Below are 117264 nucleotides of genomic sequence, written 5' to 3'. Positions count from 1 at the left end.
TGAGATGGCGCCACTCTGCTACAGCCTGGTGACAGAGGGAGACTACCTCTCAAAAAACAAACAAACAAACAAAAAACAAAAACAAAAAACAAAAAGCTGGTCACCTTTTCACCATATACAAAAATTAACTCAGGTTGGATTAAAGATTTAAATTTAAGACCTCAAACTACAATAATCCTAGAAGAAAAACTTCAAAAGTACCATTCTGGATATGGGCTATGGGAAATAATTCATGACTAAGTCTTCAAAAGAAATTGCAACGAAAGCAAAAGTTGACAAATGGGACCTAATTAAACTAAAGAGCTGCCACACAGCAAAGGAAACCATCAGCAGAGTAAACAACCTACAGAATGGGGGAAATTATTCACAAACTATGCATCCAACAAAGGTCTGATATTTAGAATCTATAAGGAACATAATTCAACAAGCAAAACACAACCCCATTTAAAAAGGGGCAAAAGACACAGACACTTCTCAGAAGGAGACACACATGCAGCCAACAAACATGAAAAAAATGCTCATCATCACTAATCACGAGAGAAATGCAAATCAAAACCACAATGAGATATTATCTCTCACCAGTCAGAATGGCTATTTTTAAAAAGTCAAAAAAAAAAAAAATAGCAGATACTGGCAAGGATAAGGAGAAAAGGGAATGCTTATACACCTTTGGTGGGAATGTAAGTTAGTTCAGCCACTGTGGGAAGCAATTTGGAGATTTCTCAAAGAACATAAAACAGAACTAACATTCAACCCAGCAGTCTCATTACTGAATATGTATCCAAAAGAAAACAAATCATTCCACCAAAAAGACGTATGCGCTTATATGTTTATTGCAACACTATTCACATTAGCAAAGACATGGGATCAACCTAGGTGCCCATCAACAGTGGACTGGATAAAAATGTGGTACATATAGACCATGGAATACTATGCAGCCACAAAAAAGAATGAAATTATGTTCTTTGAGGGAAAATGTCTAGAGCTGGAATCCACGAAGTGAACTAATGCAGTAAAAGAAAACAAACGCTTCATGTTCCTGTAAGTAGGAGCTAAATTCTGAGTACCCATGGACATGAAGATGGTGACAACAGACACTAGGGACTGCTAGGAGGGGGAGGGAGGAAGGAAAAGGTTGAAAAACTGCTGAGTACCAGGTTCAGTACCTGGGTGTTGGGATCATTCACACCTCAAACCTCAGCACCACACAATATACCCAGGTAAAAAACCTGCACATGTACACCCTGAATCTAACATAAAAGTTGAAAAAGAAAAACCAGAATGGAATCTCTGTTTATTCTCAACGTATCAGTTGTGCCTCTCTTCAATTTGAAACTGTCACTATTGGCTATATTTGGGGGTGCCCTATTTCCCATCTCATAACTTATTTTAAGCAGCACAGCATAATAAAGTATCGGCTTGGGAAGCAGTTTTTGAAACAAAACACTGAGCCTTCAATGACCTTCATGTACATGTAAAAGCACGCCTGTCTGCATGGCAGCAGTTGGACCTCCCAAGGTGGATTGTGCCTTCACCCTGGAATGTTTATGCCCTATCGCCATGGTGATGGGATTAGGGATCTCCTGCCGTTGGTCCTAAGTGCCACTGTCTGTGCTGAGTTTTTACAAAGGTCAGAGCCTTTGTGGTTTCATTTTCCCTGATTTTGATTTTTCTTATGGGGAACCTGTGTAGCTGCATTCAAGGTATGTTCATACTGGCCTGTCAAATGCGATCTTTTCAAATTGGTAGTTAATGCTTTCAAAATACGTTTTTTAAAAAATTATCCTCTGTATTCTCCATATGCAGTTATAAACATGTTTCATGGTTATGTTTTATTCCTCAATTTATATATTTGATTATTGTACCAAGCAGAGTACCTTTGAAATTTTTCTTCCTTTAAAAAATATGTATCTTGGCTGAGGCCTGTAATCCCAGCACTTTGGGAGGCCAAGGCAAGAGGATCACAAGGTGAGGAGATCAAGACCATCCTGGCCAATACAGTGAAATCCTATTTCTAAAAAAATTCAAAAAATTAGCCAGGCATGGTGGCAGCTGGTGTAGACTCAGTGTGGTGTAGTCCCAGCTACCTGGGAGGCTGAGGCAGGACAATCGCTTAAACCCGTGAGGCAGAGATTGCAGTGAGCCAAGATGGCGCCATTGCACTCCAGCCTGTGCAACAGAACAAGACTCTGTCTAAAAAAAAATTATATATACATAATATATAATATATATTATATATTGTATAATATATTATATATCATATATAAAACATAATATATATAATATATATGATACACATTATATATTATATATCATATATAATATTTAATATGTATTATTTATAATATATATTACATATAGTGTATGTAATATATATTATATAATATATATTATATATACAAGACATATATAATATATATCATATATAATATATAATATGACATATAATATATATTACATATTTAATATATATAAAATATATTACATATAATATCATATGGGGAACCTGTGTAACATATAATCCATATAATATATAATATATATAATATAATATGGGGAACCTGTGTAGCTGCATTCAAGGTATGTTCATACCGGCCTGCCAAATGCGATATTTCCAAATTACTAGTTAATGTTTTAAAAATATGTTATTGAAAAAATTATCCTCTGTATTTTCCATATGCAGTTATAAATATGTTTCATGGTTATGTTTTATGCCTCAAATTATATATTTGATTATTGTACCAAGCAGAGTACCTTTGAAATTTTTCTTCCTTTAAAAAATATATATATATTATATATATTATATATTATTTAAATTATATAAATAATATATATAATATGACATATAATATACATTATATTATATGACATATATTATATGTTATATATAATATATAATATATAATGTATATATTGAATATATCACGTATATAATATATAATGTATACATTATTTATAATATATTATGTATATTATATAATATGTATCATATATTAAATATAATATATATAATATATTTCCTCTATTATATATAATATATGATATATATTATATATAATACATGATATATAATATATAATACATGATATATGTTATATATAAAACATGATATACATTATATATAATAGATGATAAATATTATATATAACATATGATATATATTATATATAATCTCTAATGTATGATATCTATTATATAATATATGAAATATTATTATATATGATATATTATATATAATATAATATATATTATATTACAAATGATTATATTATATTATATATAATTATATTATATTATATTATATATAATCATATCTTATATATTATATTTATTATTATATATTATATAATATTATATATTGTATTATGTATCTAATATAATATATAATATAATATATAATGTAATCATATATTATATATTATATATTATACTTAATGTAATAATATAATGGATATTATATAATATATATGATTTAATATATATTTAATATATTCAATATATTATACATAATATAGAACATCATATATTATGTATTATATATTATATGTAATATATTGTATTGTATATAATATATAATGTAAAATAAATATTACTATATTATATATCATATATAATATACAATATATTTTACTATATTATAGATGTAATTATATATATCATTATATAATTATACATATTATATTATATATGATCATATATAATTATATATAATTATATGTTATATTATATATGATAATTATATATTATTATATATTATTATAATATATATAATATATTATATATAATGGAAGGATGCAGGATGAAAAAGGAAGTTATATATATTACATGTATTATATATATTATATTATGTATAATCATATGTATTATATATTGTATTACATATAATTATGTATATATATATTTGGGGGTGCCCTATTTCCCATCTCATAACTTATTTTAAGAAGGACACCATAATAATGTGTGGGCTTGGGATTCAGTTTTTGAAACAAAACACTGAGCCTTCAATGACTGTCCTGTACATGTAAAAGCACACCTGTCTGCATATAATGTATGATATATAATATATGATATATGATATATTATATATAATGTATGATATATGATATATAATATAAGATATATTATATATAATGTATTATATATAACATATAATGTATCATATATTATATATAATATATGATACATTATATATAATATTTATGATATCTTATATATCATATATGACATCTTTTATAAAATATAAGATATATATTTTAATGTATTATATATTATATTACACATAATTATATTATATTACATTATATGTAATATATCATAATATTTAATATATCATACATTATTATTTTGTATTATATATTGTTATATATTATATTATATAATGTTATATATTTTATTATATGTATTATATTATATATAATATATATTAAATATATTATATAATATATATTAAATATATTATATAATATTGCATATTCTATATAAAATATAATATATATTATATATATTACATATATTATTATATATATTATATTCTGATATATTATATAGAATATATATTATATATCATATGTAATATTATATAATATATATTTAATATATTATATATCATATAATATATGATATATAATATATATTCTATATAATATATTGTTATAGTATATATAATTATATATTATATTATATATTAAAATTATTTACTATTATATTGCAAATAATATATAGATTATAAGGATGCAGGATGTAAAAGGAAATTGTATCTGTTATATATATTAAATTATATATAATCATGTATATATATATATATTTGGGGGTGCGCTATTTCCCATCTCATAACATATTTTAAGAAGCACAGCATAATAATGTGTGGGCTTGGGATTCAGTTTTTGAAACAAAACACTGAGCCTTCAATGACCTTCCTGTACATGTAAAAGCACAACTGACTGCTTGGCAGCAGTTGCACCTCCCACTGTGGATTGTGCCTTCACCCTGGAATGTTTATGTCCTATCGCCATGGTGATGGGATTAGGGATCGCCTGCCGTTGGTCCTAAGTGCCACTGTCTGTGCTGAGTTTTTGAAAGGTCAGAGCAGATTGAACCTTTGTGGTTTCATTTTCCCTGATTTTGGATTTTTCTTATGGGGAACCTGTCTTGCTGCATTCAAGGTATGTTCATACTGGCCTATCAAATGCGATCTTTTCAAATTACTAGGTAATGCTTTCAAAATATGTTATTTAAAAAATTATCCTCTGTATTTTCCATATGCAAGTATAAATATGTTCCATGGTTATGTTTTATTCCTCAATTTATATGTTTGATTATTGTACCAGGCAGAGTACCTTTGAAGTTTTTCTTCCTTTAAAAAATATGTATCTTGGCTCATATACAATATATTGTATATTGTATATGATATATTGTATACATATACTATATATATGCTATATATATACTGTATATATACACAATATATTGTATATATATACAATATATAATATATTATTGTATATAATATTATATGTAATATAATGATATAATATTATAATATTATATATTATATATTATATATTATATTATAATATTATATATAATAATATATAATATGTAGTATATATAATATAAAATATATATTTTATATTATATATTATTATATTATATATAATTATATATAATTATATATATCATTGTATATATTATATTATAGTTAATAATTATATATTTATGTATAATATAATATATATCATATAAGGATGCAGGATGTAAAAGGAAATTATATGTATTATATATATTATATTATATGTAATTATATATATATATTTGGGGGTGCCCTATTTCCCATCTCATAACTTATTTTAAAAAGCACAGCATAATAATATGTGTGCTTGGGATTTAGTTTTTGAAACAAAACACTGAGCCTTCAATGACATTCCTGTACATGTAAAAGCACACCTGTCTGCATGGCAGCAGTTGGACCTCCCAATGTGGATTGTGCCTTCACCCTGGAATGTTTATGCCCTATCGCCATGGTGATGGGATTAGGGATCTTCTGCCGTTGGTCCTAAGTACCACTGTCTGTGGTTTGTTTTTCAAAGGTCAGAGCAGATTGTACCTTCTTGGCTTTATTTTCCCTGATTTTGATTTTTCTTATGGGGAACCTGTGTTGCTGCATTCAAGGTATGTTCATACTGGCCTGTCAAATGCGATCTTTTCAAATTACTAGTTAATGCTTTCAAAATATTTTATTTAAAAAATTATCCTCTGTATTTTCCATATACAGTTATAAATATGTTTCATGGTTATGTTTTATTCCTCAATTTATATATTTGATTATTGTACCAAGCAGAGTACCTTTGAAATTTTTCTTCATTTGAAAAATATGTATCTTGGCACAGGGCTGTAATCCCACCACTTTGGGAAGCCAAGGCAAGAGCATCACAAGGTGAGGAGATCAAGACCATCCTGGCCAATACAGTGAAACCCTGTCTCTACTAAAAATACAAAAAATTAGCCAGGCATGGTGGCAGCTGGTGTAGTCCCAGTGTGGTGTAGTCCCAGGTACCTGGGAGGCTGAGGCAGGATAATCGCTTGAACCTGTGAGGCAGACGTTGCAGTGAGCCAAGATGGCGCCATTGCAGTCCAGCCTGTGGAACAGAACAAGACTCTGTCTAAAAAAAAATTGTATATATAATATGTATTATATATATTATTTAATATGTATTATATATATTATATAATATATATAATATATAATATGTAATATATAATAAATGAGATACTATATATTATATGTCATATATAATATATGTTATATTATATACATAATATATAATATTTAATATATACAACATATATAATATGTAATACATAATATACAGCATATATAATATATAATATATACATAATATATAGAATATCTTATATATTATATACTATATATTATATATAATATATAATATATACTATGTATAATATAGTATATACAATATATAATATATACTATATATAATATGTAATATATAATGTATACTATATATAATATATATAACATGACATATTATATATTATATTTTATGACATAACTAATATTTATTATATAGTATATATTTTATATATAATCTATATCATATATGTAATAGATAATACATTATATATTATATATAATATGTAATATATTATATAATATATACATTATACAATATATTATATAATATATGCATGATATAATATATACCATATATTACATATAATATATACCATATGTTACATATAATATACCATATAATATAGATAATATATACCATATATTATGTAAAATATATATCATTTATTGTATAATACATATTATATGTAATATATATCATATATTACATATATGATATATGATATATAATAATATATATCATATATCATATACATATTATGATATATATTATATATAATATGTATCAAAATGTGTATATGATATATGATATATGTTATTTATAATATATAATATAATGAATGATATATAGTATATTATAGGATATGTATTATATATAATATGTGATATATACTATATATAATATGTGATATATAATATATAATATGTGATATAATATTTAATATATGACATATATTGTATTACATTATATATAATTATGTTATATTATATCATATATAATATATCATAATGTATTATATCATATATGATATATCATAATATATTTTACACTATATTTTTATTATATATTATATAATATTGTATAATTTTATATATAGTATAACATACATTATTTATATATTATATTATAATATATATTATTTGTATATTATATCATAATATACAGTATTTATATATTATATTATAATATATGTTATATATAGTAATTATATAATATATTATAAAATATAGAATATATTTTACAATATAATCTGTAAATAATATATATAAATGTATATAAATAATATATGTAAATAATGTACATATAGAAATAATGTATATACAATATATAAATAATACATATTATAATATAATTGTATAATTAATATATATAATATTTTATATATTATATATATAATTATATATAATGTAATATATAATAATACATAATATTATATATTATGATATATAATTACATATTATTATATATTACATTATATATAATAATAATGCATTATTACATATTAAATATAATAATTATATATTATTCTACATAATATATAATTATATATTATTAATTGTATTGTATATAATAATTAAATACTATTATATATTATATTATTTATAATAATTATATATTATTATATATCATATTATATATAATAATTACATATTATTTTATATTATATTATATATAATAATTACATATTATTTTTTATATTATGTGTAATATATATACTATAAGGATGCAGGATGTAAAAGGAAATCATATATATTTTATATATATTTCTTATAATTATATATATATATATTTTTGGGGTGCCCTGTTTCCCATCTCATAACTTATTTTGAGAAGCACAGCATAATAATGTGTGGGCTTGGGATTCAGTTTTTGAAACAAAACACTGAGCCTTCAATGACCTTCCTGTACATGTAAAAGCACAACTGACTGCTTGGCAGCAGTTGGACCTCACAGTGTGGATTGTGCCTTCACCCTGGAATGTTTATGCCCTATCGCCATGGTGATGGGATTAGGGATCTCCTGCCGTTGGTCCTAAGTGCCACTCTCTGTGATGAGTTTTTCAAAGGTCAGAGCCGATTGAACCTTTGTGGTTTCATTTTCCCTGATTTTGATTTTTCTTATGGGGAACCTGTGTAGCTGCATTCAAGGTATGTTCATACTGGCCGGTCAAATGCGATCTTTTCAAATTCCTAGTTAATGTTTTGAAAATATGTTATTTAAAAAATTATCCTCTGTATTTTTCATATGCAGTAATAAATATGTTGCATGGTTCTGTTTTATTCCTCAATTTATATATTTGATTATTGTACCAAGCAGAGTGCCTTTGAAATTTTTCTTCATTTATAAAATATGTATCTTGGCTCAGGCCTGTTATCCAAGCACTTTGGGAGGCCAAGGCAAGAGGATCACAAGGTGAGGAGATCAAGACCATCCTGGTCAATATAGTGAAACCCTGTCTCTACTGAAAATACAAAAAATTAGCCAGGCATGGTGGCAGCTGTTGTAGTCCCAGTGTGGTGTAGTCCCAGCTACCTTGGAGGCTGAGGCAGGACAATCGCTTGAACCCGTGAGGCAGAGGTTGCAGTGAGCCAAGATGGCGCCATTGCACTCCAGCCTGTGCAACAGAAAAAGTCTCTGTCTAAAAAAAATTATATATATTTAATATGTTTAATATATATTATATGTAATATATATAGTATATATGTAATATATACTATGTATAATACATATTATATGTCATATTATATATATTATATATAACATATATATAACATGTAATATATATTATATTATATAATATACATTATATGTAACATATATTATATATAGTATATTATATATTATATATTATATTATATGTAATTATATATTATATCATATAGAATTATATTATGTTATATTATATAAATCATAAAATATAATGTATTATATTATATTTTATATAATATATCACAATATATAATATATTATATTATATTATATATATCATAATATATAATACATTATATTATATTATATATATCATAATATATAATACATTATATTATATTTTTTATAATGTATTATAATATATAATATAATATATTATATATTATAATATATATTATAATATATTATATTATAATATATATTATAATATATTATATTATAATATATAATATAATATAATATAATATAATATATTATATCATAATATATAATATATTATATTATGATATAATATAATATATCATGATATACAATATATTATATTATATTTTATTATATATATCATAATATACAATATATTATATTATATTATATATCATAATATATTATATATTATATTATATATCATAATATATTATATATTATATTATGTATCACAATATATTATATATTACATTATATTATATATCATAATATATTATATATTATATTGTATATCATAATATATTGTATATTATATTATATTATATATCATAATATATTATATGTTATATTATATTATATATCATAATATATTATATATTATATATTATTATATATTAGATAATATTATATATTATATTGTAATATATATTATCTATATTATATTATGATATATAATCTATATTATATTATTATATATTCTCTATATTATATGATAATATATATTATCTATATTATATGATAATAAATATTATCTATATCATGTGATAATATGTTATCTGTATTATATTATATGATAATATTATATTATGATATACTATAGGTAATATATAATATATCATATATAATAGTATATATAACATATCATATATAATATAATATACAATATATCATATATAATATTATATATAATATATCATATATACTATTATATATAATTTATATTATATTATGATATATGATATATTATATATTAAATAATATATTATATTTTTTACAATATAATAATATATAATATTATATATTATATAAGATATTATATTATATATAACATAATAATATATATTATATAATTATATTTTATATAATTATATATAATTATACATATAATTATATATTATATTATATATAATAATTATATAATATATATTATTATATTGTATGTAATAATATATAATAATTATATGTTATTATATGTTATATTATAATGTAATAATATATAATATAAGGATGCAGGATGTAAAAGGAAATTATATACATTATGTACATTATATTATATATAATTATATATGTATGTATATATTTGGGGTGCCCTTTTTCCCATCTCATAACTTATTTGAGGAAGCGTAGCATAATAATATGTGTGCTTGGGATTTAGTTTTTGAAACAAAACACTGAGCCTTCAATGACCTTCCTGTACATGTAAAAGCACACCTGTCTGCATGGCAGCAGTTGGACCTCACAGTGTGGATTGTGCCTTCACCCTGGAATGTTTATGCCCTATCGCCATGGTGATGGGATTAGGGATCTCCTGCCGTGGGTCCTAAGTGCCACTGTCTGTGCTGAGTTTTTCAAAGGTCAGAGCAGATTGTACCTTTGTGGTTTCATTTTCCCTGATTTTGATTTTTCTTATGGGGAACCTGTGTTGCTGCATTCAAGGTATGTTCATACTGGCCTGTCAAATGCGATCTTTTCAAATTCCTAGTTAATGTTTTCAAAATATGTTATTTAAAAAATTATCCTCTGTGTTTTCCATATGCAGTTATATATATGTTTCATGGTTCTGTTTTATTCCTCAATTTATATATTTGATTATTATACCAAGCAGAGTACCTTTGAAATTTTTCTTCATTTATAAAATATGTATCCTGGCTCAGGCGTGTAATCCCATCACTTTGGGAGGCCAAGGCAAGAGGATCACAAGTTGAGGAGATCAAGACCATTCTGACCAATACAGTGAAACCCTGTCTCTACTAAAAATACAAAAAATTAGCCAGGCATGGTGGCAGCTGGTGGAGACCCAGTGTGAATTGGGATTCAGTTTATTCACAAATTCCCAAATTTTATATATATATATATATATATAATTATATATTTAAATATATTTAAATAATTATATATTTAAATATATTTAATTATATATTCAATTATATATTATAATTATATAATATAATTATATTAATAAATTATATATTTAATTATAATTATATTATATATAATATATATTATATATATTATATATATAAAATGTATTATATATTATACATATTATATATGTAATATGTATTATATATATTATATATAATGTATATATATTATGTAATATAATATATATATAATTTCCTTTTACATCCTGCATCCTTCAACGTTCCATCCGTCACCCCACAGATTAAGTTATTCCCTAGGGGAGAGGATGGCAAAGTCTATTTTAATGCAGTTTTTTAACCTAATTAAGGAACTATGAAATCATTACTTTCCAAATATTTGAAACAAAGCCACAGTAGTATGCATGGGTTGGAGGCTTTTCACACAATAAAATGTACCTATCTTTGTTTTTAACATGTTTTTCCCTTCCTCTCTTCTTTTTTTGTGAAATGTGTATTTACTTTAATAAATTTGTAGTAAGTCGTTTCCATTCACATATTAATTTTTTAAAGTAATAATAATGTGTATTGTCTACGTGTGAAATAAAACACACTTTTTTTTATGCTTTGGGAGTTATCCAAAATCATGGAATTGTCCATCACAGTCAATCACCCAACCTACTCACCTTTCCAGTGTAATCTTAGTCAAATTTTTTTTTGTTATCCAATGAGATGCAGTATTTCAACTCACAAAGATAAATAGAATGAATTGGTAGAGACTATTAACTAAGAACATACAGTTTTATTTATACTCAGAAGCAAGTAGATTATGTACATATATATGAAGATAAAAATTAAAAGGATAATTGTGTAAATTTGCATGTAGAGAGCTTTGAAAACCTGTTTACTTGTTAATGCTGTTTTGATGTATTGTGTGACTTAGTTCTCCCGACCCATCATCCAGAGCTCTCTGCAGGAGCTAAGTGCTCATCAGTTCCATGACTTGGAAACTGTCTAAGTTTAGAGGCACTTGTATTTGTTAGTAAATAAGGCAAGATGATATTGTTTCACAGGCTTTAGTGCAGAAGACTGAATAGAGAAGCTGCTCCACCCAGTACACTGGTGTTCATTTCATGGTCATCTCATCTGTTAGCCATGGATATAAAACACTTATCTCCAATGATCTTCCTGTACATGTAAAAACACACCTGTCTACATGGCAGCAGTTGGACCTCACAATGTGGATTGTGCCTTCACCCTGGAATGTCTATGATGCCCTATCGACCATGGTGATGGGATTAGGGATCTCTTGCCCTTTGCTCTGCCACTGTCTGTGCCAGCCAGGCCACTGGGCCATTGTGGCGGATGGTGATGCCCTTTGTGTGGAGCGCACTGAGTGTGTGCTGAGGCAGACACAGTACTTTTGACAACTTTATCTGCTTGTTTCAAAACTGGGTCTGCATTATGATAAAGTTGTTGGTTTTAGGCCAAGCAGGTGTATGTCATAGAACAATGACTTGGGAGTTCAGAATCCTGGGCGTGAATAAGCCTCTGAGCCTTATTAAGCTGTGAAATCTAAAGCAAGACATTTCACTGATAATTAAGCCTCATGAGCACTTATACTGTACACTTTACCTACATCAAATCATTCGGCCATCACCACAGACAAATGGCATGATCGATTTACTATCACCTTTCGCTGGGCAGAAAAAGACAGAGATGAATGTGCCCAAGCTTATGAGCCCCTCAGCAAAAGAGCCAAGATGGGAACCCAAGCATACAGCCCCAGTGCGGAGGCTCTGAACTACTGAGCTGCCCTCAGCACTCAGCCTTGGGATCATGAGTCACTGTGCAAGGGAGTTCCAACATCTGCATGTATGTCTGGAATGATCTGAGCCTGTAGAGTTCCTACACACTGGCCACATTATAGGGTGGTGTCTGTGGTCACACAGCTCAGGGCAGGTATTAGTACATGAATAGCTTAGCTGTGTCATAGTCTTTATGTGAAAGGCACATAAAAGCCCAAATGCTTTTGAACTGGTTGCGGATTTTGAGTTGGAGGACAACACTTGGGACAACCGGTCACATTCCTTCAGTGCGCGGCCACTCCTCAGCACATATCCCAAAGCCGGTAAATAATGGGAAGACCCTGTACTGATGTTTGATGGTATTATGAACTTCAAATGACCCCTATAGAAATGTTAAAAAAAAAAAAAAAGTCTGTGAGCTACACAAGCTGGGGACAAGACAAGTAAGAACATAAAATACCACTAAATAATGAGCCTCATGTGTCACCCTGCTTGCAACTCCCTCGGCAGCTGGTTTGAAGAGCCTCAGTGCTCACCAGGGGCCATCTCCCCGCTCTGCCCTCTCTCGCTGTGGGTTGCCTGGGCTGAACATAGGCAGCCCCTCACATGATGACTGCAAACACAGGGCAAAGGAAGACTGAACGGAAAATGTATGGTTATAGTGGTTATTTTAAAATATAAGTATTTCAGTATTTTCTAATCTTTAATAATTGATTATTTTTAGGGGAGGTTTTTTTTTTTTTTTGAGACAGAGTCTTGCGCTGTTGCCCAGGCTGGAGTGCAGTGGCATGATCTCAGCTCACTGCAACCTCTACCTCCTGTGTTCAAGCGATTCTCCTGCCTCAGCCTCCCGAGTAGCTGGGAATACAGGCAAGTGCCACCATGCCTGGCAAAGTTTTTGTGTTTTTAGTAGAGACGGGGTTTCACTCTGTTAGCCAGGATGGTCTCAATCTTCTGACCTCATGATCCACCCGCCTCGGCCTCCCAAAGTGCTGGGATTACAGGCGTGAGCCACCACACCTGGCCTGAGTTTTTATTTTTATTTTTTTTGAGATGAAGTCTCTGTCACCCAGGCTGGAGTGCAGTGGTGCAATCTCAGCTCACTGCAATCTCTGCCTCCAGGTTCAAGGGATTCTCCTGCCTCAGCCTCCTGAGTAGCTGGGTTGTTTTTTTTTTTTTTAATTGAGATGGGGTTTTACCATGTTGGTCAGGCTGGTCTCGAACTCCTGACCTCAAATGATCCGCCCACCTCCACCTTCCAAACTGCTGGGATTACAGGTGTGAGCCACTATGCCTGACTGATTATTTTCATAACCAAGAAAAGAAATAAATATAATTAATGCTGGTGCATGGTATTAAATCTAGTTTTTAAAAAATTCACACATATACAAGGCAGAACCCTATACCCTCCATGATAAATGCAGTAGCAGTGTATGTGGGTCTGTGGAGGTTGAAAGGGACTTGGTAGATGTCAAGAAGGTAGTGGCAGTCCTGCTGGGCTTTTAAAGGGTCTGAAGAAGTGACAGGATGCTGTGGTTGAATCCTAGCATGTATTTTAGCATTTGTTCATTTGGAGTTTGATTATTTCACGTTGCTTTCATTTGCCATTACCTGGAAAGCCAAGGGCTCTACTCTCATTTCCTTGCTGCTCTTTCTTTGCCTTCCTTGGTCCATGAAGAAGATGGTCCAGGAGAAGCTCATTCCATGCTTGTTAACCAGGCACACCCCTAAGTTCCAGTCCCTGAGTCATTCATGAGTAGCACTGCCAATGAACTGACAGCCATGCTGTGTCCCTCCACATCCCCTAGGTGACTCGAAGAAGCCTTCCAAAAAGCGTGTGAAAAGGGAGCCCTACTCTACTACCAAGGTAAAGTAGCCTGTCTTTGCCTAAGATGTAAATGTTGTTTTCTTGGATCCTTTATTTTTCAGTTGATATCAGCTATGGGAAAATTATCCACTACATTATAGATGTTAGATAATATTTCCTTGGGGATGGAGGAGGTGTATTTTACCAACTGACACCTGATTCCAGAGGACGTGCAAAATTGGCAGTGTCAGATAGTACACTGCGTGTTAAGGGATGTTTTCTTCAGGAACAAGCTTTCCACTTTAGATAAGAATTCTGCAATTGCTACTCAAAAATTACCTAGACAGAAACATTCTTCAAGAAAAGCTCCTGTGCTTTCCTAAGGGAACTCTACTCTAGAGTTGGGGCTTTTGACTTGAACCTTATTTCCAATCTTGGTTACCCAGAGTTTCCAAGTGAACAAAAGACCTGTGTGAGCCATCCATAGCATAGCCTGATTCTCAGAGTGTTTTCCTTCTCTAATTACAGGTGACTTCAGGGAGCACATTCAATGGTACGTATTCTGGAATCACTCACTGGTTGTTAGAAAAGGATTCTATAGGAAATCTGGAGCTTAACTGCTGGCTTTTGTCTGGAGAGCCTCCATGATCCAAGACATCTGGTGGGAATGAGGATGTGGGATATAGTAAAGGAAACTGGTTTTCCAGGTGACATACTCTTTTTATCTATGTATAGTTTCTGGGAATGTGTTCACGTTAGGTTGTGTGTGGGTATGTGTGTATTAGGGCGGGGGTGGGATGAGGTGGTCTGTGTGCACATCTGCATGATTTGCTTGTGAATGTGTGTCTATGTGTGTTTCCCCCAGGAAAAAAATGTTGTGTTTACCCAGCACAACTCTCAGTGCCATTTTTCTTAATTTAACAAATCAGACCACATACTTTACTTACATTAGTTCACACCTCATCATCATCATGCCCATATGTTGTGAGCTTGTTTATTGAGTCCACATGCCAGATGGAGAAACTAAGCCACATAAATAAATGTGCCCTGGTTCACTTGCTGCATAGTGAAGAGTCAAAATGTTTACTCATACGGTGCTAATGTTGAAGGCCTGAACTACAACCTCTATTTATCAGCCAGTGAAGAGATCACTATTCACCATGCAAGGGAGTTCCAGCACCCTCTATGCCTGGAATTACCCACGCCTGCAGAGATCCCAAACGCCATCCCTCACATAAGAGAGCCTCATGATCTCATAATCCAGGTAGCTATGTAGACATCTTCCTGCAGGTGTCACATAGTCCTTAGTGGGAAACCAACATAGAAAGCCCATGTTTCTGATCAAATCACAGGTTCTGAAACACTAAGGGAAGCACTAAGTAGGACAATGTGGTGCCTGTGTGTCATAGCTGGGTCTCCTCAAGACATGGATCAAGTCCAATAAGAATTGGGGAGATGCTTTAGAGTCTTGATGGAGTTATCACCACAAGCCCTCTGAGCTACACACTTTAGGGATCATGACCATTAAGTACTCAAATTACCACTTGGTTGTTATCCGGGTATCCGTCGTCCTTGTGGCAACTCTCTTGTGAAGCTGGTGTGGACAGCCTCAGTGCTGGAGCTGTGCCTGCCTTCTGAATGGACCCTTTCTGTGTTAGCAGGTGGGTACAAGCATGGGGGTCAGCACACTCAGTGGATTTACACACACAGCATTGAAGAGTAAGGCTGGGCTTCATTATTTATACATTTTCAATAAATGATGATCTTCATAACATAAAATCAATGACGTAGTACACTAGAATACTGTCCCTAGTATTGAATCTTGTCTCTCAACAAAGGGTTGCTTAAAGTCACATGACAGATTCCATTCAACTGATGACACATGCTGTAGCAGCAGTTAAAGCAGTCATTTGAAAAGGCTTTTACTATAAACTTATGTGTGAGCCTGAAGTGGGGGATAAAAGAGGTGATTAGCTCCCCTGTGCCATGTTTCTATTATGTGCATGGTGGAGGAAAATTACACAGGAAGGTGATGGAGAGAACAGAGCAAAGGATTGGACAGGTCCATTGAACCCATAAGACTATGGTGAGGTTAGTGAATGAGATTGGTCATTTTAGGTCAAATTTTACCCAGAGCTGGTGCAGCCACTGCCCATTCTTAGCCAGACCTTATTGCAGGCAGCTCCGATCAATAGTCAAGGAGGCAGTGGGGGTTGCAGACTTAATTCATTAAATCACCAAAGCACCAGCCCACACGGCCACTTTTCCAGTTAATTCACAGTAGCTTGCATATTCAGGTTTGATCAGTGGAAGGGAAGTTACTCTTTGCAGACCCATCTTTTGACAATCATTTTGCAGTGTCAGAAGGTCTGAGCAGCCTCGGGAGGCAAGCAGTCCCTGGTCCCTCAGTGTAGTCACTGGAGGAGACAGTCACTGAGAGGCAGCTGGCAGGGTGAAGGGAAAGGGGAGGCAGGCCACAGAGATGACAGCCTTTAAGCTGTCATACTGGGAGGTCAAGGATCTGAAAGAGGAAGGAGAATTCTTTATCATTAAGGACCTGTCCTTATCTCAGGCATTTCCTCCAGAGCATCACCTTTGTCCACCCACACACCTTGGGCTAGGAGGACTGGAGAAAGACAGTGAGGGGTCTCTTGGGTCTCTGGCACAGGGCGTGATGAAGAGGTGGCAGTTTTTCAGGAATCTCTCTCTCTAGGGAACCAAATACATTTCCCATCTCAGCTCCTTCACTCAGCGGGGTTGAGGTTCTGCTCGTCACTTATCATCTCTGAATGTCAGCACCCTCAAGTGTAAAATCTCAGCCACAGCCCCTCCTCTGCACCCCCTGCAGGGCTGATGTTCTCCATAAACCATAAGGCATCATGCCCACGGAAAAGCCGAACAGGAAAGCATGCTCCACTGCCCCAGAGCCATCCAAGTTCCCCCTCCATATTCCGCCACTGCTAAGTGTCCAGCTTATTCCTCCTGGCATGTAGTAAACACTTAGAGAACATTACTGAAGTACCAGTCCTCTCTAAGGTTTTCCTGTATTTAGTGATTTTTTAGCCCTGTACTGTGATACTAAGAAGTAGGGCCTAAATAGGGCCTAAAAAGTATTGCTAAAATTACATTATGACAGTGCAGAGAACTGAGGGCAGAGGGAGGACATGAGCTTGCCAGGTCCACATGGCTTAGTGGAATTTGAATCCGGGCCCCCACTCTGCACCAGCCCTGCACTCACAGTCATCCTGCTGTATTCTCCTCTCCAGGAAGGCACTGCCCACGCAGTCTGTCTGATAGAGGTGTTGAGTGCTCACTGAACTCCGTGATCTTCCTGAAACCCAACTTTGATTCAGTGGGCTCTGCTTGGAAGCCTGTAAAGAAAAGGATCATAAGTTTAAACTTAGAACAGATTATCACTATTTTCCCTCTGGTCTTCTGTCAGCAAGATGTCAACAGCCCTATCTATTGTAAATGCATTAACCAGCATCTTCTCTGATAGAGAATACAAGAAGATATGCTGTGCACACCAACCAGTGTCGGAGACCTCATGGCTCCCCGGTAAAGAAGAAGAGGTACCCACAAGAAGGTACTGTGGAAGTTCATTAATTAAGTTGATTCAAGAATTGCAATTGCGGGGAGTATTCAGTGTCCCATATGTAAGAGGAAACTATGAAGAGACTAAGCCATATTTTTTAATGTGTCAGGATTCTAATTTGCCTGGTCAGTAAATATTGCTACCACCACAAAAGTAAATATCTACTTAAAAGTCAATTTTGGTTCATGTTTAATGATAGACAATGTTTCAAGCTAATGTCTAGAACTTACCTGGTTGTTAAACATAAGCATAGATCTCCCTGAAAGAGTGGTGCTATATTATTATTTTTCAATTAATATATTTCTTTAGAGAGTTTTAAATTGACATAAAAACTGAGCATATGGCTGGGCGTGGTGGCTCACACTTATAATCCCAGCACTTTAGGAGGCCAAGGCAGGCGGATCATCTGAGGTCAGGAGTTGGAGACCAGCCTGGCCAACATGGTGAAACCCCATCTCTACTAAAAATACAAAAAAATTAGCCGGGTGTGGTGGCAGGTGCCTGTAATCCCAGCTACTCAGGAGGCTGAGGCAGGAGAATCGCTTGAACCCAGGAGGCAGAGGTTGCAGTGAGCCAAGATCATGCCATTGCACTCCAGCCTGGGTGACAAGAGTGAAACTCCATCTCAAAATAAATAAATAAATAAATAAATAAAAATTGAGTATATAATACACAAAGTTCCCATATTATTCTGTCTCCTCACCCTCACTTCCTAATTTCACCTATTAGTAACATCTTACATTACTGTGGTACATTTGCTAGAATAATGAGAACATATTGACACATTATTATCTGAAGTCTACATTTGCATAATGTTCATTCTTTCTGTTATACATATATATGAATTTTGAAATATTTAAAACATTATGTTCACCCTTATGGTCTCATAAAGAAAATGTTCACTTCCCTAAAAATCCTGTCTTCTCATTAATCTCTGTCCTCTTTCTCCAGAAACCTTGGCAACTATTAATATTTTTACTATCGCTTCAGCTTTGCCTTTTCCAGAATGTCATATAGTTGGAATCATATATTATGTAGTTTTTTCAGATGAATTTATTGTACTAAATTGATGTACGCTTTAGCTGCTTTCATGTCTTTTTTATGCCTTAATGGCAAAAAATGGCACATTAAATCACCAAATAATATTGCATTAAATGAATTTTTGTCTTTTTATTCACCTGTTGAAGAATTCGGTAGATTTCATGAGAGAAACCATCTGGGCCTGGTGCTTTCTTTTTCAGAATGCTCTTAATGTGAATTGAACTTATTTAATAGACATAAGTTTATTCAAATTAGGATCCTAGCATGACCTTGGGAAGATTGCCTTTCAAGGAATTGATACATTTCACTGAGGTTATCAAACTGCGGTCATAGAAATGTTCATGATATTCCTTTTAATGCCTAACAGTTCAGTAGAGATGGCTCCTCTTTTATTTCTGAAATTGGTCATTTGTGTTATCTTCTTTTTCTTGGTTAGCCTGCATATCAATTCATTCATTGTAATGAGCATATCAAAGAACCAGCTTTTGGTTTTATTGATTTTCTGATGATTTCAGTGTTTTAATTTTATTGATTTCTGTGATGTTGTTTATTACTTTTACTTGCTTTCCATTGCATTCCTCTATTTTCTATAGTTCCCTAATTGAAACATGATATTACTGATTTTAGGTCTTGTGATTTTTAGTATATTGCATCCAATGCTATAGATTTCCCTCTAAGGACTGCTTTTGCTACATCCAGAAATCTTGCCAAGTCACATTTTCTTTTAATGTAGTTAAAAGTATTTTTAATTTTCTATTGAGACTTCTTCTTTAACCCATGAGTTATTTAAAAGTGCATTGCTAATTTGCAAATATTTGGGGATTTTGTGGCTCTTTTACAGTTGTTGATTTTTTGTTGTCAGGTATGTGTTGCAAAAGCAGTCGTCTACCTCATCTTGCCACCACCCAAGATGGCCCAGGATGTGGGCTCTCCCTGAGTGAATCTTTGGCAATCTGCCAACCTGATGCGTTCGGCCTCCTTTAGTCTGAGCTTGCCTTCTGCTTAGAAAGGGCCATTCTCAGTTCTGGCAGGGAGTTTCCCCAACATTGAGAAGGTGGCATTCTTACTCCCCACTGCAGCCTGCACCTCTGACCGGTGGTCAGCAGACAGGACAGAGGTCCTCATTAGACAGAGTTCAGCGGGGTCTCTGACCAAAGTGCATCTTCAGAGTCTGCACCTACCCACTGTGACCACGGGCAGGCTCTGAGTCCTAAAGCAGGAGGAACTGTGCGACCATCCTGATTGGAAATTTGTGAGGATCACCATGTTACTCAAGTAAGGTCTTTGGAAAGTGTCGTATTACTACTGTTTGTGAACTGCTTGTTGGTGGCCTGGCTGAGCCACACACTTTATGAAAACCAGGACCCCTCAGCTGGTGTGGGTGTCTATGCAGCCTGAGACCCTCATGTGAACAGCCTCGTGGCAGCTGTCTTTGCCCCTTGCCACCATCAGTGCCTCCTTGTTCCTGGGCACTGCTTTCTCTGATGGTGCTCCATTTTTTTCCTGCACCTCAGTGTCTACAGCTGGATGTCTCTTCCGCAATCTAGGCGAGGGGGCATCAATGGCAGTTCTGCTGTGGCACTGCCCTCCTTCTTAGCTTGTCTTGCTCTGTCTTAGGCTCCCTGAAAGATCCCACCCTTCAGGTTCTTCCACAAGTTTCTTATTGAAATCCGAGCAGAAAACTATGACCAATATGACCAATCCTATACCCACTGAAGACATGAATGAAGAATTAAAACAATTCTCCATGGACTCTACCATATAGATCCCTAGAAGTAATTTCTAAAAAAAAAAAAAAAAAATCAAGGAAGATGTAATAGTTTTCCATAAATTAGAATACCCTACATATACAATTAAATGAAATGGCTAGTATAGTCTTGAAACCAAAATCAGATAAGGTAAATTAAATTCTGTGATATTTTAAAATACTGTAAATTCTGACTAATGTGAGTTAATCTCAATATATGAAATAGTAGATTAACATTGAAAATGCAATAAATAAAATTAGCTACCTCAAGAGTTTAATGGAAAAAAATGTGATTATTGCAATAGATTCAGGAAATTCATGAATAACATTCACCCTATATTTGTAGGACAACTATCTGATTAACTTTAAGTGACCTGTGACAACCATTTGAATTAATGCTGCTTTCACAGCATATCTCTTGGCTTGTTAAAAACCCGACAAGAATTTCCGTAACATTAATTTATTTTTAACACCTATATTGGGTGTGAACCCACCATAAAGTTTGCCCACTGAAAAGGTCTACAATTTGATGCTTTATTAAATTGATACTGTGTGCACCCAACACCATGATCTAATTTAAATATGTTTCCCTCACCCAAGTTCTCTCTTGCGCACTGGCAGTTAATCCCCACTCCCATCTCCAGCCCTAAGCAATACTGCTGTGACATTCCATCTCCATAAATTTCCCGCTTGCTTAATAGAAATGGACATATATATATATATTTGGAATCTGACTTCCTTCATTTAGCATACTATGTTTGAAGTTAATTGACGTGTTAGCACGTGCTGGTCATGTGTTTTCCTTCATAGTCTGCTGTGTTTACTCATACAGATAGTGTTTATTCATTTATCAGTTAATGGACATTTAATTATTTTGTTATTTTCTTTGATGAGTAATGTAGCTTTGAGCATTCATATACAGTCACATAATGCATAATGACATTTTGGTAAAAAAAAATTTTTTTTTTCTGAGACCCAGGCTGGAGTGCAGTGGCACAATCTCGGCTCACTGGAACCTCCACCTCCCAGGTTTAAGCAATTCTCATGCCTCAACCTCCCGAGTAGCTGGGACAACTGGCACACACCACCACGCCTGGATAATTTTTGTATTTTCAGTAGAGACAGGATTTTGCTGTGTTGGTCAGGCTAGTCTCAAACTCCTAGCCTCAGGTGATCCACCCACCTCTGCCTCCCAAAGTGCTGGGATTATAGGCATGAGCCACCACACCCAGCCTAATTTTTTTAAGAAACAAGAGAACTATTTTCTAAATTTCTTTTGCCAATTTATATTCCTACCATGATGCATAGCACTAATTTCACCGTACAATGTATGGTAGGCCCCAATATGTAAGAAATGATGAAAGTAACACATAAAGATTAGTATAAAACAAATGAGATTATCATTGTTGCTATCATCTTTGTCAAATTCTGAAAACAATCTGAGTATATTTTTATATAAATATGCTTGGCAACATAGCTGAAAAAAGCATTATCAGTTACATTTATCAGTAACAAAGACATAAATTTGAAGGGGGAAAAACACTTGTACTAACAACGCAATGTCAGAATTAACATAAAAATTCTGCTGGTCACTTTGGAATATTTAATTGCCTGGGGCAGTGTTTAGTAGACAAATGAACATCTATGGAGCACCCAAAGTAGGGGAATCAACAGAACTTGGATTTGAAAAGTTATCTGGGTTTAGAGCGTGAAACTTTGTTAGAGGACACACACCTTGCATGAGCGAGGTGCCTTGGTGTGTGTGGACGTACCATTATGCTTGGAGGTACAGCATAATGGTGGCTTCCTCCAGAAAGGGACATTTGGGGTGGATTCATTCCATCTAGACAACACAGCCTGATGTGGCATGGACATGAATGGAGGTGAAATGGTCAGTAGTTGAGAGGATCAGTCCTGACAAGGGCCGAGGTGAAAAACCTGGGAACCCCTTCAGGAGCAAAGCCTTCAGTTGAAAAAGGAGGTGGTCACAGGAAATACTGAGATGGGTCAGCAATGCATGGGAGACAGAGTTCTTGGCCCTGCAGGGTGAGTAGTGTGGATTCTCAAGTTTTCTCCTCTCTCCATTAATTTCTTTCCCAATGCAGATGACTTCCATCATACAGTCTTCAGCAACCTTGAAAGATTGGACAAGCTTCAGCCCACTCTTGAAGGTAAAGGAAGGCAGCTAACAAGACTGGCATCTGGGCTTGGCTGTGCGTGTTTTCTATCATGGGGAAATATATATAACACATTATTTATCATTTGAACCTTTTAACCAAAGTGTGCACTCCGTGGCATTCAATATATTCACAGGGTTGCATAACCAACACCACTATCTACACCCACAATTTTGATGATTTCTTACAAAACCTTGTCCACAATAAGCAATATAGTGCCTTCCCCCTATTTCCAGCCCATGGTGATTCCTATCCCACTTTCTCTTGTATGAATTTGACTATTCTAGGCACTTCATGTAAGTACGATTATACAATATATTCCTTTTGTGTCTGGCTTATTTCACTAAGCATAATGTTCTCAATGTCCACCCATGTTGTATCATCTATCAAAATTATGTTCGTTTTTTACAGATGGATGATGTAGCATTGCATGCAGACCACCTTGCTTTTATTACATTCATTTGTTCACTGATGGTTGGATTATTTCCACCTTTTGGCTCCTGTGAAAAGTGATGCTACAAACATTAGTATACAAACATCTGTTTGATTTCTGTTCTCTATTCTTTGGGGTGCCTAAGAGTAGAGTTCCTGGGTCCAACAGGGGTTCTATATTTAACCTTCTGAGCCACTGCAGACTGTTTTTCACAGTGGCTGCAACTTTATCCATTTCTACCATCAATGTATCAGGGTTACAATTTCTTTACGTCCTTCTTCACACTTATTTTCCTTTAAATCATCCTAGTAGGTGTATATTGGTGGCTGCTTGTGTTTATTATTTGCATTTCCCTAATGACTAATGATCCTGAGCAGCTTTTCCTGTGCTACTATCTGTGGCTATATCTTCTTTAGGGAAATATATGTTGAAGTCTTTTGCCCATTTTTAAAGAGTTGTCTGATTTTTATTTAGTTAGTTGGTTGCTGTAGATTTTTGAATATATCTTAAATATATTTTAAAATATTCTAAATTTTAGTCTCTTACAAGATAAATGATTTGCAAATATTTCCCCCTTTGTGTAGAACTTTAGATTCACAAACTTCATTAATTTGTATGAAATCCTCAGCAGTTGACCCCAAACAGATAAGACTGAAGCAGTATTTTAGGAATAGTTGAAAGTATGATCACCACAAAACATAAGCCTAATCAAATCCTGCAAGCTACATGTAAGGCACAATAACAAATAAGGCAGCAAAGGGCCATCTGGTGATTAGTTCACCACACTTGTTGCAACTGTTTGCGCTGCAGAGTTAAAACATACCAGCATTCAACCCATGTCTCCTCTCTTGAAGTAAACTGTAGTATGTTGGCTGGCCTGAACAAGCGTAGGTATTCTCCATCCTCAATTAATATGCATGCATGACAAAGAAAAGGAGGCCTGGATGAAAAAATATTGTGTGATTAATAATTATGCTTTAATTAATTTTAAAGGATATAATTTCAGTACTTCTAATTCTCCCATCAGCAGTTATAACAAAGGATTAGTGAATAAATACCATAGACTGTTTTGCCTAGAATCGAATCCAATCTGTCTATTAAACTTTGCTTTTATTCAAGTGCAAAATGCTAAAACACATAATAACTGCAGTGACAGCCACTGTGGATCCTCAGAGGTAAAAGTAGTCTTGCGACATAAATCCTGCAAGCTAATATTGTTTTTACAGGGTTTAGAAAACCATTTAGCTGGGTTTCAAACCTCACAGTGTGAGCAGTGGGACTCTCATCAAACTATAGCATGTGCTTCAGTACCATTTGTAGACTGACTCATTCCCATTTTCTTAAGTTGCCATCAGCAAAATGCCAGGGACTCTATTTCTTGCTCCTTAGCTCCTCGTTCTTGCCTGTCTTTCCACGAGGGAAGATTTTCTAGCAGGAGCTCAAACTGTGCTTTTAATGAAACACATCCACACACACTGTCCTGTTGTCCACATTAAGCAGAGCTCCCTGAATAACTCATGAACAAAAGCATCTATGACTAACTGTTGCTCTGTGTCCTCCTAGCCTCTGAGGAGTCTCTAGTTCACAAGGACAGAGGAGATGGAGAGAGGCCAGTCAACGCGAGGGTAAGGTTGCCTTGCTTTCTCTGAAATAGAAATGTTCCTTTCTTGGTGTCTTTCTTTTTCAACTGACTTTACATGTGAAAAAATGACAATGTCCATGACAGGTATTAAATGCAGTTTTCTGAGGGGGAGGAAGAAGTGACTCTTAGCAACTGATATGTAATCCAAAATGGCATTTAGCTATGACGGCTTCAGGTTGTAGACTGTATCCTTGGGGTCCTTGTCCTTGGAAGCAATGTCTTCTCCTTGGATTCAGTATTTTGCACTTGCCAACCTACGTGGACCTGAGAGATACGCCATCCAGAAGCTGATGTCTTTTCCAGTGTGTATCCTACCCTTGTTTTGGAGGCCTTGAAGTTGACTACACTTTCTGATCAAGTTTTCAATATTCATTGAGAGAAACAGAGCCTTGTGCAAACAATCCACAACATGACATACCCCTCAAAAAGCTTTGTTTCTGTATTGCAGGTGGTGCAGGTGGCCCCTCTGAGGCGTGAATCTAGTAAGTATTCTGGAATCACTTGCCAAGAAAACAATCTGGATGCCAAGAAAGGTGTGGCATCCTTGCCTGGTTTCAATGTGAAGAGCCTCCCTGATCCTGGGATTGTGATAGGAATAAGTATAGGGGAAGTGTTTTTTTAAAACCTGAATTCCCCAGGGAAAAATTATGGCCAAATTTTGAGGAAGCAGCTGTGCTCCCTTTTGGGTGGTGCCGAGTTGGGTGCTTGAGGATTGGTGGTGTCTTGTGTGAGGCTGCATCGTGTGGTGTGAATGTGTGTGTTTCTGTACAGGTGAGGCTGTGTGTTTTCTCAGGAGAGATTTCCCACTTATACAACCCAATCACCAGTGTCCACTTCTAACAATAAAATCCACCCCCACTCTACTGTCTCTGTACAGTGACTCCTCCACCCTCACCAGAGCCATCCCCAGGTCTGCCTTATTATCCCCACTGCTCAGGTGGAGAACCTGAAGGGCCAAGGGAGTGGCCCCAGCTCCCGACTTCCTGAATGAAAAAGTGAAAACACGAACCCAGGAGTGTGGGCCAGTGCTGACGCTGACATGCACTTAGTCATGGGGTGTTCACCACCACACAGGGAGTCCAGCATTCATGTATAAGCCCTAAAGCACCGAGCCCAAAAGGCCCCAGACACTGCCCATCATCATAAAGTGGCCTCCGTGGTCACACAACCCAGGGCAGTTATAGGCTCATCTCCCCACGGACCGGCATAGTCATCAGTGTGTCAAAAGCACAAAGATCCCCAGGTGTTTGGCTCAGCTCACAGATCCCCCTTTTTTTTTTAACTTTTAAGTTCAGGGGTACATGTGCAGGATGTGCAGGTTTGCTACATATATGAATGTGTGTTATGAGAGTTTGTTGTACAGATTATTGCATCACCCATATATTGAGGCTAATATCAGTTATTTTTCCTGATCCACCCCCTCCTCCCACCTCCCACCCTCCTCCAGTAGGCCCCACGCTCACAAATTCTAAGAGGAGTGGGGGACCACAAAGGCCAGTGTGGCCCACTTCAGTTGTGAAGTTAATCTGCTCAGCAACTGGCCAAAGTCTATAAGGATGGGTGATGTATTTTAGTAGATTTAGTAATACTATCTTCCCAAGCCCTAAAATGCTCAAATCCTGCCAGCCAAAAATGGTGAGGAGGGACAGATAGGAACTCTGTGTGGCACTTGGTTATTAGCCTGGCTTCCATCCCTTAGTGGCAACTCTCTTGTATATGTGGGTTAAAGACCCTCAGCCTCAAGCCAAGCCTCCTCCATGAGGAGCCATCTCACTATTGACTGGCTAGTGCCGGGTATGGCCACCAGCCCAACTGAAACAAAATGTTGCTTTAAAACAAGTGTAAATCTCATACATACAACAGGCAAATGCAGAAGCAGTGTGGTCTCGCAAGTTGTAAAGAGGACAGTCGCAATTTTGCTGGACTTCAACCTGGGTAGAAGACATGAGGGAACTCTGTCACTGAATCACGGCAGAGTTCAAGGCCACTTGCAGACTATTTCATGTTACAGAAGGTGGCCTTTAGCTACTAAGCAAAGGCCTCTGTTTCTCATTTCTTTCCTGTTCATCTTCTTGGTCATCCTTCTTCCGCAAGGGAAACGAGCCCAAGCAAAAGGCAGTTTCAATATTAATTTGACCGAGGTTTTGTGCAGTTTATTATCATCCAGGTAATCAGGTGCAACTCGGTCTGCCTAGCAGCCCCCCTATCTCTGCTCTGTGTTTTCATTTAATAAACATTTTGGTCTACTTACTATGTGCTAGATTTTCTCGAGACCAAGTAAATGAGATAGAATCTTTATGTTGGCAGCTAAGTTAGATTTAACATAACTGACAAAAATTAAAATTTCTGATTTCTTGTAAAAATATTTTGTATGTGTGAATGCATACTGAATGTAAAGTGGATAAAAAACTCACACTTGCACTCATGGAAGGCTTTTCATGAATTTGTCAATTTTTATTTTTTATATTTCCCCACTTCACCGGATAATGCATACCTGAACCTGGAAACTGATTCCCACTGCAGAAAGTGTTCTGAGCCACATCCCTTAGCTTCACTAGTGCAGGTCCACCTGGGAGGATGTCCCAGCATCAGCTTGGCCCATGCTGTGATCAGCCACCTCCATGCACCACACCAAGCAAGCCCCTGGGTGATTCACAGTCTCCACTACCAGGGCACTGACCTTAACTCTGTGTTCTTCTAGCTCCCCATGAGGACACCGTACACAACATCACTAACGAGGACGCCTCACACGATATCACTAACGAGGACGCCATACACGACGTCGCTAACGAGGACGCTGTCCACGGCATCGCTAATGAGGCCACCGACAAGGGCATCGCCAACGAGGACACCGCCCAGGGCATCGCCAACGTGGTCGCCGTCCACGGCATCGCCAACGAGGATGCCGCCCAGGGCATCGCCAACGAGGATGCCGTCCACGGCATTGCTAACGAGGATGCCGTGCACGGCATCACTAATGAGGACTCCGTATACGACATCGCTAATGATGCCATATATGACATCGCTAATGACACCGTACAAGGCACGCTAACGAGGACGCTGTACACGACATCGCTAATGAGGACACCATACAAGGCATTGGTAATGAGGACGCTGTATATGACATCGCTAACAAGGACACCGTACAAGCCATCGCTAACAAGGACACTGTACACAACATCGCTAATGAGGGCACTGTACAAGACATCACCAATGAGGGTGCTTTATACGACATGGCTAATAATACCGACAAGGCACGCTAACGCGGATGCTGTACACGACATCGCTAATGAGGACTCCGTATACGACATCGCTAATGAAGATGCCGTATATGACATCGCTAATGACACCGTACAAGGCACGCTAACGAGGACGCTGTACACGACATCGCTAATGAGGACACCATACAAGGCATTGGTAATGAGGACGCTGTATATGACATCGCTAACAAGGACACCGTACAAGCCATCGCTAACAAGGACACTGTACACAACATCGCTAATGAGGGCACTGTACAAGACATCACCAATGAGGGTGCTTTATACGACATGGCTAATAATACCGACAAGGCACGCTAACGCGGATGCTGTACACGACATCGCTAATGAGGACTCCGTATACGACATCGCTAATGAAGATGCCGTATATGACATCGCTAATGACACCGTACAAGGCACGCTAACGAGGACGCTGTACACGACATCGCTAATGAGGACACCATACAAGGCATTGGTAATGAGGACGCTGTATATGACATCGCTAACAAGGACACCGTACAAGCCATCGCTAACAAGGACACTGTACACAACATCGCTAATGAGGGCACTGTACAAGACATCACCAATGAGGGTGCTTTATACGACATGGCTAATAATACCGACAAGGCACGCTAACGCGGATGCTGTACACGACATCGCTAATGAGGACTCCGTATACGACATCGCTAATGAAGATGCCGTATATGACATCGCTAATGACACCGTACAAGGCACGCTAACGAGGACGCTGTACACGACATCGCTAATGAGGACACCATACAAGGCATCGGTAATGAGGACGCTGTATACGACATCGCTAACGAAGACATCGTACAAGCCGTCGCTAACAAGGACACTGTACACAACATTGCTAATGAGGGCACTGTACAAGACATCACCAATGAGGGCGCTTTATACGACATTGCTAATGACACCAACAAGGCACGCTAACTCGGACTCTGTACACGACATCGCTAATGAGGACACCATATAAGACATCGCTAGTAACTATCACAAGAACAAAAAACCAAACACCGCATATTCTCACTCATAGGTGGGAATTGAACAATGAGATCACATGGACACAGGAAGGGGAATATCACACTCTGGGGACTGTTGTGGGGTGGGGGGAGGGGGGAGGGATAGCATCGGGAGATATACCTAATGCTAGATGACGAGTTAGTGGGTGCAGCGCACCAGCATGGCACATGTATACATATGTAACTAACCTGCACAATGTGCACATGTACCCTAAAACTTAAAGTATAAAAAAAAAAAAGATCGCTAGTGAGCACGCTGTATACGACATCGCTAATGAGGACGCTATATATGACATCGCTGATGAGGACGTTGTATACGACATCACTAATGAGGACACCATACAAGGCATCGCTAAAGATGACGCTGTACACAACATCGCTAATGAGGACACCATATAAGACATCGCTAATTATGACGCTGTATACGACATCGCTAATGACACCGTACAAGGCACGCTAACGAGGATGCTGTACACAACATTGCTAATGAGGACAGTGTACAAGCCATCGCTAATGAGGACACTGTATATGACATCGCTAATGAGGACACTGTACAAGGCATTGCTAACGAGGACGCTGTACACAACATCGCTAATGAGGACACCATATAAGACATCACCAATGAGGATGCTGTATATGACATCGCTAATGACACCGACAAGGCATGCTAACGAGGACGCTGTAGATGACATTGCTTATAAGGACACCGTACAAGACATCGCTAACCAGGACACTGTATACGACATCGCTAATGAGGACGTTGTATATGACATCGCTAATGAGGATGCTTTACAAGACATAGCTAATGAGGTTGCTGTATATGACATCGCTAATGAGGACATTGTATATGACATCGCTAATGAGGACGTTGTATATGACATCGCTAATGAGGATGCTTTACAAGACATAGCTAATGAGGTTGCTGTATATGACATCGCTAATGAGGACATTGTGTATGACATCGCTAATGAGGACGTTGTATATGACATCGCTAATGAGGATGCTTTACAAGACATAGCTAATGAGGTTGCTGTATATGACATCGCTAATGAGGACATTGTATATGACATCGCTAATGAGGACGCTCTATACGACATCACCAATGAGGACGCTGTATACAACCTCGCTAATGAGGACGCTGTATATGGCATCGCTAATGAGGATGCTGTATACGAATTCGCTAATAAGGACGCTGTATATGACATTGCTAATGAGGACACTGTACAAGACATCTGTAAAAAAGAAGATGCTGCCAATGTAAGACACTTTTCTTTGTCTTGAACAGAAATGTTACTTTCCTGGCTTCTTTCCAATCAGATGTAGACATGAACATCTGCCAGTGTGCATTATCGATGTCATCTGCAGTTTAATCAAATGTAGACATGAACGTCTGCCAATGTGGACTATTTATGACATCTGCAATTCCCTTGGTGTGGTGCTATTGATTGGCAGCCTCTCACCAACCCATGCCAGGCACACTGGGGTGTGGTAGATGGCAGCATCCACGATCCACTGCAATGCAGAGGTGTTTCCCTCCACAGCAGTTTTCCCCCATGGATTAAGAGTTGTGAAACTGCCAATCTAGATACACTTTAAAGATAAATTCTGTGGGAAAAGGTCTTGTCTTTTCCACAGGTGTCTTCTGTGCCAGTTTTGGGGGACTTCGACCTCTGACTCAATCACTATACCCCTTCTTATTTTCTCTCTCAAGTTGTCGAGAGACTATCAGATCTGTGTGACGTGTATGGCATCATTTCACCCTCCTAATGTTTTCTTTTCTATAATTGCAGGAGCCATTGACACTGGAGAATGATACGTACCCTGAAATAACTCACTTCCTGAGGAAAAAACGCCATCTCTAGGGTACAGAAACCTGATTCTGGGATCCTTTTGGGAAGGAGGATTTGGGGTCTGGTGAGAGCAAATGATTTTGCAAGTATAAAACAACGTCCAGAGAGGCTGTAGGGATATCTGTGAGCCCAGAGGAAACACCAGGGGATCCTGTGCGAAGCGCCATGGCTTCAGCTAGGGTGGGAGGAGTGGGTGGGCCTCTCTCTAATGACTTATCCTGGTGTTTGTGTTTCTAAAGATTTGATTGTGGAGAGCATATCTGATGATGGGGATTTGTAGGTAGGTAACTACTTTCCACGTAAGATCCAATTGGAGAGAGTTCCCAGGGGCCTTCGGGGTATCCATGCTGCTTGGGAGGTTAAGGGAGGGGGCATGAAATCAAAACGAAACAGGAAATATGTGTCATATTGGATTTGGTCTTTTCTGGGTTTATTGGCATAATAGTTAGAACTGTCTCTCTGGGCTATGAGGGTGCTGTGTTATTTAAAGGTGGTCTTTCCCAGAACACCTGGCCTTTTCTTTTCTGCCTCTGCCAAACATCACAGCCTTTGGGTTGGATTAGTCAGCACCCCTTGGGATTGTGCAGAAGAGGTTTGGGGTTGCATCGAGTGTCACATGTGGTGAACAAAATCTGAGGGACACAACTCTCTCACAGGCACTTCCTTCAACCTGGAGACAGAGTTCTCCTGGTGTGTGCCCAGGGGTGGAGGAGAAATTGACAGTCTGCCTCTGAACTTTCAGGACTTTAAAAAGCACTCATGTTTCCATCCTCACTGTTGCCTCCTGGCTTAAAGGGATCTCCCGGGGTGAGTGAGGAGGCGGGATCGGACCCTGGCAGTCTGACGGCAGCACCTGTGTTCCTCTGCACTGGGCCGTGGATGACATTACACACCTTGGTGAGAATCAGGAATTGAGGCTAACCACATCTGAAATTGAGATGGGCCTTGAGTCATATAAATAGTTTGGAAAAGATGCATTTTACTATGCTATTGAAAGAAACCATTTATTTCTCACTCCAGCAGGATAAATGGTTTTCAGTATCCACTTAACTGCTCATTGACTCTTACTGTAGATGAGGAGGTGGCCAGCAGCCCCTGCCCTCCCCCAGTTGTAGGCCCAAGGTAACCAGCAATGGACTGGATATAATGGAAGAGTGGTGCATTCGGAGGTATCTGTATTAATGGGACCCACATGATATGGATGAGCGCTATTAGGGTGAGAAAAAGCCTGGGAGCACAATGAAATATTTAAATATTAAACAAAACATTGTTGAAATCTCCATTGTACTTTAGTAGTTGAAGTCATTCTTGTGGTCATCACTGCCCTTCCCAAGCATAACAAGCTACTTAATATCACATAGACCCGTGCCATGAGGAAAGATGATCAGTTTGTAAAATGCCAATAAAACAATTGCCTATATAAGCCACAATGTTTCATCCATATATTTCAATTTCCATGTGTAAGTATAGTTCAAATTTCAGAAATTTATTATTATCTAATAGAATATGCATGGTATATCAATGAGCAATTATCATACTGTTTCTATTAATAATTATTTGTATGATGAAAAAAGCAGACTCCCATTCTTGGATTTTTCTCAGTTTGCACACATTAGCCTGACAGCCCCATTTCCACCTGACATATGCCAGCAAGAGGCCAGGAACAGAGGCTTTTCTTATTAACTAAGATTTCTAAATGTATTACGTATTCACATTTAGAAACTCTAAATATCATAAAAGGTTAGCAAGGAAGTTTCCCTTCCACTCTGAACTTCCAAACACCAAGTCAACATTTTTGTTTGCATATCATCCCTGCAATCTATGTGCAAATAGAAGCATGCACCTGGAATGCAGGCTGATGTGTGATCGTGTTTACACAAAGTCCTCTGCACCTCTGTATATATCACTGGGCAATGCACCTTAGTTATCATTCCACATTTCAAATGTAAATCCATTGTATTGTTTCAGAGCTATAAAGTACTGCACCCTATGACTATTCCCAAAATTACTTAAGCACCCGCTATCGGTATCCATTTGTTCTGTTTCCAGTCTTGCTCTTATAACAAATGCTGTAGTGAACAGCACTATGTTGAGTAGAAGTGGTGAACGTGGGCATCTTTGTCTTGTTCCTGTCCTCAGGGGGAATGCTTTCAACTTTCCCCCATTCAGGAAAATGTTGGCTGTGGGTTTGTCATAGATAGCTTTTATTACCTTAAGGTATGTCCATTCTATGCTGATTTTGATAAGCGGTTTTAATCATAAAGAAATGCTGGATTTTGTCAAAGGCTTTTTCTGCATCTATTCAGATTATCATGTGATTTTTGTTTTCAGTTTTATTTATGTGATGTATCACATTTATTGACTTGCGTATGTTAAACCATCCCTGCATCCCTAGTATGAAACCCACTTGAATCATGGTGGATTATCTTTTTGATATGCTGTTGGATTCAGTTAGCTTGGTTGTAGCATTTCTTATTATTCCATCTGTGGAATGTATTGGTTTAAATAATGAAAACATGTTCTATCCTCACTGCTTAGCACTTTGTGTTTCTTTAATAGCCTTCCCAACAGGGCAACATAAAAGCAGGAGCCCTGCTAGTCTCCCCTTAACCCGGAATCCCCCCTTCTCCACAGCTCGCTCATTGGACAGGATAGACTGGGCGCCCAGGCCTCAAGGTAAGGACGTGCTCTGTCACCTAGAGGTGCAGTGCTTGGGAAGGCCAACCTTGGAGGGTTGCCTGCCAGCTTTACAGTGACAGAGGTGTTGGGAGGGACTGACCACCAATGCATAAGGCTGTGCTTTGTTGGTGACATAAAGGATTGTTTCACAGGTTGTTGGGGAGGGACAATCCCAAGGCCTCCCCTGGCCCTGGTGCTGGCTCTGCACAAAGGCAATAAGAGAGGGATGCTGGTAAGGGCTGACCTGTTGCTGTGCTGGGGAGGAAGGTGCTGGGCTGAAATTCAGGAGGCTGAGGATGCAGCAGTCCCATAGGAGGTACGTGACCTTCAGGATACATTTTCTTCATTGATGATCAATGGAAATGAGAAATCACTGACTATTTTTTCTATCATTGGAATCTACTCTCCACTGCTCATGCTGTTCCTGTCTTTTGGGGAAGATGGAGGATCAATCAGTGTGCTCTGCACTGAGTGGAAGGAAGGAGAGCTGCGACAAAAATTAAGGGAGGATGAGAGACAGGGGGGCCCTTCATCCAGCTGCTTGCAGAGTCCTCCTGAGGAGGAAAGCCCCGTGGCTCCCTGGCGAAGGAGCAGTGAGGGCTGCGTGACTCCCACAGTGAAGTGTGTGGTATGTCTGAGGACACCCAGGCTGGTGGTCCATGAGGAGCCAGTGGCAGAGTGAGAAGCAGAAAGGCCAGGAGGGTGGCTGGAGGCCAGGCTCTGAGTCATTCTCCATGTGATGGAAACAGCCGGAGCCCAGTGGGCTTGGAGGTACAGGATGCGGTGGCTGATGACAGAACAATGTGGAGAGAGGCGTCATTTGTCAAATCCTTACTTTGTTCTGGGCATTGTGCTAAAAATTCTGATGGCTCATCCCATTTAGGGGCTGAAAGTTGCAGAGGTTTAGGAAGCTCACCCACGATACCGGAGCCCCCATCTCCTGCCCTAGTGCCGTCCACCTTCTCACCCAGCCACCACCTGTTTCAGGGGAACACACAGAAGTGGTAACCTATTATGGAGAGGCAAGTAAATTCTGCTGTTTTTGTTATTCACAGAAAAAACACTGGCTCGTGTGGGTTGGGAAGGTGAAATACCAGAAGTATTTCATCTAGTTATTTCTACCTATGCGACTCCTATAGTATTGAAATACATAGGTTAGCATTTTTGGCCAATTTACTCAGCATTCTGGGTTAAAGGCTTTTACTTATTTTTTTATTTATTTATTTTTGAGGTGGAGTTTCGCTCTTGTTGCCCAAGCTGGAGTGCAATGGTGCGATCCTGGTTCACTGCAACCTCCGCCTCCCAGGTTCAAACTATTCTCCTGTCTCAGCCTCCCAAGTAGCTGAGATTATAGGCACGTGCCACCACACTGGGCTAATTTTTTTATATTTTTGGTAGAAATGAGATTTCACCATGTTGGTCAGGCTGGTTTTGAACTCCTGACCTCAGGTGATCTGCCCTCCTCGGCCTCTTAAAGTGCTGGGATTACAGGTGTGAGCCACCACGCCCGCCCTAAAGTCTTTTAAAATTCACTTGTATAAGTTGACTTAGTTTTCTTTAACCTTGTAGAAAAATACAAAAATAGCAATCTCTTTTATCACACAAATAATGACTTTTTAATGGAGTGATTTTTTTCTAATTGAGGTATTCTGTACTTTTCATTTACTAATTATTGTTTACATTTGAAGTGTTTTATGAATTAATATTTAATTGCATAGATGAAGATTACTAGTTATAGGCATTTTACTAACCAATACTCATTAAACATAGCGTGGATTCATATGACATCAAGGAGCTATTTTATTTGGTAAAACGAAAAAGCACAAGAATGAACGAACGCAAGAACTGAAACAGTGGAGACACCTAGAATGACTTGTCTAAGATCTAAATCATTTTGTTGTCTTCCCAGCGTACTTATTATCCTGATCATTGTCATCAGCATTGTTTGGGTCCTTTTAGCACAGATTTCTCAAAATGGGTAACTCCATAACAGTTGGAAGCTTACGAATTCATATAATTTGTAAGAGGTCAATTTGGAAGTACCTATCTATTTTAAAATTCCAGTAACCTGGGAATTTCATCCCATGTCTAGAGTCTTTTATGTAAAATATTTCCACAATTAGGAGAAATATGTGCATAGGGATTTTCTATGTAGCGGTGTTTTGATAGAATAGAAAATTGGGATAAACCAAATTTCCATCACGAAGGAAATAGTAATATGCTGAATAATAATACAGCGAATATTATGCAGGCTTTAAACATCAAAAAAGAGTTCAACTTCTGACTTCCGATGATGGTGTTGAAGCAGGTCACTGCTGGTTTACATTTGATTTTCATGTGGGAACTCTGGAAGTCTGCCTTAGTGATTTTACATGTGGCTAAATTGAGCTAATGACAAGCTGTTCGAAGTATGGCAAAATGGAACTTTAAAACAGTATCTTGTCAGCAACCAAGTGGACTGTTTCACGTAAAGCCCACGCATTCATCTGCCTGACCATCATTCTGTCTGTCCATCATTCTGTCTGTCCACATGGGCATCATTTGTTAGTGGAACTGAGTGCCCACTGTCGAGCTGACAAGCCCATAACCTCCCTGTTCCTAGTCACACATTAATTCTTCAACAAGTCCCTTTTGATAGATTGTGATTAAGCTTAGCTACTATTTCCAATTGCTTCCCCAAACGTACTTCTCACTGTTCTCCCATCACACCCTTCAGCCCATCCATGCGGGGTTCCTTTGCTTTTCCCACCTTACACCAAACTCCCTATTTTTACTCCCACTTTTACCTCCTCTCCAAGACAAAACAAACAAAACTAGCATTTTAAAACTTAGTTGTAATCTTTCTTCCTTCATGAAAATTTCTCCAACAGCCACTCTCACGGTCCTGTGTGTTCCGGATATTTTAAAATAATGGCTATAAGGTTGAGCACTTCAGGATATGCTGTTTTGCTGTGTGCAGATGGAGGCAGTGGCTGGAGTGAATGAACGGCAACACTTGCTGGCAACCGGCAGAAGCTGAGAGACAGGGAACAGGCTCTCCTCCAGAGCCTCCAGGAGCCAGGCCTTTGGACACCTTGAATGTGGGCTTCTGGGAGACCATGCGTTTCTGTTATAAGCAGCCCAGTCTCTGGCAGTTTTTACGGCTGCCCCCGAACACTCATCTACACCTGTCTGACAAGGTCAAGCTCCAAGGAAGGGATTCTCTACATATCTACATTGTTTGCAGATTTTACAATAATCATTTATTCTTGCATGGCTGATCATTGTTAACCAATACAAATAAAATAATAAATGACCCACATTTTATGTTGGGAGTTTGATCTGCCATTTATCAAGTATGGAATCTTGAACAAGGGGTTAAACATCTGAATGTCTCCATCACTTCATCTCTAAAGTGGGGGTGCTCACACCCACCGGGCTCCCCTCCCAGGTTGGTGCCGGACTCTCCCTGGGCTCCTGTTCTCTCACCAGCCACATCCATTCTCCCTGCAGAGGCGCTAGTGACTGTGCGTGGCTTTCCATTCCCACCACGTTTGTCTCTAACCCCAGTGGCAGATCAGTGTAAGCAGAACACAGCTGAGTGCTCCTCGCCTCCTTGCCCCTTCAAGGGCTCCTCACCACCCACCAGATCAGGTGCAAACTTCCAAGCCTTACTGGATCCCCTTCCACATTCTGAGCTCCGCCTGCCTTCCCATCGCTATCCTTCCCCACCTGCCTCCCTGGTAGAGAAAAGCTGAGTGTGTGATGCTGTCTGAATGCTGAGCATGGCCTTTTGCAGCCAGTCCACTGCCTACACTGCCCCTATTGGAGGCCTCCACCTTAACCCTTTCCAGCCTGGAGGCTCCTCCCAGGGCCCCACAACAGAAGTGACTTCCCTTGCCTTTGAATTTCTATAGCACAAGCCCTACTGCCCCCCGTTAAAACTGCAAAGTCCTTTTGTGGAAAATAACTTTATTCATGATTGTGTTTATCACACTATCTTATGGAGAAGAGATGATCAATAAATATTTGCTGAATAAATGAATAGCAGTTACAAAACCCTTGATTTATATGGAATTAATGTTGGTTCTTAAAGTGAAAAATTACAAACAGCACTGATATTCAGCCAGTACACAAGTCTGGTCACAGCAGTTGTATAATACTGAAATACCCCCTGCCACTGACCTTTGGCCCCTAGATGCCTCCCACTGCCACTGCTCTCCCCACTGGGAACCCCTGAAGTTCCCACAGGCTCATAACTAAAGGGCTAATGTCTTGCACAGCAGCGAGCACCCAGGACCGAGCAGCCACATGGCCGGGTCTGCTGGTGAAAGCATCCATTCTGACTGATCAGGACCTGAGGGGCCTCATGGTTACATATTTTGATAATATCCCTAATTATAAATAAGGCTCAGTTATATAGTTTGAAAACAATGCTTCTCCTCATTGCAAAATCTCTTAGAAGACTCCGTAGATCCAGGAACGGAAATGGAAAATGATAGCGTGTCAATCTCTGAAGGTTTTGGGCATTTCCATTAGCACTCCATCTTCATGTAAACCAGAAGATATGCAGTTTCCTGCCTAGAGAGAAGAGAAGACACATCAGCACAGCGGCATGAAATCTTCATCAGAAAACAATGCTTCATTAATCCGTGACAGGACAAGCGTCAGCAAACTTCCAGGCGGCTGGATTAGGCCTTCATCTATCCATCACCTTGGAGAGGAACAAAATAGGTGGCCTGGGAAGATAAGCACTATGTTTCTATTAGTTAATATCTAAAGCGGAGGTTAACAAGCTATGGACACACAAGCCAAACCCAGCCCTCTTGGGGTTTTTTAAATCTACTTTCAACTTTTATTTTAGATTCAGCAGGCACATGTGCAGGTTTGTCACATGGATATGAGCATAATCCCCAACAGTTGGCCTTTCACCCCTCCCTCCCCATCCAGCAGCTCCCAGTTGTTGCCATCTTTAAGTCAATGAGTCCCCATGTTTAGCTCCCATTTATAAGAGAATATGCATTATGTTTTGTTTGGTTGTTGCTGTTTTTTTTTTTTTAATGGTGTCTTGCCCTGTAGCCCAGGCTAGAGTGCAGTGGCACAATCTTGGCTCACTGCAACCTCCGCCTCCCAGGTTCAAACGATTCTCCCTCCTCAGCCTCCCGAGTAGCTGGGACTACAGGTGCCCGCCACCACGCCCAGCTAACTTTTTGTATTTTTAGTAGAGACAGGGTTTCACCGTGTTAGCCAGGATGGTCTCAATCTCCTGACCTCATGATCTGCCCACCTCAGTCTCCCAAAGTGCAGGGATTACAGGCGTGAGCCACCGTGCCCAGCCTTTTGTTTATTTTTTGATGAGACCGGTTCTTGCTCTGTCACCAGGCTGGAGTGCACTGGCACAATAATAGCTCACCACAGCCTCGTGCTCCTGGGCTTAACTGACCCTCCTGCCTCAGTTTTAGCTTCCTGAGTAGCTAGGACTACGGGTGTGTACCACCATGCCTAGCTATAATAATTTTTAATTTTTTGTAGAGATGGAGTCTTGCTTTGTTGCCCAGGCTGGTCTTGAACTCCTGACTTAAAGTGATCCTCCGGCCTCAGCCTCTCAAAGTGCTGGGATTAAAGGTGTGAGAGCACACCCAGTCTCCAACCCTCTTTTTGCAAGTAAATGTAACTGGACCCCAGCCATGCTCATCTGCCCATGTACTGTCTACGGCTGCTTTTGCTCTATAGGGCAGAGTTAAGTGGTTGCAACAGACACTGCACAGACCACAAAGTCTGAAGTACTTTCTCTCCAGCCCTTTACAGAGAAAATCTGCCAACCTCTAATCTCAATAACAGGGAAATCAATGACAACCACAAAGTGACAAAGATTGGGTGTCTAAGATGGATGCTCAGAATAAACAAGAGAGAAAGATGAAAAGTAGAAGGAGGATTTCAAACGCAAGCTTCACCTAATCCGTTATTTTTCAAATGACCAGGCCTATCTCTGTAGCTGAAAATCACCTCAAATAGCAGCTCTGATATACAGTCTCCAAAAGCTCAGCTAAGAAACTTACAAAGTCTCTCTGCCTTAACTTCATCCACCTTTTTTCTCTCCAGCTTCTCCTCGGTAGTTAATGATTATAAAAATATTTATTGGCTCATGCCTGTAATCCCAGCACTTTGAGAGGCCGAGGTGGGCGGATCACGAGGTCAGGAGATCGAGACCATCCTGGCTAACACAGTGAAACCCCGTCTCTACTAAAAATACAAAAAATTAGCCAGGCGTGGTGGCGGGTGCCTGTAATCCCAGCTACTCAGGAGGCTGAGGCAGGAGAATGGCGTGAACCCACGAGGCAGAGCTTGCAATGAGCTGAGATCCTGCTACTGCACTCCAGCCTGGGTGACAGAGCAAGACTCCATCTCAAAACAAACAAACAAACAAACAAACAAACAAACAAACAAACAAACAGTGTGATGGCCAGGCGCAGTGTTCATGCCTATAATCCAAGCACTTTGGCAGGCTGAAATGGATGGATGGCTTGAGCCCAGTAGTTTGAGACAAGCCTGGCAACATAGCGAGACCTCATCTCTACAAACATTTTTTTAAAATATGCCAAGCATGGTGTGCAGACTGCATGCCTGTAGTCCCAGCTATTCAGGAAGCTGAGGTGGGAGGATCACCTGTGCCCAAGAGTTCAAGGCTGCAGTGAGCTATGATCACACCACAGTGCTCCAGCCTGGGCAAAAAAGCAAGACTCCATCTCTAAAAATTAAATTAAATTAAAAAAAAGACCTTCGCTGTAAAAGAGGTATGCTCAAATGCAATAAAAGCATATAAGAAGGCCAGGTGTGGTGGCTCATGCCTGTAATCCCAGCACTTTGGGAGGCTGAGGCAGGCGGATCATGAGGTCAAGAGACTGAGACCATCCTGGCCAACATCGTGAAACACCGTCTCTACTAAAAATACAAAAAACAATCAGCTGGGCGTGGTGGCACACACCTGTAGTCCCAGCTATTCAGGAGGCTGAGGCAGGAGAATCACTTGAACCTGGGAGGCGGAGGTTGCAGTGAGCCAAGATTGTGCCACTACACTCCAGCCTGGCAACAGAGCAAGACTCTGTCAAAAAAAAGAAAAAAAGAAAACCATACAAGAAGCCCCTACAAATCTGGGTGAATCAGCAAAGGCTTCACAGGATAGGAAAAGGCCATGAGTATGAAAACATGAGTGGGGAGTTGGCCTAGATGGTAAATGAGGAGAGGACAATACGGCCAGGAAGTGCATGTGCACAGCAGACGGGAGATGGAGGGCACGGCTGATTGGCAGCTGCCTGTACTTTAATATTCCTGGAGTGTGACGTGTGAGGCAAACATGGGGTGGTGGGGTGAGTGCTGGAGATGAGGCGGACAGTGAGCCATCAGCATGTTAGTAACAGGGGAATCCATGGGCGTTTCATGCAGCTCCAAGGACCCTATGTGAGCTCATCAGACTCCAATTACCCAAATCCGTTTCTTACCAGTGGTAGTTAGGATTTCCATAGGTACACTGGATGTCTTCCCAGGATACCTGGAAGCCAGAAACAAATGGGGTCAAGCAGCCAGCTGACACAAGCACCCACAGAGGACAGGACGCTATAATGTGCCCCTCATCCTCCAGACAAGCCCACCCCTAGCAACTCCCAAGAGCCTGGAGCAACAGCAGCAGGATGTCTTGTGCAATGAAGTATGTTTAGCGCCCTTGTCCCTGTGTTTAAACTTGGTCATGCTTTTCCCAGAGGCCTAACTTACATATTTCTAACTCTCCTTGCTCTCTAGACATTTCCCACAAAGCAGGAAGCTGCAGAGCATGAGCCTAGAGCACCAAAAACTTAGAAGTGAAGTGAATTGAACCCTTACAGAGGTGCAAACCACATGGGGACTTCAGACCGAAAAAGGCTTGAACCCTCATCAAAGGCCCCACACCCAGACAGCAGGATCACAGTGTGTCTTGATCTCAGAGACCCACGCAGCCCTGAGCCCAGCATTTGCTAGAGGTGGCCAATCCAGGGCAGGAGGCAATTGTGGATGATGTTTCTTACCAAGCAAATATTGGAGTCATTGAAGCAGAACCATTTTCCATCCACAGCATTCCGGATGTAGACACAGTAATGACCGGAGTCTGCCATTCCCACGTGCGCAATCACAGCAAAAAGCTCATACTGCCCTCCGGACTGGAAAGAGACAGGCACGAGACAGTTCACCCACCACCACAAACACGACTGCCTCACACATTTATACCTGCCCACACTAGGCCCGACTCTGGGACTTTAGAATATTAGAAAACAGTCCTGACCCATGGCCAGTGGGCACCCTCCAGGAGGGGCTTTCCTGAGTGTGGATCCTGAACTGCGAAGGCTCAGCAGCTTGGCAGGGCAGAGCACACAAGAGATGGAAGGCAGGAGGTCATGAGAGACGCCCCCAAAGCCAAGGCAAGATTAGAACTTTCCCCTGGGAGGGGTGGGGATCATCAGAACACAGTTCTGCTTCTCCACAAGCCCAGGAATGACCCTAACCTGAGCCACCGTACCCAGCCAAAAAAGTCTTTTGTAGGGGGAGGGGAGACAGAGGGCAAGGGCGGCACACGCAAAGCTGAGTCACCCACAGTGGAAGCTGAAATTATCCCTATTTCCATTTGCAGACTTTGTGCAGAACTTTACAAAATGCAGGGCAATATCTGTATCTAAATATTAGTTTACAAGAAATAAAAGGGTTATAGATGATGTTAAAAGATATCAACCAGCCAGTGCTGGCATATGAAAAAAATATTCAACCAAATCAACTGCAAGGAAAAGAAAAGGAGCGGAAATCTAAAAGGAACTTAAGAAAAGAAAGAAACTTAGCCAAATGCAAGTGTAGGCGTTGTTTGGATCTAGAGTCAAACAAACCACATAGATTACACAACAGTCAGGAAGTCTGAACGTTGACCAGATATTTGATGCTATTAAGGAATTGCAAGATGGAGATGATTATCTTTTGAGTGCTTCTTCTTTAGGGATACATAATGAAGTGTTTATAAATGAAATAGTATGATGTCTGGGATTTGCTTCAAAAAAATCCAGTACAGGGTTGGGTGAAACAAGAGGGCGGGTTATAGGAAAAGCAAGACCTGCCATGCGTTTTGGTAACTGTTACAGCCAAGGATTCACTGTCTAACTCTTCCTTCACTACACACTTTGGTATCTATTTGTAATGTTCCATAACAAAGTCTTTTTTGTTGTTGTTGCAAAGATGGAGTCTTGCTTTGTTGTCCAGCTGGGCTCGACTCCCGGACTCCAGCAATCCTCTTGGCCCCCCAAAGAGCTGGGATTACAGGTGTGACCCACTGCATCCAGTCAAAAAAGTCTTTTTTAAGTGAAAAACAATTTTAAATATACTTCATTGGGCAGAATCTGCAGGTAGAAATAAAAAGAACTAGAAGGAAAGAAAAAGAGAATCCTATGAAATGTATACGGCCTAAGTAGGGAAAGAAATCATGTTATAATAGGAGCTATTGTAACGTATTATCAGGTCTTAATTTTCTAAATGTCATGGTTCTAGAGCATAAATAGCTAAACAGACCAATAAAACAGAAGAGACACTCCAAAAATAGACCCGTACATACAGGAATACAAAATTTGTTATGTAGCATTTCAAATCTATGGAAAAAAAGATATTTGTGTCTTTTTTTTTTTAGTTTTTCTTGTTTTGTTTTTAGAGACGGGGTCTTGCGCTGTCACCCAGGCTGGAGTACAATGATAGATCATAGCTCACTGCAGCCTCAAACTCCTGGGCTCAAGTGATCCTCCAACTCAGCCTCCCAAGTAGCTGGGACTAAAGGTTTGTGCTACCACACCCAGCTAATTTTTTTTTTTTTTTTTGAGAGATGGGGTCTCATTATGTTGCCGAAGCTAGTCTCGAACTCCTGGGCTCAGGCAATCCTCCTGCCTCAGCCTTTTGAGGTGTGGGATCACAGGCATGAGCCACATCACCTGGCCTTGTGTCTCTTTTTTTCTCAGAATCTCTCGATAAGTTATTATCTCAGGACAAGTGAATTAAACTTTACTCTGATTAAATGTGGTCCAGTCAACTGGCTACTTTATGATTATCCTCAAAGTGGGCACAGGCCATCTGAGGAAGAAAGTTTGGTTGGTACTATGAACCCACAATGACATGTTTGCCTATGCATTTCTATGTATTCCACATTATTTCCAAAGAAGCCTACTGAATTCTGGATTCTGTCCCTCAGTGCTGTGAGGCATATGAACACAAATCCAATATTTAGAAAGAAGAAAGGCTTTTGAGGCTGGGGACAGTCTCTGAGGAACAGGTGGCTCCTAGCAGACTGGGGGTGAAGGAAGGGAAAACAGAAAGGACATGGCATCTGGGGAGAGGCAGGATGGCAAGGAGGTCGGGATCATCCCACCTGCTCCTCAGCATCACAAGACTCTCGCTTCATTGGAAGGATCTGGCTGAAATCCAAGCTCTGGGGGAAGTACAGGGAGTGGCAGATCTTTCTCGTCTGTGAATTCCTGATGGAGAATCGCATGAGGTGGATTGTCAGGGTCTGGGGCAAATGGGTCAGCTTCAAGACCTGAAAAATCGAAATCACTCTGGAGATGAAGTCTACTTGGAATGAGAGAGTCAGAGAAATGTCAGGGCTAGCAATGCGTTCTTCCCAAAAAGAGGGGAGCGGGGCGACATCACGGAGTTCAAGGCTCCTGTTCACCGAATCTGCTGAGCTCCTCTGAGAATAATGCAAAACTTGGCTATTCTACCACCATGTGGCCCCCCACAAGAGGCACAAGGGCACAGGGCTCTGCACAGGTACCAGGACCCAGGGAGCCACCGCGTCTGCTCCAGGGAGCTGGTCTCGCCTGGAGGGAAACGCCCTGCCGGCTGCTCTCAGGCCCCCTCCTGCAGTCCCTCTCAGTGATGCGACATGAGAAGCCACATCCACGGCTCCAGATATCAGAACCACAGCGTCCCAGATACTAGCCAGACCCAGATTCCCTTTCTCACCCACCATGGGGTGTCCTCGGGGCCTCTGATGATTCTATCAGGAAATCCACGGGGGGCAACCCCAGACTAGTGAAGGACAGATGACCCCTGAACAGCAGGGGTTTGGACTGTATGGGTCCGTTTATACACAAATTGTTGTAAATAAATACAGTCTGCCCTCCCCCATAGGCACGAGTTCCACATTTGCAACCAAATGCTCATCAAAAATAAAGTATCCCAGATGCACAACTGCATAGATGAGGGACTGACTTTTCCTATACGTGGGTTCCACAGGGCCGACTGGGTGTGACTTGAGTGTGTGTGGATTTTGGTAAAAGCAGGGGTCCTGGAACAAATCCCCCATATGCACTGAGGGACAGCTGAGTCTGATTTAGGGAATGAGTACCTGTTTCCCACGGGTCTTCTTCCCACAGTTCTCACAGAAGCACTTGCTTTTGCTTGATAACTCCCTGGGCTGGAAGAAGCAGTGCAGGGCATCCTCCTGTCCCACCCAAGAGAACAGGGAAAAAGCAGCGTTGGTATTTCCCACCTAGAATACTATATTCATCTGTTCTCACACTGCTGTGAGACAATAGCTGAGACTGGGTAATTTATAAGAAAAGAAGTTTGATTGGCCCATGGTTCTGCAGGCCGACCGGAAAGCATGGCAGCATCTGCTTCTAGGGAGGCCGCAGGAAGCTCCCAATCATGGCGGAAGGCCAAGCAGGAGCAGGTGTCTTACCTGGGAGGAGCAGGTGTCTTACCTGGGAGGAGCAGGTGCAAGAGACCAAGTGGGGAGCTGGAGTGCAGGGGCGCGATCTCAGCTCACCGCAACCTCCACCTCCCGGGTTCAAGCGATTCTCCTGCCTCAGCCTCCTAAGTAGCTGGGACTACAGGCTGCGCCACCACGCCCAGCTAATTTTTTAATGTTTTTAGTAGAGACAGGGTTTTACCATGTTGGCCAGGCTGGTCTCAAACTCCTGACCTCAGGTGATCCACCCACCTCAGCCTCCCAAACTGCTGGGATTATGGGCGTGAGTTACCACACCCAGCCTGGCTCCACACTTTTAAACAACCAGATCTCATGAGAACTCACTGTCACAAAGACAGCACCATGGGGGATGGTGCCAAACCATTCACGAGAAACCCTCCCCCATGATCCAATCTCCTTCCACCAGGCTTTACCTCCAACACTGGGGATTACAATTGAACAGGAGTTTTTGGGCAGGGACACAGACCCAAACTGTATCAGGTACAGCCTCCCCACACTTTGCAGCTGAGGGTTTCACCTTTTCTTCTGGTTCTCCTCATATCCCCCTTAATGCCTGGCCTGGTGTGGTCCACTTGGCAGGATCTCAAAGGGCACCTACTGACTGGAGGAACAAAACAGGAGGGGCCTCCTATTAAGGGCGCAGTATGAGGGAAGTGGAGGTAGGAGGGAAAAACATTTTTGCCAAAACAAAGGAGAAATTGGCCAGTGCCATGAAAATGAAATAAGTGACTTTCCAGAAGCCAGAGATAGATCAAAGAGGCAAGGGGGAATTGGCCACACTGTGCTGTGTGGTGTGATGGTTTGAGGGTTTGTCCTCCCCAAAACCCAGGTTGAAACTGAATCCCCAGTGTGGCTGTATGGAAAGGTGGGGACTTTGAGAGATAATTGGGGAGGGCAAGGTGGCTCATGCCTGTAATCCCAGGGAGGCTGAGGCAGGGGGATCACGAAGTCAGGAGTTTCAGACCAGCCTGGCCAACATGGTGAAACCCCATCTCTACTAAAAATACAGAAATTAGCCGGGCATGGTGGTGGGCACCTGTAATCCCAGCTACTTGGGAGGCTGAGGCAGGAGAATCACTTAACACCAGAGGCAGAGGTTGCAGTGAGCTGAGATTGTGCCACTGCACTTCAGTCTGGGCAACAGAGGAAGACTCTGTCTCCAAAAAAAAAGGGGGGGGAGGTTATTGCATCATGAGGGCACAGCCCTCATAAATGAATTAATCCACTCATGGATTAATGGGTTAATTGGTTATCCTGGGAGTGGGACTGGTGGCTTCATACGAAGAGGAAGAGAGACTCGAGCCGGCACATTAGCATGCTCAGCCCCCTCGCCATGTGATGCCCTGCACTGCCTCGCCTCAGGACTCTGAGAGTCCCCACCAGCAAGCAGGCCCTCGCCAGGTGCAGCCCCTCAACCTTGACTTCCCAGCCTCCAGAACTGTAAGAAATAAATTACCTAGTCTCAGATATTGAGTTATAACAACAGAAAATGGACTAACACATACAGGGGCAGCAAATACCAAGAGAATCCCCTTACCAGTGTCTTCAGGGGCTTTGAGTCCACATCAAAAAGAGAAAGTGGGAGGGTGAGCATGCTGCTGTTTCTGCTACTCTCCATGGCACAGTCAACGCAAATCAAGGAGTCCTTCACCCGGATCGTATACAGGTCCTGCAGTCTCTCCACCTGCAAGAGGGAGAGCGGAGAGGTGAGATGGGAACACCACCATAAGCCAGGTCAGGCCAACTGCCAGAAGGTGGAGCCAAGAGACAGAAGCTCCTCACAAAGGTGCAAAATAATACCAGTAACAATATTATGAAACTGTGATAAGTGTTTTATGTGGATTAACTCTTTTTTCTTTTTTTTTTTTTTTGAGACAGAGTCTTGCTCTGTCACCCAGGCTGGAGTGCAGTGGTGCGATCTCGGCTCACTGCAAGCTCCGCTTCCCGGGTTCGCGCCATTCTCCCGCCTCAGCCTCCCGAGTAGCTGGGACTACAGGCGCCCGCCACCACGCCCGGCTAATTTTTTGGTATTTTTAGTAGAGACAGGGTTTCACTGTGTTAGCCAGGATGGTCTCGATCTCCTGACCTCGTGATCCGCCTGCCTCAGCCTCCCAAAGTGCTGGGATTACAGGGGATTAACTCTTTTATTCCTCTACACACTACGGGAACAACAGCTGAATGAGTGAAATGAGCAGCATCTTAAGCTTCCGAGTGCTCTGGTTCTAGGTTCTTACCAAGTGCACATCAGCGATCTGGTCCTTAATCAGGTTCCAGAGTTTGAGGTACAGTTGGGCAGCATCATGTTGGACAAACACTGGCCACAGAGAAAAGGAACAGCCAATTAGTGAGGTCTTCAGAGTCGCTTCTCATGCCCTGGTACTTAGACACACATGAACACTGATCACTTTGTCTCTTCCTAGCCCTCCACCCCACTGCAAGGCTAAGTTGGCACGACAGAAGAAGTGATCAATAAACAAACAGTAAGTTTGGTATTGATTTTTGAGAACGCCTCTTAATACTTAAGCTCCAGTGCCAGATGTAGTGGCTCATGCCTATAATCTTAACACTTCAGGAGGCCAAGGTGGGAGGATCGCTTGAACTCAGGAGTTTGAGACCAGCCTGGGCAACATAGCAAGACTCCGTCTCGATAAAAAATTTAAAAAAGTACTTGAGAGTAGCAGTGCACGCCTGTAGTCAGAGCTACTTGGGAGGCTGAAGCAGGAGGATCACTGGAGCCCAGGATGTTGAGGCTACAGTGAGCTGTGATGTCACCACTGCACTCAGCCTGGGGAATGAGATGTCCACAGGGACTTTGAAAAGCACTGATACATTCCTGAGGATCTAGAAGGCCAGGCACATGCCCAAGTAAGACCTGAGAGGGCTCCGATCCCTCCCCTCTGGCTGACCACAAGGCCACATGCAAGAAAGCAATGAAGGCGAATACAGAATCATGAACTGCCCAGTAACAATAAAACAGCAACAACAACAAACCCTGCTGTGGGGATCTCTGATGTCCAGTGTTGCCACCTTACATTATCTAAAATGTTCATTTTCCAACAAAAGAGACAAGACCTACAATGAAACAGAAAAGCATGGCCACCCAGGAAAACAGCAATCGTAGAACCTTTCACTGAGAAGCCCTAGATGTTGGCCTTACTAAACAAAGACTTTAGCCGTTATAATATGTTCAAAGAACTAAAGAAAACCATGTCAAAAGATGTAAAAGAAAGTGTGAAAATGCTGCCTCACCAAATAAAAAGTATCAATAAAGAAAAAACTATAAAAGAAGAACCAAGCAGAAATCTTGAGTTGAGGAGAACCATAACTGAAATGAAAAATGTACTAGAGGAGGTCAATAGCAGATTAGAGCTGGCAAAAGAAAGAATCCATAAACCTGGAGCTAGGTTGATTGAGGTTCTCCAGACTGAGGACGGAAGGAAAGCTGAACACAGTACCTATGCAGCGAAAAGCTGATGAGCTGCTCACTGCGTGTAGAGCTCAACTAACTCTGATACAAAAAAAAAAATGTGATACAAAAGGTTTTATATACAAACGTGAATTTATTCTGAAGCCAGCCTGGGGCAAGGAGCAAGACACATCCTGCCTTTTAATGTGCCATTTCTCCTTTGGAGGAGAGAGGGGCATTTTCATAAGGTGTGTTGTGGGGGTGGTGGGAGTGAGCAATGGCAGTTTTCTACCGGGCAGTTATCAAGTTCCCAGCAGCTGCGTTGGCGCCTTTCCGGGCAGAAAAGTGGCCGAGTGGGCATGCTTTCTCCATGCCTTCCTAGTGGGTGAAAGACAAACCCCTAGAGGGTGGAAGTTTCGAAGCCACCCCCTGGGAGGGAGAGTTCCCTGGTGGGTATGCTTTGGGCTGCAAATCTACTGCCAAGTCTCAGGAAAGATCAGCTGGAAGAACTTGCCCGTTCTCAATCAAACCTCCATCAGCCTAACTCCATTTACAGATTCTTCCTTTTGCCCAGCAGGGACTGTCTGAAGAGGGGTAGGCGAAAGGTGATATTTGCATTTCTAAAGGGCTAACAGGAAACAGGAAACATGGCCGCGGTGAGGGGTGAGGGATGGGAAGAGGAGAAGTGAAAAGAAAGTAATAAGAAAACTAATATAACTATCTCTTAGAAAATGGGAGTACTCAGTTACACCCAGATGGGTTCACTAGTGAACGATGGGTTCTACCAAATATTTATGGGAACAATTATACCAATTTCCTACAACCTCTTCCAGAAGACAAAAGCAGACAGAACACTTCCTAACTCATTCTCTGAGGCCAGCATTATCCTAACACCAAAACCAGACAGACATTGTAAGAAAAAAACCTAAAAACCAGTATCTCCCGTGAACATAAATGCAAAATTCCTCAACAAAATATTAGTGAATCAAATTCAACTATGTATAAAAAGAATCACAGAGGGTGACATAAGCGAGATGGTAGAGAAGGAGGCTCCTGGTGTTCCCCTTCTCCCATGGACACATGGTAAAACTCTCATCTACACACAGATCAACTCCCTCTGAAAGAAACCCAGAAACCAGCTGAGAGAGGCCTGCACAGGGGGCAATGGGGAGAACACCCACATCGCAACCGGTTGGAAAAGCTGAGACACACTCGCACCACAAGCCCCACCCTAGACACAGTACCTTACTGTGAGGAAGGAATCCCTACTCCCAGCTTTCTCCTGGAGAGGGGAGGGTTTGGACCACACATAGGCAGCCCCAGCTTTTGCAGTTCCCACTCAAGGGCTTGGCTGCTGGGTCACCTAGCTCTGGGAGCAGACATGGGTCAGCAGTTATGAATCCTCTGCGACCACAGAGGGCAAAGAGGCAGTTTTAAACGGGCACGTGAGCACTTCCAGCAGCTGTGCTCAGCACAGAGCAAACAGGCAGAAATGCCAGGCTTCCAGTTTCTCCCTGGAAGGATATGTCTGCGGGCTCTCCTAGCTGTTGCCTGAGGGATGGGCTTCTATTAATAAGTGGCCTGCACCTGGAGCCAATGAGGCAGGTAAACAATAGATTTCCAGGAGTCTGGACAGGCCTGTGGGCAAGTCCCATGCCTTCTCCCACCCCCTGCTCTACGATAAAATCAGGTCTCTAACTTCACACATTGAGTACACATTTACCCCTCTCAAATGAAGGTCTAGCTCCTCAACCACCGAGCTTTGGGAGCTGACAAGGCTCTGTATTTGTAAGTCCCACAGGGGCACAGAGACCAAAGAACATCCCCCCAGGCCCAGTGCAGCGTGAACAGGCAAAAAGGCCCGGCTCCTACTTTCTCCCTAGAAGGAGTTTGTCTGCACAGTGCAGCTGCTGCCCTGGGGTTTCTATGCATCTGGGAGCTGACAGAGCAGGAAACCAGTGCTCCTCTGAGACCCTGAACAGGCAGGTGAGCACCTCCACAGCTGCTCCCACTGGTTTGCTCAACAGATAGCGTCAAGCTTCCAACTAACCTGTCCGTCTCTAAGCAGAGAACAGCCAGCATTCGCTAGGCCCCTGGGGGTGACAAAGAGTAAAACAATGCATGAAGGAGTGTGCAGTTTCAATATGAGTGCAGGCACTTGCCACATATCCTCTGTCCAGCGTTTTGCAGAGCAAGTGGCGGATTAACTCATGCTCCCAGCTTTTCCCTGAGGATAGAATAAACTGGAACACACATTTAATGCCCCAACGTCTCCAGCTGCACCTCAAGGGGCTGGTTTCTATCTCCCCTGTCTAGGGCACTGACAGGACTTGACACATTCTAATCTCCCGAGGGCCGCTAAGAACATAGATGACAGTCTGGACAACACGAAGGGTCAACAGGCGCTCCGAGTGTCCGGCAGGGCTAATTGGTAAGTTCATCTCTTATACAAGGCCCGTGGGACAAGACTGGGAGAGGTATTTTTTTTTTCTTTTTTCTTTTTTTTTTCTTTTTTTTTTGAGACAGAGTCTCGCTCTGTGGCCCAGGCTGGAGTGCAGTGGCGCAATCTCGGCTCACTGCAAGCTCCGCCTCCCGGGTTCACGCCATTCTCCTTCCTCAGCCTCCCGAGTAGCTGGGACTACAGGCGCCCGCCACCACGCCCAGCTAATTTTTTGTATTTTTAGTAGAGACAGGGTTTCACCGTGTTAGCCAGGATGGTCTCCATCGCCTGACCTCATGATCTGCCCACCTCGGCCTCCCAAAGTGCTGGGATTACAGGCGTGAGCCACCGCGCCCAGCCTGGGAGAGGTATTTTTCTTAACTAAAGTACAGAAAATAACAGAGAATCAAGAACAATGAAGAAACAGAGAAATATGTTCCAAACAAAAGAACAAGATAAATCTCCAGAAAATGCCCCTGGTGAAATGAAGATAAGTGACTTACCTTACAGACAATTCAGAATAATGATCATGAAGATGCTTACCATGTCTAGGACAGCAATGCATGAACAAAGTAAGAATTTCAGCAAAGAGACAGAAAAAAGTTTAAAAGAAATAACAGAGCTGAAGAATACAATAACTGAAATAAGAGCTCAAAAGAGAAGCTCAACAGACTAAATCAAGCAGAAGAAAGGATTAGCAAACTAGAAGATAGGTCACTGGAAATCATTCAGAGGAGCAAAAATGAAAAAGAATGAAAAAGAGTGAAGATATCTTAAGAGAGTTAGGGGACATCAAGCCGACTGAAATAGGCATTATCAGAGTCCCAGAAGGAGGAGAGTGAGAAGAGATAGAAAGTTTATCCAAAGAAATAACAGTCACGAGTTGCAGATCAACATTTCAGTCAATGGCAGACCACATGAGCACAGTGGCCATAGCATGCAGCCTAGCTGTGTAGTAGGCTGTCCCATCTAAGTTTGTGTAAGTCCACTCCATGATGTCCACACAATGACAAATTCACCTTCTGAAGCATTTTCAGAACGTATCCCTGTTGGTAAGCAATGCATACCTATAATGACTGAAAACTTCCCAACCCAGGGAAGGAAATACAAATCCACATCCAGGAAGCCCAAAGGACACCAATAAGACTGATCTAAAGCAACCCACATCAAGACACATCATAATCAATTTCAAAAGTTAAAGACAAAGAATTCTGAAAGCAGCAAGAGAAAAGCAATGTATTATACACAAGGGAAAACCCGTAAGTGTAGGATTTCTTCTGGGGGTGATGAAAATGTTATGAAATTAGATTGTGATGATGGAGGCACAACTCTGTGAATACACTACAAACCTTTGAATTGTATGTTTTTAAATGGATGAATTTTACAGTATGTGATGCACATCCCAATATAGCTATCTAAAAAAAAAACCTAACCTATTTGTGAATTATTTTGTAGAACATGTTTTCTCTTTTTTATTCCTTTATTCTGTTTTCCTGTAGTTCCCTGACTGTGGTGGAATAAGCTTGGAGGAGATGCCTTCACTTACTCTACTGAGAGGCAGAGAAAGGTTAGGTATGGAAGTAAAATGTCCATAAATAATATCAATTCTGCACCTCCAAAGATGTGTGCCTCTTACACAAATGTCTCTATAATCTGAGGGGTCCAGGCTACCTAACTTGCTTCTTGTTGCTTCACTGCCCGTTAGTTCCTCTCTTCACTCTCTAAGCTTCCCATCCCCTTTGGATCAGCAGCCAGGAGCCCAGTGGGAGGGTATCTTACAGGGCACGTTGTACTTCTGCAGGCAGTAGGCCAGCTCCAGGGGCCGCACTGCTTTCTGCCGGCTGTCCTGCATCTTCTCCAGCAGCAGAAGCATCTGGAAAGGGACGCTTCTCCTCTGCTCGTCAGCTCCCCTGGGCACCGTGATCCTGCCACACAAGAACAGCCAGAAACCTCCTTACATGTAATTCTCAAAAGCTAGGTGCACACTGGAATCACCTAGGAGAAATTTTAAATCTTCATATCCAGGCCACTCCCATACAAATTAAACCAGAATTCTGGGTCCGGGGGGCGGGGCGCGGGCAGTTATCAGAATTTTTCAGTTCCTCAGATTATTTCAATGTGTGGTCAAGGTTGAGAAGCACCATGTGAGTGAATCTGCTCTACAGGGGACCCTCTAGAGAGGGGGATCAGCACGACTGCTGCCTTGGCCCCTCTGCACCCTGCCCAGCAATCGTGCTAGAGCAGACGGCAGATGCACGAGGTCCTGGCTCCACATCTCGGGCAAGCAGCAAAATGTCCAGCCTAAAGCTCTCCAGACTGCAGAGGCACATGCTGGGTTAGGTCCTGGGAAGAAAGGCAACATGAAAGGCTGTCCGTGTGGTTTGGCAATGATTCATTTAATCACAGGCATTTTTCGGATGGGAAAAAGGAGAGAGCACAGGGCAGAAAAGGAGTGATAGAGAGAGACAGAGGGAGAGAGTGCATTGTGTGAGTGTTGGTGGAAGGAGGGGTGTGTACTCCCCACTGACTTACTCCTTCTCCGACTTTGGTCTAGTCCCAACGCTGTCTTTTAACCAAGTCAGTGGCTGTCAATCCTGGCTGCATTTAAAATCACCCAAAGAGGGCTTTTAAAAAGTACCAATACCTGGCCGGGCCCAGTGGCTCATGCCTGTAATCACAGAACTTTGGGAAGCTGAGGCGGGCAGATCACCCGAGGTCAGGAGATTGAGACCAGCCTGGCCAACATGGTGAAAACTCGTATCTACTAAACATACAAAAATTAGCCAGGTGTGGCGGCGGGCGCCTGTAATCCCAGCTACTTGAGGGGCTGAGGCAAGAGAATCCCTTGAACCTGGGAGGCGGAGGTTCCAGTGAGCTGAGATTGCACCGTCGCACTCCAGCCTGGGGACAGAGTGAGGCTTCATCTCAAAAAAAAAAAAAAAAAAAAAAGTACCAATACCTGGGCCGCACCCCAGACCAACCTAAGAAGTTTTAGAAATAATGTGTAGGCCAGAATATGCAGAAGCCAATCTTTCCTCTGCCAGCTTTTGAGAGAAGATCTCAAGAAGTCCAAGTCACTGTGAATAACTGAATATATTAAAAATGAAACAATACAGGCCGGGTGCGGTGGCTCACGCCTGTAATTCCAGCACTTTGGGAGGCTGAGGTGGGTGGATCATGAGGTCAGGAGATCGAGACCTTCCTGGCTAACACGGTGAAACCCCATCCCTACTAAAAATACAAAAAATATTAGCCAGGCATGGTGGCGGGCTAGTCCCAGCTACTCGGGAGGCTGAAGCAGGAGAATTGCTTGAACCCGGGAGGCAGAGCTTGCAGTGAGCCAAGATCATGCCACTGCACTCCAGCCTGGGCAACAGAGCAAGACTCCATCTCAAAAAAAGGAAAAAGAAATAATACAAATGCTCATCAGCCTGAAGAACAGTCTTACCTCTTCAATATCCTGGTGAAGTCCACATTCATTACGAACACCTGAATCAAGGAGTTAAGGCAGCAGGTCTGTCCAATATTGTGTAAACCAACCAGGCCTATAAGGGGAAGAGAAAAAAATGCTGAGGGCAAGGCCTAGGTAAAGAAGTTGACAAGGCTGGGCATGGTGGCTCATGCCTGTAATTCCAGTACTTTGGGAGGCCGAGGTGGGCGGATCACCTGAGGTCGGGGGTTCGAGACCAGCCTGGCCAACATGGTAAAACCATGTCTCTACAAAAAAAATCCAAAAATCAGCCGGGTGCGGTGGCTCACGCCTGTAATCCCAGTACTTTGGGAGGCCGAGGCGGGCAGATCACGAGGTCAGGAGATCGAGACCATCCTGGCTAACACGGTGAAACCCCATCTCTACTAAAAATGCAAAAAAAATTAGCCGGGCGTGGTGGTGGGCGCCTGTAGTCCCAGCTACTCAGGAGGCTGAGGCAGGAGAATGGTGTGAACCCGGGAGGCGGAGCTTGCAGTGAGCCAAGATCGCGCCACTGCACTCCAGCCTGGGCAACAGAGCGAGACTCCATCTCAAAAAAAAAAAAAAAAAAAAAAAATCCAAAAATCAGCCAGGTGTCATGACAGGTGCCTGTAGTCCCAGCTCCTTGGGAGGCTGAGGCAGGAGAATTGCTTGAACCCAGGAGGCGGAGGTTGCAGTGAGCCAAGATCGTGCCACTGCACTCCAGCCTGGGCAACAAGAGTGGAATTCTGTCTCAAAAAAAAAAAAAAAAAAAGTTGACAAAAATCTAATGTTTTTCTTAAAGCTACTAAGGACATGAAGTCCTGTAAAGTCTCTCAAGTACGAAGTGTTCACTCAGCTTGCAAACAAATCGGAGAGAAGATATCAAACGTGAAACTTTTAAAAGCTCTATCACAAGGGCCAAGCACAGTGGCTCACACCTGTAATCCCAGCACTTTGGGAGGCCGAGGTGGGAAGACCACCTGAGGTCAGGAGTTCAATACCAGCCTGGCCTACATGGTAAAACCTCATATTTACTAAAAATACAAAAATTAGCCGGGTGTGGTGGTGCATGCCTGTAATCGCAGCTACTCGGGAGGCTGAGGAAGGAGAACTGCTTGAACCTGGCAGGCAGAGGTTGCAGTGAGCCAAGATCGTGCCACTGCACTCCAGCCTAGGCGACAAAGCAAAACTCCATCTCACAAAAAAAAAAAAAAAAAAAAAAGTTTGATAACAAGAAAAGTTTTAATATAGTCCATTAGGAAAAGTGAGATGTCACCAAAAGTATATATTACTCACTGCCAAATGAGTAGTATGAGCAATTGTTGGGAGAGAAAAAAAAACATTAGAGAAAGCATAACTGAGAATATGGCTTCCTTTCATTCAAATCGTTCTCCACGGAGCTAAGTCCAAATGTGCATCTGTGGGGCTCAGGGATGAGAGGGACTCCCCAGTATGTCTATGTCGGACTCCAGCGGAGAGGTCTCTGCCCAGTCCCCACTACAGGGAGGCAGGAAATAAATCAGAAGGTTACTTTGGGGAAGATTCACCTAATCCAGTGTCACCCTGAGAGGCTGAAAGGCAGAAGGAACTTATAAGAATACGAGAAAAACAAAAGATAACATTCGTCTGACCCCTAGCAACCAACCTCCTCTTTTCCAACCCAACCTTAGGCTCAGCAGACCCCACAAGGGAAGTACCACTAATCTCAGGATTCTTGGGGAAAGGGCTTTGGCTTACAAGATAGGACAGTAAGAAAGTAACAACCTGGGGTCACAGGTGAGCACAGATTTCTACTCCCAGACTATCAGGAGCACATTGCTTCCAGACAGACCCATACAAAGGTAGCAGTAAAGATGGGAACTAATGCTAAGTGCCTCTAGAATCCCACCACTGGCTTAAAGCAGTTTCCACAGATGACCCCATTTAATCCTCCCAACAACCCTATGTGCTTGGTACTATTATTACCCCCATTTGTTTGTTTGTTTGTTTTTTTGTTTGAGACAGAGTCTCACTCTGTCACCCAGGCTGGAGTGCAGTGGCGTGATCTCAGCTCACTGCAACCTCTGCCGCCCAGGTTCCAGCAATTCTCCTGCCTCAGCCACCTAAGTAGCTGGGATTGCAGGCACCTGCCACTGCGCCCAGCTAATTTTTGTATTTTTAGTAGAGACGGGGTTTCACCATTTTGGCCAGGCTGGTCTTAAACTCCCGACCTCATGATCCACTTGCCATGGCCTCCCAAACTGCTGGGATTACAGGCATGAGCCACCGCGCCCGACCTTGTTTTTGTTTTTTACAGATAGGGTTTCACTATGGCCCAGGCTGTATCCCCATCTAAAAGATGCAGAAACTCAGGCACAGGAAAGCATGAGCCGTCGAATACAAAGCTCTGTGGCTTCAGAGCGGAGGAGGTGCGCCGAACATTTACATGCAGTCAAGAAGAGGAAAACGGGAGGGGTTTAATGACCATGAGGGTAGTCCCAGGCCCTGGGACGCTCTCTGGGCTGCTCTCTCTTCATGTTGCTGTCTTCTTCCTTCTTTTCTTCAAGATCTGCCGGGGACTGCGAGGACTCAGCCAGGATGGACTGACAGATTTGTCTCAGGAGACCAAACGCCTTGCTCATTCGTGATCACTCCAAAACCCCCAGGCCGCAGCTGCCTGGCCCGCGTTAAGCGCTTATGTGAGCCAGGCACGATGGAATCTCTGTGAAAATACAATGCGGGTAGGTAAGAATTAGAGAAGGAGGAATGTGTATTCATGTAATCCGTTCTGATGCCAAAGAGCAGGTCTTAGAGGGAGATAAATGTTTGGGGAGACTGACTCATAGAGCTCTAGGCTGGAAATGACAGCTAGGCTACACATCCTGGGTCCCAGGCGTTTCCATTCATCCTCAGAGCCGACTGCCAAATCCTAACAGGGAGCGCCCTCTTGGGAAAGGACAGGGAAGCGCGCATAGGACTTTGCTTTACAACCCAGGACCAGGCCCACTTCAGTAAAAAGCCGGCACTAAGCAGGAACTCTCAGCCCCCGATGCCAGGCTGGCATACAGGGGAAGCCTCTCAACCCGCCCAACACCCAAGGGGACCTGCGGCCCTGGCAGAACAGCCTCGTGTTCTGGCCCGCAACACTGCCGGCCAGCTGCAGCAGTCAGATAAACCTTAGCTGCAGGCAGGCTGTAGCTACCTGTAGGCCTTAGGCACATCCTGGTGCTGGGCTGGTCTCATGGCATGAATTCTGGGGGTGTGACCCAATATTGTCTCAGCCTCAGTGGCCATAGGGGTACCCGTGTACCCTCCCCCAACCCAGCACAGCTGTGTGAAGAGAGACACTGTTTGCTTGGGGGAAGAAGAGGTAAGTGGAGTACTTCGCCTTGGAACCCAGTGTGTCCGGAATTGGTGGGTGCTTGGTCTCACTGGCTTCAAGAATGAAGCCGTGGACCCTCGCAGTGAGTGTTACAGTTCTTAAAGGGGGCATGTCCGCAGTTTGTTCCTTCTGATGTTCGGATGTGTTCGGAGTTTCTTCCTTCTGGTGGGTTCGTGGTCTCGCTAGCTCAGGAGTGAAGCTGCAGACCTTCGCGGTGAGTGTTACAGCTCCTAATACGGTGCATCTGGAGATGTCCGTTCCTCCCGGTGGGTTCGTGGTGTCGCTGGCTTCAGGAGCGAAGCTGCGGACCTTCACGGTGAGTGTTACAGCTCTTAAGGCAGCGCGTCTGGAGTTGTTAATCTCTCCTGGTTGGTTTGTGGTCTTGCTGGCTTCAGGAGTGAAGCTACAGACCTTCGCGGTGAGTGTTACAGCTCATAAAGGCAGTGTGGACCCAAACAGTGAGCAGTAGCAAGACTTACTGCAAGGAATGAAACAACAAAGCTTCCACAGCATAGAAGGAAACCTGACCAGGTTGCCACCACTGGCTCGGGCAGCCTGCTTTTATTCTCTTATCTGGCCCCACCCACATACTGCTGATTGGTCCATTTTACAGACAGCCAATTGGTCTGTTTTACAGAGAGCTGATTGGCCCATTTTGACAGGGTGCTGATGGATGTGTTTACAATCCCTGAGCTAGACACAAAACGTCTCCACGTCCCCACTAGATTAGCTAGATACAGAGTGTGGACACAAAGGTTCTCCAAGTCCCCACCAGAGTAGCTAGATTCAGAGGGTCGATTGGTGCATTCACAAACCCTGAGCTAGACACAGGGTGCTGATTGGTGTGTTTACAAACCTTGAGCTAGATACAGAGTGCCGATTGGTATATTTACAACCCCTTAGCTAGACATAAAGATTCTCCAAGTCCCCACCAGACTCAGGAGCCCAGCTGGCTTCACCCAGTGGATCCCACACCGGGGCCGCAGGTGGAGCTGCCTGCTGGTCCCGCGCCCTGCGCCCGCACTCCTCAGCCCTTGGGCAGTCGATGGGACTCGGCGGCGTGGAGCCGGGAGCAGCGCTGGTCGGGGAGGCTTGGTCTGCACAGGAGCCCATGGCTGCGAGGTGGGGAGGCTCAGGCATGGCGGGCTACAGGTCCTGAGCCCTGCCCTGCCAGGAGGCAGCTAAGGCCCGGCGAGAAATCGAGCACAGCAGCTGCTGGCCCAAGTGCTAAGCCCCTCACTGCCTGGGGCTTGCAGGCCGGCCGGCTGCTCCGAGTGCGGGCCCGCCGAGCCCACGCCCACTCGGAACTCGCGCTGGCCCACAAGCACCGCGTGCAGCCCCAGTTCCCGCCCCTGCCTCTCCCTCCACACCTCCCCGCAAGCTAAGGGAGCCCACTCCAGCCTCGGCCAGCCCAGGAAGGGGCTCCCACAGTGCAGCGGTGGGCTGAAGGGCTCCTCAAGCGTGGCCAGAGTGGGCGCCAAGGCCGAGGAGGCACCGAGAGCGAGCGAGGGCTGTGATGGCTGCCAGCACACTGTCACCTGTCACCAGGACTAGGCTCACTACAGTAAAACCCAGTACTGGGCAGAGCCTCATCACCCTGATACTAGACCGGTACCCACAGGCAGATCTCACCCCACCCTAGTGCCAGATGAGAACCCGCAGCCCCAGTAACAGGGACTGGCGATCTGGCCCACATCACTACCTGACAACTACAGTGGCCCTGGGCCCTGAATAACCTCAGCAGCAGCAAGCACGCCATCACAGCTGTGGGTCTTGGGCGTGCCCCAGTGCTGTGCCAGTCTCGGCAGCTATGGCCTTCAGGCATAACCCAGGGCTGTGTCAGCCTCAGTGGCCAAAGAATTCCAACCACAGTGATGCTGGGCTTAGAGCACCCCCTAGCACTACAACAGCTGAAGCAGTCATGGGCTTAGGGTCCTGACCAATCAGCCTCTCCCTTATCTCCTATGGGTTTCCTGATGAAAGACGAGCCCAAACAAAGCCAGGCAATGAAGACTGGCTTAGGTACCTATGTCAATGCACAGACATTGACACACAGCCATAAGGATCAAGGTCAATCAGAGAAACATGACATCACCAAATGAACAAATTAAGGTGCCAGTGACTAACCCTAAAGATATAGAGATGAGGCCTGGCATGGTGGCTCAGGCCTGTAATCCCAGCAGTTTGGGAGGCTGAGGTGGGAGGATCACTTGAGCCCAGGAGTTCAAGACTAGCCCGGGTAACATACTGAGACCCCATCTCTACAAAAAAAATGCCAAAAAAATTTAGATGGTCATAGTGGTGCACGCCTGTGGCCCCAAATACTGAGAAGGGTGAAGGAGGAGGATCACTTGAGGCCAGGAGTTTGAGGCTGCAGTGAACTATGATTGTGCCACTGCACTCCAGCCTGGGCAACAAATGAGACCTTGTATCTAAAGAAATAAATAAGATGAAATAAAATAATAATAATGGGTAACATCGAAGCACTATTTCTTATAAAAGGTGAAAGCCTTTTATATGTACTGTCTTATTTATCCTTCACAGCCATGTGAATTAATTACTGTTATATTTCCATTTGACAGATGAGAAAACTGAGATACAAAGAAGTAAGTGCCTTTCCCACTGGCAAGTGATGGGCCAGATGTAGACAAGCTGGACGGGGTTTAAGTCCAGCTAACATGCTGCTCAGAGTGAGGAATAAACTCAACCAAATCATTGGTGGGAATGTAAATTAGTAGAGCCATTATGGAAAACAGTATGGAGATTCCTTAAAAACCTAAAAATAGATATACCACATGATCTAGTAATGCCACTGCTGAATATGTATCCAAAGGAAAGGGAATCAGTATGTTGAAGAGATATTTGCACTCTCATGTTTACTGCAGCACTGCTCATAATACCCGAGATACGGAATCAACCTAAGTGTCTATCAAAAGAGGAATGGATAAAGAACATGTGGACTATATACACAAAATGGGATGTTATTCAGCCATTACAAGAGAATGAAATCCTGTAATTCCCATCAACACGGATGAGCCTGGAGTACATTACGTTAAGTGGAATAACCTAGGCACAGAAAGATAAATACCACATGTTCACACTCATATGTGAAAGCTCAAAAAGCTTATCTCCTAGAAATAGAGAATAGAAAGCCAGGCATGGCAGTTCACACCTGCAATCCCAGCACTTTGGTTGGCTGAGGCAAGAGGATAGCTTGAAGCCAGGAGTTCAAGACCAGTCTAGGCAACATAGCATGTTGCCTAAATAAAATAAAAAATATTTTATTTTCTAAAAGTAAAAATAAAATTAGCCTAGCATGGTGGCATGTACTTGTGGTCCCAGCTACTTGGGAGACTGAGGCAGGAGAATCAGTTGAGCCCAGGAATTTGAGGCCACAGTGAGTTATGATCGTGCCACGGCACTCCAGCCTGGGCAACAGGGCAAGACCCTGTCTTTTTTTTTTTTTTTTTTTTTGAGATGGAATTTCACTCTTTTTACCCAGGCTGGAGTGCAGTGGTACAATCTCAGCTCACTGCAACCTCTGCCTCCCAAGTTCAAGCACTTCCCCTGCCTTAGTGTCCCAAATAGCTGGAACTACAGGCATGTGCCACCACGCATGGCTAATTTTTGTATTTTTAGTAGAGACGGGGTTTCATCATGTTGGCCAGGCTGGTCTTGAACTCCTGACCTCAGGTGATCCACCCATCTCGGCCTCCCAAAGTGCTGGGATTACAGGCATGAGCCACCGTGCCCAGCCTGGAATATATTCTTAAATTCATGTTGGATGGCTCAGATAACAACAACCTCTTTTTCTTAGTAAATATTGACTTTCAATAGTTATAAACAGTTGTTCTTCTTACAAGGCCCAGCCTAGGAGGACTCAACTGAAATGATGACAGCAGACAATTCCATCAGCAAGAAAGAGGATTTTGAGCTCATCATTGAGGGAAAGCTGATGAAAGAGAGCAGAGAGGTTCCAGGCTGCATTTTCCAAGATGTTGTCCTCTTCTCCGCCAAGACCTCCCAGATACTTCAGTAGAATATAGCAGTAAAACCTGATGGAGCAGATCATTTGAGCAGGCTCGGTCCCAAAGGGAAACAAAATACAGCAGCCTTTCAGGGTAGATCACACTGGGGAGACAGGGAGGCGGGGCAGCAAGGAAAGGAAAGTGAAGCTTAAAAGGTCTAAGGAGGATGGGGAGGGCAAGGCGAGCAGAGAGACCGCAGCTGAAGTTAGCAGGGGCAATAAGCATCCACCAGAGAAAACAGCCTGGGCGGGTTCCAAGGAAGGGGATTTTCAAACTCAACCGCTGACTCAAAAAAAGACCCCCAGGCCAGGCGCGGGGTCTTTGTTTGAGACTCTGTCTCAAACAAAACAAAACAAAAAAAACCCAAATACTAAACTAACTTAGCTCCCACCCTACCTGAATTTTTTTTTCTGGTTCACGTTCTCTCGTGATCTTCCCGAAATGTTATCCTTAAGCTTCGGGGAGAGGTGAGCAACGGAAGGAACTGGCCCAGGCCCACCACTAAAGTAGCCCCAGGACCAATCGGGGTCCTCAGAGAAGCCCCAGAAGAGCCAGGAACAAGCTGCAGAAAACCTGGGGAGGGTGGGGCCTCCACCCAATACTCCACTCACAACTGGACTCTCTGCCAGGAAAGCCAACTCCAACATTTAGATGCCCTAAAAGGAACAAAATTAACCTGCCAGGAACATGATTCAAGCAGCCTCGGTGTCTTCCGACCCACCCCATCATGGCAACCACAATTGTAGACCGCAGTCTCGATGACGTGTTCACATTATTTTGCATTTATTTTTATTTTTATTTTTATTTTTATTTTTGAGACGGAGTCTCCCTCTGTCGCCCAGGCTGGAGTGCAGTGGCCTGATCTTGGCTCACTGCAAGCTCCGCCTCCCAGGTTCACGCCATTCTCCTGCCTCAGCCTCCCGAGTAGTTGGGACTACAGGCGCCTGCCGCCACGCCCAGCTAATATTTTTTATTTTTAGTAGACGGGTTTGCACTGTGTTAGCTAGGATGGTCTTGATCTCCTGACCTCGTGATCCACCTGCCTCGGCCTCCCAAATTGCTGGGATTACAGGCGTGAGCCACCGTGCCCGGCCTATTTTGCATTTCTTGAGTAATCGTAATATGCGGGTTAGAACACACGGATTACAACACTTTGGATGAAAAACCACATAATAGGGAAATTTTGGGACTACTCTCTCTCAAAAAAAAAACAGCTCATATGGAAAAACTAGGACTTACCTTCTTTGAAACTATGTTTATGTTAAGCATTTTCCCCTTTGTAAGCTCATCATTGTGTAAAAGTGTCAGAACTGTGCAACACATTTGTTAACAGTCCAAAAGCAAGTTCTTTGATAAATCAAGATGAAGCCGTGCACCTGTGTTACTCTCCCTCGCGTTTTGTTCCTGCGAACACATCGGTAACCTGCATTCACTCTCCATCCAACTCTGTTCAATACCAGAAAGAAACTTCAGATGAAATGCTTTTCAGTATTTGCCTTGTTTTCTGGAACAACTTTAAAGTACAAATTATACCTAAATAAGTACAAATTAAAGCCTCTGCTTTAATTTTCAAACACTTTGAACCCAGATTTTCAGGGGTCTCAAAATGGAGTTTTGTGTTTAAAAGTCTAAATTTAGCTTTCTTCCAAGGAAAAGGGGGTGAAGAAGAGAGGTTAAGACTAAAATACTCTGATTTGCAGAGTTTGACAACAACCTTCCAATTTCTCAATATGAATGCCCACTGACCCAGCCATTCCACTTCTAGGAATTTTCCACCGATATATTTGTATGAATGTATACATAAAATTATATTCATTGCCGTATCTGTGCCAGTAAAAACTGCAAACAACCTAAATCTCCATGCATTGTTTAAACAAGGTACTTCCCATACCATGTATCAGGTTTTTTTGTTTGTTTGTTTGAGACAGTTTCGCTCTGTCGCCCAGGCTGGAGTGCAATGGTGCGATCTCGGCTCACCGCAACCTCCGCTCTCGGGTTCAAGCGATTCTCCTGCCTCAGCCTCCCGAGTAGCTGGGATTACAGGCATGAGCCACCACGCCCGGCTAATTTTGTATTTTTAGTAGAGACGGGGTTTCTCCATGTCGGTCTGGAACTCCTGACCTCAGGTGATCCGCCCTCCTCGATCTCCCAAAGTGCTGGGATTACAGGCGTGAGCCACCGTGCCCGGCCGAATCAGTTTTTTGTTTTATTTTTAATGCCATTAACACATCTATATGTCCTGCCATGAAAAGATGTCCATAATATACTCAGTGGACAAAGCAAGTTCGAAATGATTTTAAAGACTTGTACATAGAAACATTTCTGATAAGGTACAAACAAAAATGATACTGAGTGGAAGACTGCGAGAACATTTGTCTGCATTGTTTGAATTTTTTTTACAAGCTTACAACACTTCTGCAATTTTTTTTTTGTTTTAATTACACACAAAGTCATGTCAAAAGTCCAAGTAACTATATTAGCTTAGAAAAAAATTCACTGGCCCAAAATATATGCACGTAGTAAATACAGATCACTATCATAATTTGCAGAGCACAATTATTACTTAATTCCTTAATTATCTGACTGGCATAGGAGCAGAGTTGGATATCTGTGCTAGAAAGAAAACTTCCAAAATGAGCCCCGAACTTGCCTCAAGCGCCATGCAAGCGTCCAGCCTCCGCTGCTGAGTTCCACGTCGGGACTGAGCCGGGGACCCAGCTGGGGCCGAAGTTCCGCTCCGGGCCCGCCTTGGTCTGGCCCCGCGCTCGCGGCACCCCGCCCAGTTTTCGTTTTCCACTGAATGGAAAGCGAAACTTACAGCGGCCTCCGCGCCGGGAGCCGGGCGCCAGCGTGCGGGGAAACCCTGCCGGCCCGAGCTTCCCGCGGCTGCCGTTGCAGCCGCGCACCTGCTCCAGACTTCCAGCCCTCGCTTTTTTTTTTTTTTTTTTTTTGAGACGGAGTCTCATTCTGCCGTCCAGGCTGGAGTGCGGTTGCGCTGTCTCGGTTCACTGCAAACTCCGCCTCCTGGGTTCAAGCGATTCTCCTGCCTCAGGCCCCGGAGTAGCTGGGATTACAGGCATGCGCCACCACTCCTGGCTAATTTTTGTATTTTAGTAGCGATGGGGTTCCGCCATGCTGGCCAGGCTGGTCTCAGGTGATCCGCCCGCCTCCTAAAGTGCTGGGATAACAGGTGTGGGCCACCGCGCCCGACCTACAGGCGCCTTTTTATTTGCGATTTTAAGGTCCTTGCAATTAGCCTACGTGTTAGAGTCATTTGGCGTTTGGTAGTATCCATGGCAGCATTTTTTCTTTCTTAATGCTATTGTATTTCTTGGATCGGGTGTCTTCACATCACCGGCCTGTGGCTTGGATGCGGCACATGGTGTAATTAGGAGCTCCCCTGTGGGCATGCAGATACAGATATTTCTCCACTTAAGAAGGGGTCAGGGGGCGCGGTGGCTCACACCTGTAATCCCAGCACTTTGGGATGCTGAGGCAGGAGGATCACCTGAGGTCAGGAGTTCGAGACCAGCCTGACCAACATAGTGAAACCCCATCTCTACTAAAAGTACAAAAATTAGCTGGGCGTGGTGGCGCTTAATCCCAGCTACTCAAGAGGCTGAGGCAGGAGAATAACTTGAACCTAGGAAGCGGAGGTTGCAGTGAGCAGAGATTGACAAGAGCAAGACTCCGTCTAAAAAAAAAAAAAAAATGGGGTCAAGTCCCAGTGAACCCATCATGAAGTCGAAACATCGTAAGTGAAACCACGGTAAGTGATGGACCATCTGTGTATATATAAGGTTAAGAGATCTGTAACATGCCCACCGGAAAGGCTTATTACCTCTTTAGAGACGTATTTCTTGTATGTAGACTCATGGTGGGTAGGGGCAGAAGGGTTATCTGCTAGGGGCCTCAAACTCCAGCCGCTGGAATTTGCGCAGGAAAGCAGGGTACAATTCCCCCAAAGCGATCATTCTTTCTGAAAGCTGTCCCCGCAGCAATGGACAAATAGCCTCCAAAAACCCAAAGCTGCCAGGACCTCACTGAAGCGTTGGTAGGGTCTGCAGTAAGGTACAAAATACCATGGCATGAAGATGTATAAACGTGTCCATAATAGGGTGGATGTGTGTTAGAAGCATGAGCACAGATATATACATACAGGCTATCCACACGTCCATCGTCAGCCCAGACTCCGCTTAGATTGCTGCTGGAACGGAGGCAGTGTCGCCCACAGTGCAGCATGTTCTCCCTGGAAGGCTGGTGAACTGTGCGCAGTATGGTGTTTACACAGGTACACGGTGGTGAGCGCAGGGTCCGTCCTCATTATATTTGCTGACCAATCAGTTATATAACCAGCTTCATACATCTTGTATGAAGTCTTGTCCACAAACTTGTCCACAATGAGGAGAGGAGGTTGCAAAATTTGATAAAATATGCTAAATACAGCAAGTCGGTAGAAGGCTAAGGAGCAAGCTGTAGTTGCTTGCAGCAACTATCAGCAGGAAACTATTAATAGTCAATCCAATGATTCTATCTGAATCTTGGTAGGTCGGTGGAGCAAAGTAATTGGTGTTGCTGCCCCAGTGCAGAATGGACAAGGGTGAACCTTGGGGTGGAGGCTGGACTATATAATGTAAGGATCCATTACACTTCTATGGGGCTCTTCCTTACGTCCTTCATGGTACCCTCCTGAACAATTCCGTGCTAAGGCCATCAGATGTGTCAAGCAAAGTGGGCGTTTGTGTAGTATGTTCCACAGTGGCCCAAGCAGGGTGCTGGACCGGAGCAGGTTGAGGAGGGTGGCAGCACAGTGGGGCTGCCCAGCACAGTGTCAGACACGAATGGGTGCTGGTGCAGCCCGGCCCAGGGTCACAGCCCAAGCAATTTGAGGATGTGGCACATCCCGGTATTGGAGTGGCCCAGTGTGTGGTGTCCAGGGAGGGCAGGGTGCTGGTGGAGATGACAGATTAGTTACATACAGGGGGATGACCAGGTAACTGAATGTATTAAGGATAATTGGAGCCAGAGTTGAAACTGTCAGAGATAGGAGTTACAAATAAGGAAAGGGAGAATGAGCCCACTAGTGTTGAACTGGAATTGGACTTAGCAGTGTGGATCCATGATTTTCAGTATGTATACACAGATAGATAAAGAAGTACAAGGTGGGTGGATCACGAGGTCAGGCGATTGAGACCACCCTGGCTAACACGGTGAAACCCCGTCTTTACTAAAAATACAAAAAAATTAGCTGGGTGTGGTGGCACACGCCTGTAGTCCCAGCTACTCGGAAGGCTGAGGCAGGATAATCACTTGAACCTGGGAGGCAGAGGTTGCAGTGAGCCAAGATCGCATCATTGCACTCCAGCCTGGCGACAGAGCGAGATCCCCTATCAAAAAAAAAAAAAAAAAAAAGAAGTACATGTGGAGGTAAACATGTGTATACATGCATACATCCCCTGACTTGGTCTGTAGGGGGCCTGGGAACAGTGACACCCCAATAGTACATCTTGCACCCAGATCTTGGTTTCTAATTCCCATTCTCTAGTAAAAGGAACCAATGTTGCTTGGAGAAATGGCTGTTTCTGGGGTTAAGGCAGAGAAAGTACAAGATGAGCCTAGGACATCTTGTTCTGCCAGCAAGTAAGGGAATGCTGCAAGAATGATGGGGATGTTTCAAAACGATGCAGAAGCCAGCTTCAAGACCACGCTCCCACTGGCCAAATTTGGAACAACTTGAGCATTAAAAGAAATGATGATTTGTTTTGTTTTGTTTTTGTTTTTGAGACGGAGTCTCGCTCTGTTGCCCAGGCTGGAGTGCAGTGGCACTATCTTGGCTCACTGCAAGCTCCGCCTCCTGGGTTCACACCATTCTCCTGCCTCAGCCTCCCGAGTAGCTGGGACTACAGGCACCCGCCACCACGCCCACCTAATTTTTTGTATTTTTAGTAGAGACAGGGTTTCACCGTGTTAGCCAGGATGATCTCGATCTCCTGACCTTGTGATCCTCCTGCCTCAGCCTCCCAAAGTGCTGGGATTACAGGCATGAGCCACCGCGCCTGGCCTGAAATGATGATAGTAACATTTCGACCTGTTAAATAAAATGGGAAGCCACACTTCATACCAATAAAAGTAGATACTGAATAAATTAAAAGTTTGATGAGAAACAGGATATTTACACAGTTTCAAAGTACTTTCCCACAAAATACATATTATTAATTACCATTATTACATACATGTGATACTGACCAGGTTCATTCTGCCCGCATGCCATAAATCCATCACTGTGACAGGTTTTGCAAAAGAGAACAGATTTATTCGCAAGGCAGCCCAGTGAGGAGGCAGGAGAACAGCTCTCAAATCTTCCTCCCCCAAAGATAAGTCTTAGGGATATTTACCGGTGAGAGAAGCAGGGTGGTGTAAGGTATGGGCAAAGGTGATTGGCAGTGGGGGAAAATGAGGCAGTCGGTGACCACTGCAAGCATAGTCAGGGTTCGTGGCACTTCACAGGACACATGTTCAAAAAATGACAGCCTTAGTGTGATCTGAGGGTGTCGTTTGGGGCCTCTGATGTCAAAAGGCCACTTCTTTTTTTTGCACAAGCCTACTTGAAAGCTCACGGTCTCAACTGGTTTGAACTAGGCAGGAGCTGCCCCAAGTTCCTGAAAAACAATTTGAACGATCATGACAGTAGTGACATACATGTTATCTGTAAGGAAGCCGGCAAGGTTAAGTTACAGCACTCAGTGGCGCGGCCTTCAGCTTCACAGAAAAAAAATAACAAAAGCAAGTGACCCAAAGCAAGCAGGGCAGGCTAAATTGGGCGGACCTAATCAGATGAACCCCATGGTCTCATATGTAATATTACATTATAACTATAAAGAATGTAATTAATGTAAATATTCAGTACAAGAAAGTCATCAGTGCGGGGAACACTGGAATTGCGTGCCACCAGAGGACAGAGTGGAGCCAGTGCGGTATCACTTCTGTGCTGTTCCCGTCGAAGGTCAGTAACTGGAACCCCTTCGCCAGGACGCGGGTCCTGGCCAACCCAAATTGAGGGGCATTCTGCAGATCAGCTGGCCTGCCATCTTCAAACGATTCATGAAAATCAAAGACAGCTTTGAGGAACGGCTCCAGACTGGCAGAGACCAAAGAGGTCATAGATGAACAGGATATCCCCAACTGGATCCTTTGGCTGTAAAGGACAATATTGGCACAACGGGTGAAGCTTGAATGGGGTCTGAGGATTAGGTGGTAGTAACTTCACAGGCGGGGATTTGGGAGAAATGCAATGTCACGTGGAAAACTGACTCTCAAATAGTTCAAGAAGGAAGTTCTTTGGACTATACTTGCAACTTTTCTGTAGGCTTAATATTGTTTCACAATTTTAAAATGTAAAATAATATTACCAGGTAGTAGTTTTTTATTAAGACAGATTGTGCTTTTTGAAAGCATTGGTGGAAAGATTTCTCAAAATCATGCGCGAAAGAGTTTATAATGAAATTGTGTAATATTTGTTTCAAAAGAAAGTGTGGGCCCTGAGAAGCATTTTCTGTAGTTTACACAGTATTTCTGCCAATTTGGGATACTTTCAGTGTCCCTGGAATTCTCATCATCTGAATTTCTTACTCTTTTTCCCTTTAAAAAAAAATAAAGAAGTATGAGGCAAAAGGCCACACCTACCTACCTCACTTTAAAATTCTGTCTAAAAACCTGGTCACAGAGGAAGATGTTGGCTAACTTTAATGCGATAATCTAGTTCCCCTCAAAATGGAAAGCTATTTAGAAAAAAGCTATTTGCCCAACGTGAGGAACAATTTATAGAAACTGACAAGAATTTTTGTCCTGGGGAAAGGACAGGGTTTGTTGCATGGGATAAGGGCAAGTGATGTGGCCGGGCATGATGGCTCACGCCTGTAATCCCAGCACTTTGGGAGGCCGAGGCAGGTGGATCGTGAGGTCAAGAGATCGAGACCATCCTGGCCAACATAGTGAAACCTCGTCTCTACTAAAAATACAAAAATTTGCTAGATATGGTGGTGTGTGCACCTGTAGAACCAGCTACTCGGGAGGCTGAGGCAGGAGAATCGCTTGAACCTGGGAGGCGGAGGTTGCAGTGAACCGAGATCGCTCCACTGCTCTCCAGTCTGGCGACAGAGCAAGAGTCTGTCTCAAAAAAAAAAAAAAAAAAAAAAAGCAAGTGATTTTTTTTAAAAAAAGAAAACAGAACCAAAGTAGTACTCCTTTACAAAACACATTCTCTACAAATGCGTGGTTTCATGTGACCTCTGCTCAGTCCCTTTCCACAACCTTCTCCTGCCTATTTTCTTCTCTGCATTTTGTCAGGATGCTTTTTATTGTAAATTTTACTGTATTTTGCATGCTTCCAAATATAAAAAATAATTTTTAAGATGAATTAAACATTGAACCTCCCTCTCAGTATTGTTTTGGGAACATGCATTCTCCTGCGGAGAGGGAGCTGTTGAGTGGAAGCAGTCAAACAGAACTCCACATTTCATTTTCCTGGCATGGGTTTCAGGGTGCAACTCAAACAGAATGTGACTTGGCATCTGTCACCTTTCCCAGGCACTCCCTATCCTCTGGCAATTTGTTGCCTTAATGGAGAACCATTCAAAATTAAATATTTTATATTAGAAAAGAAATGTTAAACATAAAGAAAAGTTATACAAATATTATAACAACCTAGTGAGCCTTCCTTCACTAATTTTCTCTCTCATACACACACATCTATGTGTACGTGTGAGTACACAGTATATATGTGTATATATTTACACAATCACTTTTTTTCTTTTGCTGGACTACTTGAGAGTAAATTGAAGAGATCGACATTCTTCAGCTCTAAATAATTCAATATGAACCTCATAGGATCAAAGATGTTTTCATACATAAACCCAGTGCAATTATTACCAAATTCAGATAATTTCATATTCGTACAATTTTCCCATATATAATATATTAAATATTTAAATTTTGACAGTTATCCCAATATTGTTTATACAGCAACTGTTTTCCTTTGTTTCTTATTTTTATAGATACATAGTAATTGTACATATTTATGTGTTACATGTGATACTTTGATACACGCATACAATGTACAATGACCAAATCAGGGTGATGAAGGTATTCATCACCTCAAACGTTTATTATTTCTTTGTACTGGGAACATTCCAAATCTTCTCTTCTAGCTATTTTGAAATATACAATAAATTATTGTTAACTATTATCACTGTACAGTACTATCATTCCCTCTATCTAACTATCTTTGTACCCATAACCAACCTCTTTTCATCCTTCCCTCCCTCCTATTGCTTGCCAGCCTCTGGTAGTCATCATTCTACTCTCCACCTCCCTGAAATCAAGGTTTTTAGCTCCCACATAGGAGTGAGAAGGTGGGATATGTATCTTTCTGTGCCTAGCTTATTTCACTTAACGTAATGTCCTCTGGTTTCATCCATGTTGCTACAACCGACAGGATTTCATTCTTTTTATGACTAAATAGTACTCCACTGTGTATATCTAGCACATTTTTTTTTTTTTTTTTGAGACAAAGTCTCGCTCTGTCACCCAGGCTGGAGTGCAGTAGCGTGATCTTGGCTCACTGCAAGCTCCGCCTCCCGGGTTCACGCCATTCTCCTGCCTCAGCCTCCCGAGTAGCTGGGACTACAGGCACCCGCCACCACGCCCGGCTAATTTTTTGTATTTTTAGTAGAGACAGGGTTTCACCATGTTAGCCAGGATGGTCTCGATCTCCTGACCTCATGATTCGCCTGCCTCGGCCTCCCAAAGTGGTGGGATTACAGGCGTGAACCACCGCGCCCGGCCTTATCTAGCACGTTTTTTATCCATTCATCTGTTGATGAACATTTGGATTGATTCCATATCTTGGCTATTGTGACTAGTCCTGCAGTAAACATGGGAGTGCAGATATCTCTTCAATATACTGATTTGCTTTCTTTTGGGTGTATACCCAGCAGTGGGATTGCTAGATCATATGGTAGTTCTAGTTTCAATTTTTTGAGAAACCTCCATACTGTTTTTCACAATGGTTGTACGAATTTTCATTTCCACCAACAGTGTACGAGGGTTTCCTTTTCTCCACATCCTCCCCAAAATTTGTTATTTTCTGTCTTTTTGATAATAGCCATTTTAACTGAGGTGAGATGATACCTATTATTGTGGTTTCAGTTGCATTTCTCTGATGCTTAGTGATGTTCAGCATTTACTTATATACCTGATGGCCATTAGTATGTCTTCTTTTGAGAAAATGAAAATCTTTTTCAGATCGTTTGCCCTATTTTTGTTTTGTTTGTTTTTGAGATGGAGTCTCGCTCTGTCACCCAGGCTGGAGTGCAGTGGCACATCTCGGCTCACTGCAACCTCTGCCTCCTGGTTCACACCATTCTCCTGCCTCAGCCTCCCGAGTAGCTGGAACTACCACACCCGGCTAATTTTTTGTATTTTTAGTAGAGATGGGGTTTCACCGTGTTAGCTAGGATGGTATCGATCTCCTGACCTCGTGATCCGCCCGCCTCAGCCTCCCAGAGTGCTGGGATTACATGCCTGAGCCACCGCACCCGGCCCATTTGCCCATTTTTAATCAGATTGTTTCCTTACTATTGAGTTATTTGAGGTTCTTATACAGTTTATATATAGGTAACTAATCCTTTGTCAGATGCAAGTTCGCAAATATTTTCCCATTCTGTAGGTTGTCCCTTCCCTGTTATTTCCTTTGCTGTAAAGAAGCGTAGACGATTCTTTTTTCCCTCCCCCTTCCCAGCTTAGAAGATTTCTGACAAGTGTAGTGAAATCAACACCTGCTCTGCAAGAATCAGATTCCAGGGCAGGCACAGTGGCTCATGCCTATAATCCCGGCACTTTGGGAGACCAAGGCGGGTGGAGCACCTGAGGTCAGGAGTTCAAGATCAACCTGGCCAACATGGTGAAATCCCATCTCTACTAAAAATACAAAAATAAAATAAAATAAAATTAGCTGGGCACAGTGGTGCATGCCTGTAATCCTAGCTACTTGGGAAGCTGAGGCAAGAGAATCGCTTGAACCCAGGAGGCAGAGGTTGCAGTAAGCTGAGATTGTACTGTGTCTGGAATTGGTTCCTTCTGGTGGGTTCCTGGTCTCGCTGACTTCAAGAATGAAGCTGGGACCCTCGCAGTGAGTGTTACAGTTCTTAAAGCTGGTGTGTCTGGCGTTTGTTCCTTCAGATGTTCACAGGTACCTGGAGTTTCTTCCTTCTGGTGGGTTCGTGGTCTCACTGACTTCAGGAGCAAAGTCGCAGACCTTCGCAGTGAGTGTTACAGCTTTTAAAGGTGGCACGTTGGCAGTTGTTTGTTCCTCCAGGGGGTTCGTGGTATTGCTGACTTGAGGAGTGAAGCTGCAGACCTTCACGCTGAGTGTTACAGCTCATAAAGGTAGTACAGACCCAAAAAATGAGCAACAGCAAGATTTACTGCAAAGAGCAAAAGAACAAAGCCTCCACAGCATGTAACAGTACCCCAGCGGGTTGCCCCCGCTGGTTCAGGTGGCCAGCTTTTATTCCCTTATTTGGCCCCACCCACATCCTGCTGATTGGTCCATTTTACAGAGCGCTGATTGGTCCATTTTTACAGAGTGCTGATTGGTGCCTTTACAAACCTTTAGCTAACACAGAGTGCTGATTGGTGTGTTTTTACAGAGTGCTGATTGGTGTGTTTACAAACCTTTAGCTAGACACAGAGCGCTGATTGGTGCATTTACAATCCTTTAGCTAGACAGAAAAGTTCTCCAGGTCCCCACCTGATTAGCTAGACACAGAGCCCCGATTGGTGCGTTTTTACAGAGTGCTGATTGGTGTGTTTACAAACCTTTAGCTAGACACAGAGCGCTGATTGGTGCATTTACACAATCCTTTTTAGCTAGACAGAAAAGTTCTCCAAGTCCCCACCCGACCCAGAAGCCCAGCTGGCTTTGCCTCTCAGTACCACTGCTCTCCAGCCTGGGCGACAGAGCAAGACTACGTCTCAAAAAAAAAAAAAAAAAAGCACTAAAAGAAACTTATTAAAAAAGAAAAACATTGTCAGGTCAGGCTAAAGGTTAAAGAGGAAAAAAAATCACAGGGTAGGGTCAAAGAGTGGCGATAACAGAGAAGAGAGTCAGGAGACTTGAAATTAAATAATAGAAATTACTTAATATTAACTGCAGAGAGAAAATAGACTGAAAAAAATTAGAGCCTCAGTAACCTGTGGGACTGTGATGAAAGATTTAACATCATGTCATCAAAGTCCCCCCAAAAAAGAGAAAAAAGCATGAAGCTGAAAAATATTCAAAGATACGATGGCTCAAGATTTTCCAAAAATTGCAAAAGACATAGCCTAAACCGAATAAACTCCTAACAAGTCTGAGGCAATCTATATCAATATATATATCATAATCAAACGTCTGAAAACTAAAGGCAAAGAAAAAAGTATTAAAAACACCAAGACAGAAATTCTACCATATTTATAAGGGAAAAGCAATTTTTTTTTTTTTTTTTTTTGAGATGGAGTCTTGCTCTTTTGTCAGGCTGGAGTTCAGTGGTGCAATCTCGGCTCACTGCCACCTCTGCCTCCCGAGTTCAAGCGATTCTCCTCCCTCAGCCTCCAGAGTAGCTGGGACTACGGGCGCGCACCACCATGCCCAGCTAATTTTTGTATTTTTAGTAGAGACGGGGTTTCACTGTGTTGGCCAGGATGGTCTCAATCTCTTGATCTCATGATCCGCCCACCTCGGCCTCCCAAAGTGCTGGGATTACAGGCGTGAGCCACCGCGCCCTGCCGGGAAAAGCAATTTTTAAATGATGGCATATTTCTCCTCCGAAATCACAGAGACCAGAAGGAAGTGACACAGTATTTTCCAAGTGCTGAAAGAAAAGCACTGTCAATCGAAAATTCTATTATCCAGTGAAAACAGCCTTCAAAAATGGAAGGGATATCAGGGCAATCTCAGATGAAGAACTACTAAGAATTTGTCACCAGCAGCCCTACCATTAAAAAAATGGCTAAAGGAAATTCTTGAAATAGAAAGGAAATGATAAGTCTTAGAACATCAGGGAGGAACACAGAACAACAGAAAGAGTAAGAATATAGATAAATACACTAGACATTTCTTCTGCTGAGTTTTCGAGAGTATCTTTGTCCAAGCAAAAATTTTGACATTGTCTAACACGGTTATTGAAGTATGTAGAAGAATTATTAAGATAATTGTAAGTGAGAGAGGGTAAAACGACTTAAAAGAATTCTAAGGTTTCTATGCTTCAGTCAAACTGGTAAAATGTCAACACTAGTAGACTGAGATATCAATATAATGTAATATGTAGAGCGGCTATTAATTTACACAAAGAGATACACACTAAATCACTATAGACATATCAAAATGGAATTCTAAAAAGGTGCTAGTAACCCAAAGGAAAGTACGAAAACGAAAACAGAGAAACCAAGAACAGAGGAAACAAAGATAACAAAAAAATTCTATGGAAGACCTAAGACTTAATATACAGGTAATTACATTAAATATAAACAGTCTAAATACACTAATAAAAAGATAGATTAGTGAGTGAAACAAGCCAGGCACACAAAGTCAAATATCACCTGTTTTCACTCATAAGTGGGTGCTAAAAAATGTGTACACATGAAGACAGAGATTGGGGTGACAGACAATGAAGACTTGGAAGGGTGAAGGAGTATGAGGGGGTCATATGATAGGTAATTCCTAATTAGGTACAATGCGCATTATTTGGGTAATGGATACCCTAAAAGCCCTGACTTGACCACTATGTAATCTATGCATATAACAAAACTGCATACGGCCGGGCTCAGTGGCTCACGCCTGTAATCCCAGCACTTTGGGAGGCTGAGGTGTGTAGATCACTTGAGGTCCAGAGTTCAAGACCAGGTGGGCCAACATGGTGAAACCCCATCTCTACTAAAAATACAAAAATTAGCTGGGCATCGTGGCAGGTGGCTGTAATCCCAGCTACTCAGGAGGCTGAGGAAGGAGAATCACTTGAACCCAGGAGGTGAAGGTTGCAGTGAGCTAAGATTGCTCCACTGCACTCCAGCCTGGGTGACAGAGTGAGACTCCATCTCTAAATAAGTAAATCAGCAGGTATTTATAAACATAGGCCAGATAATGTCACTTCTCTGCTCACAACCTTCCACTGGTACCACATCTCACGGCAAATGGAAGCCAAAGGCCTTACAATATTAGCAACAGCCCCAGCTTTCAGGCCACAAAATTCATCTTGAAACTGTAGCCTACTGAGTATTCTTAACATAAACATTTCCTTAATATAAAGCAGTATATATTCGCTGTAGAAAAACTGAAAAATATAAAACATGTAAAGGGGGAAATTACTTATAATTCCACAGTCTAAAATAGCCACTACACTGGTTTTTTAAATATATATATCTTTTTGTAAATCTAGTTTTTACAATTTAATGATATTGAGGCAAACAAATTTGCCACGTCCATAAAAATTTTGAAATCAAATAGAAATAAAATAATAAAAAGACAGATTGGCAGAGTAGGTGTTTTTTGTTTGTTTGTTTTTGTTTTTGTTTCTTTTAAAATAGAACCAACAGCAAGCATAGTGGCTCACAGTGGACGCTGAGGTAGGAGGGAGCCCAGGAGTTGGAGACCAACCTGGGCAACCATAGCAATGTAGCAGGACGAGCCGCAGACAAAACTCAGACACCGAGTTAAATAAGGAAGGGGTTTATTCGGCGGGGGGCATTGGCAAGACTCCTGTCTCAAGAGCAGAGCTCTCCGAGTGAGCAATTCCTGTACCTTTTAAGCGCTCACAACTCTAAGGGGGTGCGCGTGAGAGGGTCTTGATCGATTGAGCAAGCAGGGGGTACGTGACTGGGGGCTGCATGCACCGGTAATTAGATGGGAACAAAACAGGATAGGGATTTCCACACTGCTTTTCTATACAATGTCTGTAATCTATAGATAATATAACCAATTAGCTCAGGGGTCGATCTTTAACTACCAGGCCCAGGGTGTGATGCTGGGCTGTCTGCTTGTGGATTTCATTTCTGCCTTTTAGTTTTTACTTTTTCTTTCTTTGGAGGCAGAAATTGGGCATAAGACAATATGAGGGGTGGTCTCCTCCCTCAGCAAGACTTGGTCCCTACACATTTTTTTTTTTTTTTTTCTCGCTGTGTCGCCCAGGCTGGAGTGCAGTGGCACCATCCCGGCTCACTGCAAGCTCCGCCTCCTGGGTTCACGCCATTCTCCTGCCTCAGCCTCCCTAGTAGCTGGGACTACAGGCGCCTGCCACCATGCTCGGCTAATTTTTTGTATTTTTAGTAGAGATGGGGTTTCACTGTGTTAGCCAGGATGGTTTCGATCTCCTGACCTCGTGATCTGCCCACCTCGGCCTCCCAAAGTGCTGGGATTACAGGCTTGAGCCACCGCACCTGGCCAATTTTTTTTTAAAATTTAGCCAAGTGTGGTGGCAGACACCTGTAGCCCCAGCTACTTAGGAAAATGAGGCAGGAGGATTGCTTGAGGCCAGGAGCTCAAGGCTTCAGTGATCTGATTGTGCCACTGCACTCCAGGCTGGGCGAGAGAGTGAGACCTTGACAAAAAAAAAAAAAAAATTCCGAAGAAATACTTTCAAAAGTATTTCCTAAGAAATTTTGAATATAATGATATAAAAAGGTTGATAATAAAACTGAAAAAAAGATACTCCATACAAACATTAAAACTGGGTTAAGGGTACTCTCAACGTCTCTGTACTTCATAAAACTTCATAGAGGTACACACACACTTTACGTCAACGTTACTTTCCTGGTTTTGATATTCTGTAAAAATGTAGCCATTAGAGAAAACTGGGTTAAGGGTACTCTCAACCTCTCTCTACTATTTTTGCAACTTCCTATTATCATTATTTTGCAATGAAAGGTTTTAAGAAAAGGTTGTGGGCATTTATATTAGGTTGCATTACATTTATAAATTAAGGGAAAATAACATGTTTATTTTGTTGAGAGATATAAGGAATGTCATTAAATTTGCTCATCTACTTTGTCTTTGAGTTTAAAATTTTTCTCATAAAGGCTTCTAACATTTCCTAAATTGTTATTGTTAAGTATCTAACTATTTCATTGTTATTATTAATAGAGTTTTTCTCTTTTTCTCTTCCACTATATCCTATCTGGACTGGTTATATGTTTATAAGATGAAGGCTACCTTTTTTTTTTTTTTTGATATGGAATCTTGCTCTGTCGCCCAGGCTGGAGTGCAGTGGCGCGATCTCAGCTCACTGCAACCTCTGCCTCCCGGGTTCAAGTCATTCTGCTGCCTCAGCCTCCCGAGTAGCTGGGATTACAGGTATATGCCACCACGCCCAGCTAATTTTTTATCTTTTTGATAGAGACGGGGTTTCACCATGTTGGCCAGGCTGGTGTCGAACTCCTGACCTCAAGTGATCCGCCTGCCTCAGCCTCCCAAAGTGCTGGGATTACAGGCATGAGCTGGTGCGCCCAGCCTGAAAGCTACATTTTGTTTAAATTAGTCTTACCATTAATTCTGCAGGATTTTCCATGTTCCATCATATCATCTACATATAGAGATAATTTTTCATCTCCCTTTCTAATTATTATTCTTTTAATTATTTTTCCTTCTCTAATTGCATTAGCTTATATTTCCAGTGCAATTGAAACAGTAACAGCAGTACTATGCATCCTTCATCCTCGCCTTATTCTTGACCTTATTCAGTGTCTCTAGTGTTTCTCCAAGATGCTAAGACATCTGGAGAAACAGATGAAGTTTCTAATATTGAACCATGGTTGAATTCCTAGAATAAACCCTTCTTAGTTGTGCCGTAGTATTTTCTTTTAGAGTTGTGGTCTCACTATGTTGCCCTGGCTGGCCTCAAACTCCTGGGCTCAAGCAATCCACCTGCCTCAGCTTCCCAAGCAGCTGGGACCACAGGTGCGTGCCACCACACCCAGCTAAGTTGATTGGTTTTGGTATTTTTAGAGACAGGATCTCATTATGTCACCCAGGCTTGTGCTATATTTTTTCAGTATGGTACGGATTCTGTTTATTAACATTTTACCAGTGATTTTTGTGTTGCAATTTATAAGGAAAATCATTTTCTGTATTTTTATTTCCCCCTCACTGCAAGACCATGGAGCATGCTTGGTAACGCCGTCTTCTGACTCATTGACCATGAGCTTAACAAGCAGTCTCACACCTGAGGCTTTAGTTTCTAAGCTCCAAATGCAGTGTATAGAAGGTCATGAGAGGTTCCATACTGCATATTCATGAAAAAAGATATGGCTATGTGAGGACTCACCTTTACTCTTGAGGATTCCAATGCATGAGGGAAGAAGGCTGCCCTACACACTATGAAATTTCATTTCTCTCAGTATCAATATCCTCTCCTTTTGCCCCACTCACCCTCTCACTCTCCTCATCCCTAAAGTGGACAACATAAATTTGCCACAAAACCTTTTAAAAAGTTAATTACGGTACTTTTAAAAAATTGTGGGCTGGGCACAGTGGCTCACGCCTGTAATCCCAACTCTTTGGGAGGCCAAGGTGGGCAGATCACCTGAAGTCTGACCAGGTTCGAGACCAGCCTGGCCAACATGGTGAAACCCTGTCTCTACTAAAAATACAAAAATTAGCCGGTTGTGGTGGTGCGCGCCTGTAATCACAGCTACTGGGGAGGCTGAGGCAGGAGACTCACTTGAACCTGGGAGGCAGAGGTTGCAGTGAGCCGAGATCACGCCACTGCACTCCAGCCTGGGGGACAGAGCGACACTCCATCTCAAAAAAAAAAAAAAAAAAAAAAAAAATTGTGGCTAGTTTGGACTCACCAAAAGGGAAGTTTTCAATCCCTTTAGCATATTTGCATCCTAATAGAAAAGGCAGTGCCCCTGGGGTCTGCTTTTACTTTATTTTTCTTTAAATAGAGACAAGATTTCACCATGTTACCCAGGCTGATCCCAAACTCCTGAGCTAAAGCGATCCATTTGCCTTGGCCTCCCAAAGTGCTGGAGTTACAGGTGCGAGCCACCATGCCCAGCCCCGGCCCGGTGATCCTTAAAAACTCGGAGTACTGGAGCCAGATAAAATTGCTGATAGAGTCTGCAAGTTCACAGAAAATAAACATACTGTCTTCTTCCTCAGTAGCTTCATTTCTGGAACCTAAGTTGATTTCTGTCAGAAGACTGGAGGTGTGTCGCTCTTGCTGAGAATTTGGAACTGGAGCAGGGGGTGCATGTGGATACCCACGCTCTCAAACGAGAGAGAGCCAAGAAACGCATTTGAGAAATCGGGGTGGAGTGTGAAAGAGGATTCACTAGACATTATGTTAACTATGGATTCTTCTATGCCTGGGGTAAAATATTTAACAATGAAATTAATTTTTCATGGTAAGTAAATATGACTTAGAGTGTCCCAAGAGAGCTGCACTGGGATTCCAGGACCGGGTTATCTAGTTGTTCAGCCCAGTAGGGAAACCAAGCTCCCTGCCAAAGGCCATTGTGCAATTCTCTTTTCTGATTCCCATCTCTTCCCTAGTGTTCACCAAATTTGCTTTACAATTTTAAGTCTCTAGGCAATCCCATGCTGGGGAAAGACTTACAAAACTACTTATTTTGGGGAATTGTAGAGAGCCACCCACTTTCATTCTCACCCTCTTTCTAGGATCCCTTGTCCCCAGTTCTAAAACTCAGTCTCCTGCTTCATCAGCAGAACCACTGAAGCTGATAGGGCTGGAAGTCCCCATGGTTAGACAGGGACTCAAGCAAAGGAGGAGAAGTGGGAGAGGAGAAGCAGCTGGGAGGAGCAGGGATACATCCAAGGCCCTTGTGTGTCATCCCAAACTTCCCTGCTGACCCATCTCCCTGTATTCATGCCTCTTAGCACTTTTGTGACTTTGCCATTCAACCTAATTTTTAACCTAATTTGTGTTAATCTAGAGGAAAGGAACATATCACACATGCTTTGCGCACTCCCTAAGCCCTGCCTAGCAGGTGTGCTATACTCCCCCTAACAGGGCATACTCACATACGCAGGAAGTCCTTTCAAGGTTATCTGAGTAGGTCTCATCTTTATGGAGACAGAAGGATGCATCCTCCTGAAGGGGGACTGACAGCTCCTGACCCTGATTCTCTACCACGGCTAAGTGTGTCCAGGCCAGTTCCCATGGAACCTGGTGCAGGCACGACCTCTGGCAAGAGCGGTCACAGTGGACAACAGATCTGGGCCTCTAGAAGTAACTGGCATCACCTCATGTCTAATCTTCCTTTCCGTGGGACATTTTACTCTGTTTCTCTTAGAGCTTCCAAGGAATACAGGACAGAAACATCCACACATAAAGAAGTGTGCGCTTAATGCCCAGGGACCTACCATGGGCCCAGCCCCAGGTATCTTCCTAGCTGGTTCATGGCCTTTTGATTACTCCTTAGATTCCGCCAGAGTTGCCCACTTCAGGGAAGAGGAGCAGGTAACCTCTCCCTCCTTTGCAAATGATACAGATTGTGCCTCTCTCCATCCAGCATTTTATCAGGCAGCAGCTGGAACCTGGCACGAACACACAGGGTTAGAAATGGCGTAGGGTAGGCCAGGCACAGTGGCTCACGCCTGTAATCCCAGCACTTTGGGAGGCCAAGGCAGGCCAATCACGAGGTCAAGAGATCGAGACCATCCTGGCTAACATGGTGAAACCCCGTCTCTACTAAAAATACAAAAATTAGCCGGGCATGGTGGCGGGTGCCTGTAGTCCCAGCTACTCGGGAGGCTGAGGCAGGAGAATGGCGTGAACCTGGGAGGCGGAGCTTGCAGTGAGCGGAGATCGCGCCACAGCACTCCAGCCTGGGCAACAGAGCGAGACTCCATCGCAAACAAACAAACAAACAAACACGGAAACATTGTAGTTAGGGTGGACAGGACAGGAGGAAAGGCAGGCCCTGCATCTCAGCTCTACCTCCTACTGTCTCCAACACCTAAAACATCCCAGTCTGTTCATCTACACAATGAGCAGAATATCCATTTTGAGACTGTTGGGAGGATTGGAGATAAGGTCAGTATGAATATAGAAATAAGGTATACATATCCTGCTTGAAACCTTCCAAATCCTTCTGTTTCACTTAGAAAAAAATTCTAAACTCCTCTCCATGGCCTGTAAGGCTGGACGCTCTCTGGCCCTGCCTGGCTCCTGGGTCTTGTCTCTCTGACTCTTCCCCTCTCACCATCCTCCAGGAAACAATCTCCTTTCTGCTCTGCAGACGCTCCAAGCTTGTTCCTAGCTTTTGCACTTGCTTCTCCCTGCACCTAGCATCCTTTTGCACGGCCCGGGCCTCCATGAGGCTGTCTTGACCACGCAGTCCACAGGAGCACGCCCAGACACTCTCTCACCACTGCTTTTTACTTTCTCTCACTTGACACCAGCTGACATGATCTCATTCACTTTATTTATGTGTGTATGAGGGCAGGAAATGTGTTCGTCTCGCTTATCACCAACTCTCCAGCTCTCAGTGCCTAGGACAGGGTGTGTATTGGAATATGTGATGGGGGAGTGAATGCATGCTAAGTCTAGATGATGCCCGGAGCGGGCTATAGACCCACTCATGTGAACGTCCGCTCACCCCTGCCCCGGAATCTTCCCAGGCCCAGATCTCCCCTTTCTCTGAGTGTTCCCACTCCCCAGCCAGCAGGCCATGTTTTGGGGCTGGACCCAGCCCGATCTGGAATTGAAACTCCTGATTAGGCCTCCTCGCATGTGAAACTGGGCTGCAGCCTCACCCGCCGGAGACAGTGGCCCTCACTTTCTTTAGTGACACAAAGCTGCTCCTACCCAGGGAGGGCCTGATGGAGCTCAGTGTCCACTTAGCCCAGTCGTGCCACCCTGGGTACTGGGGCCAGGCACCCTCCTCCTGGGTAAGGCAGGAATCAGGCTGGGGCGGGGAGAGTGTTCTGTTCTCTTGAACATGTGCTTTGAATGGCACAGCATAAATAAAGAGACACAGCCAAGGGGAAGGTATATATTTAAAATTCCTCCCCTTCATTTTCTTCTTCAAACGAATCAGTCCCCACTTCTTCATAATCCTTCTCCAGGGCAGCTAAGTCTTCCCTGGCCTCAGAAAATTCTCCTTCCTCCATCCCCTCTCCCACATACCAATGCACAAAGGCCCGCTTGGCGTACATGAGGTCGAACTTGTGGTCGAGGCGGGCCCAGGCCTCCGCGATGGCCGTGGTGTTGCTGAGCATGCAGACGGCCCGCTGCACCTTGGCCAGGTCTCCCCCGGGGACCACGGTCGGGGGCTGGTAGTTGATGCCCACCTGAGGGACACAGAAAGAGGAGGAGCCACAGAAGAAGATACAAGTCAGCCAGAGGATAACTCAGGATGGGACATCTTGGTCACTTGGCATGGCTTCAAGTCATGGTCCCCTGACCAAAGCCATGGCTTTGACCTGGCTGTTCTGCTGAGTGAGGAGTGTAGCATTCCTTTTCACTGCTATCCTTCTAGCTACATATATAATTTTCCCCCAAGACTATGCCTATTTTTTATGTGACAGTTCTAATCATCCTGGCAAAACCAGTCAAGGTCTTCCAAAAAATGAAATTCTTTTTTCTTTTTCAAATGGAAACAAACAACCAGCTAGTAGGAGAATGAATGGGAAAAAAAAGAGAATGAATGAGAGACATGGTGGGTGATGGGGAAATTAACAAAGCGGAAATGTCCCCTCATTCTCTCTCCTTAAAACAGAAGCTCTGGAGTTATGTCCTGAAGGATCATTATGGTAGCATTAGCATAAGCTAAGAAAAGTATGTTCCCTGGAGTGGATGCTGCTAAACTTCATCTTCTTGCATTCTCTCCAACAGTACTTGTCCCCACTTGACTCAGGTCAAGAGATGTTAGCACTTAGAGGAGAGCAGGTTGGCCCAGGCACAAGGTTTATGGCAGTCGGCTCGGTTCTAGCAATGTATGTGATGTGGCCAAATTCATATACATTGCCTTTCCCTTCCCCACTTTGCCCCTCTCCCAGTATCACCTCCACCTCCAAGATGCCACCTGTGCCTAAGAGGAATGACGGCTGCTGTGGGCCCAGTGGCTGCCTGGCTACCCATGTTGCCACACAGCTGGCTGCCATTCCCACACCAGCCCCTCCGGAGGATGTGCATTTTAAAGCTATGGATTTAAGAGACTGGCAATTAAAATGTGGTGGTCTCAGTGGGAGAGGTGGCTGAGGACATCACTATAGTTCTCATAAGTAATGTCACGGTTTGCCACATTAGACTTGTCCCAGTTTCCCATGGTTCCTGGGGTTGGCTTTGGTTTGGGACGTGTGTTGGGAAGAAGAGAGATTTCCAGGATAGCAGCACCACTGTAAGACGGGTCTGGGCTGAGCCTGGGAGACCTGCCATGCTGCCAGAACTTGGCAAGACCTTCAACAACCTTCCTGGATTGGAGTCCCTGCTTTTCTTCTAAGAAGCCCCAATTCCCAAAAACCTAGAGCCTGGTTAACGCCAACACCACCCCGGGGCCTTTCGGCTCTCTTTATTTATTGCTCTGGAATATCCCTGTGACCTCTTCCAACAGTTTTCACTCTTGGCAGGGAAACTTCCTTAAATGTGCTTGCAACACAACTAAGAGGAACTTCAGATGACCACTTGGGAGAGAGTACACTTTTGAACAGCTTTGAATCTAGAATGCATTTCCCTGTTACACATACACATGTACCAGACACCTCCCACCCGCTCCTAATGTCGCTCGTGACTCTCATTTGCCTACTTGCTGAGCCCGCTATACCAGCCCTGTCCTCCTTCTCTAGCCTTTGATTGCCCAGCCCTTCCCCATCTACTTTTTTTTTGTTTTGCTTTTAAGAGACAGGGTCTTGCTGTGTCCCTGCCACTGGAGTGCAGTGGAACCATTGTAGCTCACTGCAGCCTTGACCTCATGGGCTCAAGTGATCCTTCCACCTCAGCCTCCCTGAGTAGCTGGGACTAGTAGGCATAGCCACCGTGCCTGGCTATTTTTTTTTTTTTTTTTTTTTTTGGTAGAGATGGGTTTTTGCTCTGTTGCCCTGCCTGCTTCCACTTTCTCTTCAGCTTCTCCCTTGCCACCTGGTGGCTTCCCCAGTCCCATCCCGCCTATTGCATCCCATAGCCCCACTCCCACGCCCTGGTGCCTCACACTTGTAACTCCCGCCAAGAAAACTGAGGCATGCTCATCTCTTCACCTCCAGCAACTGAGACAAACCCTGACACACAATAGGTACCAGTAAAACCTCTGAATGATTGAAAGCATGACTAGGGGCCAGGCTTGGTGGCTCACGCCTGTAATCCCAATGCTTTGAGAGGCTGAGGCAGGTGGATCACCTGAGGTCAGGAGTTCGAGAGCAGCCTGGCCAACATGGCGAAACCACATCTCTACTAAAAATACAAAAATTAGCCAGGCGTGGTGGTGCATGCCTGTAATCCCAGCTACCTGGGAGGCTAAGGCAGGAGAATCACTTGAACCTGGGAGGCAAAGTTTGCAGTGAGCCAAGATTGCACCACTGCACTCCAGCCCGGGCAACAGAGCAAGACTCCATCTCAGGGGAAAAATACAATAAAAAATAAAAAAAGAAATCCTGACTACAGGGCAGTAGTTAATGTGAATGTGGTAGCTGTTATGATGGCAGAATCTGACAAAAGACCGTGGGCGGAGTGGCTGAGCTGTTCATGTGCACAGCCAGGCTGCTTGCCTGCCGGTCCAGCTCAGAGGGGTGACTTCTACCATTCAGCATTCCTGGTCCTGGGGCCCCAGGGTCTACCCTCGCTATTTTGTATCTCCCCACTGACTCTCTGAGCCTGGCATTTTCCAGACTGCGGGCACTTGGTTACCACCAGCCACACGGCTTGCTGGTTTTTGCTTACTCCTGGTTAATGGCAGTGGAAAATAGCAATCATAGAACAACTATAAAAGTATCTTATTACTCCAAATTGATTAAGATGTGCAGGATAGATATTTAAGTTTTCAAAATAAATTGGGAGAACACAGCTTTTTGTTAGAGAGAGGCATCATACTCCTCTGGCAACTGGAATAATTTGGTTAACTCTAAAATTAAAATGGCCACAAAATCATGCTGTACAAAGAAGTGTAAAATATCCATTAAAACTAACTTTAGGTTGGAGGCCAGGCGCGGTGGCTCATGCCTGTAATCCCAGCCGAGACGGGCAGATCACAAGGTTAGGAGATCAAGACCATCCTGGCTAACACGGTGAAACCCCGTCTCTACTAAAAATACAAAAAATTAGCCGGGTGTGGTAGTAGGCACCTGTAGTCCCAGTTACTCAGGAGGCTGAGGCAGGAGAATGGCGTGAACCCAGGAGGTGGAGCTTGCAGTGAGCCTAGATCGCGCCACTGCACTCCAGCCTTGGTGACAGAGCGACACTCCGTTTCACAAAAAAAAAAAAAAAAAAAAAAAGTCCGGGCACAGTGGCTCACGCCTGTAATCCCAGCACTTTGGGAGGCCAAGGCGGGCGGATCACGAGGTCAGGAGATCGAGACCATCCTGGTTAACACGGTGAAACCCCATCTCTACTAAACATACAAAAAATTAGCTGGGCGTGGCGGCGGGCGCCTGTAGTCCCAGCTACTGGGGAGGCTGAGGCAGGAGAATGGCGTGAACCTGAGAGGCGGAGCTTGCAGTGAGCCCAGATGGTGCCACTGCACTCCAGCCTGGGTGACAGAGTGAGACTCCGTCTCAAAAAAAAAAAAAAAAAAAAAACTAACGTTAGGCAAATTGAACCAAATCATGAACACCAAAAGCACTGCATTTCAGGTGAGTAGATTTGGGCCAATACCAAATCATTACTTGTTGTTCAGTAAACAAAACCAAAGGTGATTAACCAATTAATCAATTTAAAATAGCACCAAACTTTTCTAAAATGGCCTAAACAGACAAAACTTTGACAGCACTTGTGTCTCAACCAAAGCTGAATCCATTCATGTTACATTTGGTTGAAGTCCCCCTCCCCTTATCATCACATAAAGCCTGAAGCGCCCATGGAATTGCATATCCTTGGTCATCTCCCTCTGCTTCTCTAGTCCTCTCTCCCCTTCCTAAGTCATCAGCTCTCACCTTGAAGCCTGTGGGACACCAGTCTACAAACTGGATGGTCCTCTTGGTCTTGATGGCAGCAATAGCGACATTCACATCCTTGGGCACCACGTCGCCCCGGTAGAGCATGCAGCAGGCCATGTACTTGCCATGTCTCGGGTCGCACTTCACCATCTGGCTGTTGGGCTCAAAGCAGGAGCTGGTGATCTCGGCCACAGAGAGCTGTTCGTGATAGGCTTTCTCGGCAGAGATGATGGGCGCGTAGGTGACCAGCGGGAAGTGGATGCGGGGGTAGGGCACCAGGTTGGTCTGGAACTCAGTGAGGTCCACATTGAGGGCCCCGTCAAAGCGGAGAGAAGCAGTGATTGAGGACACAATCTGACTGATGAGGCGGTTGAGGTTGGTATAGGTAGGGCGCTCGATGTCAAGGTTCCTGCGGCAGATGTCATAGATGGCTTCGTTGTCCACCATGAAAGCACAATCTGAATGTTCCAGTGTGGTGTGGGTGGTCAGGATGGAGTTGTAGGGCTCCACCACTGCAGTAGAGACCTGGGGGGCTGGGTAGATGGCAAACTCCAGCTTGGATTTCTTGCCATAATCCAGGGAGAGGCGTTCCATCAGCAGAGAAGTGAAGCCGGAGCCAGTGCCCCCACCAAAACTGTGGAAAATCAGGAAGCCCTGCAGGCCAGAGCAAGCATCTGTCTGGGGAGAGCGGGACATGAGAAGAAATCATGAAGACAAGTTTCCGAGAACACCCCACAGTAAAAAAGCCAGGCCGCCCACTCTGTCTGCCTCATATTTTTTTGTGGATGAAATCAAAACAGCTTTGAAGAAGTAAGGAAACAAAAGGAGTTGTATTGATCTTTGGAGGAGTGGCTAAAATATGGGATGGGGCCAGGCACAGTGACTCAATGCCTGTAATCCCAGCAGTTTGGGAAGCTGAGGCAGGAGGATCCATTGAGGCCAGGAGTTCACAACCAGCATGGGCAACATAGTAAGACCTCGCATCTACAAAAAATTTTCAAAGTTAACTGGGCGTGGTGATGCACACCTGTAGTCCCAGTTACTTGGGATGCTGAAGTGGGAGGATCACTTGAGCCCAGGAGCTCATGGCTGCAGAAATCTATGATCACACCACTGCACTCTGGCTTGGATGACAGAGCAAGACTGTCTATTTTTTTTAATAGAATGGCAAGCTGCAGGGGCACACGCCTCTAGGTACATGAAGGTTTCAGCCCAGTAACTTGGTTGAACAGGGAATGAGAGTTTCAGAACCACGGTGGATGGTGACTTTGCCCTTTGAGGGCCCCAACTCCTTGCCCACTTTCCCTGCTCTTGTCATTTGATTTTGTGGGAACTGCTGCCGACACACTTCAACCCAACCTTGGAAGGTGACTCAGGGCACCAATTTCAGAAAGGTACATGGAGCCAGAAAGCCTGAGTTCTAATATCAACTTTGCCATTTCTTGGTTGTAAGAACTTGAGCAAGTTACTGAACCTCTCCAAACTTCTGTTCCTTTTTTTTTTTTTTTTTGAGACAGAGTCTCGCTCTGTCGCCAGGCTGGAGTGCAGTGGTGCAATCTTGGTTCACTGCAACCTCCGCCTTCTGGGTTCAAGCAATTCTCCTGCCACAGCCTCCTGAGTAGCTGGGACTACAGGCGCATGCTACCATGCCCAGCTAATTTTTTGTACTTTTAGTAAAGATGGGGTTTTAACATGTTGGCCAGGATGATCTCAATCTCTTGACCCCGTGATCCACCCCCCTCGGCCTCCCAAAGTGCTGGGATTACAGGCATGTGCCACCATGCCTGGCCACTTCTGTTCCTTCTTAGTGAAAATGGGGACAATAGAAAATCCTCATAAGGTTATTGTGACAATTAAATAAAATAGCATAACATGCTGAGCAAGGGCCTGATGCGTTGTAAGCACGGATGTCAGCTCTTACCAGAGAATTCATAGAATCACAGGATTTTCCCACTGGGTGTGATTTGAACTTTTGGGGACCACAGACAGCTTTGAGGCCAATGACCCTGACAAGCCCTCCTCTAAACAGAAAAAGTGAATATATGCAAAAGTTTGGCACCCTTACCTCCCAGGGAAAGAACATGTGATCAGGTCCAAGCTTTTCCATTATACAGATAAGCAAATGGAAGCTTAAATAAATAAAGTGACACAACCTACAACTCAAGAGCTTTGTAGTCCAACCGAGTTCAAACCCCAGCTCTGCCACTTTTTAGCTGTGTGACCCAGGCTAAGATATTGAACCACCCTGGCCCTCAATTTCTTCATCTGTAAAGCACAGGAAGGACACCTCCTAAGTATAATTATTAAGGATTAAATGAAGGAATGTGCTTAACATCTGTAATGGCACTTGTAAGTGCCCAAATGTGTCAACAATCTCTTCCTCTCCCCTTCCAAGTTAAATGCTTTGTTAACCTGTGTTTCCGACCAGCAGAGACCTCATCCTGCCTTATACCCGGAACCTTCCCCAGATACTAACAGAGAGTATCAATGAGTATGAGTAGGGCCTCAGCCTGGAACACAGTCTATGATGCTAACACAGAGGAAGGGGCATCACCCCTGTGCATGCTTCTTACAGAATTTAAGCAGAAATTCCCAAACCTTAGGAGCTCCATCCTATAGCCAGGGGTCAGATGCCTCTCCCCAGCCTGATCAAAGAGGCATGGGGCCAAGCCTGTCCACTCCAGCCTGACCCACCCGTCCCCTGCCCTCCTGATCTTACCAGCTTCCGTATGCGGTCCAGCACCAGGTCAATGCTCTCCTTGCCCACCGTGTAGTGGCCCCGGGCATAGTTGTTGGCTGCATCCTCCTTTCCTGTGATCAGCTGCTCTGGATGGAAGAGCTGGCGGTAGGTTCCTGCCCGAACCTCATCTTCCAAGAGAGGAAGACCGTTAGGTCCTACTGCCCAGGGGAGAAGCCTCCCTCCCTACCACACTACCGCAGGACCCCTTCCGTTCTCCCCTACCTATAAAACTCCATGGAGGTTTGAAGCCAGACCACCTCGTAATGAATCTGCAAAAGGCTAAGAGAATTCCCGGGTAGCTCAGGAACTAACAGAGCCAAGGCCTGTGGCTCATGTGGGCGGTGAGAAGCAGGCTGCCCTGCTGGCTAGAACCCTAAAAAGACTTAGCTTTACAAAGCTCATCGAACATCGCCGGGCCCAGTGGCTCACGCCTGCAATCCTAACACTTTGGGAGGCCGAGGCGGGCAGATTGCCTGAGCTTAGGAGTTCAAGACCAGCCTGGGCAACACGGTGAAACCCCATCTTACTAAAATACAAAAAGTTAGCCAGGTGGGGCAGCGTGCGCCTGTAGTCCCAGCTACTCGGAGGCCTGAGGCAGGAGAATCTCTTCAACCTGGGAGGCAGAGGCTGAGGTGAGCTGAGATCTTGTCACTGCACTCCAGCCTGGGCAACAAGACAGAGCGAGGCTCCATCTCCAAAAAAAAAACAACAGCAACAAAACTTGGGCCGGCTGGGTGCAGTGACTCACGCCTGTAATCCCAGGATTTTGGGAGGCCAAGGCGGGCAGATCACGAGGTCAGGAGATCGAGACCATCTTGGCTAACACGGTGAAACCATGTCTCTACTTAAAATACAAAAAAATTAGGCAGGCGTGGTGGCCGGCGCCTGTAGTCCCAGCTACTCGGGAGGCTGAGGCAGGAGAATGGCTTGAACCCGGGAGGCGGAGCTTGCAGTGAGCCGAGATTACGCCACTGCACTCCAGCCTGGGCGACGGAGCGAGACTCCGTCTCAAAAAAACAAACAAACAAAAAAACAAAAAAAAAGCTCATCGAACACCAACGCCAATTGCCTCTCCTCCCTTCCACCTTGACTCCTCCAGGTTTCCCTTTTGTTTTTTCTTTCATGCTGCAAGGTGTACCAACAATTTTTTTTTTTTTTTTTTTTTTTTTTTTTTTTTTGGAGACGGGGTCTTGCTCTGTCGCCCAGGCTGGAGTGCAGTGGCGCGATCTCGGCTCACTGCAAGCTCCGCCTCCCGGGTTCACGCCATTCTCCTGCCTCAGCCTTCAGAGTAGCTGGGACTACAGGCGCCCGCCACCACGCCTGGCTAATTTTTTGTAATTTTAGTAGAGACGGGGTTTCACTGTGTTAGCCAGGATGGTCTCGATCTTCTGACCTCGTGATCCACCCGCCTCGGCCTCCCAAAGTGCTGGGGTTACAGGTGTGAGCCACCGCGCCGGGCCAAGGTGTACCAACAATTTAACTTAAGTCCTTTTGCATTAAAATATTCTAGGGACATGGAGAAAGATTCAGGATGATCTGCCCAGAACCTAGACCCCCAAGAGTTGTCCCACCCCTCAACTCCACCTCATGGTGGCAATAATATATGTCAGGCATTAGACATATTTTAGAATAATGGGAAGCAAAGCTATGTTCCAAGTCATAGAGGAGCAAGAGCCCTAGAGAGGCCTTTAAGGGGTCTCTGCTCACTTCCAAGGGTCCACACAAAGCGGATACAGAGCAGATCAAGACACATCAAGCCCCAACTATGTCGCCTCTTCTCTTTGGGGTTCCTCTACTCCCTGCAGAAAAATCATCTGTGCAGTGGCCCAGGAGGTAACCTGCACTTTGTGCATTGGTGCAAAGCATCCAGGGGGTGGAGCATCTGCCCTCTGTTGCCCTAGACATTGGTGTCCAGGCATATACTTCGTGCCCAGTCCTCTTTGCAGAACTGTCCATCTCTGGCTTGAGGAGCCAGGATTGGAGCTGGGGAAATCCTGATGTTCAACTGAGAGTTGACCCAGGGGTCAGAAACAGGGGAAGTGGCACTACTGGGGGATAGTGTGGGAAGGGGAGATCTGCCTAGACACAAGGCAGAATTCCTGTGTTTCCTAAACCTGAATGAACCTCATTCCAGAACTCCAGCGGCCCCTGGCTGTGAAGCAATGTGCCTGCTGTGATAGGCCCCTTTGTGTGTAAGATGCTGTGAGGTTATACCCACCCCGAGGGCAGACTCAGAAACCTATACTTAGGGAAATTGCTCACTTAGGGGTGTCTTATAATTTCTAAAATTATTTGGATTTTCTTATCCTTAGTATTTAGTAGCGATGTGACCATTTTGACCTGGTGCCGCAGGTTTTGGGGGTTGAAGTGGGAGGCATTTTGTTCTGCATAGAGTCTTGATCACTGTCATGAGATTCCCCGAGACTGTGGGGACCCCAAGGAGCTGACAGATGTCACGTGGGGTGGGAGGCTGCGGTTGCACCATCCCCACCTTCCAGCTAGAGACGCTGCTTCCTTAGCTACTGTGGGCCAATGCCTCTGCAGTTTCAAGATGTTCTCTGTGGAGGGGAACTCCGACCCCACTCACCCACTACAGTAGGCTCCAGATCTATCATGACGGCCCGGGGCACATGCTTCCCATTGCCAGTCTCGCTGAAAAAGGTGGTGAAGGAGTCATCATCGTTGATCTTGCTGGCTTGAGCATCAAAAGTGCCGTCTGCCTGGATGCCGTGTTCCAGGCAGAAGAGCTCCCAGCAGGCATTGCCAATCTGAACTCCCGCTTGGCCCACGTGGACTGATATGCATTCCCGCTGTGGGGAGAGGGAAGCATCGAGGTCAGAGAGTCTGGGCCCCCAGCATGCCTTTGCCCTACATCCCCATAACATTCACCTTGCAGGCCAGCCAGGCCCCAGCCCCCCATTGCCAGTTGGCATTGAGGCTACAGGTGCCCCAGCTCTATAGCAGCTGGACCAGGACTTAGATCCAAAGAAGACACAGCTGTTTTGTGCTTTGCTCTAAAGGTTGATTCCCAGGGTTGACCTTTTATACCAGGAAAGAAAAAAAGGAGGGTGGTTGCAAAGATGAAGCAAGGGGCTAATTCCAAACCACAAGATTCCTGCACTGGTGAAGAAGGCCCAAGGAAGAACTGGCGATCATGGCAGAAACTCTCCTTCAGCCTACGCCCACACAAGGCAGCATTCACAGCTGCTCCTGACCCTGACTTTCTGACATTGTGCACACATGCACACACACAGTCTCAGGATATCACAGAGCAAATGAGCACTCATGAAAGGAACATGCTCTGGAAGTATATGCCATGGCTGTCAGTAGTATCATGGTTACCAATGTAGAAATAAAGGATTATTTATTATCCCAAGAGAGGATGGGGAGGGTATAAATTAGGCCCTTCCTGCACGCTGAACAATTGGAAAATCTTTGCAGCCCCATAGCCTGCCCGCCCCTTGCCTATGCCAGGCCAAGTGTTAAGTAAAGCTGACCCTGGAGTGTCCTTAGCTCTGTGTTACTCTGATGTGAAGCCACAATTGCCTGATTGGTATTCGTACTAACAGCTTAAGATGGGGAGTGCACTGATGGGAATGTAAATTGGTTCAGCCACTGTGGAAAGCAGTTTGGAGATTTCTCAAAGAACTCAGAACTACCATTTCACTCAGCAATCCTGTTACTGGGTATATATCCAAAAGAAAATCATCCTACCAAAAAGACACCTGCACTCACACGTTCATCACAGCACTATTCACAACAGCAAAGACACGGAATCAACCAGGTGCCCAGCAATGGTAGACTGGATACAGAAAATGTCATTCATATACACCATGGAATACTACGCAGCCCCCAAAAAAGAATGAACCCATATCCTTTGCAGCAACATGGATGCAGCTGGAGGTCATTATCCTAAGCAAATTAATGCAGGAATAGAAAACCAAATACCACATGTTCTTATAAGTGGGAGCTAAACATGGGTACTCATGGACAGAAAAATGGCAACAGTAGACACTGGGCACTACTGGAGCGGGGAGGGAAGAAGGGGGCAAAGATTGGAAAACTAACTATTGGGTACTATGCTCATTACCTGGGTGACAGGATTAATCATACCCCAAACCTTGGCATCACAATATATACCCATGTAAGAAATCTGCATATGTACTCCCTGAATCTAAAATAAAAGTTGAAATTATTAAAGAAAAAGGGGGGTGGGGAGAGAGACAGTGTGTGTGTGTGTGTGTGCGCGCGTGCACACGTAGGCGTGATAGACTCATCCTCCCACCCACACCCTGCCCTGGGGAAGCAGTGGCCCACACAAGGCGACACTGCCTGGGGCAGCCGCCTGAGCCCAGCAGGAAGCATGTGCCAGGTCTGTGGGTTTCTATTTTTACCCATGACCTGCCCTGGCATTTTCCAGCTCCGGGTAACCCAAGCCAGGGGCAGAGCCTCCAGAGGGCACGGCTGGGCACAGAAGCCAGTAGAGTCCACGTCAAAGTGTGGGGCTCCTGGAGACGTGGAAGAATTTCTGGGCATGGAGAGCAGGGCAGCTGCCCTGAGTAGCATCTTGCAGGGTCAGAGCATCAGGACCATTGCCCCCTAGTTCAATTTTACAACTGTGCCCCCACTCTAGTCCTGTCTCTGTGCTGCAGCTGAGCGACACCTGGTCCTTGCCTTGAGGGAGGATGAGCACAGGGGTGAGCGTGGGGCAGCCCGACGGGGGTCGCAACCCGCTGGATCTCCGTGAGCCTGGTGGCTAGGGAGGGGATTCACCCACAGAGCTGCCCACGCCCCCAGGTTCCCACGTTGCCTTCTCAATTTACTTGCTGTGCTGTGTGGCCTGGGCTGAGTTACTGAACCTCTCCTCATCTGAAAAGTGTAAGTTAGCCACAGTTGTTGATGCTGTCTTGCCATTATCATTTTCATTACGGTACTACCTGGTAGCATTTTTCTGCACCGGGAAGTAGCACACGTAGAGGGAGCTCTCAGGTCCCTGCTCCTCTCTCCTTTATTGTGGGGTCTATTCTCTGCCTCCATCTGAGGGCTCAATTCAGGCCTAAGGAAAGCAGCATCTGCATCCAGAAACCACCCACAACCAGCGAGTTATCCACCCAGACCACGGCGTCACATTCAGCATGTGGCTGTGACTTCCCAGGGAGATGTGGAAGCTGAGGGGACACTGGAGAGGCCGGAGGGGGGCCTGATCCTATATATTTTCCTTCTAAGTGACAGTATCCTCTGTGGTCCTAACCCTCAGCCTTCTGGGTCTGTCGCCCCCTTACCACCACCGCATCCCGACCACCCTCTAGTCCTGCCTACAGTGCTGCCCGGCCCCCAGCCTGCTCTCACTTCTGGAACATTCTGGGGCTTTCCAGGGAGGACGCAGGGATATTTTAGGAAAATCGAAGATCATGGGAGGAAGAGTCAAGGATTTGGGGGACCTGAAAACCACTAGCATGGTGACAACGTCTTTAGCCTCTTTTAATGCCCTCATTAATCTCACACTAATACATATGCCAGTCTTTTACAAAATGTCTGTCTCTTTCTCTCTCCCCTGCCCCCGTCGTGCAAACACACACACACACACACACACACACACACCTTAGAAAGAGCTATTTTTCCTATTGAACTAGCTCGTAAGAATAATCGGAGGCATAAAATAGACTCAGAAATGACTGACAGATTCATAGGTGCTCCCAAAAGTGAAAAGTAGCTACACCAATCAAGAGAGAAGGAAGATCCCTGCTAACAGGAACCGGGCTCCTTGGAGAGATGGAGGCGTCCAGGTCCAGGGTGGGGAGTGTGCTAGATGAGCCTGGAATGTCGCATAGCGCCTGGAGGCACGGAGGCTAACCAAGGGGCTGCCCAAGCACTGGAAGAGGCTCCCGCTGCCTAAGATGAGACAACCTGAGCCTCACAAGTACTGATGGCAGCATTTGAGTGAAGCAGGATGCAAGATGAAAACCCACAAGTCCTCAAAGAAAACCCCCAGAGAAAAACTCATTTGTCCCTATCCAGACAGCCCCGTTAGTTAGAGAAGGCTCTTTTTTCTTTAATTGAAGAATGTCTGCTAAGCAATGTGGACCGAATAATAGATTATCAAATATTGCCCTATTCCATCTTCTAATTACGTGATTGATTTGGACAAGAACGCCAACACCATTAGGTGAAAGACTGATGGGGAACTCGATCTTCGCCGAGAGCCAAAGAACCACTGTTATAGTCACAAGGGGGGACGTAACTACCAGGGTCGCCAGCCTAAGGCTGCGATCAATCTCAGCATCGCTAACTGTGGGCCAACCCGACATCGAGGACCTCCTGATGGGACGCAATGTGACACACACACCACCAGTGAGGACTTCTTCTCAAAAATACTCAGCCTTCATCACTGAGCCCGGTAGATTCAGCTTCCACTTCACAGGAAACACAGGGATCAGAGGGTTAATTAAGTTCAGTGATATCAGAGAAAACAAAATCAATCCAGAAGGTGAGACATCCTACAGGGCAGCTGGTCCAGCCTTTTTTTTTTTTTTTAATTTTTTAAATTTACTTTCTTTTTTTTTTTTTTTTTGAGACGGAGTCTCGCTCTGTCGCCCAGACTGGAGTGCAGTGGTGCGATCTCGGCTCACTGCAAGCTCCGCCTGCCAGGTTCACACCATTGTCCTGCCTCAGCCTCCCAGGTAGCTGGGACTACGGGCGCCCGCCACCACACCCGGCTAATTTTTTGTATTCTTTTAGTACAGACAGGGTTTCACCATGTTAGCCAGGATGGTCTCGATCTCCTGACCTCGTGATCCACCTGCCTCAGCCTCCCAAAGTGCAGGGATTACAGGCGTGAGCCACCGGGCCTGGCCCAGCCTTTTCAACTCATGAGAAATGAAGAGCTGGGGGGGGCTGTCCCATGTCAAAGGAACTAAGGCACCACCAAGCACCACCACATGCATCATGGGGACTCTGACTGAATTCTTGTTTGAACAAATCAAAATATTTGGGGGACAAATAAACTGATTTGCTTTGTTCAGCGTATTCATAAAAATGTGGTTAAGTATGAAAACATCCTTATTTTTTAGTTGCATCCGAAGCATTTAGAGGTAAAATGTCATGACGTCTGTACTTTAAAATCCTTCCCAAACACAGCAGATAACAGATGGAAAAATCATTCTTCTTCTTAAATCTAGATAATAGGTATATGGGTGGCATATCACTCTACTTTTCTGAAGGTTTAAAATTTTTCATAGTAAAAAGCAAAAATCATAATAAAGAAGACAGAGAAAGAATAGGAGCACGGACTGCCCTCTCCAGAACCCACTTATCCTGGGCCATTGCACGCAGTCACTTACTCAAATAATAATTGACTACGCGCCCACATTGTTAGGGCTTTGAAGTTCCATGAAGAAATCACAAGTGAAATTCAAAGCTGCATGAGGCTTCATGGCACTGTGAGGTCCGTGCCCAGCCCCAGCACTCTGCAGGCCTCTTGCACCTGCTCCTAGCAGGGAGGAGGAGCAACCCACAGCTCCCGCATCGAGCTCCCGGCTCAGGCACTGAGCTCGACTCCTGCAGCCGTGCTGCCCCATTACCCTCCCCAGCCTTCGGCCTGGAAGTTCCACAGAGCAGACCCAGTGCTGAAGCCCGTGGGACGCATCCTCACGTCTAAGAAAAGGCATCCTTCTATCATAACCAGGGATGTTATATCGGCTCCGAACATTTAGGATACCAGAGCTGGGCCAGCCTCATGGATCACCTAATATGATTCCCTCTCCATTATTTTACAGATGAAACTGCTGAGCTCAGAGACGAAAAGGGACAAATTCAACATGTCACAGCACTGCAGCAGCAAAAGAGCCTGGACCAGAATCCAGGGCTTCTGACCTGGGCCTGACTTCTTTCTTTTAGGCCACATGGCCTCCTGCCTCACTTGCAGCTCTGAACTCCCAGGGCCCTGGGGTGTGCCCACATCTGCGCCAATGCAAGACCAAGTTCGGATAGCAGAACTCCAAACAGGAAATGTCTCTTGTGCAGAGCGAAATGGCGAATGGCTCATGGGGCAGCCTCTTTGAAAATGGGTCATCTTTCTCTGACAGAACCAGGAGTCTGCTTCTCAGGGCCCATGTGTGCAGCTGGGGTTGGGGGCAAGGGGAAACTGACCCAGCAGAGGATATTTAAGTCATGTGCCCGCTCCAAACTCATATTTCAGATTCCCCTGTCTAGCCAATCAGAGCACATGCCTGTCACTCACACTGCTCCTCTCTCTCTCAGTTCTATTTTCAATCTGGGCTTGTAGAGCTCAGACAAGTTCTGTCCTCCTTGGTCCCTGTGAGGGGAGGGGGTCCCTTGTTTGCTGCAGAAGCCTGTCCCACCCAACTTCTTCTGGGGGGTGAAGAGGAGGGAGGTGGAGGGACCAAGGAGGTCCATTCCTCGTGAAAAGCATGCCACTTCTCACACAGACCTCACGCTGGGATAGCTACAAAAGGCACCTACTCATTTCTACAGCAAATCTTTTTGTGTGGTTGCATTGGAAACAGCATTGTGAGGTACTGGGCTAACTTTCATTCATCCTTCAGGTATCCAGTTAATTGTCACTTCGTAAGGAAAGTCTGCAAAACCCCAAGCCAGCATAGGGCCCTGCCATGTGCTCCCCCATCCCCTTCATTCCTGTCATTGTAATCATCACACCGTATTATAGCTGCCTGTTCATTTTCGCACCTTTCTAGTAGAGAACGTAAGCTCTGTGAGGGCAAGGAACCTTTGTTTCACTCAAGGAATCCCCAGTACCGAGCCCGGTGCTTGAATGTAGCAGGTGCTCAATTAACACAGGGAGGACTGGAATGAAAACCTTCCCTGAGGGGCTGCAGTCCATCCAACAAGGACAGCGGCCAGGGCCTAAGAAGTGTACGGGTCAAGTGCAGAGGGAGTTCCAAGGAGAAGGAGACATCTTCTAGCTTGGTTTCCTAAAGGAGGAATATTCGCAGGGACCCTGAAGAAGGCAGCCGGCCAAGATGATCTGGGGCAGTTCAGGTGGATGCAGGAGCAGTGTGAACAAGAGGCAGTAAAACGCAGGGTGGTTCCCGCACACTGCCCAGTCTGTCCGGAGCGCAGGCTGAGGAAGGGCAGGGCCAATGAGACATCTGGGCCACCTGTGAACACTCCGCCTGGGGAGCCACTGCCCTGTGAGCCAAGGCCCCTCGCTGGGAGGCATGAATCCAGTGCCTGTGTTTTGCAGAGCATCAATAAAAGAAATTCTAGAACTTTGCAGCCCTTTTATAATTTTGCTGCAAGAAGCCCTTTTTTTTTACATCAATCTTATATTCTAATAGTAGTCATTTCCTTTAGCTTTGTTCTCAGAGGACTAAGATAAGCTAATCACCATCCTTGGCAAAAGGAGACTTTGAAGCCTTAAAAAGGCTGTCTTGTGATACTATTTCCAAGTATCACAAGACAGTAAAAGTGGCATATCATCTGGGAGAGGGGCCGACGTGGGCCACAGTGTGTGCCCTGTGAAAGCCTGGCACCACCCACACTCCCTGACCACCTGTGCTCTCATGCCCCAGTTGCTGTCAGGAAGCATGTGATTACACCGAATTATCTCTAGTTGTCAGGCTGGGATAATAGATCACATATATTTTAGGACCTAGGTCAGGGATGGCAAGTGAAAAGCAGGCCCACAGTGTCACAGAGGGGTAATGAAAGTAAGGACAGATGTGGCTCCTGAAGGGCTGCTGAATTGTCTCTGCTCAGAACTCTTCGATCATAGGGCATATTTGAAATCACTCATAACAAAGAATAGATAGCAAGCCAGACACAGCAAAAACAAAGTCGGCCTAAATTCACTTTAGCGAGTGAAGGTGGCTCGCGAGAGGGGCTCAGATGATAGGCACAGCAGTTAGGGCAGCAACAGAGCTCACAGGAGGCCAGCTCTGGCCATGAGGCCATCTGCTAAGGAGACTTCCAGCATAAGAGGCCGGAGGGCGTTGAAGGCCTGGGCTGTGGCTGGCACTGGGGCAGGTGCAAGAGACACTTAGGAGTTTCAATCCAATGCACACAGTGCCTGCTCCATCTCCTGCTCTCTTCTGCAGCTTATTATCTGAGAGAACTCCTAACAGGAAGACACTGCAGGGGAAACGCCAACCACAAAGGCCACAGATAGTGCTGTCCATCCCTTGCGGCCTGAGGGAAAAGGAGCATTTGGTCTGCTTCCTCCCCCCGACAGTGCCACATCCTCCTGCCCACCCCCATCACTGGCCTGCTATCCACCAGCTACTTCCCCCTCCAAAATTATTTTTAACTTTCATCTCCCTTTGAAGGTCACTAGGAGAAAGCACATTCAACAGTGGCATTAACCCCCACCCCAAGCTCTGTATGGGCCTGACCCAAGGCTGGGGGCTCCCAATGGACTCACCAATCCAGCAGCTCTGCCCCAGCCGCTGCCCTGTGAGCCAAGGCCCCTCACTTGGAGGCATGCGCCCAGTGCCTCTGGGGAAACCTGCCTTTTGTGATGGGAGGGGAGGAGGAGGCAGCAGTGACCTGCAGCCCCTGGGAGCCCACACAGTGCTCTGAGGTCAGAATACACCTATCAACTCCACAGAGCTCGGCCATGCCTGTCTACATGGGGAGATTGCAGAAGGCTGCAGGCAGAAGGATGTCCATTTGGCCCCCAGAACCCTCTAACTGCCCATTTTTGCAGGGAGACGGGCTCCTTCGTGCTCTCAAGTCCTAACGGAATGGAGTTAAAGAAGCCGTGTTGCAGATGTTCCCACCTCCCCATAAACCACAGAAAACTTCTCTGTGCCCTGGTATCATTGGCATGGGCTTGGCTTAGGGCACCTGGCCAGGATTCTCCATACCACTTCCCAAAAAAGGTGTCATAGTCTGAGTTCCCAGAGAGCTGCGTGCTAGAGCACTGGGAGTGGATGGGAATGGTCTGCTGTGGGAGTAGCCTGCCGGTCCCAGCACGGGCAGGTGGCTCAGGACAGAGGCTCTGGTGCCCAGCAGATGTAAACTCCAGCCCCTACGCAGCTTCTTACCAGCTGTGTCACTTTAGGCTCCAGGACAGAAATGCTAAAGGGTATTGGTGGTACCGTGCAGTGGGTAGCTGGGGAGAAGGGGTTGGGGGTAAGTTCACAGAGGAAAAATGCTCATCTGCCTAGCAGCTAGAGAAATGCATTTAAAAATACACTTAAGGATTAGTTACACTTTTCTTGCCCAGAACCTACAGAAATTCCAAATCGAATTCTCCTTAGCACCAAGGTCACCTCCCCCAAGCCCCCACCAGGGAGGGAAGTGAAGGGGACAGGACAGCAGCCTGAAACTTAATCCTTAGAAGAAATACAGTCATTTTTGTAAGGGTGAGATTCTAGGGGTTTAGGTTTATAGATGTGTCATTTTAGCCTTTTACAAATGAGCCAAATGATATTTTAGAAGTTTCTGTGAGTGTAAAATGTTCAACAAAAAATATTAGCCATCAAGACAGTGCAACGCACACAAGTTAAATGTTCTAGATAGAACCTACTAGACAAAATTGAGTGTTTCAAAATAAATGAAAGGTGGTCCCGTTTCAAAATATTTAACCATAGGTTTTCAGCTAAACACCCAAATTCTTAAGCACATTCAAAATAAAGTTTTGCTGTTTGAATTGTTGATTTACCAGGCATTGTCAGAAACACGTCTGTGGATCACACATTCAAGCTTGTGCACAGGGCTGGGTTAAGATCCTCAACACGCCCCTGTGAACATCCTCTGGGCTCCACTCTGTACCACAATGGCATTCAGATCCAAATTAAAGCATGCAAGGGAAGCACTTGGAAAATCCTAAAACACTAGCTACCTGCTAGATATATAAATATTAAATATCAATTCTACAGTATGCAGCCTAGCATTTGCTTCAAAATTATGGAGGGAGGGAATAAATGAAGTGAGACAGGTCAGAAGTTGGTAATTATTGAACTTAGGTGATGTATATAATCGCTAATTATACCATTTGCTCTCCGTTTGCATATGTTTGAAATTCCCTACCATAAAAAGTTTAAAAATAATGAAATCTAAGTGGAGTCTTGGAAATTTGAATTATAACCCTCTTCATTTCGCAGGTAAAACAAACCCATCCAGAGAGGTTAAGTGACCTTCCTGAAGTCACACAGCTAGCTGCAGAGCCAGGAGTCAAAATTCTGAACTCGCAGCTCTGGGCCCCTTGTGTGGCCTCATACCAGGGTCCTCAGGCAGAAATAGGTTCCTGTGGCCACCCTCCCTAATATTCCCAAGTTCTTTCAGTTCCCAGGGGTGTCTGGGAGCCCGCTAGGAGGAGGGAGGGTGCTGACAAAACTGAAGCTGTAAGGCTAGAGCTCCGGGGGAGCCAGGAGGCCCTGGGCACGGGCCAAACGTAACAGGGCGGGGCGGAGGGGGTTCTCGCCTGCTTTCTGGATCACTGACACCTGGAGCAAGCCTGCCCAGGGAACCCGACCTTGGCCATGACATAGGCTTATTCTGCCCTCACTCTGCCCCCAATCTTTCCAGCCCATCTCCCTACTGCTGAAAGATCAGGGGTCCAGGAGGGATTCCTGGGATTCCGGGCTTTGGGAAAGTGGACTGGGGGCAAATGTTAGCCACCAGGGGCACTGGGGGCGGAGAGGGGGACCCTAGAGAGAGGAACTGAGTGTTTGCAGCCGCCCCTCAGTAAGATCCAGGGGCGGGGGCAGGGAAGGGAGCAGCCGCGATCCCCCTAAGCCAGGGTAGGAAACAGGTCGAAGGTCCCCTGGCCTTTGGAAGCAGAGACTTCTTACTCCCAAAGTCCTTCGACTCTGACCGCTGGAAAGACTTGGGAGCTGAGTGCGCCCGGAGGACCCCGCCGCGCTGGGGCTGTGCGTGCAGCAAACCCAAGCCGCTGGCCAGGGTTGCGAGAAAGACCTCCACGCGTGGGGGGACCGTGGCGCCCTAGGTCCTCTGTCACATTCCGGGCCCTGTCACATTAGGCTGGGTTTGGAGACGTGACTGCATCTGGCCCCCCAGTCGCCCCGGCCCAGACCACCCATCCAGAATCCCCGGACTCGCCCTTCTCTCCACTCTGTCCACAGGCTGCCCATCTGGGGACCCCAGAATCTCGCCCCCTTCTCCGTCGGGCTCCCCAGGGCCTCCCTCCCCCTCGTCTGCACGCAAAGCTCCCTTAGGTCCCTTTAAGGAACAACTGGCCCCTGGTCTCTATTTCTCCCATACGATAAAGGGCACCGGGTGTTCCCGCCCGAGGGTGCGGACTCCTCGACCCCGAACTGCCACCCCCAGAAGGCCTTGAGCCCTGCGGCTCCAGGAGGACGGGTCCGTGCGCCTCCCTGTAGACTCGGCTCTCGGTCCTACGCCTGCCGCGCGCCCGCAGCCCGCCTGGCCCCGGGAAGCCTCACCATCGCTGCCGCTGTCCTCGCCCGCGCACCTCTCAGCTGGGCCTGCCCGCCCCGACTGCTCCAGATACAGCCGCCTCCGCCGTTGTGACACACCGGGAGGAGGGGACGCCGGGGACAGGCGCGCCGGGCCCGCAGCTGCCCCCCGGCATCACAGTGCCGGGGAGGGGCGGGCAGGTCACAAAGGCCCCTCCCCGCCCACCCGCGGCTCAAATCTCCGGGTCCTCGGTCCCGCCTCAGCAGCCGGGGGCGCTCGCAGCGGGGACTGCGCCCGCGGGGGAGGCTGCCGTATTACCAAAGCGCACGTGTCCACGTTCCAACACCGCCGGCGAGAGCAGCCTTCGTGACCCCAGCTGCTGGAGAAAGAAATGTAAAATGCAGCCAGGCGAATCGCGCGGGTCTCCCCAAACTTCCGTTCTCCTCCGACCCGCTGGAAAGGCTCCTGACTGGGGTGCGGCTGACCGGAGCGGGCTGCAGCGGGCCCGAGTGCCAAGGTGCCGTCTCAGCTGGGCGCCCTAGGGCCGTGTGTGCTTGGCAAGCTGCAGGGCCTCTGCTCCCAAAGCCTGTGCCTCCTGCCGCCAAGGCCCGCCTGGTTGCTGGAGACGGAAATGAGATGGCATACACAGAGCTCCTGGTACAGGCAGGTGCTGAAGACTGTTCCCGTTTTTACCCTCTCCCCGGATACCTCGCACCTCCACCGGGATTTTCAAATCTCCCCCCTTGATCCCTTCCTACTTTTAAGCCCCAAACGTGCCCAAGTCACATCTCCTATGTAATCCAGAACTCATACCAGGGTTCCCCTGCCTCTGCCCAGTAGTAAGACCCGCCAGATGCTGTTGGTTGCCCCCTGCTCCGGACGGGGTGGGCACTTGGTAAAAGCCCCTCTTCACACTTTAGATGTTGGCCACGTTGTCACCCTGCCCATCTCCCCTCACTTCCCCCCAGGTGGGTGATGGGCTGGATGGTCTTTGTTCCTTGTTCTCACTGCTGTTTCTTGTTCTTTCCCTCCAGTGGTCAGTTCCATTCATGTTGAAAGGTGTACCCCAGCCTCTCTCTTCCACTTTCCTCAGCACCAAGCCAACGCAGGCAAATTCATAGGTTTTCCTTAAGACAATACCACTTTAGCCAGACATGGTAACTTCCCAAGTTTCCAAGCACAGTTAGAGATCTTCCTACCCTTGCGCTCCTAAGACATGCCTGCTTGTGGCCAAAAGAGAATGAGAGCAGATTTCTGCTTACCTATGCGGCAATCTGTTCTGTTGGCCACCCATTCATAAACGATAGTACATGTGTCATAATCATCTTTGCATTTGAGAGAGTACCAAACATAGTGCTTTACCCACTGATACAAACGGTACTTAGTAAAGCATGCGTTGAATTTTTGTCTATCTTATAATGTAAGATCCTGACAATTAAGACTCAGGATTAAGCTAATTGTGCCAAGTACATGATAAATGGTCAATAAAGGATTTTGGTAATTAGTATAACTCTATGTGTATTTCTCTTCCAAACTCTCCCATAGCATATTCTATTACTTCTTCCATAGCATTTCTTTTATTTATTTATTTTTTTTGATGGAGTCTTGCTCTGTCGCGCAGGTGGAGTGCAGTGGTGTGATCTAGGCTCACTGCAACCTCCGCCTCCCGGGTTCAAGCAATTCTTCTGCCTCAGCCTCCCGAGTAGCTGGGACTACAGGCGCGTGCCACCACGCCCGGCTAATTTTTTGTATTTTTAGTAGAGACGAGGTTTCACCGTGTTACCCAGGATGGTCTCGATCTCCTGACCTTGTGATCCGCCCATCTCGGCCTCCCAAAGTGCTGGGATTACAGGCGTGAGCCATCGTGCCCAGCCCCATAGTATTTATCACTTTCTTTTTCTTTTTTTTTTTTTTTTTTTTTGAGACAAAGTCTCGCTCTGTTGCCCAGGCTGGAGTGCAGTGGTGCGATCTCAGCTCACTGCAACCTCGCCTCCTGGGTTCAAGCGATTCTCCTGCCTCAGCCTCCTGAGTAGCTGGGATTACAGGCAGGCGCCACCACACCTGGCTAATATGTGTCTTTAGTAGAGACAGGGTTTCACCATGTTGGTCAGGCTGGTCTCGAACTCCTGACCTCGTGATCCACCTGCCTCGGCCTCCCAAAGTGCTGGAATTACAGGTGTGAGTCACCGTGCCCGGCCGTATTTATCACTTTCTAGTTTGGAGTATAGGGGTGTGTGTGTGTGTGTGTGTGTGTGTGTGTGTGTGTCTAAACACTCTACAAAACAGCAACACCTTAAAGGAAGGGGTTGTGTTATTCATCTTAGTGCCCTCCCCACCAAAAATAGCTAGTTGAGTGCATCAGGTGAGCTCAATAAACATAGCTGAATAAATTCACTTTTCGAGTTCTCTTTGTGAACCACCACATAAATCATGAACGGGTTCTTAAGGTGTTGGGATAAAGATGATGATGATGGTGATGATGATGATACTAGTAATGACGGTGGCCCTGAATTGCCTTTCATTATGACAAGGCTCTTGAACCACCTCATCTTTCCCCTTTATGAAAATTTGGGCTGGAGGGAGCCATGACTACACCATAAATGCTAACTATAGCATCTCTGGGTTCCAGGGAGATAAAATAGGTTGGCTGTTATGGACTGAACTGTGTTTCCCCAAAATTCATGTGTTAAAGCCTAATCCCCAGTGTGACTGTAGTCAGAAATAGGGTCTTTAAGGAGGTGATTATGATTAAATGAGGTCCCAAGGATATGACCCTAATCCAGAAAGACTGGTGTTGAAGAGGAAGAGACACGACGAGGGTGCAGACACGGAGAAAAGGCCACGTGAGGACACACCGAGAAGGCGGCCATCTGCATGCCAAGGAGAGAGGCATCAGGAGAAACCAACTCTGCCAACATCTTGACATTGGACTTCCAGCCTCCAGAATTATGAGAAAATTTGTTTCTGCTGTTTAAGCCACCCAGTCTGTGGTATTTAGTGATGGCAGTCGTAAGCAGACTAAAACAGTGGTCTTGGAGTCTTTAGAGAAAAAACAATTGGCTGGGTGCAGTGGCTCACGCCTATAATCCCAACACTTTGGGAGGCTGAGGTGGGCGGATCAGCTGAGGTTGGGAGTTTGAGACCAGCCTGACTAACATGGTGAAACCCTATCTCGACTAAAAATACAAAATTAGCTGGGCGTGCTGGCGCATACCTGTAATTCCAGCTACTTGAGAGGCTGAGGCAGGAGAATCGCTTGAACCCAGGAGGTGGAGGCTGCAGTGAGCCGAGATAGCACCATTGCACTCCAGCCTCGACAACAAGAGTGAAACTGTCTCAAAAAAAAATCTACTTCTTTTTGGTTTTTGTCCTCCTTCTTAAAATTATTTGATTTGTGGCATCCTGGATCCCCCATCTCACCCTGCTGTATGCTTTCCTCCCTGGGTATAAGTTTGGAAGGGGGAAAGGACATGTTTTTAAGTCCCTGTGATGTTTAATTTTATGTGTCAACTTGACTTGGCCACAAAGTACCCAACATTCATTGGTCGAACATTATTCTGGGTGTGTTTGTGAGGGTGTTTCTGGGAGATAAACACATGAATTAGTAGACCATGAAAAGCAGATGGCCCTCCTTAATGTGCAGGGGCCTCATCCAACCAACTGAAGAACAGAATAGAACAAAAAGGCTGAGAAACAGGGAACTTCTGCCTGCCTGACTGTTGAGCTAGGACATTGGTCTTCTGCCCTTGCACTAGAACTTTCACCAGCAGCTCTCCTGGTTCTCAGGCCTTGACTCAGACTGAAACCACGTCTTCACCTCTCCTGGGTCTCAGGCTTCAGACTCAGACTGGAACTACATCTTCAGCTCCCCTGGGTCTCAAGCTTCAGACAGACTGAAACCACATCTTCAGCTCTCGTGGGTCTCAGGCTTCAGACTCAGACTGGAACCACACCATCAGCTCTCCTGGGTCTCGGGCTTCAGATTCAGACTGGAACCATGTCCTCAGCTCTCCTGGATCTCAGGCTTCAGACTCAGACTGGAACTATGTATTCAGCTCTCGTGGGTCTCAGGCTTCAGACTCAGACTGGAACCACGTCTTCAGCTCTCGTGGGTCTCAGGCTTCAGACTCAGACTGGAACCACACCATCAGCTCTCCTGGGTCTCGGGCTTCAGATTCAGACTGGAACCATGTCCTCAGCTCTCCTGGATCTCAGGCTTCAGACTCAGACTGGAACTATGTATTCAGCTCTCCTGGGTCTCAGGCTTCAGACTCAGACTGGAACCACACCATCAGCTCTCCTGGGTCTCGGGCTTCAGATTCAGACTGGAACCATGTCCTCAGCTCTCCTGGATCTCAGGCTTCAGACTCAGACTGGAACTATGTATTCAGCTCTCCTGGGTCTCAGGCTTCAGACTCAGACTGGAACCACACCATCAGCTCTCCTGGGTCTCAGGCTTCAGACTCAGACTGGAACCATGTCCTTAACTCTCCTGGATCTCAGGCTTCAGACTCAGACTGGAACCACGTCTTCAGCTCTCCTGGGTCTCAGGCTTCAGACAGACTGAAACCACATCTTCAGCTCTCCTGGGTCTCAGGCTTCAGACTCAGACTGGAACCACGTCTTCAGCTCTCGTGGGTCTCAGGCTTCAGACTCAGACTGGAACCACATCTTCAGCTCTCCTGGGTCTCGGGCTTCAGATTCAGACTGGAACCATGTCCTCAGCTCTCCTGGATCTCAGGCTTCAGACTCAGACTGGAACTACGTATTCAGCTCTCCTGGGTCTCAGGCTTCAGACTCAGACTGGAACCACACCATCAGCTCTCCTGGGTCTCAGGCTTCAGACTCAGACTGGAACCATGTCCTTAGCTCTCCTGGATCTCAGGCTTCAGACTCAGACTGGAACCACGTCTTCAGCTCTCCTGGGTCTCAGGCTTCAGACAGACTGAAACCACATCTTCAGCTCTCCTGGGTCTCAGGCTTCAGACTCAGACTGGAACCACGTCTTCAGCTCTCGTGGGTCTCAGGCTTCAGACTCAGACTGGAACCACACCATCAGCTCTCCTGGGTCTCAGGCTTCAGACTCAGACTGGAACCACACCATCAGCTCTCCTGGGTCTCAGGCTTCAGACTCAGACTGGAACCACGTCCTTAGCTCTCCTGGATCTCAGGCTTCAGACTCAGACTGGAACCACGTCTTCAGCTCTCCTGGGTCTCAGGCTTCAGACTCAGACTGGGACCACGTCTTCAGCTCTCATGGGTCCCAGGCTTCAGACTCAGACTGGAACTATGTCTTCAGCTCTCCTGGGTCTCAGGCTTCAGACAGACTGGAACCACATCTTCAGCTCTTCTGGGTCTCCAGCATACCCACTGCAGGTCCTGGGTTTCCCAGCCGCTATAATTGCATGAGCCAATTCCTTATAACTCTCAAGATACCACCTATTGGTTCTGTTTCTCTGGAGAACCCTAGTACAGTCCCCTTTTTGTAGATGAGAAACTGAAGTTAAGCCTAGGCTGTTTATGAAAAAACAACCACCCATATGATTTAGGCTTTTTAAAGAAATTATCCACATCTACTGCATTCCAGTTACTATGTGTGAGTGAAGTTCTTCTTGTATGAATTTTAATGCTGTGGGGCCATATAACCAAATATAATTACAGTTATGGCCTAAATAGTTGAGCCACATTCATTAAAGCAGGAGGTAAGATAATTTCTATCAATCACCCAGGAAAAGACTCTTGGTGATATTCATTATCTGTTCAATATTCCCCAACACTGAGCACTTTCTATATGCCAAACACTGTGCTAATGGCTTTTATTCCTCATAACAAACCTCTGAAGTTAAATTTTTATTATCCTCATTTTACAAATGAAGAATCAGAAACATAGAAACATTAACTCTCATTCCTGATCACATAACTGGTAAGAGCTAGAGCTGGGCTATGCTTCAGAGAGTCTGGCTCCAGAGCAGAGCTCAACTGGATCTGGAAGGGCAAACCTTTCATAGAGAGGCTTGTCCTTGTTCTCTTAGGTTAGACTTCAGAGTTCCAATATCCAGGATGCTGCTCCAGGATGGTGGGTGTTACAGATGGAGGTCATGATGTTGAGGGAGGCTGGGAGCCCAGAGGATGAGATACAAGAAAGATCTCTTCATTTCCAGGCACCCCATTGCTGGGGTGAGCCCATGAAGTCCAGAGAGCAAACAATATCTTACCATTAGATTATCTAGATTCAGGTACTTGTCATATGTATTTAACTTTGGTTAGCCCCAAGTACCTTACATACATTCACCCATGTGTCTCAGATGCTGCAGGGGATTAAGGGAAGTTGAGGGTGAACCATTTTGGCCACTGGATCACAAACAAATTGGCTCGCCTTTAAGGTTTACATGGCTGCAGCAGCCGCAATCAAGAGATCACCAAAGAGGAGGTGAATCATGGGACAAATTCCCCTGGGAGGGGTGGAGCTTTAAACCAACATCAGGCAGATGCAAAGAACTCAGCAGAAACAGGAGGCAGTGAGAACAGGAGGCAGTGAGAACAAGAGGCAGTGAGCACTGGGAGCGGGAGTCAGTGACAGACTGTGCAGAGAACACTGAGGCTGGGAACTCAGGAAAACTCACCTTCTGTAAACAGGAGGAAAGGCCAGCCTGTGGCCTCGTGACATCCAAGGCTCTGTCACAGATGGGTAACCACCTTCCTCCGCTACCAGCTCCTAAAAGAACACCTAAAGAGCCGGGTGCGATGGCTCATGCCTGTAATCCCAACGCTTTGGAAGGCTGAGGCAGGTGGACCACCTGAGGTTGGGAGTTCGAGACCAGCCAGACCAACATGGAGAAACCCCGTCTCTACTAAAAATACAAAAATTAGCCAGGCGTGGTGGCGCATGCCTGTAATCCCAGCTACTCAGGAGGCTAAGGCAGGAGAATCGCTTGAACCTGGGAGGTGGAAGTTGTGGTGAGCCGAGATCGCGCCATTGCACTCCAGCATGGGCGACAGAGCGAAAAAAAGAAAAAAAAGAGCACCTAAAGGTCTGTGTGGGATAGACTAGGAAAGATGAAGCCGTCGGTCATACCCTCCTGCTCTTGGTATTGTGTAGATGATTAACTGTTCCCCTTTCTGGGCATTTCCCTCCTAACCAACACTGAAACAACTGGTTGAATAGTCTCATTTTTTCCAATCACTTCACATATTGCTATGAGTATTGCAAAGTACCCAATCTTTCTGGACCACGTCCTGGCAGTATGTTGGAAGAGCAGAAAAACTGATCTCTATCAATGTTGTAGATCCACTTTCAAAAACCAGCCCAAGAGAAAAACCCAGAAAGAAAACAACTACTATCGTCTTAACTGTTCTACTCAGCCCTTGGTGATTTCACAGCACTTTCATATGCAATCTGTTTAGAGCTATGTTATTCACAATAGCAAAAAGTTGGTGGTAGTGCATGTGGGTGTTGACCGGGCTGGGCCAAGAAGCCTCCTCCAGGCGGGCTGCCAGGCTCTCACTGTGGCTGTGGCTCTGTATGGGACAGAGACGGGGCTGAGCTGGCCGGGCTGTGGGCAGGGTGGAGCGCCACCAGCCAAAGGACAGTTGGAGGAATCGAGCTTCATGCTGTCCTTCTCTTCTGCCTCTGATACAGAATTTGATGTTGTGGTTGGATATTTAGTACACATTATCATGGATGACATGTTCCGGTTATTATAGAGAAATTTTGTGGACAAGTATTACCAGAAGTTTGAAGACATGGAAGAAAATCAACTCACCTACACGCCTGCTTTTTGATAAATAATATTTGTACATATTATTGAAGTAGATGTGACATTTCGTTACATGCATAGAATGTGTAGTGATCAACTCAGGGTATCCAGGATACCCATGACCTTGAGTATTTCTCATTTCTATGTGTTGAGAACATTTCAAATCCTTTATTCCGTCTATTTTGAAACATACAATACAGTGTTAACAATGGTCACCTTATTCTGCTATCAAGCATTAGAACTCACTCCTTCTATCTATGTTTGTGTCCATCAAGCCACCTCTTCATCCCACATACACACCCTGCCCAGCCTCTAGTAATTGTCATTCTACTCTCTACCTCCATGAGATTAACTTTTACATGCCTTTTTTTTTTTTTTTTTTTTTTTTTTGAGATGCAGTCTTACACTGTCGCCCAGGCTGGAGTGCAGTAGCACAATCGCACGATCTCGGCTCACTGCCACCTCTGCCTCCTGGGTTCAAGCAATTCTCCTGCCTCAGCCTCCTGAGTATCTGGGATTACAGGCACACGCCACCACGCCCAGCTAATTTTTTGTATTTTTAGTAGAGATGGGGTTTCACCGTGTTGGCCAGGCTGGTCTCGAACTCCTGACCTCGTGATTCGCCCGCCTCAGCCTCCTAAAGTACTGCGATTACAGGTGTGAGCCACTGCGCCCGGCTACATGCCTATTTTTAATAAATGTATTTACTTGACAGAAAAGTATCCTGAAGGACACCTACTGGAGCGGATTGCTGGATTTAGCATGTGGCCTTCACAATATTAGGCATGATAAAGATGAAGGGGCTGGTGCCCTTCATCAGACAGAATTTGATGCTGTGGTTGGATATGTAGTAGACATTACCATGGATGACATGTTCTGGTTATTATAGAGAAATTCTGTGTACAAGTACTACCAGGAGTACTTGGTGCCATAGGCCGGGGACTAGACCTAAGCGATAGTTTAGCGGTGACTTTGTTGAGCAAATCATCTTCTATGCCAGCTTCCCCGAACAAGCTGTGGCACTAGATCCCACCTCCAGGCAAGGAATAGGATCATCCTGGATGTCACCAGCCCACTGGCTTGGAGAGGCTGCAGCTATTGAGGATAGAACAATACATCTTGGAAAGACTGACTGTTCTGCAACTCATCATTCATGTTAAGTATTAAGGGTCAAAAACAAATGGCTTGACGTGTTTCTCCTGAAACACCTTCTTGTGTTTAGTAACCCTGGTACTCCTCCCATCTCTCAGGTGCTTTTGAATCAGACTGCTGTGGGGCAAACCCATGCCCAGCATTCCACCTGAGGCCCTTCTGCCAGCATATATTCGGTGTGTCAACAGTGTGGAATAACCCACTATCATGAGTCCTCTTTTTCCCAGCAGCTTTGGCATGAACTTTTTTTCTTTTAAATGAGGAGACGCACATTTTAGTGATTTTCCTTGTGAAATTGCAAAGACTAGAAGAAAGTTAGACACTGACATCTCCATACCTGAATCTCTACCCACTCCATCTCACCCACCACCTGCTTCACAAACTTCCTACTCAACCACCTAAGATGAGACTTCTGGGCAATGTCTCCTCAGCCATCATCTGCCGTGATGTGTCACCCTCAATCATGCCAGGCATTGTCGAATTCTCCATTCACTGGCTCCTCAATAGCTTTAAAGGCCCCAGACCTCAGGTTAATGACCAAGGAAATTGCACCATCCATCAGAGAGCTGACTTGCCCACATGCAGGATGAGGCCATTGTAATGCCAGGTCTTAAAGGAGAGGGTGATTTCATCACTGCTGCTCTGGATCGGGTTTTGACACAGCTCATTGCACAGCTACTCTGAGCCTTGGAAGGTGGCCACATTCTTTTCTTGATCCTGGGCATCAGGGAAGGGTCCATACAGGTGGTCATACTTAGGCTGTGTCTTGAAGTATGAGTAAGAGATCACTTTCTGCAGCAGTGCTCCAGCCTCCAATGAGGGTGCCACATGCTCCTTCTCCTCGCTACTCCCCACCAAGCAGTTGAGGGCAAAGGGCCAGAGGAAGGTCAAAATCAGCATGAGTCTTTTCCTGCACTGATAGCTCTTTTTCACACAGGTCAGTTTCCAGTCCTTCAACGTCAATGGGGTTTTTGACTGGGACTGTTATCTAGGATGTTACTCAAGCCAGCTACCCATCTTGAGGTTTCTGAATCTCCCAGGATCAAAGCTAGTCTTGGCTGTAGGAATCAACTGAAAGAGATGTCCTTTACCTAAAAACTACATGTGAAAATCAATTCCTAGTTCTATATTTGAATCTTTGGGTCAAGAAATCTTCTGTTGATCCTGATACAGTCCCACTGTTTCTAGAAGTCTCTTTTAAGCATTATTTTTGGAAAAATACTTTTATAGATGAACCCTCAGCCTAACCTAGTGGATATGATGTTGAGAATTCCATGATTATCTGCTTAAAGATCAGAGTATCTGTGAGCCTTTTAGTTGCCAGCGCTGTGAAGGCAAAAATGCTAAGTCGGCATTCATTCCTGTTGTATGGGGTACCAGTGAGTGTAGGCCGTGTGCTGGAAATAGACTAAAAGCTATCCTCTTCTTCCAGCATATTAACTGTGTTTGTGCATGTTTGCTGAAAATCCTTTCCATATAGATCAGTTTGTTAGGTTCTCTGGGGCAGGCAGGGACTCTGCAATTTCTTCTTCCTGTCAAACTCTTTCCTACCGAGATGGTGTCCCACTCATCTATCTCAGCATGTGTAGGAAGTAGTAAACAGCATCGCTGGTCATCTACCTGCTTTGAATTAATACCATTGGTAGAATATTACTGACCAGAAAATATGTATGTCACATCTCTAGAAAGAAGAAAAAACATAGCTGTTCAATTCCCAATGTGTACCTTTGATTTTTTAAGTAGAAGTGAGAATCTGTACTGACTTTTCACTTGGTTATTCTGGTTTTAAAGTTGGAGCCACAAGCTATGTGTTTTTCTATAATGGTACGTTGCTGACTAAATACTTTTGGACCATGAGGTATATTTGAGGTAAATGAGGTACACTTGAGGTATTTTGCAAGTATCATCTTCTATTTTTTTTTATTATTATTATTTTTTTTTAGTTAGAAAGAGCTGGCCAGGCATGGTGGCTCACGCCTGTAATCCCAGCACTTTGGGAGGCTGAGGAGGGCAGATCACCCGAGATCAGGAGTTTGAGACCAGTCTGGCCAACACAGCGAAACCCTGCCTCTACTAAAAATATAAAATTAGCTGGGCATGGTGGTGCATGCCTGTCATACCAGCTACTCAGGAGGCTGAGGCAGGAGAATTGCTTGAACCTGGGAGGCGGGGGTTGCCGTGAGCCAAGATTGCACCATTGCACTCCAGCCTGGGCAACAAGATTGAAACTCCATCTCAAAAATAATAACAATAAATAGAAAGAGCTGAAAAGGTCAACATAGAAATAAGAAGGAACACTGCATGGTTACTAACATGGATTAGGGGATTGAATTTTGGCCCCCCAAAGATATGTTTGCCTAAAATCTCAGAATGTGACATTATTTGGAATAAGGATCTTGATGTAATTGAGGACCTCAAGATGAGATCATCCTGGATTAGGGTGGCTCTTAAATTCAGTGACATGCATCCTTGGCAGAGAAGATACAGAGGTATGAAGAAGGTCAAGCGAAGACTGAGGCAGGGATTGGAGTGATGCTGTCGCAGGCCAGGGAACACTTAGAGCCAGCAGAAGCTGGAAGAAACAAGGAAGGAATCTTGCCTACAGCCTTCAGAGGCAGAGGTTTTGGCTGACTTCTGGCCTTCAGAGCTGTGAGATAATAAACTTCTGTTGTTTTAAGCCATACATTTGTGGCGATTTGTTAACAGCAGTCCTAGGAAACAAATGTGTGTAGTAAGGAAGTGATAATGTTGGAAGCTGAATAGGTAATAATATTAAATGAAAAAGAATGCCAAACTCAAAGTGGTAGATATATGCTTATAATAAGCACATATGAATGTATATTGAAGGGAAAATATAGACTTTTATTTTCATGGGGTGTTTTTAGCAAGGTTGCTTGAATGAATAGAAAGCATTTCACGTATACCCTAAGTAGTATGGACTGTTAACACGAACCTGGAAAGAGGTCCAGTCATCCCACGTGGCAGCAGAGCCATGCTAGGCCCCAGGCTATTTTTCACCCTGGTCAATTTGATTTTTTGGTTTTGACTCCAGCAATATTGCCTCACAAATTCATTTTTTTAATTCAAGTACCCACCCAAATCCTACCCATCTGCACCTTTTTCCCTGGGCTGGACTCTTGCCTGTCCTTCAGAGTAGATTCACACCTTCTGGCCCACCAATCTCCAAACTTTGTCTTCAGACATACAGAACATTCCCTCACAAACTCTACTACTTTTCCACTCACCAGCCCCTACCTTCCTCTTCCTACAAGTCATCACTAAAAGGTAAGGCAGACAGCATGTCATTTTTTGGTCTAGTACCTGATTATTTTAGATAGCCCAGAGAAAGGGTTGATTTGTGGTTGCCTATGTAATTGTATGCACAGTTCTCTATTGGACCATTTAAATCTAACTTAATCCAGCTAAATGTGCCTATATGCAAACATCAATATCTATTTAGCCATTTCATGCATCTATTTTATATAGTTTTAATCCATTTTATATTTATTATAGAGTATTTTCATTACTCCATTGCATATGTGTATATATATTATATATATATGTATACACACGCACACATACACATGTGTATTACTTAATACTTTTCAAAGTTTTTCTTATAGACTTTTACTCATTTTACACAATAATATTATAAAGAAAATGAGGGAGGTAATTTTTTTTTCTTTTTTCTTTTTTTTGAGACAGAATCTCACTCTGTCGCCCAGACTGGAGTGCAGTGGCAGGATCTCAGCTCACTGCAACCTCTGCCTCCCAGGTTCCAGAGATTCTCCTGCCTCAGCCTCCTCCTGAGTAGCTGGGATTAAAGGTGTGCACCATCACACCCAGCTAATTTTTGTATTTTTAGTAGAGGTGGGGTTTCATGATGTTGGCCAGGCTGGTCTTGGCCTCCCAAAGTGCTGGGATTGCAGGCATGAGCCACCGCACCCAGCC

General features: G+C 44.1%; 4 protein-coding genes and 1 long non-coding RNA gene across 14 annotated transcripts; 3 read left to right on the top strand and 2 right to left on the bottom strand.

Moving 5' to 3' along the window:
- The first annotated feature begins 8699 nt into the window (after window positions 1-8699).
- LOC104003670 (putative uncharacterized protein ENSP00000383309) lies at window positions 8700-31815 on the top strand. The gene is made up of 9 exons (XM_054675723.2): window positions 8700-8803; window positions 15267-15325; window positions 15794-15818; window positions 18765-18851; window positions 23754-23819; window positions 25822-25883; window positions 26349-26382; window positions 28602-31115; window positions 31224-31815. The coding sequence occupies exons 1-8, from the start codon at window positions 8776-8778 to the stop codon at window positions 30149-30151; spliced, it is 1911 nt and encodes a 636-aa protein (XP_054531698.1). The 5' UTR covers window positions 8700-8775; the 3' UTR covers window positions 30152-31115; window positions 31224-31815.
- Window positions 30663-38032, top strand: LOC745914 (uncharacterized). 4 transcript variants are annotated; one of them, XM_016939680.4, is made up of 4 exons: window positions 30663-31454; window positions 31988-32060; window positions 32287-32327; window positions 32843-32922. In XM_016939680.4, the coding sequence occupies exons 1-2, from the start codon at window positions 30663-30665 to the stop codon at window positions 32057-32059; spliced, it is 864 nt and encodes a 287-aa protein (XP_016795169.1). In that variant the 3' UTR covers window position 32060; window positions 32287-32327; window positions 32843-32922. The 4 variants fall into 4 exon arrangements, 3 of the variants coding, with proteins under 3 accessions (XP_016795169.1, XP_016795167.1, XP_063663795.1); XM_016939678.4 differs by having other exon boundaries at window positions 32790-32876; XR_010155971.1 differs by adding an exon at window positions 37597-38032 and having other exon boundaries at window positions 31988-32944.
- A 628-nt stretch (window positions 38033-38660) lies between these two features.
- USP18 (ubiquitin specific peptidase 18) lies at window positions 38661-66168 on the bottom strand. 6 transcript variants are annotated; one of them, XM_063807720.1, is made up of 12 exons: window positions 65812-66082; window positions 64401-64607; window positions 58237-58473; window positions 55770-55866; window positions 54101-54246; window positions 48710-48789; window positions 48013-48159; window positions 46110-46205; window positions 45129-45296; window positions 42766-42897; window positions 42205-42254; window positions 38661-39286 (listed from the first exon to the last, which is right to left on the bottom strand). In XM_063807720.1, the coding sequence occupies exons 3-12, from the start codon at window positions 58391-58393 to the stop codon at window positions 39241-39243; spliced, it is 1119 nt and encodes a 372-aa protein (XP_063663790.1). In that variant the 5' UTR covers window positions 58394-58473; window positions 64401-64607; window positions 65812-66082; the 3' UTR covers window positions 38661-39240. The 6 variants fall into 6 exon arrangements, with proteins under 6 accessions (XP_063663790.1, XP_063663791.1, XP_009436012.4 ...); XM_063807721.1 differs by having other exon boundaries at window positions 64538-64607; XM_009437737.5 differs by lacking the exon at window positions 64401-64607 and having other exon boundaries at window positions 65812-66168.
- An 18030-nt stretch (window positions 66169-84198) lies between these two features.
- On the bottom strand, window positions 84199-105680 carry TUBA8 (tubulin alpha 8). Of its 2 annotated transcripts, NM_001280288.1 has the most exon segments (6): window positions 84199-84510; window positions 88300-88980; window positions 91022-91170; window positions 93630-93852; window positions 104431-104780; window positions 105218-105680. In NM_001280288.1, coding segments are annotated over 5 exon segments (1350 nt in total). In that variant the 5' UTR covers window positions 104434-104780; window positions 105218-105680; the 3' UTR covers window positions 84199-84216.
- LOC134809672 (uncharacterized) lies at window positions 104991-105914 on the top strand. Its single transcript, XR_010155970.1, has 2 exons — window positions 104991-105071; window positions 105439-105914. It is a non-coding gene; the product is annotated as an uncharacterized LOC134809672 (long non-coding RNA).
- The last annotated feature ends 11350 nt before the right edge of the window (window positions 105915-117264 follow it).

Source organism: Pan troglodytes, chromosome 23, assembly GCF_028858775.2.
Source record: "Pan troglodytes isolate AG18354 chromosome 23, NHGRI_mPanTro3-v2.0_pri, whole genome shotgun sequence".
Lineage (NCBI taxonomy): Eukaryota > Metazoa > Chordata > Mammalia > Primates > Hominidae > Pan > Pan troglodytes.
The sequence above is the reverse complement of the archived record's forward strand: the minus strand, read 5'-3'. Positions and strand labels throughout refer to the sequence as shown.

Bases quoted from the DNA above. Each gene is read 5' to 3' on its own strand.
- TUBA8 (XM_016947299.2), bottom strand. From the start codon at position 93,657: ATGATAGATCTGGAGCCTACTGTAGTGG. The intron at 91,171-93,629 runs GTGAGTGGGGTC...CTCTCTTGGAAG, and splicing joins TCTGGAGCCTACTGTAGTGG to ATGAGGTTCGGGCAGGAACC. The intron at 88,981-91,021 runs GTAAGATCAGGA...CGCTCTCCCCAG, and splicing joins TGGACCGCATACGGAAGCTG to ACAGATGCTTGCTCTGGCCT.
- LOC104003670 (XM_054675723.2), top strand. From the start codon at position 8,776: ATGGGGAACCTGTGTAGCTGCATTCAAG. The intron at 8,804-15,266 runs GTATGTTCATAC...CACATCCCCTAG, and splicing joins CCTGTGTAGCTGCATTCAAG to GTGACTCGAAGAAGCCTTCC. The intron at 18,852-23,753 runs GTACTGTGGAAG...TTCCCAATGCAG, and splicing joins GAAGAGGTACCCACAAGAAG to ATGACTTCCATCATACAGTC.
- USP18 (XM_009437737.5), bottom strand. From the start codon at position 58,393: ATGAGCAAGGCGTTTGGTCTCCTGAGACAAATCTGTCAGTCCATCCTG. The intron at 46,206-48,012 runs GTAAGGGGATTC...TGGGTGGGACAG, and splicing joins CAAAGCCCCTGAAGACACTG to GAGGATGCCCTGCACTGCTT. The intron at 42,898-45,128 runs GTGGGATGATCC...GTCTCTTTCCAG, and splicing joins CTTGTGATGCTGAGGAGCAG to TCCGGAGGGCAGTATGAGCT.
- LOC745914 (XM_063807725.1), top strand. From the start codon at position 30,663: ATGCTGTACACAACATTGCTAATGAGGACAGTGTACAAGCCATCGCTA. The intron at 31,455-31,987 runs GTAAGACACTTT...CTATAATTGCAG, and splicing joins AAAAAGAAGATGCTGCCAAT to GAGCCATTGACACTGGAGAA.